At 60.6% G+C, this 137,640-nt stretch overlaps 4 protein-coding genes and 1 long non-coding RNA gene across 5 annotated transcripts in view; 1 reads left to right on the plus strand and 4 right to left on the minus strand.

Annotated features, from left to right (window-relative positions):
* Positions 1-46,461: 46,461 nt before the first annotated feature.
* Positions 46,462-93,093, plus strand: ADAD2 (adenosine deaminase domain containing 2). Its single transcript, XM_048502109.1, has 16 exons — positions 46,462-46,482; positions 48,914-48,981; positions 50,099-50,156; positions 50,871-50,935; positions 53,163-53,276; positions 54,736-54,784; positions 63,883-64,066; positions 67,909-68,028; positions 81,244-81,363; positions 83,156-83,306; positions 86,076-86,240; positions 87,690-87,904; positions 88,589-88,814; positions 90,805-90,937; positions 92,153-92,306; positions 92,450-93,093. The coding sequence occupies exons 4-15, from the start codon at positions 50,877-50,879 to the stop codon at positions 92,261-92,263; spliced, it is 1,647 nt and encodes a 548-aa protein (XP_048358066.1). The 5' UTR covers positions 46,462-46,482; positions 48,914-48,981; positions 50,099-50,156; positions 50,871-50,876; the 3' UTR covers positions 92,264-92,306; positions 92,450-93,093.
* On the minus strand, positions 49,302-83,609 carry LOC125435753. The gene is made up of 3 exons (XR_007244913.1): positions 83,482-83,609; positions 64,476-64,584; positions 49,302-49,365 (listed from the first exon to the last, which is right to left on the minus strand). It is a non-coding gene; the product is annotated as an uncharacterized LOC125435753 (long non-coding RNA).
* Positions 93,094-96,775: 3,682 nt separating the features above from the next.
* On the minus strand, positions 96,776-110,194 carry LOC125435746 (ras-related protein ORAB-1-like). The gene is made up of 7 exons (XM_048502113.1): positions 109,902-110,194; positions 107,207-107,337; positions 105,749-105,821; positions 105,162-105,257; positions 102,999-103,094; positions 99,426-99,557; positions 96,776-97,832 (listed from the first exon to the last, which is right to left on the minus strand). Exons 2-7 carry the CDS (start codon positions 107,227-107,229, stop codon positions 97,611-97,613), a joined length of 642 nt encoding a protein of 213 aa, XP_048358070.1. The 5' UTR covers positions 107,230-107,337; positions 109,902-110,194; the 3' UTR covers positions 96,776-97,610.
* Positions 110,195-113,993: 3,799 nt separating this feature from the next.
* Positions 113,994-116,836, minus strand: LOC125435750 (calcineurin B homologous protein 2-like). Its single transcript, XM_048502122.1, has 2 exons — positions 116,240-116,836; positions 113,994-114,404 (listed from the first exon to the last, which is right to left on the minus strand). The coding sequence occupies exons 1-2, from the start codon at positions 116,438-116,440 to the stop codon at positions 114,351-114,353; spliced, it is 255 nt and encodes an 84-aa protein (XP_048358079.1). The 5' UTR covers positions 116,441-116,836; the 3' UTR covers positions 113,994-114,350.
* Positions 116,837-123,514: 6,678 nt separating this feature from the next.
* The window catches only part of LOC125435566 (delta-like protein C), a 22,412-nt gene continuing 8,286 nt past the window's right edge, over positions 123,515-137,640 (minus strand). Inside the window, exons 4-5 of the mRNA XM_048501759.1 lie at positions 126,904-127,018; positions 123,515-123,835 (exon numbers count right to left, since the gene is read on the minus strand). Coding sequence (XP_048357716.1) covers positions 123,761-123,835; positions 126,904-127,018 — 190 coding nt within the window. The 3' untranslated portion in view covers positions 123,515-123,760. The remainder of the gene's footprint in view (positions 123,836-126,903; positions 127,019-137,640) is intronic.

Below are 137,640 nucleotides of genomic sequence, written 5' to 3' on the forward strand. Positions count from 1 at the left end.
TAAAAGGAAACACTTCTTCACGCAACGTGTGATTGGTGTCTGGAATATGCTGCCACAGGAGGTGGTGATGGCCACTAACCTGGGTAGCTTTAAAAATGGCTTGGACAGATTTATGGAGGAGAAGTCGATCTATGGCTACCAATCTTGATCCTCCTTGATCTGAGCTTGCAAATGCCTTAGCAGACCAGGTGCTCAGGAGCAGCAGCAGCAGAAGGCCATTGCTTTCACATCCTGCATGTGAGCTCCCAAAGGCACCTGGTGGGCCACTGCGAGTAGCAGAGAGCTGGACTAGATGGACTCTGGTCTGATCCAGCTGGCTTGTTCTTATGTTCTTATGTTCTTAAAGGCAGAGCATCAGTAAATAAAACATTAATGATAAAGTTAGCAAGCAGCTGGCTGGGCCTTGCTTCGTGGGTGGCTCAATTCCCTCCCTCTGCTTTCAACCACGGCAGCTTGTGACAATTGAGCAGGTGGCTGCCCCTTCTTTCCCTCTGAGAAGAACGGAAAGGAGAGGGGTGGGGGAAGAGTTGAACCCCAGACTGCCTCCTCTCCCACTCCCACGGCCCTTGGCTGCACACCTGCTTGGCTCGGGACTCCGGAAAAAGCCCTTGACTAATCGCAAGCTCCCCCAGGCTCTGTTTCGTTGGCAGGACAAAATAAGCAACCCTGTGGCCAAAGAGTGGGCAGCGTGAGCTTAAACTGCAACTCTACATCCTCAGCCTTGATTGTGCCAGTCAGCCTGCGCTGCCAAATGTCATTTGTGTGGGACATAAAGAAGTGGACAGCAGAGATCCTCGTTCTGCATTTTCATAGGCATGACCCTTTCCAAGGGGGGTGGGGAGAAAAGGAGGAGGAGTTTGAATTTATACCCCATTTTTCTCAACCGAAAGGAGTCTCAAAGCAGCTTACAAACTCACTTCCCACAACAGACACCTTGTGAGGCAGGCGGCATGGAGCTGAGAGAGCTCAGAGAGAGCTAAGACTAGCCCAGCAGGCTCCATGTGCAGGAGTGGGGAATCAAACTGGGTCTCCAAATTGGAGTTTACCTGCTTAACCACTATGCTCCGCTGGGAGTGGGCCTGTGCTTGCAGGCTGTGTTCAGCTGGGAGGCGTTTTCTTTCTTCATAGTCATTCCAGGAAACAATCCTGGTTGCAATCTTTTGCAGATTGACTTCAGAACAAATCTGAACACAACACATGCAGAGAGACCACAGAACTCCTCCTTTGTGGGTGGATATTGTGCGCCCAGACCTATTTGCCTCCGAATGGTATCAACTTAAATAAAAAATCCACTCTCTAGGTTTAATACTTGAAGATCTCTGTATGCTGTCACCCAGAGAGATTCTGCAAACCTTAAAAAGCAGACTTCTAGGACAGGAATACCATATCTTGTTGGGCCAAGCAAATAATCATGCTCACCCCTTCCTGTCGGAATAGTACCAGAACAGGCGCACATAGCCAAATATCTTGAACTATTAACTGAACCCCAACAGAGATGGATTATTACAAGGGCCAGATGCAATACTTTTCCATCGGCCATTACAAAGGGTCGCTACCTATCTATCCCTCTCCAGGATCGGGTCTGTCCACACTGTAAAAACCAAGTGGAGACTCTTGCTCACATTATACTTGACTGTCCAAGATATGTGGGTATCAGGAATTTCTCTCCTGGGCGGGTCTTAGACAAATCTGAAAGAGACTCTGACAACTCTGTTGTGGAGCTTTTGTTAAATAACACAGAGGCCGTGCTCTTGGAAAAAGTAGCAAAATTTCTTTTACAAGTGACAGAATTTTCTAAGTAACGTCCAATGCTAGATGTTATGGACTACAATTGTTATGGACTACAATTCCCATTGGCCATGCTGGCAGGGGCTGATGGGAATTGTAGTCCATAACATCTGGAGTGCCAAAGGTTCGCCACCACTGCAGTATGTGCAATTCACTATGAGTCCCTGTGAGAAAAGAGTAATAGAATAACTTAAATCAGCCAATCAATCAATCAATCAATCAATCAATCAATCAATCAATCAATCAATCAATCAATCAATCAATCAATCAATCAAATAAGGGTATGTTTGGCAAAAAAAATAATCCATATGGAAAGGAACCTCCAGAGCTCTTTCCCATGAGTTTGTGGTTGCTCCTGGAAGCACAGCATAACAACATTGCCACATAACAACATCACAGAGTTTGCATTGGGTGTTATGAGGAAGCAAACTTCTTGCTATACCAACAATCATGACTTCTTTTTTTCTTACGTCAAGCTTTGGCCTCTCCGTGAGAGTTCTTCTTCCAGGTGAAGGGCAGGGTTGATCTGTACCCTGGCACTGGCTTGCGAATCTGGTGGTTGTCTCATTATGCCAAGCACGGCTTGACTCGCTTGCTTGAGCTTGCTGTAGACACTGGCTCTGGGGTACCTTTTGGAAGGGCCTCTCCTCTTCTTGACCTTGAGGCAGAGGGAAGTCTGGAATCTTGATTCGATACATAATTGGTTGGAAGGGAAGGCCCATCCGTGATTTCTCCAAATCCCTTCAAGTCTGTTTTTGACACAAACTTGTATTCCCTCCCAAAGATCTTTGCCACGTTGGCATTACCCAGTGCCCAAGTTTAGCAAGCTGTGTTGCCCAGCTTCCAAAGATGCCCTGGCTATTCAGGCATCTCAGTTGCCCGGGTTACCAAAATCTTTGAGTTGCCTGGGTGACAAAGATGTCCAAGTTGCCAGGGATACTGTGCCAGGTTGCCAGCACGCTTTGGAATCCCAAAATGTCCAGGACGAACCATCTCTGTCAGGCTGACCAGCTACCAGGACGCTCCTCTTCACCGAGTTTTTACTATGCGCGAGCCAAACTAACACTCTGCCCTTCTTAAGTGGCCCTAATGCCTCAGGTTGCCCAAACTCCCCAGCACTTGCAGTTCGTTGTGCCAGAGATTGAGTTGTCCACGATGCTGTGCCAAGTAGCCTTCTCCATCTTCCTCAGCTCACGTCAGCGGGAAAAGGTTGCCCCGGTAACAGCATCCCCTGGAGGGAGGGTGGGTACCAGCCCAAGGCTGTTCTGACCTGCCCTGCCCCTTTCTCCAGCTTGGCAACCAATCAGCAAGTATGTGGAGCTGCCTTTCAGGCTTCCTGCCCAATGAAGTGCCTCCAGAGGGTGGAGCCAGTATCCTCTGAAGCCCCTTGCTGCGAAGGAGTGACTCCCATCCCGAGGGCAGGCGGTTGCTGATGAGAGACACACACTGAGAGAGAGATTGCCTGGGAGTAAAGAAGGAGTAAAGAAGGAGTAAAGAAGGAGCAGGTAAAAAGAGGGAGGCCACGTGGGGTGATGGACTGCTAGACTTCTTAGTAGTGGATCTCACCGGAGCTTGGGGGTTGATGCCCATTGTATTTGACAGCTGAAATCCAGCTCTGAGCTTTTGACGCTCAAAGTTAATGCTTATTAAAAAGAAAAAAGGGGGGGGGGGGAAAGAAAACTGCAATCTAATTTTCAGCATCTCTGCCTTTCGCTGCCTTCCCTTAAAGACTGGAGTCACTTCAGTGATTTGTGTTTGTGAGTTTGCTGGAAGCTCCGTTCCTTTTTGAATAACAGCTCCTGAGGAAATCCAGCAACCTGTTGTTTTATTTGTCTTGGGGAGGAGGGTTACTGGGGAGATGTAAACTCTTTTCTTCTTTCTTGGAGAGCGTGGGTGCGTGGGTGGGTGGGTGGAGCTGCTAATATGCAAAGAGTTTAAAGTGGGAAGGAGAGAGGACCTGGAAGTTTTATAGAGGGTGGGATTCTGCGGGCATTTCATGATACCCATTAGGAATGGAGGTCTGTTCAGATTTAGGAGAAGCTTAGAAACATAGAACTGAAAGGGAACTCAGAGGTCATCTAGTCCGGCCTCCTGCACAATGTGGGAAATTCTCAAGTACTACCTTTCTCCCCCACCCCAATGCCCAGAGCGAAAACCCTCCGGCCAATCTGACCTAGAGGAAAATTGTAGCATGCTGGCATTATCCCACCCAGGGCAAGAAGGGAAATCCAGGACTCGCGTCACCCACTAATTTGCCTTAATGGCCTCATCCTGAATATTTGTTGGGGTTCTGGACAGGATCCGTCAACTCAGGATTTGCAAGACAAGTATCAGGATGTACAAATTGATGCTGGTATTTTCCCAGATGACCCCTCCCCCCACTGGAATAAGGGAGGCCGAGGGCATCTAAAGTCTGTTCCCCTAAATCAAATACCCCTGGGGTCATTTCTTATTTTGAGGCTAGAAGTTCTGCTTCCCTCCCACCTTAAGAACCCCTTCCCCAGACCTGTATGTTTCAGATCATACTTTGGGGGGGGGGGAGGGGGTCAGCACTGTTTGGAACTCTCTTCTGGTAGCCTGTCCATTCTTTGCCCTGGTTATACTGCACACTTTCATCGCATATAGCTTGCAGCTGACCTCTTGCAAAGTGGATGTTAAACAGATGGTGGAGTTCTCAGAAGAGCTCTCCCGATCAAGTGCCTCAGCTCTTACCGGTCTCTTTTCCTTTGCCCTCGTGGCCACGAACAGCAAGAGATGAATCCTCCTGTTGAGCTCAACAAAGGTAGCATTTAATGTGACAGCAGGTGAAAACACCTTGCAGGTTTGTTACCATGGATAACAATTGGATAACAATTAGGAGGAGAATTAGACCCTCCCTTTCGTTTTTGCCGAGTTGGTTGCTGAAGAACGTAACGTTGGCAGTTCTGCGTTTATCATTTGAGACGTGGACATCACTGTGGCAGGAAAAGAGTGTGTAGGCTGAGAGCCCCCAGTTCTCCTTGGAAGGGTTGTGGCGGGGGGACGGGGGACTTTCTTCCTGGTCAAAATCCAACAGGTTGCTGTGACTAGAGATGAAAAGGAATCCCTCTCCCTCCAAAGGAAACCTTAACCTCCTTTATCCAAGTTGTGGGGCACTGTGCAATCTATGAATGGAGCACTGGGGTCTCTTTCAGAGTTGCAGAAAAGATGGGGGGGGCAGGCCTTCTTGGCTCCCATACTGGTTTATTGGGATCTCTCCAAACTAATATTTCTAATAAATATTTGGCTTGCTTGTGCAATAGCTGGCTTGTCTGCAGGAAGAAGAAGAGAAGAGTTTGGATTTATATCCCCCCTTTCTCTCCTGTAGGAGACTCACAGGGGCTGACAATCTCCTTGCCCTTCCCCCCTCACAACAAACACCCTGTGAGGTGGGTGGGGCTGAGAGAGCTCCGAGAAGCTGTGACTAGCCCAAGGTCACCCAGCTGGCGTGTGTGGGAGTGCCCAGGCTAATCTGAATTCCCCAGATAAGCCTCCACAGCTCAGGCGGCAGAGTGGGGAATCAAACCCGGTTCCTCCAGATTAGATACACGAGCTCTTAACCTCCTACGCCCTTAACCTCCTGGCCCTTTTTAACTAACTGGGAAGGGTCTTGGTGGGCGGCTGCCCTGCCAGAGGACCGGCGGCAGCTAAGGACAGGCACTCCCAAACAGGTCCGGCGGGCCGGCCACGTCCGCAGGGGGACACTTGCACCCGCTTGCACTGGAGTCTGGTTTGTGTCTTGGCCTGGCCCAGGTGCCCCTGTGGGGGAGGTTGTGGCTGGGCACTTGCCCAACCCCTTTCTTGCCCCCCTGCTTTTGATCGTTTTGCCCCTCCTGCCTGCCAGGGTCGGCAACCTTGCTGGCCCGAGGGTCAGAAAGAAAATGCAGCCTGAATCCAGGAAGCTGTTGGCAGTCTGGCAGAGGAAAACTTTCTGTGGGGGAGAGGCAGCCATACAGCTGGCCTGATACTCTGGGCCAGGGGTCTGCAACCTGCGGCTCTCCAGATGCTCATGGACTACAATTCCCATCAGCCCCTGCCACCATGGCCAATTGGCCATGTCTGGGCCCTGCCCAAGCCTCTCTGGCTCCGTCAACGACTCGGGGGGGGGGGGGGGTTGCCTGGGTTGCTAAGGAAGAAAACAAGCCTAGCTGGCTGATCAGTTGTTTGGCTACCTAGGTGGTGGGGAAAGGCGTCCAGAACACCCCTGCAGTGTCTGTAAGCATTTTCAGGCAGGGTGGGTGGCGGCGGCAACCGAGTACATTTCTGGTCTTGCGCTTTGCTCAAGACAGGAGAAGTCATTCCTTTGATAGTAATGTCCTGTAGCAGCTGCTTGGCACAATCAGGAGAGAAAGGGATCTGGGAGTCTTAGTACAACTGAACATGAGTCAGCAGTGTGATGTGGCAGCCAAGAAAGCCAATGCGATTTTGGACTGTATCAATAGTACTGTATAGTGTCTAGATCGGGGGATGTAATTGTACCTCTCTATTCTGGTTAGATCTCACCTGGAATATTGTGTACAGTTTTGGACACCTCAATTCAAGAAGGATATTGACAAGCTGGAACGGGTCCAGAGGAGGGCAACTAAAAAGGTCAAAGGTCTGGAATCTGTGCCCTACGAGGAGAGACTTAGGGAGCTGGGGAGGTTTAGTTTGGTGAAGAGAAGGTTAAGAGGTGACACGATAGCCCTGTTTAGATGTTTGAAGGGATGCCATGTTGGTGAGGGAGCAAGCTTGTTTTCTGCTGCTCCAGAGACCGGGACCAGGTCATGGGTCCAAGGTGAAGGGAAAGAGATTCCACCTAAACATCAGGAAAAACTTCCTGATAGTCAGGGCTGTTCGGCAGTGGAATGCACTCCCTCAGAGTGTGGTGGAGTCTCCTTCTTTGGAGGTTTTTAAAGAGAGGCTGGATGGCCATCTGTCGGGAGTGCTCTGATTGTGTCCTTCTGTATTGCAGGGGTTGGACGATGGCTCTTGGGGTCTCTTCCATTGCTATGATTCTATGACAGTGGTGGCGAACACATGGCATGGGTGCCAGAGGTGGCACTCAGAGCCCTTTCTGTGGGCACTCATGCACAGACTTCATCATGGGGGGGTGTGTGTGGAAAATCATCCCCCCACACACAATCCTAGGCTGGCCTGGGCATGATCCTTTACCTGGGAGTAAGCTCCGTTGCTGGCAACAGGGCTTGCTTCTGAGTAAACCCTCCTAGGGTTGTGATTCATCCATTCGAAGCATTGTACGGTTGCTTCACCAAGCTTACTCCCGAGTAACATGCGCCTCGGAGCTAACTTTGTTTTCTAAACTAAAACCTCAGTATTCAGGTTAAATTGCCGTGTTGGCACTTTGCGATAAATAAGTGGGTTTTGGGTTGTAATTAGGGCACTCGGTCTCGAAAAGGTTCGCCATCACTGTTCTATGAGATCCTCCAGGATCTTTGCAATATCATCGGTGGTGTGTGGAGTGGTGCACCTCCCACAGAATCTGTTGTGAGAATCCTAGGGTGTAGCTTTTGGCCCAAGCATTATTTTATGGGGGGGCCCAAATCCTGCAGTTGGCTGGGAGGCCAGGTAGCCTCTGTCCTTTTGCAGAGCTGAGCTCGGGTTGGACCAGAGAAAAAAGGCCTGATCTAGGCTCATTCCGCACATGCAGAATAATGCACTTTCAAACTGCTTTCAGTGCTCTTTAAAGCTGTGCGGAATAGCAAAGTCCACTTGCAAACAATTGTGGAAGTGGTTTGAAAACGCATTATTTTGCGTGTGCGGAAGGGGCTAGTCTTATGCCTCAGCTGCTTTGTGTACTGAAAGGGCCAAACGGGACCACAGGGAGTGAGGGAGACATCCAGAGGTGGATCCAACCAGTTCTCACCACTTCTCTAGAAGTGGTTACTAATTTTTTCTGAGTGCCGAGAAGGGGTTACTAAAGCAACCTCCCTGCCCAATAGGGACTGGAGGTGCGTGTGCGCGGCAGCCCCACTGTTTGAATCCCACCACCATCGGAACCTGTTATTAAAATGTTTGGATCCCACCACTGCTTAGACATCCATATCTGCTGTGCACCTGTTTGCACGGCACCCTGCTGATAAAAGCCAAGGAGCAGGGACTGGGTCGGAAGTCCCACTTTTTGCTTGTTGCAAGTTCAGATTCGTGGAATTGGCGGAAGGACAGAGAGAGGGATGATGCTTTTCTTTTAATTCCTGCTTTGGATTCCAAGCAGATCTGAAAGATTATTGTGGCAAGAGTCTGAGATGATGTCAGCAAAGAGCATCGTGTTCATTATTTTTGGGCTGTTTTACTCTCCCCCTTTAATGCATTGGCAGTTGCTCCCCCCACTTAATGCAGTTTACATCTTCCCCTAAAGAGAGGCAGAGAGAGAGAGAGAGTAAATGGCTCGTGGCGGGGGGGGGGGGGGCATCACCCGGCAGGTTTAGGTCAGAGTTTCTGCCTTGCTTTTAGTTGGCTTGCCATTCACTTTGTGGAAAAGGAAAAGGCTCTGTCTGAACTCCCAAATGGACTGTAAAGACGTCTTGTAAACATACCCCAGGGTGCTTGCTGTCCAGGAGGGGAGTCGTCATTCCTCCTCCCAGAATCCAAATCAGATCAACACACCTTTCTGAATGCCCAGCTCTTCTCATAAACACTGACAATAAGCCAAAGCTCCCAGGTGTGCATCTCAAAGGCACAAATCCCTTTGTGTAAATAAAAAGCTGTTGTTTTTTTTGTCAGGTAAACTCTTAAGACCCAGTGGCTTCCCCCAACTGAATCTTGCTTTTGCCCAGAGGTCAGGAAAAAAAGAAGTCCTCTACATAGTGAGTAATGAAAAGGTGGAATTTGCTGCCAGAGGATGCAGCAGTGGCCACAGGTAGAAGTCCCACAGGCTACTAGCCGCAGGGACTAAAGTGAACCTCCATGTTTGGAGGCAGTCAGCTTTTGAATCCCAGTCAAAGGCGGCTTCAGCCTCTGTGCCTTGATGTTGGACTTCTAGAAGAAGTGGTCAGCTACTGCGTGAGGCAGGATACTGGACTACATCAGGGTGTCCATTTGCCCAGCAGAGAGCGGAATAAGAGACCACGAGACAGTTGCTGGTTTTATGTAAAAGAGTTTACTTGCTAACAGGAAGGGTTTACATGGAAGAAAATTGAGAGTAGATTTCTATCCTAGTACAGATTTAGGTACATCGCTTAGGACCATGTGATCCCACACGGTGTCTATCTAGCAAGGCAGAGATTCATCTCTTATGGTGAATCTTGTTGTATACATCCTGTGAGTGATCTTTCGTTCTGAGTGAGACAAAGAAACATACTTAACTTTATAACCTCCGCTTACGTGACCTGTCTCACACAGGCAATGCTGGGGTTAACTGACCAATAAGAAGAGGAAGAAGAAGAGTTTGGATTTATATCCCCCCTTTCTCTCCTGCAAGAGACTCAAAGGGGCTTACAATCTCCTTGCCCTTCCCCCTCACAACAAACACCCTGTGAGGTGGGTGAGGCTGAGAGAGCTCCGAGAAGCTGTGACTAGCCCAAGGTCACCCAGCTGGCGTGTGTGGGAGTGCACAGGCTAATCTGAATTCCCCAGATAAGCCTCCACAGCTCAGGCGGCAGAGCTGGGAATCAAACCCAGTTCCTCCATATTAGATACACGAGCTCTTAACCTCCTACGCCACTGCTGCTCCTTGATAGCTTAATCAATTGAGCTGACCATAAAACTCTGACCTCAGGAACTCATGAGCATGCATGTGGTTAACCCCTTTCTACCTGAATTGTGACAGACACTTATGAATCCCAACACGGACAGTCACCCACCAATTAACCGGGCTGCCCGCCCCCCCCCCCTCACCTGGTCCGATGGTGGAAGTAGGACAGCTGAAGGAGGAAGTGATCTGCACACACCGCACAGTGACGTCACTTCTGGGTTTATCAGTATCACTCTGGTATCACAATGGGGGATGCTCTAGCACAGGGATCTGCAACCTGCGGCTCTCCAGATGTTCATGAACTACAATTCCCATCAGCCCCTGCCAGCATGGCCAATTGGACAAAACAATTGGCCATGTGGCAGGGGCTGATGGGAATTGTAGTCCATGAACATCTGGAGTGCCGTAGGTTCTCCACCACAGCTCTATGCCCTGTTGCTGGACCTCCAGAGGAATTGGTTGACCACTGCTCGGATCCAGCAGGGCTTATCTGATCTTCTTACGTTCAAAAATGGCCCCTGGAATCTTGTTAAGAATCCTGTGGGCGAACTTTCTGCTCTCCTCCTTCTCTCTCTTCCTCTTATTCACACTCCAGTCTTCAGTCAGTAACCTTTAAATCCTTCCTTTGTTACGAAAACAGTAATGTGGAACAATTGATTATGTTGTAGTTACGGGAAGGAGGCAGAAATTAAGCGACGAGGCCTGTTTTCTGCTTCTCCTGAGTGGGGGCCTCAGCAGCGTTTGAGGAGGCTGAGCCTGACGGAGCTCCACAAATTAGTAATTGCCATAAAGTTTAAAGTTTGTTCAAGTGCTGAGAATGTTTCAAATATAAAGGCAGCGACGACACGATTCACCTTGGCATCCTGTCTCTAGTTCAGCCAGGCTGGTGGTAGCCTGTAAGCCTGTTGAAAATGGGGCAAGCCTCCTCCCGGACTGCTTTGGCTGGGGAAAATTGATCCTTTCCTGCCTCATTCTGCGGTCCTGAGCCCTACGCAAACCTTCAAAATATCAAGACTACACAGCTATGTGACTGTGTGGAAAGTGAGTTGTGTCCCAGTTCTCTGGACTGACTCACTCCAAAACTCCCCGTGTGGTTTGACCCGTGTGGCTTGCACGGTTTTGGGTTGCTTGCCTTTGCCCTGCGGCTACCAGGCTTGCTACTACGTTTGCTGCTGGGCCTTTGACAGCTGCTGTGGGCACGAAGACGTCATGTGTCACTTGCCTGGAAGGGACAGGAAAGGAACGGGGTTAGCCCTTCCCAGGTGGGCCAAAATGAGAGCCCCATTCTGGACTGCACCGCCCCCTGGAAGAGCTGGCTGGGACGGAAGGGACCCATTTCGAATCCTAGATTGAGGCTGTCCGGGAATGTAGCCTCCGAGCGCTTCCTGTACACAAGTAAATACATGATTAATCTCGTGTTAACTTTCTATCCACCCCCTGCCTTTCTGGTAAGTGGAAAAAACCCACCCCCAGGTTTGAGTCTCCCCTTTCGGAAAGATGCTGCAGCCCGTGGTTAATTTTAGGTCCTCTTTTCTCCACTTCGTTGGCTGCCTCCGAGATCTCCTTTGTCTCTTCGGAGCAGTTGGCGTTCTGTTCTGTGCCAGGTTCCTGATGATCCCTCCGCCACTTTTATCCCAGCCCACCCTTTTCTTTCTCTGCTGTCAGCCCCGAGAAAGAGGCCGGGGGTTTCTCGCCCCTATATGCCCCTCACCCTCCTACTTGAGGAAGAAAAACACAGAAGACGAGGCGCCTCTTTTCCTGCCTCTTAACTTTTCAGCCACGTGGGTGGGGGGGGGGGGGGGTGGGGGGGGGGGGGGGTGGGGGGGAGGGGGGGTGGGGGGGGGGGGGGGTGGGGGGGGGGGGGGGTGGGGGGGGGGGGGGGTGGGGGGGGGGGGGGGTGGGGGGGGGGGGGGGTGGGGGGGGGGGGGGGTGGGGGGGGGGGGGGGTGGGGGGGGGGGGGGGTGGGGGGGGGGGGGGGTGGGGGGGGGGGGGGGTGGGGGGGGGGGGGGGTGGGGGGGGGGGGGGGTGGGGGGGGGGGGGGGTGGGGGGGGGGGGGGGTGGGGGGGGGGGGGGGTGGGGGGGGGGGGGGGTGGGGGGGGGGGGGGGTGGGGGGGGGGGGGGGTGGGGGGGGGGGGGGGTGGGGGGGGGGGGGGGTGGGGGGGGGGGGGGGTGGGGGGGGGGGGGGGTGGGGGGGGGGGGGGGTGGGGGGGGGGGGGGGTGGGGGGGGGGGGGGGTGGGGGGGGGGGGGGGTGGGGGGGGGGGGGGGTGGGGGGGGGGGGGGGTGGGGGGGGGGGGGGGTGGGGGGGGGGGGGGGTGGGGGGGGGGGGGGGTGGGGGGGGGGGGGGGTGGGGGGGGGGGGGGGTGGGGGGGGGGGGGGGTGGGGGGGGGGGGGGGTGGGGGGGGGGGGGGGTGGGGGGGGGGGGGGGTGGGGGGGGGGGGGGGTGGGGGGGGGGGGGGGTGGGGGGGGGGGGGGGTGGGGGGGGGGGGGGGTGGGGGGGGGGGGGGGTGGGGGGGGGGGGGGGTGGGGGGGGGGGGGGGTGGGGGGGGGGGGGGGTGGGGGGGGGGGGGGGTGGGGGGGGGGGGGGGTGGGGGGGGGGGGGGGTGGGGGGGGGGGGGGGTGGGGGGGGGGGGGGGTGGGGGGGGGGGGGGGTGGGGGGGGGGGGGGGTGGGGGGGGGGGGGGGTGGGGGGGGGGGGGGGTGGGGGGGGGGGGGGGTGGGGGGGGGGGGGGGTGGGGGGGGGGGGGGGTGGGGGGGGGGGGGGGTGGGGGGGGGGGGGGGTGGGGGGGGGGGGGGGTGGGGGGGGGGGGGGGTGGGGGGGGGGGGGGGTGGGGGGGGGGGGGGGTGGGGGGGGGGGGGGGTGGGGGGGGGGGGGGGTGGGGGGGGGGGGGGGTGGGGGGGGGGGGGGGTGGGGGGGGGGGGGGGTGGGGGGGGGGGGGGGTGGGGGGGGGGGGGGGTGGGGGGGGGGGGGGGTGGGGGGGGGGGGGGGTGGGGGGGGGGGGGGGTGGGGGGGGGGGGGGGTGGGGGGGGGGGGGGGTGGGGGGGGGGGGGGGTGGGGGGGGGGGGGGGTGGGGGGGGGGGGGGGTGGGGGGGGGGGGGGGTGGGGGGGGGGGGGGGTGGGGGGGGGGGGGGGTGGGGGGGGGGGGGGGTGGGGGGGGGGGGGGGTGGGGGGGGGGGGGGGTGGGGGGGGGGGGGGGTGGGGGGGGGGGGGGGTGGGGGGGGGGGGGGGTGGGGGGGGGGGGGGGTGGGGGGGGGGGGGGGTGGGGGGGGGGGGGGGTGGGGGGGGGGGGGGGTGGGGGGGGGGGGGGGTGGGGGGGGGGGGGGGTGGGGGGGGGGGGGGGTGGGGGGGGGGGGGGGTGGGGGGGGGGGGGGGTGGGGGGGGGGGGGGGTGGGGGGGGGGGGGGGTGGGGGGGGGGGGGGGTGGGGGGGGGGGGGGGTGGGGGGGGGGGGGGGTGGGGGGGGGGGGGGGTGGGGGGGGGGGGGGGTGGGGGGGGGGGGGGGTGGGGGGGGGGGGGGGTGGGGGGGGGGGGGGGTGGGGGGGGGGGGGGGTGGGGGGGGGGGGGGGTGGGGGGGGGGGGGGGTGGGGGGGGGGGGGGGTGGGGGGGGGGGGGGGTGGGGGGGGGGGGGGGTGGGGGGGGGGGGGGGTGGGGGGGGGGGGGGGTGGGGGGGGGGGGGGGTGGGGGGGGGGGGGGGTGGGGGGGGGGGGGGGTGGGGGGGGGGGGGGGTGGGGGGGGGGGGGGGTGGGGGGGGGGGGGGGTGGGGGGGGGGGGGGGTGGGGGGGGGGGGGGGTGGGGGGGGGGGGGGGTGGGGGGGGGGGGGGGTGGGGGGGGGGGGGGGTGGGGGGGGGGGGGGGTGGGGGGGGGGGGGGGTGGGGGGGGGGGGGGGTGGGGGGGGGGGGGGGTGGGGGGGGGGGGGGGTGGGGGGGGGGGGGGGTGGGGGGGGGGGGGGGTGGGGGGGGGGGGGGGTGGGGGGGGGGGGGGGTGGGGGGGGGGGGGGGTGGGGGGGGGGGGGGGTGGGGGGGGGGGGGGGTGGGGGGGGGGGGGGGTGGGGGGGGGGGGGGGTGGGGGGGGGGGGGGGTGGGGGGGGGGGGGGGTGGGGGGGGGGGGGGGTGGGGGGGGGGGGGGGTGGGGGGGGGGGGGGGTGGGGGGGGGGGGGGGTGGGGGGGGGGGGGGGTGGGGGGGGGGGGGGGTGGGGGGGGGGGGGGGTGGGGGGGGGGGGGGGTGGGGGGGGGGGGGGGTGGGGGGGGGGGGGGGTGGGGGGGGGGGGGGGTGGGGGGGGGGGGGGGTGGGGGGGGGGGGGGGTGGGGGGGGGGGGGGGTGGGGGGGGGGGGGGGTGGGGGGGGGGGGGGGTGGGGGGGGGGGGGGGTGGGGGGGGGGGGGGGTGGGGGGGGGGGGGGGTGGGGGGGGGGGGGGGTGGGGGGGGGGGGGGGTGGGGGGGGGGGGGGGTGGGGGGGGGGGGGGGTGGGGGGGGGGGGGGGTGGGGGGGGGGGGGGGTGGGGGGGGGGGGGGGTGGGGGGGGGGGGGGGTGGGGGGGGGGGGGGGTGGGGGGGGGGGGGGGTGGGGGGGGGGGGGGGTGGGGGGGGGGGGGGGTGGGGGGGGGGGGGGGTGGGGGGGGGGGGGGGTGGGGGGGGGGGGGGGTGGGGGGGGGGGGGGGTGGGGGGGGGGGGGGGTGGGGGGGGGGGGGGGTGGGGGGGGGGGGGGGTGGGGGGGGGGGGGGGTGGGGGGGGGGGGGGGTGGGGGGGGGGGGGGGTGGGGGGGGGGGGGGGTGGGGGGGGGGGGGGGTGGGGGGGGGGGGGGGTGGGGGGGGGGGGGGGTGGGGGGGGGGGGGGGTGGGGGGGGGGGGGGGTGGGGGGGGGGGGGGGTGGGGGGGGGGGGGGGTGGGGGGGGGGGGGGGTGGGGGGGGGGGGGGGTGGGGGGGGGGGGGGGTGGGGGGGGGGGGGGGTGGGGGGGGGGGGGGGTGGGGGGGGGGGGGGGTGGGGGGGGGGGGGGGTGGGGGGGGGGGGGGGTGGGGGGGGGGGGGGGTGGGGGGGGGGGGGGGTGGGGGGGGGGGGGGGTGGGGGGGGGGGGGGGTGGGGGGGGGGGGGGGTGGGGGGGGGGGGGGGTGGGGGGGGGGGGGGGTGGGGGGGGGGGGGGGTGGGGGGGGGGGGGGGTGGGGGGGGGGGGGGGTGGGGGGGGGGGGGGGTGGGGGGGGGGGGGGGTGGGGGGGGGGGGGGGTGGGGGGGGGGGGGGGTGGGGGGGGGGGGGGGTGGGGGGGGGGGGGGGTGGGGGGGGGGGGGGGTGGGGGGGGGGGGGGGTGGGGGGGGGGGGGGGTGGGGGGGGGGGGGGGTGGGGGGGGGGGGGGGTGGGGGGGGGGGGGGGTGGGGGGGGGGGGGGGTGGGGGGGGGGGGGGGTGGGGGGGGGGGGGGGTGGGGGGGGGGGGGGGTGGGGGGGGGGGGGGGTGGGGGGGGGGGGGGGTGGGGGGGGGGGGGGGTGGGGGGGGGGGGGGGTGGGGGGGGGGGGGGGTGGGGGGGGGGGGGGGTGGGGGGGGGGGGGGGTGGGGGGGGGGGGGGGTGGGGGGGGGGGGGGGTGGGGGGGGGGGGGGGTGGGGGGGGGGGGGGGTGGGGGGGGGGGGGGGTGGGGGGGGGGGGGGGTGGGGGGGGGGGGGGGTGGGGGGGGGGGGGGGTGGGGGGGGGGGGGGGTGGGGGGGGGGGGGGGTGGGGGGGGGGGGGGGTGGGGGGGGGGGGGGGTGGGGGGGGGGGGGGGTGGGGGGGGGGGGGGGTGGGGGGGGGGGGGGGTGGGGGGGGGGGGGGGTGGGGGGGGGGGGGGGTGGGGGGGGGGGGGGGTGGGGGGGGGGGGGGGTGGGGGGGGGGGGGGGTGGGGGGGGGGGGGGGTGGGGGGGGGGGGGGGTGGGGGGGGGGGGGGGTGGGGGGGGGGGGGGGTGGGGGGGGGGGGGGGTGGGGGGGGGGGGGGGTGGGGGGGGGGGGGGGTGGGGGGGGGGGGGGGTGGGGGGGGGGGGGGGTGGGGGGGGGGGGGGGTGGGGGGGGGGGGGGGTGGGGGGGGGGGGGGGTGGGGGGGGGGGGGGGTGGGGGGGGGGGGGGGTGGGGGGGGGGGGGGGTGGGGGGGGGGGGGGGTGGGGGGGGGGGGGGGTGGGGGGGGGGGGGGGTGGGGGGGGGGGGGGGTGGGGGGGGGGGGGGGTGGGGGGGGGGGGGGGTGGGGGGGGGGGGGGGTGGGGGGGGGGGGGGGTGGGGGGGGGGGGGGGTGGGGGGGGGGGGGGGTGGGGGGGGGGGGGGGTGGGGGGGGGGGGGGGTGGGGGGGGGGGGGGGTGGGGGGGGGGGGGGGTGGGGGGGGGGGGGGGTGGGGGGGGGGGGGGGTGGGGGGGGGGGGGGGTGGGGGGGGGGGGGGGTGGGGGGGGGGGGGGGTGGGGGGGGGGGGGGGTGGGGGGGGGGGGGGGTGGGGGGGGGGGGGGGTGGGGGGGGGGGGGGGTGGGGGGGGGGGGGGGTGGGGGGGGGGGGGGGTGGGGGGGGGGGGGGGTGGGGGGGGGGGGGGGTGGGGGGGGGGGGGGGTGGGGGGGGGGGGGGGTGGGGGGGGGGGGGGGTGGGGGGGGGGGGGGGTGGGGGGGGGGGGGGGTGGGGGGGGGGGGGGGTGGGGGGGGGGGGGGGTGGGGGGGGGGGGGGGTGGGGGGGGGGGGGGGTGGGGGGGGGGGGGGGTGGGGGGGGGGGGGGGTGGGGGGGGGGGGGGGTGGGGGGGGGGGGGGGTGGGGGGGGGGGGGGGTGGGGGGGGGGGGGGGTGGGGGGGGGGGGGGGTGGGGGGGGGGGGGGGTGGGGGGGGGGGGGGGTGGGGGGGGGGGGGGGTGGGGGGGGGGGGGGGTGGGGGGGGGGGGGGGTGGGGGGGGGGGGGGGTGGGGGGGGGGGGGGGTGGGGGGGGGGGGGGGTGGGGGGGGGGGGGGGTGGGGGGGGGGGGGGGTGGGGGGGGGGGGGGGTGGGGGGGGGGGGGGGTGGGGGGGGGGGGGGGTGGGGGGGGGGGGGGGTGGGGGGGGGGGGGGGTGGGGGGGGGGGGGGGTGGGGGGGGGGGGGGGTGGGGGGGGGGGGGGGTGGGGGGGGGGGGGGGTGGGGGGGGGGGGGGGTGGGGGGGGGGGGGGGTGGGGGGGGGGGGGGGTGGGGGGGGGGGGGGGTGGGGGGGGGGGGGGGTGGGGGGGGGGGGGGGTGGGGGGGGGGGGGGGTGGGGGGGGGGGGGGGTGGGGGGGGGGGGGGGTGGGGGGGGGGGGGGGTGGGGGGGGGGGGGGGTGGGGGGGGGGGGGGGTGGGGGGGGGGGGGGGTGGGGGGGGGGGGGGGTGGGGGGGGGGGGGGGTGGGGGGGGGGGGGGGTGGGGGGGGGGGGGGGTGGGGGGGGGGGGGGGTGGGGGGGGGGGGGGGTGGGGGGGGGGGGGGGTGGGGGGGGGGGGGGGTGGGGGGGGGGGGGGGTGGGGGGGGGGGGGGGTGGGGGGGGGGGGGGGTGGGGGGGGGGGGGGGTGGGGGGGGGGGGGGGTGGGGGGGGGGGGGGGTGGGGGGGGGGGGGGGTGGGGGGGGGGGGGGGTGGGGGGGGGGGGGGGTGGGGGGGGGGGGGGGTGGGGGGGGGGGGGGGTGGGGGGGGGGGGGGGTGGGGGGGGGGGGGGGTGGGGGGGGGGGGGGGTGGGGGGGGGGGGGGGTGGGGGGGGGGGGGGGTGGGGGGGGGGGGGGGTGGGGGGGGGGGGGGGTGGGGGGGGGGGGGGGTGGGGGGGGGGGGGGGTGGGGGGGGGGGGGGGTGGGGGGGGGGGGGGGTGGGGGGGGGGGGGGGTGGGGGGGGGGGGGGGTGGGGGGGGGGGGGGGTGGGGGGGGGGGGGGGTGGGGGGGGGGGGGGGTGGGGGGGGGGGGGGGTGGGGGGGGGGGGGGGTGGGGGGGGGGGGGGGTGGGGGGGGGGGGGGGTGGGGGGGGGGGGGGGTGGGGGGGGGGGGGGGTGGGGGGGGGGGGGGGTGGGGGGGGGGGGGGGTGGGGGGGGGGGGGGGTGGGGGGGGGGGGGGGTGGGGGGGGGGGGGGGTGGGGGGGGGGGGGGGTGGGGGGGGGGGGGGGTGGGGGGGGGGGGGGGTGGGGGGGGGGGGGGGTGGGGGGGGGGGGGGGTGGGGGGGGGGGGGGGTGGGGGGGGGGGGGGGTGGGGGGGGGGGGGGGTGGGGGGGGGGGGGGGTGGGGGGGGGGGGGGGTGGGGGGGGGGGGGGGTGGGGGGGGGGGGGGGTGGGGGGGGGGGGGGGTGGGGGGGGGGGGGGGTGGGGGGGGGGGGGGGTGGGGGGGGGGGGGGGTGGGGGGGGGGGGGGGTGGGGGGGGGGGGGGGTGGGGGGGGGGGGGGGTGGGGGGGGGGGGGGGTGGGGGGGGGGGGGGGTGGGGGGGGGGGGGGGTGGGGGGGGGGGGGGGTGGGGGGGGGGGGGGGTGGGGGGGGGGGGGGGTGGGGGGGGGGGGGGGTGGGGGGGGGGGGGGGTGGGGGGGGGGGGGGGTGGGGGGGGGGGGGGGTGGGGGGGGGGGGGGGTGGGGGGGGGGGGGGGTGGGGGGGGGGGGGGGTGGGGGGGGGGGGGGGTGGGGGGGGGGGGGGGTGGGGGGGGGGGGGGGTGGGGGGGGGGGGGGGTGGGGGGGGGGGGGGGTGGGGGGGGGGGGGGGTGGGGGGGGGGGGGGGTGGGGGGGGGGGGGGGTGGGGGGGGGGGGGGGTGGGGGGGGGGGGGGGTGGGGGGGGGGGGGGGTGGGGGGGGGGGGGGGTGGGGGGGGGGGGGGGTGGGGGGGGGGGGGGGTGGGGGGGGGGGGGGGTGGGGGGGGGGGGGGGTGGGGGGGGGGGGGGGTGGGGGGGGGGGGGGGTGGGGGGGGGGGGGGGTGGGGGGGGGGGGGGGTGGGGGGGGGGGGGGGTGGGGGGGGGGGGGGGTGGGGGGGGGGGGGGGTGGGGGGGGGGGGGGGTGGGGGGGGGGGGGGGTGGGGGGGGGGGGGGGTGGGGGGGGGGGGGGGTGGGGGGGGGGGGGGGTGGGGGGGGGGGGGGGTGGGGGGGGGGGGGGGTGGGGGGGGGGGGGGGTGGGGGGGGGGGGGGGTGGGGGGGGGGGGGGGTGGGGGGGGGGGGGGGTGGGGGGGGGGGGGGGTGGGGGGGGGGGGGGGTGGGGGGGGGGGGGGGTGGGGGGGGGGGGGGGTGGGGGGGGGGGGGGGTGGGGGGGGGGGGGGGTGGGGGGGGGGGGGGGTGGGGGGGGGGGGGGGTGGGGGGGGGGGGGGGTGGGGGGGGGGGGGGGTGGGGGGGGGGGGGGGTGGGGGGGGGGGGGGGTGGGGGGGGGGGGGGGTGGGGGGGGGGGGGGGTGGGGGGGGGGGGGGGTGGGGGGGGGGGGGGGTGGGGGGGGGGGGGGGTGGGGGGGGGGGGGGGTGGGGGGGGGGGGGGGTGGGGGGGGGGGGGGGTGGGGGGGGGGGGGGGTGGGGGGGGGGGGGGGTGGGGGGGGGGGGGGGTGGGGGGGGGGGGGGGTGGGGGGGGGGGGGGGTGGGGGGGGGGGGGGGTGGGGGGGGGGGGGGGTGGGGGGGGGGGGGGGTGGGGGGGGGGGGGGGTGGGGGGGGGGGGGGGTGGGGGGGGGGGGGGGTGGGGGGGGGGGGGGGTGGGGGGGGGGGGGGGTGGGGGGGGGGGGGGGTGGGGGGGGGGGGGGGTGGGGGGGGGGGGGGGTGGGGGGGGGGGGGGGTGGGGGGGGGGGGGGGTGGGGGGGGGGGGGGGTGGGGGGGGGGGGGGGTGGGGGGGGGGGGGGGTGGGGGGGGGGGGGGGTGGGGGGGGGGGGGGGTGGGGGGGGGGGGGGGTGGGGGGGGGGGGGGGTGGGGGGGGGGGGGGGTGGGGGGGGGGGGGGGTGGGGGGGGGGGGGGGTGGGGGGGGGGGGGGGTGGGGGGGGGGGGGGGTGGGGGGGGGGGGGGGTGGGGGGGGGGGGGGGTGGGGGGGGGGGGGGGTGGGGGGGGGGGGGGGTGGGGGGGGGGGGGGGTGGGGGGGGGGGGGGGTGGGGGGGGGGGGGGGTGGGGGGGGGGGGGGGTGGGGGGGGGGGGGGGTGGGGGGGGGGGGGGGTGGGGGGGGGGGGGGGTGGGGGGGGGGGGGGGTGGGGGGGGGGGGGGGTGGGGGGGGGGGGGGGTGGGGGGGGGGGGGGGTGGGGGGGGGGGGGGGTGGGGGGGGGGGGGGGTGGGGGGGGGGGGGGGTGGGGGGGGGGGGGGGTGGGGGGGGGGGGGGGTGGGGGGGGGGGGGGGTGGGGGGGGGGGGGGGTGGGGGGGGGGGGGGGTGGGGGGGGGGGGGGGTGGGGGGGGGGGGGGGTGGGGGGGGGGGGGGGTGGGGGGGGGGGGGGGTGGGGGGGGGGGGGGGTGGGGGGGGGGGGGGGTGGGGGGGGGGGGGGGTGGGGGGGGGGGGGGGTGGGGGGGGGGGGGGGTGGGGGGGGGGGGGGGTGGGGGGGGGGGGGGGTGGGGGGGGGGGGGGGTGGGGGGGGGGGGGGGTGGGGGGGGGGGGGGGTGGGGGGGGGGGGGGGTGGGGGGGGGGGGGGGTGGGGGGGGGGGGGGGTGGGGGGGGGGGGGGGTGGGGGGGGGGGGGGGTGGGGGGGGGGGGGGGTGGGGGGGGGGGGGGGTGGGGGGGGGGGGGGGTGGGGGGGGGGGGGGGTGGGGGGGGGGGGGGGTGGGGGGGGGGGGGGGTGGGGGGGGGGGGGGGTGGGGGGGGGGGGGGGTGGGGGGGGGGGGGGGTGGGGGGGGGGGGGGGTGGGGGGGGGGGGGGGTGGGGGGGGGGGGGGGTGGGGGGGGGGGGGGGTGGGGGGGGGGGGGGGTGGGGGGGGGGGGGGGTGGGGGGGGGGGGGGGTGGGGGGGGGGGGGGGTGGGGGGGGGGGGGGGTGGGGGGGGGGGGGGGTGGGGGGGGGGGGGGGTGGGGGGGGGGGGGGGTGGGGGGGGGGGGGGGTGGGGGGGGGGGGGGGTGGGGGGGGGGGGGGGTGGGGGGGGGGGGGGGTGGGGGGGGGGGGGGGTGGGGGGGGGGGGGGGTGGGGGGGGGGGGGGGTGGGGGGGGGGGGGGGTGGGGGGGGGGGGGGGTGGGGGGGGGGGGGGGTGGGGGGGGGGGGGGGTGGGGGGGGGGGGGGGTGGGGGGGGGGGGGGGTGGGGGGGGGGGGGGGTGGGGGGGGGGGGGGGTGGGGGGGGGGGGGGGTGGGGGGGGGGGGGGGTGGGGGGGGGGGGGGGTGGGGGGGGGGGGGGGTGGGGGGGGGGGGGGGTGGGGGGGGGGGGGGGTGGGGGGGGGGGGGGGTGGGGGGGGGGGGGGGTGGGGGGGGGGGGGGGTGGGGGGGGGGGGGGGTGGGGGGGGGGGGGGGTGGGGGGGGGGGGGGGTGGGGGGGGGGGGGGGTGGGGGGGGGGGGGGGTGGGGGGGGGGGGGGGTGGGGGGGGGGGGGGGTGGGGGGGGGGGGGGGTGGGGGGGGGGGGGGGTGGGGGGGGGGGGGGGTGGGGGGGGGGGGGGGTGGGGGGGGGGGGGGGTGGGGGGGGGGGGGGGTGGGGGGGGGGGGGGGTGGGGGGGGGGGGGGGTGGGGGGGGGGGGGGGTGGGGGGGGGGGGGGGTGGGGGGGGGGGGGGGTGGGGGGGGGGGGGGGTGGGGGGGGGGGGGGGTGGGGGGGGGGGGGGGTGGGGGGGGGGGGGGGTGGGGGGGGGGGGGGGTGGGGGGGGGGGGGGGTGGGGGGGGGGGGGGGTGGGGGGGGGGGGGGGTGGGGGGGGGGGGGGGTGGGGGGGGGGGGGGGTGGGGGGGGGGGGGGGTGGGGGGGGGGGGGGGTGGGGGGGGGGGGGGGTGGGGGGGGGGGGGGGTGGGGGGGGGGGGGGGTGGGGGGGGGGGGGGGTGGGGGGGGGGGGGGGTGGGGGGGGGGGGGGGTGGGGGGGGGGGGGGGTGGGGGGGGGGGGGGGTGGGGGGGGGGGGGGGTGGGGGGGGGGGGGGGTGGGGGGGGGGGGGGGTGGGGGGGGGGGGGGGTGGGGGGGGGGGGGGGTGGGGGGGGGGGGGGGTGGGGGGGGGGGGGGGTGGGGGGGGGGGGGGGTGGGGGGGGGGGGGGGTGGGGGGGGGGGGGGGTGGGGGGGGGGGGGGGTGGGGGGGGGGGGGGGTGGGGGGGGGGGGGGGTGGGGGGGGGGGGGGGTGGGGGGGGGGGGGGGTGGGGGGGGGGGGGGGTGGGGGGGGGGGGGGGTGGGGGGGGGGGGGGGTGGGGGGGGGGGGGGGTGGGGGGGGGGGGGGGTGGGGGGGGGGGGGGGTGGGGGGGGGGGGGGGTGGGGGGGGGGGGGGGTGGGGGGGGGGGGGGGTGGGGGGGGGGGGGGGTGGGGGGGGGGGGGGGTGGGGGGGGGGGGGGGTGGGGGGGGGGGGGGGTGGGGGGGGGGGGGGGTGGGGGGGGGGGGGGGTGGGGGGGGGGGGGGGTGGGGGGGGGGGGGGGTGGGGGGGGGGGGGGGTGGGGGGGGGGGGGGGTGGGGGGGGGGGGGGGTGGGGGGGGGGGGGGGTGGGGGGGGGGGGGGGTGGGGGGGGGGGGGGGTGGGGGGGGGGGGGGGTGGGGGGGGGGGGGGGTGGGGGGGGGGGGGGGTGGGGGGGGGGGGGGGTGGGGGGGGGGGGGGGTGGGGGGGGGGGGGGGTGGGGGGGGGGGGGGGTGGGGGGGGGGGGGGGTGGGGGGGGGGGGGGGTGGGGGGGGGGGGGGGTGGGGGGGGGGGGGGGTGGGGGGGGGGGGGGGTGGGGGGGGGGGGGGGTGGGGGGGGGGGGGGGTGGGGGGGGGGGGGGGTGGGGGGGGGGGGGGGTGGGGGGGGGGGGGGGTGGGGGGGGGGGGGGGTGGGGGGGGGGGGGGGTGGGGGGGGGGGGGGGTGGGGGGGGGGGGGGGTGGGGGGGGGGGGGGGTGGGGGGGGGGGGGGGTGGGGGGGGGGGGGGGTGGGGGGGGGGGGGGGTGGGGGGGGGGGGGGGTGGGGGGGGGGGGGGGTGGGGGGGGGGGGGGGTGGGGGGGGGGGGGGGTGGGGGGGGGGGGGGGTGGGGGGGGGGGGGGGTGGGGGGGGGGGGGGGTGGGGGGGGGGGGGGGTGGGGGGGGGGGGGGGTGGGGGGGGGGGGGGGTGGGGGGGGGGGGGGGTGGGGGGGGGGGGGGGTGGGGGGGGGGGGGGGTGGGGGGGGGGGGGGGTGGGGGGGGGGGGGGGTGGGGGGGGGGGGGGGTGGGGGGGGGGGGGGGTGGGGGGGGGGGGGGGTGGGGGGGGGGGGGGGTGGGGGGGGGGGGGGGTGGGGGGGGGGGGGGGTGGGGGGGGGGGGGGGTGGGGGGGGGGGGGGGTGGGGGGGGGGGGGGGTGGGGGGGGGGGGGGGTGGGGGGGGGGGGGGGTGGGGGGGGGGGGGGGTGGGGGGGGGGGGGGGTGGGGGGGGGGGGGGGTGGGGGGGGGGGGGGGTGGGGGGGGGGGGGGGTGGGGGGGGGGGGGGGTGGGGGGGGGGGGGGGTGGGGGGGGGGGGGGGTGGGGGGGGGGGGGGGTGGGGGGGGGGGGGGGTGGGGGGGGGGGGGGGTGGGGGGGGGGGGGGGTGGGGGGGGGGGGGGGTGGGGGGGGGGGGGGGTGGGGGGGGGGGGGGGTGGGGGGGGGGGGGGGTGGGGGGGGGGGGGGGTGGGGGGGGGGGGGGGTGGGGGGGGGGGGGGGTGGGGGGGGGGGGGGGTGGGGGGGGGGGGGGGTGGGGGGGGGGGGGGGTGGGGGGGGGGGGGGGTGGGGGGGGGGGGGGGTGGGGGGGGGGGGGGGTGGGGGGGGGGGGGGGTGGGGGGGGGGGGGGGTGGGGGGGGGGGGGGGTGGGGGGGGGGGGGGGTGGGGGGGGGGGGGGGTGGGGGGGGGGGGGGGTGGGGGGGGGGGGGGGTGGGGGGGGGGGGGGGTGGGGGGGGGGGGGGGTGGGGGGGGGGGGGGGTGGGGGGGGGGGGGGGTGGGGGGGGGGGGGGGTGGGGGGGGGGGGGGGTGGGGGGGGGGGGGGGTGGGGGGGGGGGGGGGTGGGGGGGGGGGGGGGTGGGGGGGGGGGGGGGTGGGGGGGGGGGGGGGTGGGGGGGGGGGGGGGTGGGGGGGGGGGGGGGTGGGGGGGGGGGGGGGTGGGGGGGGGGGGGGGTGGGGGGGGGGGGGGGTGGGGGGGGGGGGGGGTGGGGGGGGGGGGGGGTGGGGGGGGGGGGGGGTGGGGGGGGGGGGGGGTGGGGGGGGGGGGGGGTGGGGGGGGGGGGGGGTGGGGGGGGGGGGGGGTGGGGGGGGGGGGGGGTGGGGGGGGGGGGGGGTGGGGGGGGGGGGGGGTGGGGGGGGGGGGGGGTGGGGGGGGGGGGGGGTGGGGGGGGGGGGGGGTGGGGGGGGGGGGGGGTGGGGGGGGGGGGGGGTGGGGGGGGGGGGGGGTGGGGGGGGGGGGGGGTGGGGGGGGGGGGGGGTGGGGGGGGGGGGGGGTGGGGGGGGGGGGGGGTGGGGGGGGGGGGGGGTGGGGGGGGGGGGGGGTGGGGGGGGGGGGGGGTGGGGGGGGGGGGGGGTGGGGGGGGGGGGGGGTGGGGGGGGGGGGGGGTGGGGGGGGGGGGGGGTGGGGGGGGGGGGGGGTGGGGGGGGGGGGGGGTGGGGGGGGGGGGGGGTGGGGGGGGGGGGGGGTGGGGGGGGGGGGGGGTGGGGGGGGGGGGGGGTGGGGGGGGGGGGGGGTGGGGGGGGGGGGGGGTGGGGGGGGGGGGGGGTGGGGGGGGGGGGGGGTGGGGGGGGGGGGGGGTGGGGGGGGGGGGGGGTGGGGGGGGGGGGGGGTGGGGGGGGGGGGGGGTGGGGGGGGGGGGGGGTGGGGGGGGGGGGGGGTGGGGGGGGGGGGGGGTGGGGGGGGGGGGGGGTGGGGGGGGGGGGGGGTGGGGGGGGGGGGGGGTGGGGGGGGGGGGGGGTGGGGGGGGGGGGGGGTGGGGGGGGGGGGGGGTGGGGGGGGGGGGGGGTGGGGGGGGGGGGGGGTGGGGGGGGGGGGGGGTGGGGGGGGGGGGGGGTGGGGGGGGGGGGGGGTGGGGGGGGGGGGGGGTGGGGGGGGGGGGGGGTGGGGGGGGGGGGGGGTGGGGGGGGGGGGGGGTGGGGGGGGGGGGGGGTGGGGGGGGGGGGGGGTGGGGGGGGGGGGGGGTGGGGGGGGGGGGGGGTGGGGGGGGGGGGGGGTGGGGGGGGGGGGGGGTGGGGGGGGGGGGGGGTGGGGGGGGGGGGGGGTGGGGGGGGGGGGGGGTGGGGGGGGGGGGGGGTGGGGGGGGGGGGGGGTGGGGGGGGGGGGGGGTGGGGGGGGGGGGGGGTGGGGGGGGGGGGGGGTGGGGGGGGGGGGGGGTGGGGGGGGGGGGGGGTGGGGGGGGGGGGGGGTGGGGGGGGGGGGGGGTGGGGGGGGGGGGGGGTGGGGGGGGGGGGGGGTGGGGGGGGGGGGGGGTGGGGGGGGGGGGGGGTGGGGGGGGGGGGGGGTGGGGGGGGGGGGGGGTGGGGGGGGGGGGGGGTGGGGGGGGGGGGGGGTGGGGGGGGGGGGGGGTGGGGGGGGGGGGGGGTGGGGGGGGGGGGGGGTGGGGGGGGGGGGGGGTGGGGGGGGGGGGGGGTGGGGGGGGGGGGGGGTGGGGGGGGGGGGGGGTGGGGGGGGGGGGGGGTGGGGGGGGGGGGGGGTGGGGGGGGGGGGGGGTGGGGGGGGGGGGGGGTGGGGGGGGGGGGGGGTGGGGGGGGGGGGGGGTGGGGGGGGGGGGGGGTGGGGGGGGGGGGGGGTGGGGGGGGGGGGGGGTGGGGGGGGGGGGGGGTGGGGGGGGGGGGGGGTGGGGGGGGGGGGGGGTGGGGGGGGGGGGGGGTGGGGGGGGGGGGGGGTGGGGGGGGGGGGGGGTGGGGGGGGGGGGGGGTGGGGGGGGGGGGGGGTGGGGGGGGGGGGGGGTGGGGGGGGGGGGGGGTGGGGGGGGGGGGGGGTGGGGGGGGGGGGGGGTGGGGGGGGGGGGGGGTGGGGGGGGGGGGGGGTGGGGGGGGGGGGGGGTGGGGGGGGGGGGGGGTGGGGGGGGGGGGGGGTGGGGGGGGGGGGGGGTGGGGGGGGGGGGGGGTGGGGGGGGGGGGGGGTGGGGGGGGGGGGGGGTGGGGGGGGGGGGGGGTGGGGGGGGGGGGGGGTGGGGGGGGGGGGGGGTGGGGGGGGGGGGGGGTGGGGGGGGGGGGGGGTGGGGGGGGGGGGGGGTGGGGGGGGGGGGGGGTGGGGGGGGGGGGGGGTGGGGGGGGGGGGGGGTGGGGGGGGGGGGGGGTGGGGGGGGGGGGGGGTGGGGGGGGGGGGGGGTGGGGGGGGGGGGGGGTGGGGGGGGGGGGGGGTGGGGGGGGGGGGGGGTGGGGGGGGGGGGGGGTGGGGGGGGGGGGGGGTGGGGGGGGGGGGGGGTGGGGGGGGGGGGGGGTGGGGGGGGGGGGGGGTGGGGGGGGGGGGGGGTGGGGGGGGGGGGGGGTGGGGGGGGGGGGGGGTGGGGGGGGGGGGGGGTGGGGGGGGGGGGGGGTGGGGGGGGGGGGGGGTGGGGGGGGGGGGGGGTGGGGGGGGGGGGGGGTGGGGGGGGGGGGGGGTGGGGGGGGGGGGGGGTGGGGGGGGGGGGGGGTGGGGGGGGGGGGGGGTGGGGGGGGGGGGGGGTGGGGGGGGGGGGGGGTGGGGGGGGGGGGGGGTGGGGGGGGGGGGGGGTGGGGGGGGGGGGGGGTGGGGGGGGGGGGGGGTGGGGGGGGGGGGGGGTGGGGGGGGGGGGGGGTGGGGGGGGGGGGGGGTGGGGGGGGGGGGGGGTGGGGGGGGGGGGGGGTGGGGGGGGGGGGGGGTGGGGGGGGGGGGGGGTGGGGGGGGGGGGGGGTGGGGGGGGGGGGGGGTGGGGGGGGGGGGGGGTGGGGGGGGGGGGGGGTGGGGGGGGGGGGGGGTGGGGGGGGGGGGGGGTGGGGGGGGGGGGGGGTGGGGGGGGGGGGGGGTGGGGGGGGGGGGGGGTGGGGGGGGGGGGGGGTGGGGGGGGGGGGGGGTGGGGGGGGGGGGGGGTGGGGGGGGGGGGGGGTGGGGGGGGGGGGGGGTGGGGGGGGGGGGGGGTGGGGGGGGGGGGGGGTGGGGGGGGGGGGGGGTGGGGGGGGGGGGGGGTGGGGGGGGGGGGGGGTGGGGGGGGGGGGGGGTGGGGGGGGGGGGGGGTGGGGGGGGGGGGGGGTGGGGGGGGGGGGGGGTGGGGGGGGGGGGGGGTGGGGGGGGGGGGGGGTGGGGGGGGGGGGGGGTGGGGGGGGGGGGGGGTGGGGGGGGGGGGGGGTGGGGGGGGGGGGGGGTGGGGGGGGGGGGGGGTGGGGGGGGGGGGGGGTGGGGGGGGGGGGGGGTGGGGGGGGGGGGGGGTGGGGGGGGGGGGGGGTGGGGGGGGGGGGGGGTGGGGGGGGGGGGGGGTGGGGGGGGGGGGGGGTGGGGGGGGGGGGGGGTGGGGGGGGGGGGGGGTGGGGGGGGGGGGGGGTGGGGGGGGGGGGGGGTGGGGGGGGGGGGGGGTGGGGGGGGGGGGGGGTGGGGGGGGGGGGGGGTGGGGGGGGGGGGGGGTGGGGGGGGGGGGGGGTGGGGGGGGGGGGGGGTGGGGGGGGGGGGGGGTGGGGGGGGGGGGGGGTGGGGGGGGGGGGGGGTGGGGGGGGGGGGGGGTGGGGGGGGGGGGGGGTGGGGGGGGGGGGGGGTGGGGGGGGGGGGGGGTGGGGGGGGGGGGGGGTGGGGGGGGGGGGGGGTGGGGGGGGGGGGGGGTGGGGGGGGGGGGGGGTGGGGGGGGGGGGGGGTGGGGGGGGGGGGGGGTGGGGGGGGGGGGGGGTGGGGGGGGGGGGGGGTGGGGGGGGGGGGGGGTGGGGGGGGGGGGGGGTGGGGGGGGGGGGGGGTGGGGGGGGGGGGGGGTGGGGGGGGGGGGGGGTGGGGGGGGGGGGGGGTGGGGGGGGGGGGGGGTGGGGGGGGGGGGGGGTGGGGGGGGGGGGGGGTGGGGGGGGGGGGGGGTGGGGGGGGGGGGGGGTGGGGGGGGGGGGGGGTGGGGGGGGGGGGGGGTGGGGGGGGGGGGGGGTGGGGGGGGGGGGGGGTGGGGGGGGGGGGGGGTGGGGGGGGGGGGGGGTGGGGGGGGGGGGGGGTGGGGGGGGGGGGGGGTGGGGGGGGGGGGGGGTGGGGGGGGGGGGGGGTGGGGGGGGGGGGGGGTGGGGGGGGGGGGGGGTGGGGGGGGGGGGGGGTGGGGGGGGGGGGGGGTGGGGGGGGGGGGGGGTGGGGGGGGGGGGGGGTGGGGGGGGGGGGGGGTGGGGGGGGGGGGGGGTGGGGGGGGGGGGGGGTGGGGGGGGGGGGGGGTGGGGGGGGGGGGGGGTGGGGGGGGGGGGGGGTGGGGGGGGGGGGGGGTGGGGGGGGGGGGGGGTGGGGGGGGGGGGGGGTGGGGGGGGGGGGGGGTGGGGGGGGGGGGGGGTGGGGGGGGGGGGGGGTGGGGGGGGGGGGGGGTGGGGGGGGGGGGGGGTGGGGGGGGGGGGGGGTGGGGGGGGGGGGGGGTGGGGGGGGGGGGGGGTGGGGGGGGGGGGGGGTGGGGGGGGGGGGGGGTGGGGGGGGGGGGGGGTGGGGGGGGGGGGGGGTGGGGGGGGGGGGGGGTGGGGGGGGGGGGGGGTGGGGGGGGGGGGGGGTGGGGGGGGGGGGGGGTGGGGGGGGGGGGGGGTGGGGGGGGGGGGGGGTGGGGGGGGGGGGGGGTGGGGGGGGGGGGGGGTGGGGGGGGGGGGGGGTGGGGGGGGGGGGGGGTGGGGGGGGGGGGGGGTGGGGGGGGGGGGGGGTGGGGGGGGGGGGGGGTGGGGGGGGGGGGGGGTGGGGGGGGGGGGGGGTGGGGGGGGGGGGGGGTGGGGGGGGGGGGGGGTGGGGGGGGGGGGGGGTGGGGGGGGGGGGGGGTGGGGGGGGGGGGGGGTGGGGGGGGGGGGGGGTGGGGGGGGGGGGGGGTGGGGGGGGGGGGGGGTGGGGGGGGGGGGGGGTGGGGGGGGGGGGGGGTGGGGGGGGGGGGGGGTGGGGGGGGGGGGGGGTGGGGGGGGGGGGGGGTGGGGGGGGGGGGGGGTGGGGGGGGGGGGGGGTGGGGGGGGGGGGGGGTGGGGGGGGGGGGGGGTGGGGGGGGGGGGGGGTGGGGGGGGGGGGGGGTGGGGGGGGGGGGGGGTGGGGGGGGGGGGGGGTGGGGGGGGGGGGGGGTGGGGGGGGGGGGGGGTGGGGGGGGGGGGGGGTGGGGGGGGGGGGGGGTGGGGGGGGGGGGGGGTGGGGGGGGGGGGGGGTGGGGGGGGGGGGGGGTGGGGGGGGGGGGGGGTGGGGGGGGGGGGGGGTGGGGGGGGGGGGGGGTGGGGGGGGGGGGGGGTGGGGGGGGGGGGGGGTGGGGGGGGGGGGGGGTGGGGGGGGGGGGGGGTGGGGGGGGGGGGGGGTGGGGGGGGGGGGGGGTGGGGGGGGGGGGGGGTGGGGGGGGGGGGGGGTGGGGGGGGGGGGGGGTGGGGGGGGGGGGGGGTGGGGGGGGGGGGGGGTGGGGGGGGGGGGGGGTGGGGGGGGGGGGGGGTGGGGGGGGGGGGGGGTGGGGGGGGGGGGGGGTGGGGGGGGGGGGGGGTGGGGGGGGGGGGGGGTGGGGGGGGGGGGGGGTGGGGGGGGGGGGGGGTGGGGGGGGGGGGGGGTGGGGGGGGGGGGGGGTGGGGGGGGGGGGGGGTGGGGGGGGGGGGGGGTGGGGGGGGGGGGGGGTGGGGGGGGGGGGGGGTGGGGGGGGGGGGGGGTGGGGGGGGGGGGGGGTGGGGGGGGGGGGGGGTGGGGGGGGGGGGGGGTGGGGGGGGGGGGGGGTGGGGGGGGGGGGGGGTGGGGGGGGGGGGGGGTGGGGGGGGGGGGGGGTGGGGGGGGGGGGGGGTGGGGGGGGGGGGGGGTGGGGGGGGGGGGGGGTGGGGGGGGGGGGGGGTGGGGGGGGGGGGGGGTGGGGGGGGGGGGGGGTGGGGGGGGGGGGGGGTGGGGGGGGGGGGGGGTGGGGGGGGGGGGGGGTGGGGGGGGGGGGGGGTGGGGGGGGGGGGGGGTGGGGGGGGGGGGGGGTGGGGGGGGGGGGGGGTGGGGGGGGGGGGGGGTGGGGGGGGGGGGGGGTGGGGGGGGGGGGGGGTGGGGGGGGGGGGGGGTGGGGGGGGGGGGGGGTGGGGGGGGGGGGGGGTGGGGGGGGGGGGGGGTGGGGGGGGGGGGGGGTGGGGGGGGGGGGGGGTGGGGGGGGGGGGGGGTGGGGGGGGGGGGGGGTGGGGGGGGGGGGGGGTGGGGGGGGGGGGGGGTGGGGGGGGGGGGGGGTGGGGGGGGGGGGGGGTGGGGGGGGGGGGGGGTGGGGGGGGGGGGGGGTGGGGGGGGGGGGGGGTGGGGGGGGGGGGGGGTGGGGGGGGGGGGGGGTGGGGGGGGGGGGGGGTGGGGGGGGGGGGGGGTGGGGGGGGGGGGGGGTGGGGGGGGGGGGGGGTGGGGGGGGGGGGGGGTGGGGGGGGGGGGGGGTGGGGGGGGGGGGGGGTGGGGGGGGGGGGGGGTGGGGGGGGGGGGGGGTGGGGGGGGGGGGGGGTGGGGGGGGGGGGGGGTGGGGGGGGGGGGGGGTGGGGGGGGGGGGGGGTGGGGGGGGGGGGGGGTGGGGGGGGGGGGGGGTGGGGGGGGGGGGGGGTGGGGGGGGGGGGGGGTGGGGGGGGGGGGGGGTGGGGGGGGGGGGGGGTGGGGGGGGGGGGGGGTGGGGGGGGGGGGGGGTGGGGGGGGGGGGGGGTGGGGGGGGGGGGGGGTGGGGGGGGGGGGGGGTGGGGGGGGGGGGGGGTGGGGGGGGGGGGGGGTGGGGGGGGGGGGGGGTGGGGGGGGGGGGGGGTGGGGGGGGGGGGGGGTGGGGGGGGGGGGGGGTGGGGGGGGGGGGGGGTGGGGGGGGGGGGGGGTGGGGGGGGGGGGGGGTGGGGGGGGGGGGGGGTGGGGGGGGGGGGGGGTGGGGGGGGGGGGGGGTGGGGGGGGGGGGGGGTGGGGGGGGGGGGGGGTGGGGGGGGGGGGGGGTGGGGGGGGGGGGGGGTGGGGGGGGGGGGGGGTGGGGGGGGGGGGGGGTGGGGGGGGGGGGGGGTGGGGGGGGGGGGGGGTGGGGGGGGGGGGGGGTGGGGGGGGGGGGGGGTGGGGGGGGGGGGGGGTGGGGGGGGGGGGGGGTGGGGGGGGGGGGGGGTGGGGGGGGGGGGGGGTGGGGGGGGGGGGGGGTGGGGGGGGGGGGGGGTGGGGGGGGGGGGGGGTGGGGGGGGGGGGGGGTGGGGGGGGGGGGGGGTGGGGGGGGGGGGGGGTGGGGGGGGGGGGGGGTGGGGGGGGGGGGGGGTGGGGGGGGGGGGGGGTGGGGGGGGGGGGGGGTGGGGGGGGGGGGGGGTGGGGGGGGGGGGGGGTGGGGGGGGGGGGGGGTGGGGGGGGGGGGGGGTGGGGGGGGGGGGGGGTGGGGGGGGGGGGGGGTGGGGGGGGGGGGGGGTGGGGGGGGGGGGGGGTGGGGGGGGGGGGGGGTGGGGGGGGGGGGGGGTGGGGGGGGGGGGGGGTGGGGGGGGGGGGGGGTGGGGGGGGGGGGGGGTGGGGGGGGGGGGGGGTGGGGGGGGGGGGGGGTGGGGGGGGGGGGGGGTGGGGGGGGGGGGGGGTGGGGGGGGGGGGGGGTGGGGGGGGGGGGGGGTGGGGGGGGGGGGGGGTGGGGGGGGGGGGGGGTGGGGGGGGGGGGGGGTGGGGGGGGGGGGGGGTGGGGGGGGGGGGGGGTGGGGGGGGGGGGGGGTGGGGGGGGGGGGGGGTGGGGGGGGGGGGGGGTGGGGGGGGGGGGGGGTGGGGGGGGGGGGGGGTGGGGGGGGGGGGGGGTGGGGGGGGGGGGGGGTGGGGGGGGGGGGGGGTGGGGGGGGGGGGGGGTGGGGGGGGGGGGGGGTGGGGGGGGGGGGGGGTGGGGGGGGGGGGGGGTGGGGGGGGGGGGGGGTGGGGGGGGGGGGGGGTGGGGGGGGGGGGGGGTGGGGGGGGGGGGGGGTGGGGGGGGGGGGGGGTGGGGGGGGGGGGGGGTGGGGGGGGGGGGGGGTGGGGGGGGGGGGGGGTGGGGGGGGGGGGGGGTGGGGGGGGGGGGGGGTGGGGGGGGGGGGGGGTGGGGGGGGGGGGGGGTGGGGGGGGGGGGGGGTGGGGGGGGGGGGGGGTGGGGGGGGGGGGGGGTGGGGGGGGGGGGGGGTGGGGGGGGGGGGGGGTGGGGGGGGGGGGGGGTGGGGGGGGGGGGGGGTGGGGGGGGGGGGGGGTGGGGGGGGGGGGGGGTGGGGGGGGGGGGGGGTGGGGGGGGGGGGGGGTGGGGGGGGGGGGGGGTGGGGGGGGGGGGGGGTGGGGGGGGGGGGGGGTGGGGGGGGGGGGGGGTGGGGGGGGGGGGGGGTGGGGGGGGGGGGGGGTGGGGGGGGGGGGGGGTGGGGGGGGGGGGGGGTGGGGGGGGGGGGGGGTGGGGGGGGGGGGGGGTGGGGGGGGGGGGGGGTGGGGGGGGGGGGGGGTGGGGGGGGGGGGGGGTGGGGGGGGGGGGGGGTGGGGGGGGGGGGGGGTGGGGGGGGGGGGGGGTGGGGGGGGGGGGGGGTGGGGGGGGGGGGGGGTGGGGGGGGGGGGGGGTGGGGGGGGGGGGGGGTGGGGGGGGGGGGGGGTGGGGGGGGGGGGGGGTGGGGGGGGGGGGGGGTGGGGGGGGGGGGGGGTGGGGGGGGGGGGGGGTGGGGGGGGGGGGGGGTGGGGGGGGGGGGGGGTGGGGGGGGGGGGGGGTGGGGGGGGGGGGGGGTGGGGGGGGGGGGGGGTGGGGGGGGGGGGGGGTGGGGGGGGGGGGGGGTGGGGGGGGGGGGGGGTGGGGGGGGGGGGGGGTGGGGGGGGGGGGGGGTGGGGGGGGGGGGGGGTGGGGGGGGGGGGGGGTGGGGGGGGGGGGGGGTGGGGGGGGGGGGGGGTGGGGGGGGGGGGGGGTGGGGGGGGGGGGGGGTGGGGGGGGGGGGGGGTGGGGGGGGGGGGGGGTGGGGGGGGGGGGGGGTGGGGGGGGGGGGGGGTGGGGGGGGGGGGGGGTGGGGGGGGGGGGGGGTGGGGGGGGGGGGGGGTGGGGGGGGGGGGGGGTGGGGGGGGGGGGGGGTGGGGGGGGGGGGGGGTGGGGGGGGGGGGGGGTGGGGGGGGGGGGGGGTGGGGGGGGGGGGGGGTGGGGGGGGGGGGGGGTGGGGGGGGGGGGGGGTGGGGGGGGGGGGGGGTGGGGGGGGGGGGGGGTGGGGGGGGGGGGGGGTGGGGGGGGGGGGGGGTGGGGGGGGGGGGGGGTGGGGGGGGGGGGGGGTGGGGGGGGGGGGGGGTGGGGGGGGGGGGGGGTGGGGGGGGGGGGGGGTGGGGGGGGGGGGGGGTGGGGGGGGGGGGGGGTGGGGGGGGGGGGGGGTGGGGGGGGGGGGGGGTGGGGGGGGGGGGGGGTGGGGGGGGGGGGGGGTGGGGGGGGGGGGGGGTGGGGGGGGGGGGGGGTGGGGGGGGGGGGGGGTGGGGGGGGGGGGGGGTGGGGGGGGGGGGGGGTGGGGGGGGGGGGGGGTGGGGGGGGGGGGGGGTGGGGGGGGGGGGGGGTGGGGGGGGGGGGGGGTGGGGGGGGGGGGGGGTGGGGGGGGGGGGGGGTGGGGGGGGGGGGGGGTGGGGGGGGGGGGGGGTGGGGGGGGGGGGGGGTGGGGGGGGGGGGGGGTGGGGGGGGGGGGGGGTGGGGGGGGGGGGGGGTGGGGGGGGGGGGGGGTGGGGGGGGGGGGGGGTGGGGGGGGGGGGGGGTGGGGGGGGGGGGGGGTGGGGGGGGGGGGGGGTGGGGGGGGGGGGGGGTGGGGGGGGGGGGGGGTGGGGGGGGGGGGGGGTGGGGGGGGGGGGGGGTGGGGGGGGGGGGGGGTGGGGGGGGGGGGGGGTGGGGGGGGGGGGGGGTGGGGGGGGGGGGGGGTGGGGGGGGGGGGGGGTGGGGGGGGGGGGGGGTGGGGGGGGGGGGGGGTGGGGGGGGGGGGGGGTGGGGGGGGGGGGGGGTGGGGGGGGGGGGGGGTGGGGGGGGGGGGGGGTGGGGGGGGGGGGGGGTGGGGGGGGGGGGGGGTGGGGGGGGGGGGGGGTGGGGGGGGGGGGGGGTGGGGGGGGGGGGGGGTGGGGGGGGGGGGGGGTGGGGGGGGGGGGGGGTGGGGGGGGGGGGGGGTGGGGGGGGGGGGGGGTGGGGGGGGGGGGGGGTGGGGGGGGGGGGGGGTGGGGGGGGGGGGGGGTGGGGGGGGGGGGGGGTGGGGGGGGGGGGGGGTGGGGGGGGGGGGGGGTGGGGGGGGGGGGGGGTGGGGGGGGGGGGGGGTGGGGGGGGGGGGGGGTGGGGGGGGGGGGGGGTGGGGGGGGGGGGGGGTGGGGGGGGGGGGGGGTGGGGGGGGGGGGGGGTGGGGGGGGGGGGGGGTGGGGGGGGGGGGGGGTGGGGGGGGGGGGGGGTGGGGGGGGGGGGGGGTGGGGGGGGGGGGGGGTGGGGGGGGGGGGGGGTGGGGGGGGGGGGGGGTGGGGGGGGGGGGGGGTGGGGGGGGGGGGGGGTGGGGGGGGGGGGGGGTGGGGGGGGGGGGGGGTGGGGGGGGGGGGGGGTGGGGGGGGGGGGGGGTGGGGGGGGGGGGGGGTGGGGGGGGGGGGGGGTGGGGGGGGGGGGGGGTGGGGGGGGGGGGGGGTGGGGGGGGGGGGGGGTGGGGGGGGGGGGGGGTGGGGGGGGGGGGGGGTGGGGGGGGGGGGGGGTGGGGGGGGGGGGGGGTGGGGGGGGGGGGGGGTGGGGGGGGGGGGGGGTGGGGGGGGGGGGGGGTGGGGGGGGGGGGGGGTGGGGGGGGGGGGGGGTGGGGGGGGGGGGGGGTGGGGGGGGGGGGGGGTGGGGGGGGGGGGGGGTGGGGGGGGGGGGGGGTGGGGGGGGGGGGGGGTGGGGGGGGGGGGGGGTGGGGGGGGGGGGGGGTGGGGGGGGGGGGGGGTGGGGGGGGGGGGGGGTGGGGGGGGGGGGGGGTGGGGGGGGGGGGGGGTGGGGGGGGGGGGGGGTGGGGGGGGGGGGGGGTGGGGGGGGGGGGGGGTGGGGGGGGGGGGGGGTGGGGGGGGGGGGGGGTGGGGGGGGGGGGGGGTGGGGGGGGGGGGGGGTGGGGGGGGGGGGGGGTGGGGGGGGGGGGGGGTGGGGGGGGGGGGGGGTGGGGGGGGGGGGGGGTGGGGGGGGGGGGGGGTGGGGGGGGGGGGGGGTGGGGGGGGGGGGGGGTGGGGGGGGGGGGGGGTGGGGGGGGGGGGGGGTGGGGGGGGGGGGGGGTGGGGGGGGGGGGGGGTGGGGGGGGGGGGGGGTGGGGGGGGGGGGGGGTGGGGGGGGGGGGGGGTGGGGGGGGGGGGGGGTGGGGGGGGGGGGGGGTGGGGGGGGGGGGGGGTGGGGGGGGGGGGGGGTGGGGGGGGGGGGGGGTGGGGGGGGGGGGGGGTGGGGGGGGGGGGGGGTGGGGGGGGGGGGGGGTGGGGGGGGGGGGGGGTGGGGGGGGGGGGGGGTGGGGGGGGGGGGGGGTGGGGGGGGGGGGGGGTGGGGGGGGGGGGGGGTGGGGGGGGGGGGGGGTGGGGGGGGGGGGGGGTGGGGGGGGGGGGGGGTGGGGGGGGGGGGGGGTGGGGGGGGGGGGGGGTGGGGGGGGGGGGGGGTGGGGGGGGGGGGGGGTGGGGGGGGGGGGGGGTGGGGGGGGGGGGGGGTGGGGGGGGGGGGGGGTGGGGGGGGGGGGGGGTGGGGGGGGGGGGGGGTGGGGGGGGGGGGGGGTGGGGGGGGGGGGGGGTGGGGGGGGGGGGGGGTGGGGGGGGGGGGGGGTGGGGGGGGGGGGGGGTGGGGGGGGGGGGGGGTGGGGGGGGGGGGGGGTGGGGGGGGGGGGGGGTGGGGGGGGGGGGGGGTGGGGGGGGGGGGGGGTGGGGGGGGGGGGGGGTGGGGGGGGGGGGGGGTGGGGGGGGGGGGGGGTGGGGGGGGGGGGGGGTGGGGGGGGGGGGGGGTGGGGGGGGGGGGGGGTGGGGGGGGGGGGGGGTGGGGGGGGGGGGGGGTGGGGGGGGGGGGGGGTGGGGGGGGGGGGGGGTGGGGGGGGGGGGGGGTGGGGGGGGGGGGGGGTGGGGGGGGGGGGGGGTGGGGGGGGGGGGGGGTGGGGGGGGGGGGGGGTGGGGGGGGGGGGGGGTGGGGGGGGGGGGGGGTGGGGGGGGGGGGGGGTGGGGGGGGGGGGGGGTGGGGGGGGGGGGGGGTGGGGGGGGGGGGGGGTGGGGGGGGGGGGGGGTGGGGGGGGGGGGGGGTGGGGGGGGGGGGGGGTGGGGGGGGGGGGGGGTGGGGGGGGGGGGGGGTGGGGGGGGGGGGGGGTGGGGGGGGGGGGGGGTGGGGGGGGGGGGGGGTGGGGGGGGGGGGGGGTGGGGGGGGGGGGGGGTGGGGGGGGGGGGGGGTGGGGGGGGGGGGGGGTGGGGGGGGGGGGGGGTGGGGGGGGGGGGGGGTGGGGGGGGGGGGGGGTGGGGGGGGGGGGGGGTGGGGGGGGGGGGGGGTGGGGGGGGGGGGGGGTGGGGGGGGGGGGGGGTGGGGGGGGGGGGGGGTGGGGGGGGGGGGGGGTGGGGGGGGGGGGGGGTGGGGGGGGGGGGGGGTGGGGGGGGGGGGGGGTGGGGGGGGGGGGGGGTGGGGGGGGGGGGGGGTGGGGGGGGGGGGGGGTGGGGGGGGGGGGGGGTGGGGGGGGGGGGGGGTGGGGGGGGGGGGGGGTGGGGGGGGGGGGGGGTGGGGGGGGGGGGGGGTGGGGGGGGGGGGGGGTGGGGGGGGGGGGGGGTGGGGGGGGGGGGGGGTGGGGGGGGGGGGGGGTGGGGGGGGGGGGGGGTGGGGGGGGGGGGGGGTGGGGGGGGGGGGGGGTGGGGGGGGGGGGGGGTGGGGGGGGGGGGGGGTGGGGGGGGGGGGGGGTGGGGGGGGGGGGGGGTGGGGGGGGGGGGGGGTGGGGGGGGGGGGGGGTGGGGGGGGGGGGGGGTGGGGGGGGGGGGGGGTGGGGGGGGGGGGGGGTGGGGGGGGGGGGGGGTGGGGGGGGGGGGGGGTGGGGGGGGGGGGGGGTGGGGGGGGGGGGGGGTGGGGGGGGGGGGGGGTGGGGGGGGGGGGGGGTGGGGGGGGGGGGGGGTGGGGGGGGGGGGGGGTGGGGGGGGGGGGGGGTGGGGGGGGGGGGGGGTGGGGGGGGGGGGGGGTGGGGGGGGGGGGGGGTGGGGGGGGGGGGGGGTGGGGGGGGGGGGGGGTGGGGGGGGGGGGGGGTGGGGGGGGGGGGGGGTGGGGGGGGGGGGGGGTGGGGGGGGGGGGGGGTGGGGGGGGGGGGGGGTGGGGGGGGGGGGGGGTGGGGGGGGGGGGGGGTGGGGGGGGGGGGGGGTGGGGGGGGGGGGGGGTGGGGGGGGGGGGGGGTGGGGGGGGGGGGGGGTGGGGGGGGGGGGGGGTGGGGGGGGGGGGGGGTGGGGGGGGGGGGGGGTGGGGGGGGGGGGGGGTGGGGGGGGGGGGGGGTGGGGGGGGGGGGGGGTGGGGGGGGGGGGGGGTGGGGGGGGGGGGGGGTGGGGGGGGGGGGGGGTGGGGGGGGGGGGGGGTGGGGGGGGGGGGGGGTGGGGGGGGGGGGGGGTGGGGGGGGGGGGGGGTGGGGGGGGGGGGGGGTGGGGGGGGGGGGGGGTGGGGGGGGGGGGGGGTGGGGGGGGGGGGGGGTGGGGGGGGGGGGGGGTGGGGGGGGGGGGGGGTGGGGGGGGGGGGGGGTGGGGGGGGGGGGGGGTGGGGGGGGGGGGGGGTGGGGGGGGGGGGGGGTGGGGGGGGGGGGGGGTGGGGGGGGGGGGGGGTGGGGGGGGGGGGGGGTGGGGGGGGGGGGGGGTGGGGGGGGGGGGGGGTGGGGGGGGGGGGGGGTGGGGGGGGGGGGGGGTGGGGGGGGGGGGGGGTGGGGGGGGGGGGGGGTGGGGGGGGGGGGGGGTGGGGGGGGGGGGGGGTGGGGGGGGGGGGGGGTGGGGGGGGGGGGGGGTGGGGGGGGGGGGGGGTGGGGGGGGGGGGGGGTGGGGGGGGGGGGGGGTGGGGGGGGGGGGGGGTGGGGGGGGGGGGGGGTGGGGGGGGGGGGGGGTGGGGGGGGGGGGGGGTGGGGGGGGGGGGGGGTGGGGGGGGGGGGGGGTGGGGGGGGGGGGGGGTGGGGGGGGGGGGGGGTGGGGGGGGGGGGGGGTGGGGGGGGGGGGGGGTGGGGGGGGGGGGGGGTGGGGGGGGGGGGGGGTGGGGGGGGGGGGGGGTGGGGGGGGGGGGGGGTGGGGGGGGGGGGGGGTGGGGGGGGGGGGGGGTGGGGGGGGGGGGGGGTGGGGGGGGGGGGGGGTGGGGGGGGGGGGGGGTGGGGGGGGGGGGGGGTGGGGGGGGGGGGGGGTGGGGGGGGGGGGGGGTGGGGGGGGGGGGGGGTGGGGGGGGGGGGGGGTGGGGGGGGGGGGGGGTGGGGGGGGGGGGGGGTGGGGGGGGGGGGGGGTGGGGGGGGGGGGGGGTGGGGGGGGGGGGGGGTGGGGGGGGGGGGGGGTGGGGGGGGGGGGGGGTGGGGGGGGGGGGGGGTGGGGGGGGGGGGGGGTGGGGGGGGGGGGGGGTGGGGGGGGGGGGGGGTGGGGGGGGGGGGGGGTGGGGGGGGGGGGGGGTGGGGGGGGGGGGGGGTGGGGGGGGGGGGGGGTGGGGGGGGGGGGGGGTGGGGGGGGGGGGGGGTGGGGGGGGGGGGGGGTGGGGGGGGGGGGGGGTGGGGGGGGGGGGGGGTGGGGGGGGGGGGGGGTGGGGGGGGGGGGGGGTGGGGGGGGGGGGGGGTGGGGGGGGGGGGGGGTGGGGGGGGGGGGGGGTGGGGGGGGGGGGGGGTGGGGGGGGGGGGGGGTGGGGGGGGGGGGGGGTGGGGGGGGGGGGGGGTGGGGGGGGGGGGGGGTGGGGGGGGGGGGGGGTGGGGGGGGGGGGGGGTGGGGGGGGGGGGGGGTGGGGGGGGGGGGGGGTGGGGGGGGGGGGGGGTGGGGGGGGGGGGGGGTGGGGGGGGGGGGGGGTGGGGGGGGGGGGGGGTGGGGGGGGGGGGGGGTGGGGGGGGGGGGGGGTGGGGGGGGGGGGGGGTGGGGGGGGGGGGGGGTGGGGGGGGGGGGGGGTGGGGGGGGGGGGGGGTGGGGGGGGGGGGGGGTGGGGGGGGGGGGGGGTGGGGGGGGGGGGGGGTGGGGGGGGGGGGGGGTGGGGGGGGGGGGGGGTGGGGGGGGGGGGGGGTGGGGGGGGGGGGGGGTGGGGGGGGGGGGGGGTGGGGGGGGGGGGGGGTGGGGGGGGGGGGGGGTGGGGGGGGGGGGGGGTGGGGGGGGGGGGGGGTGGGGGGGGGGGGGGGTGGGGGGGGGGGGGGGTGGGGGGGGGGGGGGGTGGGGGGGGGGGGGGGTGGGGGGGGGGGGGGGTGGGGGGGGGGGGGGGTGGGGGGGGGGGGGGGTGGGGGGGGGGGGGGGTGGGGGGGGGGGGGGGTGGGGGGGGGGGGGGGTGGGGGGGGGGGGGGGTGGGGGGGGGGGGGGGTGGGGGGGGGGGGGGGTGGGGGGGGGGGGGGGTGGGGGGGGGGGGGGGTGGGGGGGGGGGGGGGTGGGGGGGGGGGGGGGTGGGGGGGGGGGGGGGTGGGGGGGGGGGGGGGTGGGGGGGGGGGGGGGTGGGGGGGGGGGGGGGTGGGGGGGGGGGGGGGTGGGGGGGGGGGGGGGTGGGGGGGGGGGGGGGTGGGGGGGGGGGGGGGTGGGGGGGGGGGGGGGTGGGGGGGGGGGGGGGTGGGGGGGGGGGGGGGTGGGGGGGGGGGGGGGTGGGGGGGGGGGGGGGTGGGGGGGGGGGGGGGTGGGGGGGGGGGGGGGTGGGGGGGGGGGGGGGTGGGGGGGGGGGGGGGTGGGGGGGGGGGGGGGTGGGGGGGGGGGGGGGTGGGGGGGGGGGGGGGTGGGGGGGGGGGGGGGTGGGGGGGGGGGGGGGTGGGGGGGGGGGGGGGTGGGGGGGGGGGGGGGTGGGGGGGGGGGGGGGTGGGGGGGGGGGGGGGTGGGGGGGGGGGGGGGTGGGGGGGGGGGGGGGTGGGGGGGGGGGGGGGTGGGGGGGGGGGGGGGTGGGGGGGGGGGGGGGTGGGGGGGGGGGGGGGTGGGGGGGGGGGGGGGTGGGGGGGGGGGGGGGTGGGGGGGGGGGGGGGTGGGGGGGGGGGGGGGTGGGGGGGGGGGGGGGTGGGGGGGGGGGGGGGTGGGGGGGGGGGGGGGTGGGGGGGGGGGGGGGTGGGGGGGGGGGGGGGTGGGGGGGGGGGGGGGTGGGGGGGGGGGGGGGTGGGGGGGGGGGGGGGTGGGGGGGGGGGGGGGTGGGGGGGGGGGGGGGTGGGGGGGGGGGGGGGTGGGGGGGGGGGGGGGTGGGGGGGGGGGGGGGTGGGGGGGGGGGGGGGTGGGGGGGGGGGGGGGTGGGGGGGGGGGGGGGTGGGGGGGGGGGGGGGTGGGGGGGGGGGGGGGTGGGGGGGGGGGGGGGTGGGGGGGGGGGGGGGTGGGGGGGGGGGGGGGTGGGGGGGGGGGGGGGTGGGGGGGGGGGGGGGTGGGGGGGGGGGGGGGTGGGGGGGGGGGGGGGTGGGGGGGGGGGGGGGTGGGGGGGGGGGGGGGTGGGGGGGGGGGGGGGTGGGGGGGGGGGGGGGTGGGGGGGGGGGGGGGTGGGGGGGGGGGGGGGTGGGGGGGGGGGGGGGTGGGGGGGGGGGGGGGTGGGGGGGGGGGGGGGTGGGGGGGGGGGGGGGTGGGGGGGGGGGGGGGTGGGGGGGGGGGGGGGTGGGGGGGGGGGGGGGTGGGGGGGGGGGGGGGTGGGGGGGGGGGGGGGTGGGGGGGGGGGGGGGTGGGGGGGGGGGGGGGTGGGGGGGGGGGGGGGTGGGGGGGGGGGGGGGTGGGGGGGGGGGGGGGTGGGGGGGGGGGGGGGTGGGGGGGGGGGGGGGTGGGGGGGGGGGGGGGTGGGGGGGGGGGGGGGTGGGGGGGGGGGGGGGTGGGGGGGGGGGGGGGTGGGGGGGGGGGGGGGTGGGGGGGGGGGGGGGTGGGGGGGGGGGGGGGTGGGGGGGGGGGGGGGTGGGGGGGGGGGGGGGTGGGGGGGGGGGGGGGTGGGGGGGGGGGGGGGTGGGGGGGGGGGGGGGTGGGGGGGGGGGGGGGTGGGGGGGGGGGGGGGTGGGGGGGGGGGGGGGTGGGGGGGGGGGGGGGTGGGGGGGGGGGGGGGTGGGGGGGGGGGGGGGTGGGGGGGGGGGGGGGTGGGGGGGGGGGGGGGTGGGGGGGGGGGGGGGTGGGGGGGGGGGGGGGTGGGGGGGGGGGGGGGTGGGGGGGGGGGGGGGTGGGGGGGGGGGGGGGTGGGGGGGGGGGGGGGTGGGGGGGGGGGGGGGTGGGGGGGGGGGGGGGTGGGGGGGGGGGGGGGTGGGGGGGGGGGGGGGTGGGGGGGGGGGGGGGTGGGGGGGGGGGGGGGTGGGGGGGGGGGGGGGTGGGGGGGGGGGGGGGTGGGGGGGGGGGGGGGTGGGGGGGGGGGGGGGTGGGGGGGGGGGGGGGTGGGGGGGGGGGGGGGTGGGGGGGGGGGGGGGTGGGGGGGGGGGGGGGTGGGGGGGGGGGGGGGTGGGGGGGGGGGGGGGTGGGGGGGGGGGGGGGTGGGGGGGGGGGGGGGTGGGGGGGGGGGGGGGTGGGGGGGGGGGGGGGTGGGGGGGGGGGGGGGTGGGGGGGGGGGGGGGTGGGGGGGGGGGGGGGTGGGGGGGGGGGGGGGTGGGGGGGGGGGGGGGTGGGGGGGGGGGGGGGTGGGGGGGGGGGGGGGTGGGGGGGGGGGGGGGTGGGGGGGGGGGGGGGTGGGGGGGGGGGGGGGTGGGGGGGGGGGGGGGTGGGGGGGGGGGGGGGTGGGGGGGGGGAGAGGGGGGGGGCGGGGGGGGTGGGCGGGGGGGGGGGGGGGGGGGGGGGGCTTGCGTCTGGTCTGCTTGCCCTCTTCCTCCCTTCTTGTTTTTCTCCTTCACCCTCTTCCCTGTGTCACCAGCGACCTCCGGCATGGACTTACAAGGGCACTGCTGGCCGGGGAGTGGAGGAGGGTGTTATTTTTCTTGTCCAGCTGCCAGGAATAAGGGCAGCCGATGAGTCCAAAACTCAGCCAGAGGAGGGCTGATAAACACCGCAGGCTGGGAGACCACAGTGCTGGCAGGGGATTTTTTGCACAACAGGCCTTGTTGCAAACTCTTTGTCTGGCCGACTTTACAGGGGTGTTGTGCAAAAATGGAAGCAGGGAGAACAGTAGTCCAAGCTGCTTTGAATCCTGAATGGAGGAGAGAGGGAATGGGATATAAATTAATAAATTATGATCCTCAAATGCATGAATTGTTTTTTCTATGTTCTTTGCTGGGGGTGTCAATAAAAACATTTATGGGAAACGGATTTGGCATTACAAGGTTCTCTTGGGATTTTCTTTTTCTTCTGCGTGCAGGCACATATTTGTTTTATGTGTCATGCTGTATTCTGTCATAGGCCCCTTCCGCACATGCAGAATAATGCACTTTCAATCCACTTTCACAATTGTTTGTAAGTGGATTTTGCTATTCTGCACAGCTGCACAGTGCATTGAAAGTGCATTATTCTGCGTGTGCGGAAGGGGCCATACACACTCTTCATTTACTAGATTGGAAAGACACTGATGTTTAATGTTGCTGCTGGCCATATTGTGGAGGACGGCCTCTCCTGGTCCTGGGGCAGCTACAGATTTCAGAAAAAATAACCAGTTCAGGGACAAGGCTCTGTTTCGCCTTGGGGGTGTCAGCACCCGACCCTCTTCTGTCCTTCAGATTTCTACCTTGTTCCTACTCTGCTTGGTAAACAGTTCTATGGGCCCTGAAAGTTTTCATGTGCCTAAAGATAATTATAAAGGTAGCTCCTGGGGTCATTACTGACCAATGGGGTCATGTCACATCACAACTTTTACTGGGCAGACTATGTTTACGGTGGGGTGGGGCAGTCATCGACACTTTCTCCTCTGCAAACTGGGTTCTCATTTTACCAACTGCGGAAGGATGGAAGGCTGAATCAACCTTGAACCAGCTACCTAAAACTGACTTTTGTCAGGATCAAACTCAGGCCGTAAGCAGAGCTTTGACTGCACTATGGCAGCTTACCACTAGTGTAGGCTGACCAGACGTCCCGCTTTTGGCGGGACAGTCCCACCTTCAAACAATTTGTCCCGCGTCCCGCCAGTTATTTCAATTGTCCCGCTTTTTGAAGGTTTGCCCACTGCCTCCTCTGGGGTCAGGCTAAGACAAAAAAGCGGCAGCATCTCGGGCAGATGTGTCCAAGCGCACTGCCTTCTGGGGCTGCCCCACAGGCGGGAAACGCAGCCCCCCTCAGGCAGTGCACTCCTGTGGCCGTGGGTGCATGTGTGCTTGGCTGCAGGAGCATGGCCCTCTGGGGGGCTGCCGTTTCCCGCCCTGTCACAGGACAGCCCCCCAGAAGGCAGTGTGCTCCTGTGGCTGCGTGTGTGCACACGGCCACCCACCTACCCGCTCGTCCCGGGTCACAAAGGTGACTATCTGGTCACCTTACACTAGTGTAGTGGTTAAGAACAGTGGACTCTAATCTGGAGAATTGGGTTTGCTTCCCCGCTCCTCCACATGAAGCCTGCTGGGTGACCTTGACCCAGTCACAGTTCTCTCCAAATTCTCTCAGCCCCACCTACTTCCCAACTGGTCTGTTATGGGGAGAGGAAAGCTATTAGTTTGTAAGCCGCTTTGTGACTTCTTATGATTGGGGAAAGCCACGGGGCTCCTTGCACGGGTCTACCTTGGCAGATGAAAATGAGGATCTGAGAGTCCGGGGGTGGCAGCTGCTGAGGCTGTCACAGATGTGCAACGCTGGCTGCATCTCTTCAGTGCAGAGAAACAGAAGCGGTTCCTCTCACTTTGTTTTAATCTCAGTTGGTGTCTGACTTTTCTGCACCAGGATATCAACAGGATGGCAGGTACTTATTCCATTTCTGTGTAGAAAAATCCTGTGCCGCCACTGGAGTCTCCAGTCCAGGCAGCTATCATGACGATGCCTCAGAAAATGGTTTTTGATGAACGCATAAAGTACGTGCTGTGGGCAGTGGTGGGATCCAAAAATTTCAGTAACAGGTTCCCATGGTGGTGGGATTCAAACTGTGGCGTAGCGCCAATGGGGCTGGGCGGGACTCACTGGGGTGTGGGCCGGGCATTCCGGGGTGGGCATTCCCTGGCTGGGCTGTGGCATGGACGTCCAGCCGGGCCAAGGCCCCAAGGGAAACTAATGCACTGGTGCAGGCTACCATCACGCCGGTGCACCTCCTGCTAGACTGCTTCAAGTTCTGCGCGCTACTGCTGAGAGGAGGGGGCGTAACTAAGGCAAAAACCACGTGGCAAAACCACCAATTAGTAACCCCCTCTCGGCACACACAAATAATTAGTAACCTGCTCTCGGGAACCTGTGAGAACCTGCTGGATCCCACCTCTGGCTGTGGGGGAGGGTACACCTGGGGTGAGAATTGGGCTGGCCAGGGCCTTGAGAATGCAAGACCGGAAACAAAGCAAAACAGGCAGTTTATAAAACAAGACATGGACAGACAGAACTTTGTTCTTCTTTCTTGCAGTATGCGAACTTGTGTGTGTGTGTGGGGGGGTCCACTTAATGAAATTGATGGGCTATAAATTTGGGACAAGGAAAAGAGAATGAGGACTTTTGTCATGGGATACATAATTGACCTTTGGAATTTATTGCCACATGATGTATCAACTGGACTTTGGCTCAGACAACAAATTTGCGGAAGAGGAGTCCTGATGTCAGAAGAGAGCCTCCCTCTTCACAGTCAGTATACCTCTGAGTGCCATGGTGTGGGGAGGGGAGCAGTGAAGAAAGGCTATCTCCTTTGTGCCCAGTTATCAGCTTCCCCAAGGTATTTGGTGGGTTAGAGATTAGTATTTGCAATTTATTGTAAATGGTCAAGGGCTGTTACAGTCTCGGTTAGGCTAGACAACAGGGAAGAGGATGCTCTGAGCCAGTGGGAATTTTTTTAAAAATGGGTCCCTTCAGCGGGGACAGAGTGGAGGATGCTGCTACAGATACCTAGTGATCTATGCAAATTGTACCAGCCTGTTGGTGTTTGCAAGTGTCTGCCATACTCAGTCATAAAAGTGTTAACTATATGTAAAAAAGATGCTGAGGTGATATTGTAAAGAGCTGACCTATTGATCACCTATTGGCCAGTCAGATAACCATTGCTTACATATTAGTGAGCACGTACATCAGAAGGTACAAAGTTAACTTGTTTTCCTTGTTTCAAATGAGAAGACCACATGGACAGAGAGAAATAGGAAGAAAGAGCAAGATGTAGTCTTAAGTGTATAGTTACTACTGTAAATATGTAACAGAGCAGTACAGCATTTCTTATTTTATCTCCATGTAACCCCTTATAGTTAGTAAATTCATTTACAAAAAGCAACTGAGAGACTGTCTGTCTGTCTGTCTGTCTGTCTGTCTGTCTGTCTGTCTGTCTGTCTGTCTGTCTGTCTGTCTGTCTGTGTCTCTTTATATACCTCCCCAAAGGTTATGGGCCCAGAACAGCTTTTTGCTGCGGAGAAGAGACTCTTAGAAGTCAGTTGCTGAGTTGAAAGGGAGAAAGGAAAAGTTTTCACTACCTGGCTGTGTGAATTTTTACAAGTGCTGTTTACTAACTATAAAGGGAGGGTTGCATGGAGATAAAATAAGAAATGCTGTAGTGCTCTGTTACATATTTATATATACCCAACACAGCCTTCTTCAGAGGCAAGACTGCTGCATCTCTGCTATGTAGTCTCTACTTCTCTTATTTATTTTTATTTATTTACAAAATGTGTATCCTGCCTTTCTGTCCTTATAAGGCAACCACTCCACTGCAGGCTTGCCAAACCAGGCACTCACCTTACTCCACTGTGGGTTCACCAGTCCAAACACCAACTTCAACCAGTTGCGGGCTTGCCAGTCCAGGCACTTACCCACCCATGCCAATCTTGGCTAGTGAGCCTGCTGAAGGCTTGCCAACTGGGGCAAGCACACCCAGTGAGCTAGAGAGCCTGCTGCAGGTTAGCCAGCTGAGGCAGCCCCCCCAGTGCTGACCACCTCCCCCAGTGTTGATCTGGGATGGTGAACCCCCTTCAGGCTCTCCAGCCAAGGTAGCCACCCCTTCCCATACCAACTACTTCCCTCAGAGCAGTTAGGCGCTGGTGATCCCCCAGTGAGCTCAACAACAGAGGCATTCCCCCCCCCCGAACTGATCTAGGCTATTAAGACTGCTGGAGACTTGCTAGGCAAGGCAGCCACCCACCCCCCTTAGTGCCCAACCTGACCAAGTCACATTTACATCATATCCAGCCCTAGTAACAAATGACTCTGACACCCCTAGGTTAGGCAATCCTTCATGTATGTTGGACCCAAACCATATCAGGCTTTGAACATCCAGACCTGCACTTTTGAACCTCCCTTGCAGGTGTGATGAACGTGGTCCCCCTGAGCCTCTTGAGCATGGGAGCTTTCTTGGCACTGGTCAGACCTGAAGAGTTGTGGCACCTGACAGAGCAGGAGCCCTCCAGGTGAGCAGGATCTAGTGAAAGGTTGGGGGGTAACAAAGTTTAGGTCATTCTCGAACTTGTGGCCTCTTTCACATTGAACGTACATTCCCTTTGGATTTGATTCTTGGTTATGCACACATTTCCCCTCTTTGGCAGTCACCCCTCCTTCAAATCAGAGAATCCCCACAGTTTCTGAAAGCTCTGAAAGTGAGACTTTTCCTCTCCCTTTGAAGGGAAGACAAAGGAGATCAGCCTGAATTTAGCTTTCTTTGGTTTGATGAATGACAACCTCTCCGAATGCAGGTTGCGCTGAAATGATGAGGAAGCAGAGGGCAGGCAAAATAGTGGCTTGGCTCAGCTCAGCTAGGGACACATCGCAGGGGGAGAATCTCGGTGCAAACAAAAACCTGTGGGAAAAACCCAGTGAAAGTAAACAGCTGTGGGGTTAGTAGTGCATGCATAAATGGCCACTGAACAGGACTAACAGCCCTTCTGCTTCTATATTATAGGTTCTGCCCTTGGGACTGCCTGGTGTTTGTACAGATGTGGCCGAGCTCTTTCTGTGTGGTGAGTAAGAGATTCTTCTCTTTTGGGGTGCTGCCCTTCTGCACTTGAATGCAGTGGTGTACCTTCAAAAAATGTCTCCCGAGGCAAGTTCTGAAACTTATCAGTTACTAGCAGTATCTGGCTATGTGTTGCTGTGGGTTATTGTGGTGAAATAGGAAAGGAACAGTAGCAGCAAATCAATTGCAGAGGCCAGCAGTACATGCTCATGAAAACACGCAGGCTGATACTGTGCGATGGCATTGATGTGTGTGACCACATTCCTTGGGGGGAATGGAAAGGCACCCCTCCCACACATCTAGGCTGGCTGGTCACGATCCTTTACCTGGGAGTAAGTTTGGTTGGTGGCAATGGGTGTCGCTTCTGAGTAAACCCTCTGAGGGAGGGGTGCAACGCAGCCATTCAAAGTATGTCATGGTTGTTTTACCAGGCTTACTCCTGAGTAATGCGTGCCTGGTTTTCTGAACTGTAACCGCAGGCTGGCTGGCCCCTCCCTCCCATCCCTTGCATGCCACCCCTCACTCTCTCCACTCCCTCACTTCTCTTCTCTTGCATTCCACCCCCCTCCCTCCCTCCCTTCCCTCTCCCTCTGCTAGGGTGGGTGGGTCATATCTAAATGCTGGGCCCCTCCCTCCCCTCCCTTGCATGCCTCCCCCTCCCTCCCTTCCCTCTCCCTCCCTCTTCCCTTGCATGCCACCCCTCCCCCTCCCTCCCTTCCCTCTCCCTCCACTAGGGTGGGTGGGTCATATCCAGATGCTGGGGCCCCTCCCTCCCCTCCCTTGCATGCCACCCCCTCTGTCCCTTCCCTTTCCCTCATTTCTCTTCCCTTGCATGCCTCCCCCTCCATCCCTTCCCTCTCTCTCCCTCCAGCTGTCTTTTACATTCCAGCTTGTTCAATATGGGTGTGGAATATCGGTGAGGAAGTAGTTAAGTGGTGGTTGGATGTGAGGGAGGGCAGAATGAGGAGTGTGAGGATGAGCTGAATGTGTATGAGAGTATGGGTGTTGTGTGGTAGTAGTGGGTGAGGCACAGAGAGTGAGGGGGGTGGAGAACCTGACCTGACATCTCACACGGCAACGTATGTATGTGTTTCATTTCCACTCAAATCATTACCTATGTACTGTTTTCACTGCGCATATCTGGCCATCTGAGCAGACATTCTAAGGGCACGAACATTCTAAGGGTGACAGTTAAACACAGCCAGCTGCATGTCCTTCACCATGGAGCGCCAGGAAAAGGGCATTTTACCTGGGCCAGGTGTGAAATTTCAGGTATGTGAACATCTAAAAACACTCTTGCCTGGCTGACTACAGTGGCTGGGAATTTTCAGAGGAATTGGCCCAGCAGTTCCTCTGCTTGACCATCAGGAACAAACTCACGGTTTGCTTTTTATATATAGACTAGCGGGCCTGGCCACGCTTTGCTGTGGCAATTGTCCTTCTCATCATAGTCCGCAACCCACACAGATGTCCATGCAGGTCTAATGATCCCCAGCGTAGCTTTTTGGGGTGTCAAATGGAATCCTTCTTTCCCTTTTCAATTCACATTGTTATATGGTAGCGTCTTGTTTTTTTAGTATAATGTAACCCTTTCCATTCCACAATGGAACTGTCCAGAGTGCAAATCCCGCTGTCCATGAGGCTGGTTGACACGCACAGTCCTGGCTTGGGTAAGGCAGAACTGGGGCAAGCAGGCTATCCCAGTCAGGCAGCAGAGGCAGGGTGGTGAGGCGCTCAGATCGAGGCCAGCTCCCTGGGTTTTCAAAGGGCCATGTGCAAAAGAAGCAGAGCAGGTAGTGTTGGTTCGCCCCCAACCCTGCGGATTTTCTTAGAAGAAAAAGGCAAACTCCAGCTCGCTTGTAGTAAAAGAGAGCTGTAGCGAATATGGGTGAGGAAGTGGGTAAGAGGTAATTGGATGTGAGGGAGGGCAGAGTGAGGTTTGTGAGGATGAGTTGGATGTGTGTTGTGTGGTAGCAGTGGGTGAGGCACAGAGAGTGAAAGTTACCTGCTTGTGAGGGGGGGAACCCCACCTCACGTCTCACACGGCAAAGTGTGTATGTGTTTCACTTCCACTCGTATTACCTAACAGTATTACCTAGTCACTGTTTTCACTGCTCATCTCTGCCCATCTGCGGGAACATCCTAAGCCCTCAGGCCACAGACAGACAGGCTGCACGGACATTCTAAGGGTGACAGTTAAACAGAGGCAGCTTCATGGCCTGGTGTTTTACCTGGCTCAGGTATGGACTTTCGGCGATTTGAAGGTCCGATTACCTGCCCGCAACAGGGAGGGATGTCCTGTGAAAATTTGAGGGCGATCCGTCCAGCAGCTTCTGAGGGACACCATCAGGGACAAACACACTGTTAGATTTTTATATATATAGATAACCAATTATAACTGGAAGCTAACTCAAAATCCCACATTTTCCTTGGAGGCTTTAGGAAGGAGGATAGAATGTGTCATCCCAAAAAATGCGGACAGTTGGACAATCCACGGACTATGGTAAGGAAATCTCAGTTGCCGTTCGGGAAATTCCTGGATGAGGGTGGAGCTTGCAGAGTGTGAAGTTTTGACAGAGAAGGGAGCTCAGCCAGGGGTCTGGTTCTATTGAGACCATTCTCCAGTGGCCCCTTCCTTCTTTGTAGTCAGGAGAGCAGCTGGGTTTCCAGGGGATCCCCAGACCCCACCCAATAATATGTCAACAATATCAATAATACACATAAGCTTGTTGTGTATTCTTTAATGTGATGCCCAGTAAGAGGCATTTATAAAGAATTTTGGTTCACAAATTTAAAAAGAATATAGACAGATAAAATATTTGTTTCATATTTCTGTCCAATGACGATATTATACAGTCTTCTGGATTGCCTTGTCTTGCGTTACTGCCTGTAAGGATGAACAAAAAAGAATATTTAATATTATTAGTTATTGCAAGATATATCAGGATTATCTGGTTTGATTAGACCAGTGATGGCGAACCTTTTCGAGACCGAGTGCCCAAACTGCAACCCAAAACCCACTTATTTATCGCAAAGTGCCAACAAGATAATTTAACTTGAATACTGAGGTTTTAGTTTAGAAATAACGGTTGGCTCCAAGGCTCACATTACTCAGGAGTAAGCTTGGTGAAGCAACCGTGCAACGCTTCGAATGGGTGAATCACAACCCTTGGAGGGTTTACTCAGAAGCAAGCCCCATTGCCAGCAACCGAGCTTACTCCCAGGTAAAGGATCGTGCCCAGGCTAGCCTAGATGTGTGTGTGTGTGTGTGTGTGTGGGTGATTTCCCCCCCCCCCATGATGAAATCTGTGCACATGTGCCCACAGAAAGGGCTCTGAGTGCCACCTCTGGCACCCGTGCCATAGGTTCGCCACCGCTGGATTAGACCTTTACGCATTTGGGGCAGAGTAGGATCGATTCAGCCTTTCAGGTGGGGAGTTGGAAAAGATGGGATGTGCCTTTTTTGCAGGTATTCTATACCTGCTTCCTTATCACCCTTGACCAGTGTCAGTGCTATTTCACTGTTGCCATGGGTCCTAACCAAGGGAGCCCTGGGGAATGTAGACCTGTGAGTCCATTTTACACCATCTCTGCCTCTTCTCTGCCCATGACCTCCACAGGCCCAGCAACATCATCCAGTGTTGCCCTTACTGGCTTCTCTTCCCTTCTGACCTGGTGGTGAGTAGACCTATTCTGCACACATCCAGAGACCTGGGAGGGTTGTCCATCTATCTTTGGTGTAGCCACCATTTGGTGGCATGCCAGTCAAACTTGGTAGTGCTGACTCACTGGCTGTATTGGTGTACACCAGAGATTCCCCAACATAAGACCTGTGGGATCCTCCATGGCATCTTCCAGCACTTTTCCTGGTGCCTGCCCAGAGGTGGGATCCAGCAGGTTCTCACAGGTTCCTGAGAGTAGGTTACTCATTATTTGTGTGTGCCGAGAGGGGGTTACTAATTGGTGATTTTGCCATGTAATTTTTGCCTTAGTTATGCCCCTCCTCTCAGCAGTAGCGCACAGAACTTGAAGCAGTCTGGCAGGAGGTGCACCGGCGTGCATGGCAGCCTGCGCCTACGTGCATTCGTTTCCCGCCCAAGGACCAGCGCAGCGGCTGCGTCCTTGCTACAGCCCCGCCCCCGGAATGCCCTGCCCCCGGAATGCCCGCCCACGCCCCCGTCGTGCCCCGCCCAGCCCCATTGGTGCTACGGCACAGTTTGAATCGCACCACCATGGTGAATCGCACAGTTTGAATCGCACCACCATGACCATGCCAGCTGGGGATGATGGGAATTGTAGTCCATGAACATCTGAAGCGCCAGAGTTGGACACCCCTAGTTTATGGGCTAAAGATTCCGAGACCTGACAGGGTCTTGTTTATTTTTCCTACAGGACTTGATGCCGGAGCTTGCCCAGCACTGGCCGTCCTTCACCAATCGGAGCAGCTTTCAGTTCTGGTACTGCTCAGCAGTGGAAACAAAGAATGCGGGGAAGAAAAAGAGGGGGAATATGTCGTTTGGGGTTGTGGCTGTATTAAGTTCCTGCCAGTTCTTGCAAGCTGTCTTTCCCAAAATCCTCGATACCTGGAGCATGTAATTTTCCCTCTTGAATGAATCAAGAGCTATGTCTCAACCAGCACGACTCACACATATTTTCCCAGGATTTGTAAAGCTTCTCCCTCCCTTCCTCTGCGTTGCATTTTATTTTTAATTTTGCCTTCAGGATAAGAACATAAGAACAAGCCAGCTGGATCAGACCAGAGTCCATCTAGTCCAGCATTCTGCTACTCGCAGTGGCCCACCAGGTGCCTTTGGGAGCTCACATGCAGGATGTGAAAGCAAGGGCCTTCTGCTGCTGCTGCTGCTGCTCCTGAGCACCTGGTCTGCTAAGGCATTTGCAATCTGAGATCAAGGAGGATCAAGATTGGTAGCCATAAATCGACTTCTCCTCCATAAATCTGTCGTAACCCTTTTTAAAGCTATCCAGGTTAGTGGCCATCACCACCTCCTGTGGCAGCATATTCCAAACTAGGCTATTTGGCTATCCATATAGCCAAATAAGGATAGCATAAGTTAGCCTCTGGAACCAGCAGAGAAGAGGAGCAGTGGAGAAGAGCAGTGGGCCAGAAAGGGCTGAGTGAGCTCTGGTTTTCTTTTCAGAGGGCTTTTCTCAAAGCCACATCTTTTAAACTGTGTATTTTTAACAGGGGTTTTCTCTTTTTTCTCCTTATCCTTATATCCTCTCCTTATAAGGATAGCTTTATCAGGGTGAACACTGGCCTCGGGAGTGCAAAAACCTAAACTCTTTCTTCTGCGATAGTTTCCTTGGAATGACATCTAGGATTGAACTACTTTTACTGCCCCTCAGGAAAATATATGATATCTGTATATTCCCTCCAAAGGGGCAAAAGCAGCTCAGGGGCAGCTTTGTCCAGTAGGGTTGGCAGGTCCCTCTCTGGCCAAGAGGGGAAGAATGGATTAAAGAGGGTCCTCCCCACTCCCCCCCCCCACTCCCGCCACTGTTCATCTCCTTAACAAAAACAGTCCAGGAAACTGCATCTGCAATAGAGAAAAAGGTTGTTTAAAATAAACATGGGCGGAGGTGGAGTGGAGGTAAGTTCCCAAAACTACAGCCAGACATTTCTTTGGCCCTTTCCCCACTTACCTTAAGCCCCGCGCTACTCTCCTCAAGTAGCGTAGGGTCCAGCTGCCCTCCCCACTGCGCTGTCGCCGCCCCGACGCTGCCTCTCTCACGCCCCCTCAGCGCGCGTAATTCCTGGCGCCTTTTGAAATGGCGCCTTTTGATGACCCCGCGCAGAGTCGTGGGGAAGCCGGGGCGCGCGCCAGGAATTGCGCGCACTGGGAATTGTGCGCAGCAACCCTCGGACAAAGGTAAGTGGGGAAAGGGCCTGTCAAATAGCCCAGTTAATTCTGCCTTCTGAGCTTCCCCGGTGCTAAGTCAGGGCTTAGGCACGCAAAGGCATCTTCTGGGCACCAGTGACGCTTCTGAGATTCTCCCTTGTAACTTGTGGCCTATGTGGCCTCGGGGAATCCTGGGTCTTCCTTATTTGGCATGATGTCACTCAGGGGCGTAATGCCCATCGGGCAAGGTGGGCAGCTGCCCAGGGCGCCACCTTGTGGGGGGCATCAAAATGCAGGGTTCGTTTTTGGGTATTTTTAGTGGATTTCCATTTTTGGCCTGCAGGGGGCGCAGTTTTTAGGCTAGCTGATATGTCTAAAAATGCACCCCCTGCATGCACCAATGTCCTGGTGCAAAAAAAAAATGTCCTTGGTGGAGTGGCCGCAAATGGGGGGGGGGGGCATCCAACTCAGGTTTGGCCAGGGCTACAGTTTGCCTCGTTACGCCCCTGATGTGACTTGTGGTATATGTGGCCTCAGGGAATCCTGGGTCTTCCTTATTTGGCATGATGTCACTCAGGGGCGTAATGCCTATTGGGCAAGGTGGGCAGCTGCCCAGGGCACCACCTTGTGGGGGGCATCAAAATCTGACTGGTCTTTTTTGGGCCAAGGGAGTGAGATCTGTAGTCCTCAGGGTGTTGACAACATTTTGATCTTTCCTGCAGCATAGCAATGCACTCTGGCCCACAACAGGGGGGATCACTGCGAAGGGGAAGAGGACCGTTGAGTGACTGTCTAGGGTGATATTTGCTCCTTCCTCCCCAAGGGACAAAGAATGGCAGAAACATGGGACGTGCGCCGGCTGCCTTGAAACTTTGAACTCCCCCAACAAGTACTTCCGAGCCAGCCTCTCCCTGCACGCCAAATATAATATCGACAGGTGGGTCGTGAAACACGGTGGACGCAGCAACAGTGGTGATGTGTGAACTAGGAGGGTCAGCCCCAAAATTGGAGGAACAGGGTCTGAATCACAAAGCACGGATTGTGAGAAGGGGAAACTCTTCAAATTTGGGAGGGTGGGCAGGAAGTCTATAGGGTTTGAGTGAAGAATTTCATGACCCAACACAGAAGGTTGAATTATGAGCTACCTGTACCTGCACTTGTGATTGGCAGGTAATATGAAACTTCTGGATTGGTCAGGCTTAGTTTAAATCCTGAAGATAAATCTTTTGTCCTGGCTGGCTGACAAAACAGCAAGAGCTCTCTACTAAGTACAGTTAAAATGCTGTCTTATGGTTTAACAACCGTGGAGTTACTGAATCAGACATATTTGGAAGTGAGGTCCTGTGGATCAAAGGGTGCTGTTGAAACTGGGAGGCTCACCTTTCCTACAGTGTGCACTTAGCTGAGCTCCTCTCTCTAAAACAGGAATAACACCGATGCAGTTAGACAGAGGACAACAGCCGTGTTCGATTCCAGGAGTCCCCAACGTTTTTGAGCCTGTGGGCACTTCTGGAATTCTGATACATCATGGTGGGTGCAGCCACAAAATGGTTACCATAGGAGAGGGAACCAGTCCACAAAATGGCTGCCACGCCTCACCTCCAGTTATACCGTGAAAATCCTTGTGTCGTGGTGGCTGCCTCTGCCAAAGGAACCTTTTTAGAAATTTGCAAAACCAGTCGAATCTTCAGTGGCCAATAGCCACTCACTTTGCAAAAGCACTGGTCAGGCGCCATGATGCTTATGGGGACAATGTTAGGGACGCCTGTTCTATAGAGTGGTTAGCTTCCAAACAACAAACCCACAGTCACCACAGGCCTAATCCTTTGATCTGGGATTCAGACATTTGTTCTTTTGTTTTCACACATCCCCAATACATCCTTAGACACGGGAACTTAGTTCTGGGGCTGAGACTGGCACAATTTTGGACTCATTATTGAATACGTACAGAATACTTACCTGAGTGGATTTATATAAAATGTTGATGAATCAAGATGGACTGAATATATATTCATGTGTATATATGTTTTCGCATTGATTGAATACTTACCTTATGGATGTTGAACTGACGGGAGAGCATGAACTAAATACTTACCTGAACTAATATGGATGACCCTGAATCTATTTGTTATAATGGTTAAAAATAAGTTGAACTTACCGGTTGGATGGTGTTGACAAGAAATGATGGTATTTATAGCTAATGAAATATAAATAATATGAACAATGATATAAACTCATGTATATAGATACACACATTTGAAAAATTAGTTATAGCCGGAGTGCAACAGTAGTTGTGGTCCTATTACTAATATTTACTGCTGCACCCCTTTTCTTATGTGAGCTTAAATTAAGGCCAACATCTCCGGTAACCTTCTTTAATTCCCCTTTGTACGCAGGGCATTTCAAAAAGGTGCCATCCTCCCATCCTGCAGCCGCAGCTACCAGGTACTCGTTCCCCCATTTATTTATGTACTATGTTTCTCTAGGAGAGTCAGTGTGGTCTAGTGCAGTGGTGGCGAACCTATGGCACGGGTGCCAGAGGTGGCACTCAGAGCCCTCTCTGTGGTCACGCGCAGAGTCAGCCCCCCCCCCCCCCCCCATCTAGGCTGGCCTGGGCCGTTGGGCTCGATTATTAGCATTAAACCTAAGACCTAGTTTTGGGGAAACAGTGTAGGTAACCCTGCTAAGCGCTGTTAAACCCCACTGATTTTCATGCGAAGAACTAAAGTGGGATCCTTTACCTGGCAGTAAGCTTGGTTGCTGGCAATGGGGCTTGCTTCTGAGTAAACCCTCCTAGGGTCTTGATTCACCCATTGGAAGAGTTGCACAGTTGCTTCAAAGCAAAGCCACCGACTGCCACCAAGCTTACGCCTCTGAGCCAACCGTTTTTTCTAAACTAAAACCTCAGTATTCAGGTTGAATTGCCGGGTTGGCACTTTGAGATAAATAAGTGGGTTTTGGGTTGCAGTTTGGGCACTCGGTCTCGAAAAGGTTCGCCATCACTGGTCTAGTGATTGAGAGCAGCAAACTCTAGTCTGGGGAACTGGGTTTGATTTTGCATTCCTCCACATGAAGCCTGCTGCTGGGTGACCTTGAGCCAGTCACAGTTCTCTGGGTGACTTTGAGCCAGTTCACAGTTCTCTCTCAGCCCTTGGGGAGGCAGGAAATGGCAAACTGCTCCAGAACATCTTTTGCCTTTAAAAACCCTACTGGGTTGCCTAAGTCAGCCATGACTTGATGGCCCTTTCCACCACATATTTCTATACTGCCTTTTCTTGTTGTTTAAAGCCACTTACAATAAATCTCTCCTCTTCCCAATTCCCAATTGGTTTCCCAATAAATTATTGGGTAGATTATGATGTATGGTTACCAACTCTGATTTGGGAGATATGTGGAGATTTGGGAGGCGGAGTCTGGAGAGGGACTTCACTGGGATATAATGTCACAGAGTCCACCGTCCAAAGCAGTCATTTTCTCTAACAGATCTCTGTTGTCTGGAGCTCTGTCGTAATTCTGGGAAATCTCCAGGCGATACCTGGAGGTTGGCATGCCTAGCTATCAAGGCCTATTGGAAATAACTCAACGTTCCTTCAAATTTAAGCTATCCACGTCTCCTTCTCCCTGGCCCAAATTTCCCACAGCACAGCAAACAGCAAGACTTGCCACTTGACCTTCACTACTCGTGAGTCACCGAGCCAAATGCATCCCTCCAGAATTAAAACCTGCCAAGGACTTAATAACTCCTGTTACATCAATCCAGGCAGGTGGGGTACCCCTTACGGGTGGCCACCCTGGGCATCAGCTGTGGCCTACGCTGGTCTTTGTCGCGATCTCCCCAGTTCTAGCCCGATCAGTGGTGGGATCCAAAAATTTTAGTAACAGGTTCCCATGGTGGTGGGATTCAAACTGTGGCGTAGCGCAAATGGAGCTGGGCGGGGCACGACAGGGCGTGGCCGGGCAGGACGGGGGCGGGGCATTCCTGGGTGGGGCTGTGGCAAGGACGCAGCTGCTGCGCCGGTCCTTGGGCGGGAAATGAATGCACACAAGCGCAGTCAAAGGCGGTTTTACTTAGGATTACATTTGACTGGTTCGGTTTTTATTTACTGGAAGTCCTAATTGAGATTTTAAATTGTGGTCTTTTAGGTGTTTTTTTTAAAAAAACACTAATTGTTTTATTTACATTGTCAGCCTTCTTGACTTTCTTAAGGTAGAAAGGCAGCAAATAAATGTTTTAAATTAATCTATAAACATTAGGAGAAAGGGGAAGGTTTGGCCCCCCTTCTAGACAGTTCTCCGGACATCTGGGGCAACAGCAGTGCTAGGTCTGGGGAGGGGGTTGGTGATCCAGACCGGGGTCTTCCCTTTTCTCCTCTGCACAAGAAATAAACCTACACACGCTGACCTCTTTCCCCTTCTCTGTCTGCTCAGCTCGAGACCTTAAGGTTGGTTTTGCAGCCCATCTTGGGAGGCCGATATAAACTGCAATGCGTTACAGACACCCAGGTGGGTCCTACCTAGGGTTGCCAGCAGCTCTGAGTTGGAAAATTCTTGGGAGATGTGGGGATGGATCACGGGGAAAGTGAGGTTTGTGGAGGACAGGGACATCAGCAGAACATAACGTCCCCCTCCAAAGCAGCCATTTTCTCCAGGGAAACAGATCTAAGTGGCATATATCCTTGGAGCGAATACAATCTAAATTTTTATATAAGCTTTTTGGGGTCCCCCATTGCGTACCCTACGCTGCCCTCTGCCTCGAGGCAGGATTACACCTCTTGGAAACAAAAGCATGGTGGGCCACCTTTAAATTTTGGATTCGGTTATGTTTCCTTAACAACCCTAACAGTCTCATTTATTGCACCCTCCACGAACTTCAATCTTCTACCTGGTGGGCTCATATCAAATCAAAGATTTCCTCCCTGGGTCTTTCTTGGGACCAGCTCCTTATGCTTTCTCCTAGTGAGATACAACGTTGTATCAAGGTACGGCTATTCGATCAGGAACACCAACATCTAGTTAGTAAAGCAAGGAGCTTGTTCTCTCCCCTCCATTTTAACATCATGCCCGGGAATGCAAGACAGCTGCATATTTAAACATCTTGTCTGACCCTAAGCTGAGGTGGCTATTGACCAGAGCGAGAACCAACACATTTCCACCAACCTTTTCCCCAGAGAGATTCACGGTACCTTCACAGCAAAAGCGTACCTGTGAATACTGTCAAACCTCTGAGGAGTCATTGGAGCACATTTTATTAGTTTGTCCAAAATTTAACGATTTTAGACCAAACCTGTTTTTAGGGGATCCCTTACTGGTCCATCCAATCTTTTTAATCTTAAATTGAACTATCTTCTGAATACAGAGAATCCCAAGCAACTGGACATAGTGGCCAAATTCTTGCTCACTATTACGAAATGATTTCCTGGTCTCCTCTTTCGCTCTGATGTATGCATTTTTGAAACAGGAGTACCTGTTTTATCTTGTAAAACTGTATTTGGATTACTTAGTTCTGCTATGTTTTAATGCCTAATAAAGGTCTTTGAACTTGAACTTGATCTAAGTGGTCTGGAGATCAGTTGTAATCCAGTTGGAGGTTGGCAACTCTATACCCCTTGCCCCCTCCAGGCTCCTGTCTTGTCGTCCTGCCTGACTTCTCCTTCTTTTCACTGCAGGGACGGCAAATTCTGGTGCAAATCCAAGTGTCACTTTACAGCAACTTCTCCACAGGTTGTGTGCAGGAACCTACCGACTACTCCCCGTACAAGCCCTGTGAGGCCCAGAGGCTGATTTTCGTCTTCCCTCCAAACCAGGCCAATCCACGGAATCCGTGTCCCTGATCCGTGTCCCCTGGAACCACCTTTTGGAAGGTCTAAAAGCCTACCAGGAACTAAAATAAAACTCCTTACAAATGATCTGGGTGGTGTTTTGGTTTCAACTTAGTCAGAATCAGGCTGTTCTTTCCCCGTGGCAGACTGCGTGTCCGGGCCACATGTGGGGAGACCCAGGTTTGAATTCCTTCTCAGCCATAGGACCATCCTGAGGATTCTGTCCACTTATCCTTCCTTGCAGGGTTGTTGTATGGATAAAATGGAGGACAGCTACATTCAAAGCCCCGAGATATGTATTCCACAGAGAACTAAGTAGGAATTACTTCTGAGCAAAGGCATACTTGGGCTGCACAAATTGGTGCTTCAGACCATAATCAACGAATTCCCAACAACCTTACTTTATTTCATTAAAAAAAACATTTTTATGTCACCTTCACAATCAGGGTCCATAACGCAGCAAACATTTGAATAAACCTTGGCTGGGTTCTGGGTTTTGTGGCTGTGTGGCCACGGTCAGGAAGTAGGAGCAGCAGTGGCGTAGTGGCTAAGAGCAGTGGCTAAAAGCAGGTGCACTCTGATCTGGAGGAACCGGGTTTGATTCCCAGCTCTGCCGCCTGAACTGTGGAGGCTTATCTGGGGAATTCAGGTTAGCCTGGGCACTCCCACACACACCAGCTGGGTGACCTTGGGCTAGTCACAGCTTCTCGGAGCTCTCTCAGCCCCACCCACCTCACAGGGCGTTTGTTGTGAGGGGGGAAGGGCAAGGAGATTGTGAGCCCCTTTGAGTCTCCTGCAGGAGAGAAAGGGGGGATATAAATCCAAACTCCTCCTGTTCTTCTTCTCCTTCTCCTCCTCCTCCCCCCACCCCTAAAACTACCTGGCTACAGCCACAAAGGCCCAGAAAACTCACAGCACCTAATTGATTGACTGTGAAAGCCTTCAACAATACAGAAAAGGGAGCCCATAAGAAAAAGGGCAGCATACTATAATTATTATTGTTCCCACCAGGCTGCTTTAGGCAAAGGTAAGCAGGGGGGAGGGACCGTGGGGGGCAGGGACGGGCATCATTTTGCCCCCCCCCCCAACGCTTCTGGATGGGATTTTTTTTAGGTGGCCACGAATTCATAGGGTCACTATAAATTGGAAGCAACTTGATGGCACACAAAGATGTTTTTATTATTGTTGTTGTATAATTGGTGCAATTATTATTGTTGTAACACCGCCACCACCAATAATAGCTTGAATTGTAACGAAAGGCCAACAACCAGCTAAAGAACCGGCAGCTGAGAAATCAACCAATAATAATAATAATAATAATAAAATTAAAACATTTGAGCAATTGGATACTGTTAAAAATTATAACACAATTCAATTAAAATCATATAAATTAAGGAATACATCACAGGAATGTAGGCGAGCAAGAGAAAGAAGCCAGCCCCTTCACCCCCCCCCCCTTTCTGGGGCGGGGGTCCTCAGGGGGCTTAAGGCGGGGGGGCGTGGCCTGCAATTGGAATGGAGGGGGCGCGCCAGAGGGCGTGGCTTTAGCCCCCTCCCGAAAAGGGCAGAGTGGGGGGAGGGAGGAGAGCCAGTGGTTGCTCGCCCTCGCCCTATCGGCTGGCGTGGGGATCGAGGAGATCCGGCGGAGGCGGGGCCGGAGCGATCCTCTCTCTCTCTCTCTCTCTCGGCACGTGAAGGGGGGTCCGGAGGGGGAGTGGCGGCAGCTGGAAAATTGGGGGTGGGGGGTCCCCCAGGTGAGCCTCCCGTTGCGTACCCCCCCTTCACATATTCCCCCCCCCGCGCCCAACAGCCCTGGCCAACCCAGAGACCCCCCCCCCTTTTCCCCAGTTATTGGGAGCTGGGGGGAGGGGAGGCTTTTATTTCCGGGGGGGGGGTCGTAAAAGTCTCTGGGGAACTTCGAGGGGGGGTTTTCCTAAAAGTGGGGCGGGGGGATAAAATGGGGTGTTTTCTGAGAAGAAGTCTGGGGTTTTGAGAGCTTTGAGGTTAGGGGCAAAAAGGTTTCTGTGGGGGCACTTTTTTGGGGGGGTGGGGTGTAAAACGTCGAGGGGGTTTGTGGTGAGGTGGGGGGTTCACCGGGACTTGGGTGCTCTTGGGGGGGGGGGGTTTATGTGGAGCTTGGAGTGGTCGAAGTTTGGTCTGGGGGTCTACCTGAGGGAGGAGTAAAAGTATGGGGTGGCGAATGGGGTGTGCTGAGGGGGCTTTGGGGGGGGGGGAAGGGGGTTCTGTGGGGCTTTTTGAGGAGAGGACGTAAGTCTGTGGCCCCGGAACAGCTTTGCAATTGCTTGGAAAAAGAAACAAGAATACAAATACAAAAAAAATCCGCAGGAAAAGCAGGAGAGAGAGTTGGACCCAGTTATTTCAAAGGGTATATTTACCTATATTTACCTGAGCCCTTCGGGGATAGGGCGGTATACTAAATATTATTATTATTATTATTATTATTATTACTACTACTACTACTACTACTACTACTACTACTACTACTACTACTACCATGTTTCCCCGAATATAAGACAGTGTCTTATATTAATTTTTGCTCCCAAAGATGCGCTACGTCTTATTTTCAGGGGATGTCTTATTTTTCTGTGTTCTGTTTGTTGGGCATGCTTCCAAACAAAAACTTTGCTATGTCTTACTTTCGGGGGATGCCTTATATTTCGCACTTCAGCAAAACCTCTACTATGTCTTATTTTTCGGGGATGTCTTATATTAGGGGAAACAGGGTACTACTACTACTAGGGGGTAGTAGGGGTCCTACTTAGATTTTATTTTTCCCCCCTACTTGTGTTGGGTGAATGGAAAACAACAGAAATGTTTAGGAAATTAAGTGTTGCCTTGTTTTTACATTTTACTTTAACCAAAGGCATTTGTGTTGTTGTGCTTATGGCACTTTGTACTGTGCTGAATCAATCCTGTGGCATTATTGTATTGCCTCTGGGCCCTCATTTAGGTCATTTATAGCCTTATTTTATTTTATTCAATTTATATCCTGCCCTCCCCAACCAAAGTCCTGCTTTGGAAACATTTTAAAACAGTTTCGCTAATACCGTGTTTCCCCGAAAATATGACAGTGTCTTATATTAATTTTTGCTCCCAAAGGTGCACTATGTCTTATTTTCAGGGGATGCCTTACTTTTCTGTGTTCTGTTCGTCGGGCATGCTTCCAAACAAAAACTTTGCTACGTCTTACTTTTGGGGGATGCCTTATATTTTGCACTTCAGCAAAACCTCTACTACGTCTTATTTTCAAGGGATGTCTTATATTCGGGGAAACAGGGTATGTAAAATATAACTGTCGTTAAAAACTCAGGATGGCAACAAATTTAAGGCTATTGAAAAATCTTCCCAGTTCGAACCAGAACCCTCAAGCATGTTCAAGCACGAGCGAAGTTGTAGGCTACAATGCACTGGAAGGAGGCTAGTAGGTGTATTTGGGCCTCCAGTGGCCTCAGCCAAAGGCCCTGTGGAACAGCTCCGTCTCATGGCCCTGCGGAACTGCTGAAGGTCCTGCAGGGCCCTGATGTCAGCTGACAGAGGGCGATTCCGCACACGAGTAAAATAGGTTCGACCCAGTTCCTTGAGAAGGGTACTAACCTAGGTCGAAGCCATTGTTGTTCCCCACTGCAACCAGCTTGATCCCAGCTCGGAGGGCGGAATCATCCTGTGCCTCTTCGCCGCTCTGTTCCGATTGGCTACTGTTCTACGGCCATGTTCCGTAGAACATGTTATAAAAAAACTGCCACAGGAGTGGAGGGACGAAGGTGGTGTTTTTTGATTGGCTGCTTACATTGGTACGTGGAAATTGTGCGCCGTTTGTGTGACCAGCCATCGCTTTGAATGCAAGAAAGAAGAGGGGGAAAAATTAGGTACGATTTTCGTCATGGTGGTTCTCCAGCTGTACGCATGCCCGAAACACTCAGCTGTGATTGGCTGAATGGGGGAATCCTGGCACCAGAGATTCCGCACTTTACTGGAATCGAGCTGAATTCGAGCGTGGTTCCCTGAAAAAGTAGCAGTTCCCAACTGGAGTTGGAAATTTGACCGTTACACGGGGCGGGTACAAAACCACATCAATCCCAGTGGTTGTGCGGAGCACTTGGGTCGAACGCAGCTCGAACTTAGGTCGATAACGCAAGTGTGGAATCGACCAGAGAGTTCCACCAGGCTGGAGCCAGGGCCAGAAAAGCCCTACCTCTGGCCAAGACCAGTCGTACTTTCCTGTGGCCAGGGACTACCAGAAGGTTTTTATTGGAGGACTGAAGCGTCCTCTGCAGGCATTACGGGGCTATGCGGTTCTGTAGGTACGATGGTCCCAGGCCACTCAGGCCTTGAAGGTTAACATGAAACCTTGCATCTGATTTGGGATTAAATTGGCAGCCAGTACAGCTGCTGGAGCACAGGTGTTTATGCTCTCTCTCTCTCTGATGTAACTGTGAGGAGTCTGGCTGCTGCATTCTGTACCCGTGTTAGTTCCCAAATCAGTCTCAAGGACAGGCCCGTGTAGAGTGAGTTACAGTAATCTAGCCTGGAGGTGACTGTTGCATGGACCACTGTGACTAGGTCAGGGCAGGATAAGTAGTGGGCCAGGTGCCTAGCCTGTTGAAGATGGTAAAAGGTGATCCTTGTTATATTGGTGACCTGGGCCTCCATAGAAAGGGAGAACTCCAAGGTCACACCCAGTCTTTCTATGGACATGGTTGGCTGTAATGCCCCCCCCCCCAAACCCAGCAGCTGGAATCCCTCCACTGGACGGCCCCCACTTAGCCACAGGACCTCAGTCTGCTCTTTTCCAGCCAGCCAGCCAGCCAGCCAGCCAGAGCTTCCAAACACCGGAGCTCGTTTGTGATGGTAACCAGCATGGTCTTCGTACCATGTCCAGATTGGAAGCTGGACCAAAAGTGGTCCAAAACCAATGCTTCCTCCAGAAATACCTGCAGCTGTTCTGCGACTGCGCTCTCAACTACCTTGTCCAGAAACGATAAATTCGACTCAAAAGTGTATTATACAGTGTTAGTCAATAAGATCAACAGGGTGTGAGACCTCTGCGATAAGTAGTCTAACTGGAATTCCAAACTGTCCCTATGATAGCCATTTGGTGACTGCGCCGACCACACTGTGTTAAGAATTCCAAAGGTGCCCACACTAACTAAAAGCCCAGCCATTTAAGATATGATCAACACATCTGCAAAATGGAGGTAAGGACAGATTTGAGGTGTGGGGTTGGGTTTCTCAAGAAACTCCTTGGTTTAAAGCACTTCAAAGTTATAAAAACAATGCATGGAACTTTAGAAGAAGAAGAAGCTTGGATTTATACCCTGTGTTTCTGCCTTGTAAGGAGTCTCAAAGCAGCTTACAAACTCCTTTTCCCTTCCTCTCCCCACAACGGACATCTTGTGAGGTAGGTAGGACTGAGAGAGTTCTGAGAGAACTGTGACTAGCCCGAGGTCACCTAGCAGGCTTTATGTGTAGGAGCAGGGAAACAAATCTGGTTCTTCAGATAAGAGTTCACTGCTCATGTGGAGGAGCGGGGAATCAAACCTGGTGCTCCGGATTAGAGTCCACTGCTCTTAACCACTACATCGCTCTGAGCTCGATGATTGAAGTACTTGCCTAGTGTTTGGTCTATTGACACAAACTGCTTTTGATCCATCTTATTTCTTCCACAAATAGCAAGTTGTAATCTCTCCCCTTCTATCTTTCCAGAAAAAAATGGCTGACAATGAAGAGGCCTTCAAAGAGGTCCAACAGCAGTCTAAATTAGCAGCATCCTTTCAGCGCTGTCAGATCCAATCTCTTTGGAAAGAAAAGCCACCCCTCTCCGTCACCTCGGATGAGTCTCTTACTTACCCAGAATGTTCCAGTCCTGTTCATCTCACACAGAGAAAAGGTATGTAAGAGCAAGGTTCTGTTTGCTGGAGAGGCAGCTTATAAATTCTCCCTAGGGGATGGGGCGGTATAAAAATGTAAACAATAAATAAATAAATAAATAATAAACTAGATTGCACATAGAGCTTGATCAGGCAAGGAGTAAGGTTCTGGTGGCAGTGGAGTACGCTTGTATTCTGTGGCTGTGTGTACTGGCAGAGGGCAGAACAGTGTGGGCTAAAAACAGGATGATTAATTTTTCATAGCACATTTTAATGTATAGAGTACTTTATCTCTCAAGAGACATTCGCGCCTGGGACTCTTTGAAATCGATATAACATTTTGTAGGGCTGCGTTTGAGGTTTTTTTCCAGCAGCTTGTCTTCTGGGCCCTTTTATCTTTATCCTTTTCATTCTTTACCTGCTTCATACCTGTGCTTCTCCGTTGATTGCTCCATTCTGGTATCTTGCCTGTGAGCTCTCCACCCTCTCTTCTGCTAATGGAAAAGTATAGAACAATGTCAGAAGCCGCGCCAGGTCCCTGTTGGGGAGAAAATGTGGTATCATTGTAGAAATAAATTTAGGACTGCACAGCTACTATAGGAATAGGTTGAACTGTTCTCCTGTTAGCTCCCATTGGAAACAATAGGGAATGGGGCACCCCCTTTGGGAGTCCATAACTTTGGACTCCTTGAACCAAACCTCACCAAACTTGGGGAGTAGCATAAGGACAGTCCCCTGATGATACGCTGAAATTTTGGTGCTGATATGTCTAAAAATGCACCCCCTGCAGGCACCAATGTCCTGGGGAAAAAAAAGTTTGGTTGTGGTGGAGTGGCCGCCCATTGGGGGGGGGGGGGGATCCAACTCAGGTTTTGCCCAGGGCTACAGTTTGCCTCGTTACGCCCCTGTTGGGCGGTTCATGCTTGTCACTTTCCATGTTTCTATTATGTGCGTTGAACAGCTGTGGACTTTCCTTTTGCATCTGTTTACATCAACAGCTGTACGTCCTTTCAGCTTGAGTCCAGTCGCATCATTAATGATAGTACTGCTTGTTCTTGCCCTCTACTCTTCTCCAGTGGCTGATTAAGTGCCATCCAACTGGGGGTAAGGATTGGTCAGAAGTGGTTTACCATTGACTTCTTCTGCATAGTACTAACCAGGGTTAGCTGTAGTCTATTCCCTTTTGAATGCCTTTGCTAGGAGTTTAGCCTCATGGCAGAGTCTAGACCCCTTACTGTTGCTTCCAGCACTGCTGACACACACAAGTCCCACATCCCAAAGGGGGAGGAACTGGTTAGAGAGAGCTTTTTATCCCTCTGCCGCAGCACTAGAACTTGAGGGCACCCAGCGAAGCTGGTGGGCAGTAGACTCAGGGTGGACAAAAGGACGTGCGTCTTTAAATTGTGCTGGCCATGATTTTGAATGGCTTTAAAAGGGTTTGAGGCAGATTTGTGGAGGAGGAGGAGGAGGTACCTCTCAGTGGGTGATGTCATGATCTGCTCAGTTCTGGCTTGATCCTGCCATGTCTCCTGCCCAGGATGTGGAACCCTTTTCCCTTCCCCCCTCCCTTTTGTCTAACTGCTGTTGCTGAAGTTTCATTTCGTCCAGCAATGCTTTATCAGTTCATTAGACACCTGCTAGCTGTCGCCCTGTTCAGTGCTGGGGTGTGTGGTCTGTTTTAAGTGAAGGCCATGCTGGCTCTGGACCACGGGACTGGAGGGGTGCCAAACTCCCTTGGGAACCAGGGCTCAGGGTGGCGCTGTGTGGCAAGGAGGGGGGTGACGGAGGTACAATGGAGGGTGCTTTGGCGTATGAACTTTAGTCCTGGCAATAGAAGTCTAAATGCTTTTTCCTGTAGCTGTTTCATAATAAAGAAATCATCTGAATATGGAGTCCTGTTGTTGAACAGTCCAGGGGGACAACAGATACTAGGTGATAGTGGCCAATGGCAATATCTGTGCTCAGGGGCATGAATCCCAGGGCTAGGAGACAACATCAGGGCAAGGCCTAGCCCTAGATGCTCTGTTTGTTGGCTTTCCAGGCCAACTGTTTGGCTACTATGAGATAGGATGCTGGACTAGGTGTAACACTCGGACCCAGCAGGGCTCTTCTTATGTTCTTAGTTTTAGAAGAAGAGAAGAAGAGGAGTTTGGATTTATATACAACCTTTCTCTTCTCTAAAGAGACTCAAGGTGGCTTACAAGCTCCTTTCCCCTCCCCTCCCCACAACAGACACCTTGTGAGGTAGGTGGGTCTGAGAGAGTTCCGAAGAACTGTGACTAGCCCAGGGTCACCCAGCAGGAATGTAGGAGTGCAGAAACACACCTGGTTCACCAGATAAGCCTCTGCCACTCTGGTGGAGGAGTGGGGAATCAAATCCAGTTCTCCAGATTAGAATCCACCTGCTCTTAACCACTACACCACGCTAGGCTTCATTTGTCTCTGGAACTTCCACCATTTGCAGCTTGTATGGTGCAGAATGATCTGACAACTCAGTATCTTAGCCAGTAGTGTTTTCCTTGTTAACTTATATCCATACGTGATTTATATGTACAGGTTAAGTTGGCTGGGCCACTTGGTGAGTTTTGATGGCTGTGTGAGGGAGGCTCGCTGTCCCTGTGCTGCCTTGTAGGGCCATAGTTAGTAGATCTTGTTTAAATGCTTAGTATACCTAAGAATACGTGCCTATTAGTTGACAGTTGAAACAGAATGCTGTGGCTCGTGTAGTGGGTAAGAGCAGGTAGACTCTGATCTGGAGAACCAGGTTTTATTCCCCGTTCTTCCACAAGTGGCAAACTCTTACCTGGTAAACTGGATTTGTTTTTCCACTCCTACACATGAAAACTGCTAGGCGACCTTGCACTAGTCACAATTCTTTAGAAGTCTCTCAGCCCCACCTACTTCACAAGGTGCCTGTTGTGGGGAGGGGAAGGGAAAGGAGTTTGGAAGCCGCCTTGAGTCTCCTTACAGGAGAGAAAGGTGGGGTATAAATACCAACTCTTCTTCTCTTCTGCTTCTTCTTGACACTGTTTCTTCCTTGTTGTTGGGTGGTTCCTTTTCCTTCTGTGGTATCTCTTGCCTCAAGGACCGTTTTTCTGTATCTCCTCAGTGGGCATCTGTGTTGACTGGAGTCTTTTGCCAGAACTTTCATAGAAGCTTCATTTGTATCTTGTTCAACCCTAATTATGTTAGTGTTTCTAATCCATCGTGTGCATCACAGGACCTCCTTGTTTGTTTTGATACTGGTTTTTTAAAAAATGTGCTGGAAGAGAAGGACTTTATTCTGTTTCCTGCCTCAACCCACAGAGGAATGTTTACTAGATAGCCAGTGGCTAGATAGGGCCACCTTTGCTCTATCATGCTGGTTCTATCCTTTGATGTTAGATTGCTACTCTCAGGGACTTCCTTCCTTCCGCCTTCTTCTCGAACACTTCTCCATCTTACTTTCACCTAGAGGGAGGTTGGGTCCGTCTCCATCCAGCTAGAATAGGATAGCTTTGTGAACCTTTCTTTCTTAGTGAACCTACCTTTCTATCCAGAATGGAGTTCACTAATAAATACTCTTTTTATTAGATTAGAAACTACAAACGACTCTGACTTTCTTTTGTGCCAAAGCTCACTCACAAGCTCACACACACACGTGCGCAGGTAAGCTTTCGCTGTGCTTAGCCTCTGTGCGCTCTGCTCGATGTGCAGTGGGAAAACACACTACGAGGTGCTGTTTCTCCCAACAAAATGCACATTGGGTAAAGTTTTATTCAGGAGGAAGAGCCGTGTTGCCTGTCTTGCAAAGAATGTCAGACTCCAGGGTCAAGACTAGTCCTTTCTGTGCGCCTCACGCTCCTGTGTTGTCCTTCTGCAGATGCATCGTTCTCTCAGCTTCTTTCCACCAACATTCTATCTTTCGAGAAGCTGCCCCTGGACAGGTGGGATCGGCCAATGGACACCAATTCTAACACGCAAGCTAAGGACCAAGATCAAGGTGAGTTGTGAGAACAGCAAATCCTGCCCCCTTTGTTTTTACTTAGTAGATCATTCTGTTTCACATGGAGCTGGAAATACACCCTGAAACTATTCTGTGTGCAGTTTAATTTAATCAACTTGAATTAGCTCACCTCCTACTTCCTTATGAAAGCCAAAAGGAAACATAAGAACATAAGAACTAGCCTGCTGGAACAGACCAGAGTCCATCTAGTCCAGCACTCTGCTACTCGCAGTGGCCCACCAGGAACCGTTGGGAGCTCACATGCAGGAGGTGAAAGCAATGGCCTGCTGCTGCTGCTGCTGCTCCTGAGCACCTGGTCTGCTAAGGCATTTGCAATCTCAGATCAAGGAGGATCAAGATTGGTAGCCATAGATCGACTTCTCCTCCATAAATCTGTCCAAGCCCCTTTTAAAGCTATCCAGGTTAGTGGCCATCACCACCTCCTGTGGCAGCATATTCCAAACACCAATCACACATTGCGTGAAGAAGTGTTTCCTTTTATTCGTCCTAATTCTCCCCCCCCAGCATTTTCAATGGATGCCCCCTGGTTCTGGTATTGACTGTTAGTGTCTCTCTCACCAGAAAGGGGTCAGAATGAGGCCCTCTTCATTCCAGGTTGATGTGGATACTTGCTGTTGGGATTAAAGCATTTTGCACATGTTCAGAGGTGACCTTATACATTCTAAGGCCCATTGCTGGGCACTCCATCACCACTGAGACAGACAACTCTCCGCACTGCCACCCATTTCTCTTTCCTATCAGAACAGCGTTTATGGAAACATAGGAAGTTTAAGTTGATTTTTAAAAAATTCAACTGGGCTGCAAGTGATCAATGGTCTATCTAGGTCTGCATCCTGTTTCACAATGTGGCCAACCAGATGACTCCAGTAGGCAATACTGCCTGCTGTTGTTGTCCTTCTCTTGGCACTGGTATTCAGAGGGTTACTGCCATTTAACATGGAGGTTCTGTTTAATCATCATGACTGACAGCTGTTGCTTGACCTGTCCTGGATGAATGTGTGTGTGGCAGTGGTATGAAAAGGCCATTTCTGTATCCGGGGATTTTCAAAAAGGGGGTTGACAATGACATGGTCAGTATCATGAAATGGGGACTGTGCCACCAGTTCCAAAGTCCTTGTGTCCCCTCCGTGTCTTGTTGACAGATGTTTCTGGGGGTTCTATGCCTGGAACCACTGATTTGAATCAGGACAGTGATGTTTAGAAACAAGGGGGCTTAAGCAATTCCTGGGAGCCCTTCTGGGTCATGCTGGGAAAATTTTCATCAAGAAACACAGTGGGAAATCACTACTCTTGGGAGCTGTTTCTGTTGGCAGAATGTTAGGGCCTTTCCGCATGGGCCTTTAACAGCGCCCTGGGGACGGCAAAAACGCTGTCCCCAGGGAGCTGTTTGCATAAGGGGCGCAGCTGCACCGCAGCCGCGCCGCCCTCGCGCCTCCCCAGTGGCGTGAAGCTACTGTTTCCTGACCTCGCTTCCACAGCGAAGTTTTTGGGAAACAGTGGCTTCCAGTCGCTGCCGTGCGAACGGCAGCAGCTGGAAGGCACCATTCCCCCTCCCCTTTCCCAAATGCCTTACCGTGTCCTCCGGCCTCCGGCGCGTCGCACAGGCCAGGGCCCCCTGCCCTGCGACTTCCGTCATGTACGCCGACTGTAAGGGTGGGGGTTAGTGCGATCCCCCGCCCGACTCGTCCTTGGCACATTCCTTGTGCTGGGCTTGCTGCCCGGAGTACTGACCTTGCTATGCTTATGCTTATCATATCTGTGTGAAACTTACTTTCGCTTTTTCTGTGTGAAACTATGCTTGGGAACTTTACCAGGGAGAGGGGCAGTGCTCTCGTCTGTAAAAACGACGATTCTAGCCGAGGGGGGCCAGTTCTCGCATGGCGTGTATCGTGTTCATTGAAGTTTATGGAATAAACGAGCTGTCCTAAGTCGCTTTGTTTCAAGTCCTTCGAGTTCCTTACATTATGCGAGAACTCTCAAATCAACCCCCAAGTTTGGTATGAGTTTGAGCCTCTACACTCAACCACTCTGTGAATCTTTGGTGTTCTTCAACATGCAGAGATTGTCTTTCAAGGGTCCGTTGAACGATGAATACGAGGAGACTGCGGTAGCCCCCATAGAGGGCTCCCTCTCTACCACCCATTCGACGGTCCCTGTCGAGGAGCCAACGGAACCAGCTTCCCTGGTGACCCTCTCCAGGCCTCGGCTAAGCCGAAGCGTGGCCTTCCTCCAACTACAAGAGCAGATGGAGGAAGCCCCACTGATAGCTCGACGCACGGTTTCGCCTCGGATCGCCTCGAGGTGCGTGTCAGGAATTCTTCGACCCTGGTGGAGGAGTATCGATGGATCGTGCTCCCATAGAGAAACACATCACCACCCGCCACCATGTGGATTACAAACCCGATGATGCGTACTGTTCGAGAGGAAATCGGGTATCAGCCATCCACGGAGATACCCAAGAATCGTTAGCATAAATATATGGACCAATACTTCGAGGACCCCCCACCCACGCACTCCACTGGCAAAGCACGGGTGCGCGCCTGAAAACCACGTCGGGGTCCCGGACAGTCCCTAGAAAATGTCCTGGACCACCCGGAGGGTCCCAACGCAGACTAACTGTTGCGGATGATGGCCGTGCCCACGACCCCCCGACCTCCGTGGACTTCTAGGGGCAACTGCAGGGGCCACCGAGGATTCGCAGCGGGGTTCGGAGTTAGATCTGGACGATTGGGAAGAACAGCGTGCAGCTTTAGCCAGAGCCAAACAGGACTGGGAGCTGGAACGCGAGGCTCTCGAGAGGGAACGTGAGGCTCTGGAATTGGAACGGGAACAGTTTCACCGCGAACGCGACTCTGAAATTGTCCAGGAGAAAGAGATGCTCCGAGAACAATTCCTGAAGGACCTTGAACGCCACGCATGGTTTTGGACCACACCAAACAAGACCTTGAGCGCCAACGCGAATGTGTGAAGGCTCTTAAGACCCAGGAGAAGTCGATGCGCGCCTTGCAACGCAGGAACGCTGAGAGGCTCCAACAAGCAACGGGAAGCACTTGCGCGCCGAGAGAGAGATCTGGCGGACAGGGAAGACGCTACTCGACGTGAAGCTAGAGCACCGCCGGCACCCGTCACCGGGACCGACGGAGCTGCTCGCCCACGCCACCCCTTCCTCGCCCTCGGTTGGGCCCCAAAGGGGAGCTCCAGTGCCACAGCGAAGGACCTTCCCCCACAACCCCGCCACCCGCTTTTCGCAGTTCAACCGCCTCCCGCACCGGCCCCAGCTCCTGCTCTAAGCGGCCCCAGTTGCTGGTAGAGGCCATCCTAGGCCCCCCATTCCCGCCGACGCTTTGATGGCACCGCTTCCGATTGCCCTACTTTATACTTGCAATTGACGCCAGCACATGCTCGAATTTGATGATCTTTACCGCCCGAGGCGGAAAAGGTGCGGGACATCGGGTCGGTATTGGATGGTGACGCTGCTGAATGGTTTGTGGAAATTCATGAAATGGAGGGAGCTCCTGAACTGCAAACTGTAGCCGCCTTACTCCAAAGCCTTAGACTGCGCTTTCAAGATCCCGAAGAAGTAAACAAGGCCAGCAGAACCATTAAAACCATCAAACAAGGGAACAGACCTTTTGCCGACTTCGCCCGAGAATTCCGATTAGCGGCAAATAAACTTCCAGACTGGCCTGAACGTATGAAATGCGAGTATTTTCACGATGCCATCGACCCGGAGATCCGCACCTGGGCAGACATGATACGCCAGCCCCAAACCATCGCTGAATGGATTACAACTGGTAACTACATTGCATCCCGACTCAACCGGGCTAAGATGGGAAAAGCCCCCCCAACCAAGCCAACGCAAAAACCCGCATCAGCCACCGTTCAGCCAAAGAAGACCATAAAGGGACCCCCCGCCACCGAAGCCACATCTGATCGTCGCCGTCGTCTTGGCTTATGCTTGTATTGTGGGGGCCAAGGCCACTTCGCAGCCAACTGCCCGAAAAAGCCTAAGACTCCCGTCCCCGTGCCACGAAGATCCACGGCCAGGACCCCCAGTAAACCGGGTCTGAAAGAGCCTCAGGGAGCTGCCCGCAGCCTGGAGGAGGACGACCAGGATGACAGCGAAGAGACCGACTTTGGTGGAGTAAGCCTATCATCAGGCCCAGCGGACGAACAGACGGCGCCCGATGCGGTGAGTGAAGGAGGGGCCCCCATAACCATTATGGCCACTTTAACTAATTCAGCGAAACGCACCCATATCTTAGCCCGGGCTTTAGTGGACTCAGGCTGCTCTCATTGTTTAATGAGACCTCAGGTAGCAGAACAGCTAGGTCTCGAACGGATAGCGCTAGCCAAGCCCATTCCCTTTACTCAGATGGATGGCAGCCCCTTGGGATCAGAGGGCCCGGCTCGGTTCAAAACCCAACCAGTGCTTCTACGTTGCACCGAGCATTGGGAGAGGCGCAGCTTCATTTTGGCTCCAGTCGCCAAACACCCCATCGTTTTGGGCATGCCTTGGCTCCTGTCCCATGAACCCACCATTCTCTGGGGGCAACGCATCGTTAGATTCATGGATCCACCTTGTGGAGGCCATATGCATGAGGGAGAACCACCTGACGAACCCCTAGAAACCCCACTCTCACAAAATTCGCTGACCCTTCAAGTTGCCCCGAGCCCTGAACTGACAGGGATCCCAGAGCAGTACTGGGATCTGGCTAAAGTGTTTGAAGAGCAGGAATGCGATCAGCTTCCCCCCCATAGAGATACAGATTGCAAGATCCTCTTAGTCCCGGGAGCACAACTGCCAAAAGGAAGAATATATCGAATGAGTCCCGCCGAACAAAAGGAGCTCAGGTCTTTTCTTGATAAAAATCTTGCTAGGGGTTTCATCCGGCAGGCAACCAAAAGCACCCACGCTGCCCCGGTATTGTTTGTGAAGAAGAAAGATGGCTCCCTACGTCTTTGCACCGACTATCGAGGTTTGAACGCAGTTTCACTCTCCAACAAATACCCCTTGCCTTTAATTAAAGATTTGCTCGACGCTTTGGGTACGGGATGCATTTTCACCAAATTGGACTTACGAGAGGCTTACTACCGTGTAAGAATTGCTGAAGGTTATGAACATTTAACAGCGTTTAACACCAAATTCGGACAATATGAATATTGTGTAATGCCATTCGGTTTAGCCGGGGCCCCGGGGGCTTTCATGTCTTTAATTAATGATGTTTTACAAGACTTTTTATTCAAGGGAGTAGTGGTATATTTAGATGATGTTCTGATATACTCGCAAACAGTGGAGGAGCATGAAAAGTTGGTCAGGGCGGTGTTGCAACGTCTTCTTGACAATTCTCTATTTGTCAAACTATCGAAATGTGCATTTCACCAAACATCCCTGGACTATTTGGGCTATCGGATCTCGCCCGAGGGATTAGAAATGGACCCTGCTAAGGTAGCAGCGGTCGTTGACTGGCCCATTCCCACCACTCGTAAGGAACTCCAATCTTTTCTGGGTTTTGCCAACTTCTATCGAGACTTTATTCCCCAGTTTGCTCAGCTAGCCCTGCCATTGACGGATCTGCTCCGCACCAAAGGAAAAGGTCCTCAGGCGTCTAAACCAGGAGCTCCTCTTCCCTGGTCTGAGGATTGTCAAACTGCATTTCAGTCCCTTAAAGTTGCGTTCACCACTGAGCCTATTCTAAAACACCCGGATCCCAGCTTGCCTTTCATAGTACATGTCGATGCTTCGGATAAAGCTTTGGGGGCTGCCCTCCTGCAGAGAAATAAAGATAATAAACTTGTCCCGTGTGCTTACTTGTCAAAAAAGCTTTCTGGCCCTGAATTGAACTGGACGGGTGGGGGACAAGGGAGACAGCCGCCATCAAGGGAAGCTCTTTTCCATCTTTACGGCACTGGCTGGAGGGGGGGCTGCCCACCTGTTCCAGGTGTGGTCCCCACCCATAAGAACCTAGTTGCCTTGTCCACCCTCAAAAAAAATGTCGGGCTAAACAGCTGCGAGTAATGGGCCGATTTCTTCTCCAGGGTTTGCATTTACAGTCCATTTCCTTTCCCAGGCAACAGCAACAAGTTGGCCGATGCTTTGTCCCGGCACAGCCAAGGTGGGGTGGACACCTCTCATGCGTAACACCCTCGGACTATCCTTTTCCTCCCAATTGGGACTGGCAGTCACTGACCTCAAACGGTAGACTGCCCCCCCCCGCCTTCACTCCCATCAGGTATCTCCTTAGATGTGGTTTCGCCTCTTCCTCCGCACAGTTAGGAGGAGTATGGACAATAGGGACATCCCCGAAGAGGAGAGTCGGATCCTCTCTTTGCAATTACGAGGCGGAGTTTGAGGCGGGTGACTGGCTGGTACCGCGGTACACCGTCCCCTACGCAAGGCTGGTTCTTGCAGGCGGGCATGATACTTCGGCCAAGCAGGGCACTTTTGGGATTTTTGAAAACTCTCTACACCTACTCTAGGCTATACAATTTTGGTGGCTTCTATGCGCATATGATATTGAGTCTTACATTAAGGGGTGTCCTACGCGGTGCGGAAGCCAAGGGGAATCCCTTGAAAGCCCCATGGACTGTTGCATCCCATCCCTCCAGCTGCCATGACCTTGGCAGGTCATATCCATGGACTTTATAACAGATCTGCCTGAGAGTCATGGAAACACGGCGCTCTGGGTAGTGGTAGACCTTTTTTCCAAGCAAGCTCACTTCGCTCCTTGCCCCACCATCCCGGCCAGTGCCTAAGCTAGCCAAGTTGTTTATTCAACATGTGTATCGTTTGCACTCAGCTCCGGAGAGAGTAATTTCGGATAGGGGCCCCCAATTTATCTCAAAATTTTGGAAGGCATTTCTGGACATTCTAGGAACCACCTCATGGGTCAGCCGCCCTCTACCACGCTCAAAGTGACGCTAGACCGAATCGACCAATAGAACACTGGAATAATATCTACGTTGTTATACCAAGTACCATCAAAACAACTGTGTCGAATTACTCCCTTTCGCTGAATATGCTTACAATAATGCGGTGCATAGTAGCACCAATAAAACGCCTTTCGAAATAGTGTCTGGTCACTCGTTCACCCCTCTACCTAAACTCCCCGACTCTGCGTTGCAGCCCCCAGAATTTGGAGATTGGATTAAGTCCTTAGCGGAAGGTTGGAAGTCTGTTTCTACCTCCCTTTCTCAAGCGCAAGAGGCTCAAAAGTTCCAAGCAGACAAACATAGAGTTGATTTTCCTTTGCACGTGGGTGCCTGGGTTTATCTTTCTACCAGAAACCTGAGAGAGGTGCACAAATATTCCAAGCTAGGCAAGAAATTCATAGGGCCATTCAGAATCTCCCAAGTAATTAACGGGGTGACCGCACGTTTGGAACTGCCTAACACACTAAGTAACATTCATCCTGTTTTTCACTCTAGTCTACTCAAGCAGGCTCCCACTTCAGATGCCTGGCACGACCCAACGGAGGCTCCCCCGCCGGTTATCGTTGATGGCCACAAGCATTACGAGATCGACGCTATTCTGGACTCTCGTTATGTTCGCAATCGGCTGCAATATTTGGTCTCTTGGGTGGGATATCCCTCTGGTCATAATCAATGGATTTATGTGGAAAATATTGATGCCCCCCCTTGATCTCGGCTTTCCATAAAGCCTTCCCCAGCAAGCCTGGGGGGGAAGGGGGTTTCTTAGGGGAGGCGGAATGTAAGGGTGGGGGTTAGTGCGATCCCCCGCCCGACTCGTCCTTGGCACATTCCTTGTGCTGGGCTTGCTGCCCGGAGTACTGACCTTGCTATGCTTATGCTTATCATATCTGTGTGAAACTTACTTTCGCTTTTTCTGTGTAAAACTATGCTTGGGAACTTTACCAGGGGGAGGGGCAGTGCTCTCGTCTGTAAAAACGACGATTCTAGCCGAGGGGGGCCAGTTCTCGCATGGCGTGTATCGTGTTCATTGAAGTTTATGGAATAAACGAGCTGTCCTAAGTCGCTTTGTTTCAAGTCCTTCGAGTTCCTTACACCGACCCAACCCCCATCGTGGCCGTGCGGAAGCGGCCTTAGTTATGCAGAGAAGTGCCAGACTCATTGATTAAAGATACAACTAAATTCTTATTAGAGAACTGCATTTTCACTAGACCCTGGCTGCCTTGCTGATAAAAGGAGGAGGGAAGAACTTCTGAGGAGGAGGAGGGAATTAGACCTGTCTAAGGACAGACAACAGGTGACATAAAAAGATGGAAAGGTCTCTAACCTCACAATCCTATCTAACTGACAACTTGCTCACCCCCTGCTAGGGATTCTCATTTATTATTTATTTATTTATTTTATTGGATTTTTATTTCTTTACACACTAGACATTGCTAATTCCAACATGTTCAGTGTGGGGAAATGGCAGAGGGGAAGGCTGAACTTGCCACATCCTGGTGTCCCAGTGTGAATTCTGAGCAGACTGCTAGAGCACATATAAGCAAGCAGACATGTGGGGGAGATGAGGACTTTGTCGTGTCTAAATGTGTACACTAGTCCTCACTACTCTTAGTACCAGTGGGATGGTATTTTTTATCTTCCAGGGTCGCCAGCTGTCACTGTTCTTTCTGTCAAGTCTTTGCTTGCAGGGAAGAATAAAGCTTTGAGATTTTCCTTTCAAGCTCACTACTTGGGGCCTAGAGACAGATGATAGAATCATAGAATCTCAGAGTTGGAAGAGACTCCAGAGGGCCATCAAGTCCAACCCCCTGCCATGCAGGAACACACCATCAAAGCACTCCTGATAGGCGGCCATCCAGCCTCTGTTTAAAACCCCCAAAGAAGGAGACTTCACCACACTCTGAAGTAGTGCATTCCACTGTCGGGACAGCCCTTACCATCAAGAAGTCCTACACTGATGTTCGGGCGGAATCTCTTTTGCTACACTTTGAATCCATTACTTCTTGTCCTAGCAGGAGCAGCAGTGGCGTAGGAGGTTAAGAAGCTCATGTATCTAATCTGGAGGAACCGGGTTTGATTCCCAGCTCTGCTGCTTGAGCTGTGGAGGCTTATCTGGGGAATTCAGATTAGCCTGTGCACTCCCACACACGCCAGCTGGGTGACCTTGGGCTAGTCACAGCTTTTCGGAGCTCTCTCAGCCCCACCTACCTCACAGGGTGTTTGTTGTGAGGGGGGAAGGGCAAGGAGATTGTCAGCCTCTTTGAGTCTCCTGCAGGAGAGAAAGGGGGGATATAAATCCAAACTCTTCTTCTTTTTCTAGCCTATGGAGCAGTAGAAAATAAGCTTCAACATGACATCCCTTCAAATTTTTAAACATGGCTATCATGTCAACCCTTAACCTTCTCTTCTCCAGACTAAACATACTCAGTTCCCTAATCTGCTTCTCATAGGGCATGAAATCCAGTGGACAGAGCGTTTCAGGTGATGTCTAACCAATGCAGAATAAAGTGGTACTGTAACATCCCTTGATCTAGACCAGGGGTCCCCAAACTACGGCCCGGGGACCAAATGTGGCCCCCTGAAGGCATTTATCCGGCCCACCAGGCTCCATTCATGTGCAGTGGGGGCTCGAGGGAGAGGAGGAACAGGCCCCAACGGCTGTTGATTGCAGTTACATGATGGCACCCCCAAATCTCCATGAATTTTCTGACCCAGAGTTGGAAACCTTACATGTGGCAACGCCTGCTCCGCCCTTCCCTCTCAGCTACTCCATGTGTTGCTCTTAGGCTTTCTGTTCCGCCTCACTCCCATTGGCATCAGCCAGGCTGGCAAATCGCTCACTGGCTGCTAGGGAGGAAAGAACCCAGGAAGATACCTGATCCTGGGTTAGATGGAATGTTTCATTGGGAAAGTTCTGTGTTGTTTTTTTTTACAGGGGAAGGTATTCCACATCCTCCCCAACAATATTTGGAGCCCACCCTGTACTTGACATACTTTGGTCACTGTTCTAAAAATAGACCATGACAGAAAGGCTGAAAGGTGAAATCAAACATTTTACAATCATTTGTGCATAGGAATTTGTTCATAGTTTTTTTTAGTCCGGCCCTCCAACAGTCTGAGGGACAGTGAACTGGCCCCCTGTTTAAAAAGTTTGGGGACCCTTGATCTAGATACTCCTATTGGTGCAGCCCAGAATTGCATTGGCTTTCTGGGCTGCCAGTCTGAAGAGATCGATGAGGCATTCTTGGAACAGATGACCAAACTTGCACAAAGAAGATAAATAGTAGTAATGGGAGATTTCAGTTATCCAGATATTTGCTGAGAGTCAAACTCTTCCATGACAGTCAGGTCCAACAAATTTCTCACTTGCCTTGATCCAGAAGGTGGAAGAAGCAACAAGGGGAACTGCTATTTTAGATCTTCTCCTAACCATAATGATTAGTGGAGTGAAAGTGGTAGGATCCTTAGGTGGGAGTGATCATGTTCTTCTGGAGTTTGTTATACAGTGGAAAGGGGATACACGCATTCTAGATTTTAAGAAAGCAGATTTCAGTAAGCTTAGGAATCTATTGGGTGTGATCCTGTGGCGTAGTGGCTAAGAGCAGTGGCTAAGAGCAGGTGCACTCTGATCTGGAGGAACCGGGTTTGATTCCCAGCTCTGCCGCTTGAGTTGTGGAGGCTTATCTGGGGAATTCAGATTAGCCTGTGCACTCCCACACCCACCAGCTGGGTGACCTTGGACTAGTCACAGCTTTCCGGAGCTCTCTCAGTCCCACCCACCTCACAGGGTGTCTGTTGTGAGGGGGGAAGGGCAAGGAGATTGTCAGCCCCTTTGAGTCTCCTGCAGGAGAGAAAGGGGGGATATAAATCCAAACTCTTATTCTAAAACAGAAAGGAGTGCATGATGGCTGGGAGTTTCTTAAAAGTGAGATCTTGAGGGCACAATTTCAAACAGTTCCAATGAGGAGGAAAAATGGGAGGTGTCTCAGGAAACCAGGATGGCTGTCTAAAGAACTTTCAACTGAGCTAAGATTTAAAAAGGACATGTACAAGAAATGGAAAAGGGGGGAAATCACCAAAGAGGAATTCAAACAAGCAGGATGCGTAGAGAGAAAGTCAGAAAAGCTAAAGCTCACAATGAGCTGAGGCTTGCCAGAGAGGTTAAAAACAACAAAAAAGGCTTTTTTGGTAATGTATGTAGCAAAAGGACGAAAAAAATGATAGGATAGAGTCACTGCATGGAGGAGATGGCAAAATACTAACGGGATGAAGAAAAGACAGAACTACTCAACACCTTCTTTGCCTCAGTCTTTTCCCAAAAAGGAAACACTGCACATCCAGGAGAAAAAGAAACAGAAGATACAGTAGGAGAAATGCAGCACAAAATAAAGAGGTAGTGCAGCAATACCTAGCTACTTTAAACAAATTCAAATCTCCAGGGCCTGATGAAGTGCATCCCAGGGTATTAAAAGAACTGGCAGAATTAATCTCAGAACCACTTGCTATAATCTTTGAGAACTCCTAGAGAACAGGAGAAGTCCCAGTGGACTGGAGGAGGGATAATGTTATCCCCATCTTCAAAAAGGGGAAAAAAGAGGACCCTAATAATTACTGTCCAGTCAGCTTGACATTGATACCAGGGAAGATTCTGGAGCAGATCATTAGACAGACGGTCTGCCAGCACTTAGAAGGAAATACTGTGATCACAAAAAGTCAGCATGGGTTAAAAACAAGTCATGCCAGACCAATCTTATCTCTTTTTTTGATAAAGTGACGAGGTTGGTAGACCAAGGGAATGCTGTGGACATAGCATACCTGGATTTTAGTAAAACTTTTGACAAGGTGCCCCATAATATTCACAAGTAAGCTAGTGAAATGTGGACTAGACAATGCTACTATTAGATGGATTTCTAATTGGTTGTCTGATCGAACTCAAAGGGTGCTAATTAATGGCTCATCTTCATCCTGGAAAGAAGTGACTAGTGGGGTGCCACAGGGTTCTGTCCTGGGCCCAACGCTATTCAATATTTTTATCAACAACTTGGATAATGGAATAGAGGGCATGCTAATAAAATTTGCAGATGACACCAAATGAGGAAGGGTAGCTAATACCCAAGAGGACAGAGTAGGGTGGGTTTTTAACTTTTGTATGTTGGATTTTTAATGGATGTATTTATTTAATGTACCCCCAAGGAGATTAACCAAATGCTTGGCTGAAGGGAAAAGTCTTTGCCAGGTGCCTAAACCCATACAGGGTAGGCTCCTGGCAAACCTTTGAGACGAGATTATCCCAAAGCCTGTGAAAATCCCCCTGCGCACCCCCACATCTGAGTAGGTGGTGGTACCATAAAGAGAGCCTTCCCCTGTGATCTCACAGCCCTGGCAGGTACATATGGGCTCAGATAGGCAGGGCCCAAGCCTTTTAGGGCTTTGTATGTTAGCATCAACACTTTGAATTGGGCCCAGAAGCAAATTGGGAGCTAGTGCAGTTCCTTGAGGACTGGCATGATATGTGTCCGGCCAGGTGTACTAGCAAGCAGCCTAGCTACTGCATGTCACACTAGCTCTGGCCTCCAGATCGTCTTCAAGGGTAGACCCATGTAGAGCACATTACAGTAATCCAACAGGGAGGTTACCAGAGCATGTAACACAGTGACCCAGGTCCCCTTTGTCCGAAAATGGACAAAGCTGAAAAACCAGCCAGAGCTGCTGGAAGGCTCTCCTGGCCACCTGAAATTCAAGAGACAGCAGTGAGCCCAGGAGCACCCCCAAGTCTCGCTCCGGTCTTTCTGGGGCAGTACAATTGTCCAAAACTGAGTACCCCTGGATTTCGTGGACTCAGGAACCTCTGACTTATCCGTCTGTTCTTTTAAACTGCCTTCCAGCCTTAGTGATGATGAGTGAATGTCATTTGGGAGAATGCCCCTTTTATGAGGTTCATAGACTGCATCACATTACTCTTCTTTTAACTGAGTGTCCTGGATTATCTGTGTCTGAGAAAATATCTTTTTTATGGAGTGATAGGGCTCCTAAAAGTTCACTGGTAGTTGCAAAATTTATTCCAGTCCTTGTGTCTGTTAAGCAGCAGGTTTAAACAGTTCCACTGCTCAACATTGATCTATCACAGAGCTTGCAAGGGCTTAACAAAAGAAATGTTAGTTGGCCTGGGCTGTTGTTTCTGCCTTCTCTGACAGTGGCTGACGTGTGCCAGAGGCTGAGTAGCCGATGCTTGTCTATTCCTCTTGTCTTCACTAAAAGACCAGATTCCCCACGACCACCGCTGTGCTGCGTTGACCAGTGACATCGGTGAGATGCTTCTCGGAGTCCTGCCCTACCAGGACTGTATGAGCACCGTAGCAGCTTTCATCCTGGAGAGAGGTGAGATCTCAAGTTCCCAATGGGTCAGATGATTAACAAAAAGATGCTAAGTGGACACGGTGGGATCACGTGTCCCTGGGCACATGCCAGCTGGTCACGTGGGGGGCGCCCCCACACCCCTCCCCTCAGTCCCACCCCACAAGGCTCTCCGCTGGCCAAAGGAGCAGCCTGGCTGGGCCGCCACCAGGCACCCCTGGGCCCAGCCCTGCCAGGCTGCTTGAAGGGCAGCCCGCAGCAGGCTTCCATGGGCTAAGGTAAGTGGGGCACGAAGGGCGAGGCGGTCGGAGCAGGTGTTTCCCCGGCGCCATTTTCTCCCCCTCTGTGCTTAGCCTCTGTGCTAAGTACAGTCAGAACTGCGAGTGTTGGGGGGGACCCATCTAGCTTATTTTATTTTCTTATATTATTGGTAGTCCACCTCTCACACTGGGACTCAAGGTGGACTACACAAGGGGAGTCAATACAATCAACCAGATGGGACTTTCAGGAAACAGTGAAATAGGATTTGGTTTGTAGAACCAACCATAAATCTAAAAAGCAGGACAGAAGAGTACGTGTTAATGTGACACCTTACATTATGCAAAATTACTCAGTAGGATCCAACCCACAGCGGCCTACACAGTAGTACAGAACACAGTCCCAAATAATTTGTCGAAGTAATTTTGTGAATAATTTTGATCTCCTGTATACAAACTTTAAGGAGCCCAGATTATCTTGTTCCCGGCTCAACAGAGGCCTTAATGCTATATTAACCGTTACTGGACCTATTCCCTGGTTCTGGTGGCGTTTGTGTTTTTATTGAATTATTTTACCATTTCAAATGTTCTTTTGAGCTGTACAAACTGACTTTAACAAATTCTTGGATCAGTTATTGGGGACTGTGGTCTTTACTGGTCTGTTCAGCTTATTGTAAGTAGGATCCTGTGAGATTTCTTATTGTTTCATGTGAAAACTTATGCTGTACTTCGTTCTGGTGGTTCCAGAGTTCTAAAATCTTAATGCTTTGGTTATTAAGTATCCCAGTTCATTGACTGCACTGACTCACTATGTGTAGTTGAAGTGAATCTTACTTGTGATTGTTATATCTCACTTATATATGCAGAGTTTGCGCAATAAAGAGGCAGAGGCAGTTGCTTACTGTAAATGAAGTTTACTAACTAGAGGGAAGGGTAAACTTATGTTTCTAACTGGCTAGCTCCATTAGCTAGCTTCTGCTTGGCTGTCACATGACTAATAAACTACCAGAGAGCATGTGCAGAGAGTGAACAAAGGATGTATACCTATTGCCTGTGTGCAGACCTGTATGTAGACCTGCTTGACCAATGGGGATCAATAACCTGGTCACTGACTTCTAACCTCACTGATTAATTAGCGTGCACAACATTAACGCCTTCATTAGTGGATTGTGTGACTGGCACTTGCCAAATGCCAACAGTAATCCATTCAGAGTCCCTGTGGGAAAGGTAGACAATGCAAATTTATTTATTTTATTTTATTTATTTATTATTTAAATTTTTATACCACTCCATCCCCAAGGGCTCTGGGCGGTAAATTGCTTAAGTGTTTTAATAAATTCAATAAATTGCTTAAGTGTTTTAATCTTTGTTCGTTTGTTTGTTTTCCGCCCCTGGGGACCCTGATCAGGTGAAAAACTCACATAAAAATGCTCTAAACTAAGTCAGTGTTTATCCTGACCTGAAGGGTTGCCCTTGAATGGACATTTGCCCCTCTGGAAGCTGCTTCTTATTTTGGAGCCTGACCCGTTGTTTTCCTCCTTCCTTGCTTGTCCCCTCAGAGGTTGCTGGCAGCCAGAGCTCCTGCAGGGAGACGTATGAAGTGGTTGCCCTGGGAACAGGAGACTTTTGCTACGAGGGCTGGATGGAGTTCAGCGGCAGAACTCTCCATGATATGCATGGGCTGGTGGTGGCTCGCAGAGCGCTGATCAGGTAAGGCAGCCTATCCCTACCCTAAGTGTGCACGGCTGCTTCCTTTCCCAGCCTGCGTAGGGAAGAGCCGTTTGGGGGGAGAGGGGAAGGGGTCTTGATGATGCCCGATTTCTGAGGGCTTTTTCGCACACAAGGTTTGCTCTGGAATTAATGCAGTCTGCATCGACATCCTGACCTTTTTGTTGCCGTTTTGTCGCTCGACATCATTCACACATCACTCGGTTGATATGGATCTTCTTCTTGCTCCAGAACCCCCGGTGGTTTGCATTGCCGCGGAATGCAATACAAACGAGTGTCCTGATTGGTTGCTGTGCCGTCCAGGGGCGTGTTTTGTGTGACGCTTGGCCCCATCATCATGTTGTCACGCTGTGACATGACCACGTGATGATGTGTCTCCAATGTTCCCATTGACTACCGTAACCTCATGAGATCTCGCGGTGAGTGTGATGAGATCTCGTCACATTGGCTATCGCTCGCCCGTGTTCTCGTGATAACAAGTTCCTTTGTTCTCGAGATATCGCCTCCTTGAGCAGTTGCCTCGAATTCTGCCTTCCTGGTTTCCAGCACCCTGTCTGCTCTGCTTCCTTGTGTGTGGTGAGCAAAGTGCATATTGCACAGTCAGCCATGCCTCTGCAGCCTGAAGAGTCAGAGGTGATGCTAATGACTCTGCTGCTCATGTGCCACTGGACAAGGCTGAGGGCTGCGGCCCAAGCCATTATGTAGCCAAAGATTGGCCAGCCCAATGTGCCAGAGGTGTTCGCGAAGGGTCAGATTCTGGACGCAGGTCACACGTGTTTCGGAGATGGCTTGCATTAGCTGCTGTGCCAACACCCCACCTCTTCTGGGTGCACCTGCATCGGAGCCGAGATTGGTGGCACATCTGCGTTTGGTCCTCCTGGAACGATGAGGAGTGGGTCAAAAATTTCCGCATGACCAGAAGAATGTTCCAGAGAATAGCCTTGCGCCCACTCTCCAGCGGCAGGACACTCACATGTGCCCAGCGTTGCCTGTGGAGATGAGAGTGGGGATGGCTATGTGGTACCTGGCCAGCCCAAGCTCTTTCCAAGAGGTTCGGCAACAATTTGCAGTGGGCACCACCACGGCCTTTGAGGCCGTACATGAGTTCTGCGAAGCTGTCAGAGACATTCTCTTCAAGAGGGTCGTCCGTTTTGCTGATCCTGTGGAAAAGGTTTGCTTCCACTTACATTCACGTTATGGCAAAACATCTAAATACTGGATTTATTTAAAACATTTCTGGATTGGTGGAGGCAGGGTGGCATGGGTAGCCAGGAGGCTTCTTCCCTCCCACACGCCTGTCCTGACAGCCATACCTGCCAGGCCCATTGGTTGGAGCTGAAAAGGGCAGCAACAGCAGCTACCACAAGTCATCAAAACCCTGATCTGTAACACACACACCCTTTTGTCACCGCAATCTGCTCTCAGTGAGAATTTGTCCAATTTTTTAAAATGAAAAGTGATGTTTTTCCCCCCATTACACATAGGTTATGCAAGGATTCACCAACCTTGGTTTCCCGCAGTGTGTTGGAGCAATTGATGGATGCCACATCCAGATACTTAATCCTTCAGATGCCCCCGCAGACTACATCAGTAGGAAACGGGTGGCCTCCATTGTCCTAATGGCTGTGTGTGACGACAAGGGTCGCTTCTTTGAGGTGGACATTGGTCACCCAGGAAGGAGTCATGACGTGCACGTATTTCACGCAGGCTATGGACAGGGGTGTGTTTTTCCCTGTGACTCCCTTAATGTCAGTGCATGGGGTGGCTGTGCCACCCCTAATTCTGGCAGATGGGGCCTTCCCCTTGAGCAGTTGGCTTGTTAAACCATATGTTCCACCACACAACACAATAGAGCGATTCTTCAACAGGAGAATCTGCAGGGCCAGGTGCGTTGTAGAACGGGCATTTGGCCGGTTAAAGGCAAGGTGGAAATGCCTCGGGAATAAATTGCCAATACGGGTAGAAAGGGTGAATGCTCTTGTTGCCACCTGAATAGTTCTCCTTAACTTGTGTGAGGTGGAGGGACATGATGTCCCAGAGAGTGAGAGTCGGGCGGGAGCTTGTGTATCAAGTTGCGTCCTTTGATTTCTCCCCTAACTCTGTCATTTACTCGACTGCTATAACTGACACTTTTGGCAACCCCGCTTTGCCAGCTGACATCCATTGCACACCCCTCCCAGGGTGTCATGCACAGGTACATTTGCGGCAGAGAGTACATTTGGGCTGACCCATGGAGAATGCACTGCATGCAGAATCTCCAGGCAAAATGACCTCAGACCTATCTCTGCTTGAGATCCTGGAAAGCTGGTTCAAGTGAGAGCAGATCTTACTGAGCTACACTGACCAATGATCTGACTTGGTGTGAGGCATCTTCTTGTGTGTCTCTGGGTACTGGATTTGATTAAACTGTTGGCCTTCAAGAGGGCTAGAAACTTGCTGCTTTGTTCTAAATCGAGAACTGGGGCTCCCAGCACTCTAAAGAAAACCACCCATAAGTAACATTCCACCCAGTTCTGTGCAGGGCTTATGTTTTTGATGCCTTGCGATCAAGGCACCCTCAAATGCCAATTTGTTTTATTAAGGTTGGCACAGAAGCACATACAGGTGAGTTGTGGTGTTGAGTACAGATCTCCCCCCCCCCCCCCCCACCATCTCCTGGTGCTATCCCAAACCAGAGAGCCATGTTGGAGCCTTGCCCTGCTTTCTAGTGTGCCAACTGCTGCTTATGATTATTTCTTCAATCCTCCCCAGGTACTTCTACAAGCAGTTACTCCTGTATAGCAGCAATGACCCTGCAGCTGTTGAGAGATGCATCTTCTGCCTCACAGAGGACGGGACGCACTTGGCTCTGAAACCAGGATTCTTTCTGCATCTCTATCTGAGCCGCAGGCCCAGTGGAGCTTTGGAGAACTTGCAGTGAGTTCTGCTGATGGATCGGAAGAGAGCTGTGGTCTTGCTGTTGTGAATGATTTTGAAGTGGGAACCAGGAGCTGTGGAAACGGTTGCTAATTGTTAGGAATGATTAGCAACCCTTCCCAGCAGCTTTGTTTGTTTGTGTACTTAATTTATATCCCACTTTTCTCTCAGCTGTGGACCCAGAGTGGCTTATAACATTCACCCCTTCTCCCTTTTATCCTCACATCAACCCTGTGAGGCTGAGAGTTGTGTCTCACCCAGGTTCACGCAGCAAGCTTCCATGGCAGGAGAGGGGATTTCAGTATGGGTCTCTGAGATCCTAGTTCAAACCAATATACTACACTGCTTCGATCAAGTACATTTTGGAGCTTGGAGGAGGTGATCCCTTCCAGGTGCGGAGGTGCGTGGAAGAAATGGCACATTTGAGTTGGGAATAGGAAATAAGACTGGCATGCCAAGTTAAAACAGTACGATAAAATCATTGAAAAATTATAAATGGTCAATATAAACCAAAATGGTCCATTAAGATAGCTTGCATACAGTAACTTGTAAACAAAGCAGATATTTTTAAAGCAATGCTTTCTGTCTGCGGTGCTGGTTTTTAGCTATAAAACAGGAAATAACGAACGATTAGGGAGACTGTTCTTTGGGTAACTACATTTGGGTCCATTAGCACCTTTGAGACGAGCAAGATTTTTGAAGTGTGACCATTTACTCATTTTGTAAGAATTTTTACTGTCAAAAGCTCCCCCTCCCCGCCAACCCCCCCCCCCCCGTGGCTTTCTAAGGTGCCGTTGGACATAAATCCAGCTGTTCTACTGAGGACCAGCATCAAGGACGTAAGTAAGGGGGGGTTCACGGGTTCAACCCCCCCATTGCATGTCCGAAGCTCCGCGCCCCCCGCCCTCACCCTTACTGGCTGGGCTCCCAGCCGGCTGCTGGCAGTTCCTTCTTCCCTCCCCTCCAGGGAGAAGAGACCGCCGTCCCCAGCCTCAGAGAGCTGCTTTTATAAGCACTGAGTCCGGGGGGTGGAACTTGGGAGGCGTGGCCACGGAGGGAAGGGAAGAAGGGACTGCCAACTGCTGGCTGGGAGCCCAGCCCGGGGGGGGGGGGCGGGGGCAGGGGTAAGGGGCAGGTGGGGCAGGGGAGACTGCCATCCCCGGCCTTGGAGAGCTGCTTTTATAAGCACTGAGGCTGGAGGTGTAGCTTGGGGAGGCGTGACCATGCCCCCAGGGGTGGGTGGGGGCATGGCCACGCCCCCAAACCCACCCCATTAAAAATTATAGCTACGTCCTTGGCCAGCATGGCTACCTTATGAAGCTGTTCTTGGGGTCCAGAAGAGAAGAGGACCTTATAAATCCAGTTCCTCTTCTCCGTGTAACTATGGCCTCCCCACTGGCTTTATTGTTTGGCTCTGACTCGTTTCTCTTCCATGTTCTTCACCTGCAGTGTCACAGCATCGCAGCCAAATCTGCCCCTCGAGACCAGCGTCTATGTGAAAGGTACACAGAGACCCATCGCTTATTGCCGTCCCAGTATGCTGGCTGCTTACATCTGCTGCAGGTCCGGCAGTGACAAGCTGGCCCACTGGACCGTCTTGGGTGTCCAGGGAGCGGTCCTGAGCCACATCATCCACCCCGTCTACATCACCAGCATCGTCATGGGCAAGTAACTGATGGTAGCAGAACCCTCTTTGAGGACCTGAACACCATGTTGCCGGCCAGCCAGGGCCTCCAAATTAAGAAGAGAACTCTCCAGGCTTACAGAACAGGATGGGAAAAGAAGGGGGTTGATTTGGAAAGTGACCAGATTTTTGGACACAACCTGTAATACTTGATCTAGGGTTATGTTGCAAAACAGCACAAAAACCTAAGGAAATGTGGTGAGCTTCCACATTCAGGAGCAGTCAAGCTCTGAATCCCAGTGCCAGGAGGCAATGTTAAGGGGAGGTCTCGGCCTCTGTGCCGTGCTGTTGGACCTTTAGAGGAAAGAGGAACTGTGTGAGTCAGGGTGTTGGACCGGATGGCCCCAAACTGGTCAGATCTATCAGGGCTCTTCTTATATTCTTATGGTGTGTCTTGTTGGGAATTTCCTTTAGCCAAGGACAGCTCTTGTCCCTGAAGCCACTCTTTTACCAGACACATTTGGGTAGGGAAAGTTCATAGCGGAGTTTGCAGACAGTGTCGGGTAGGGTTCTGCAGAGATTTGCTACTTTGCTGCTTGTCTGTGCCTCTCTCCTCCTTGTGAGCAAGCTTGAGAGCCTGACTGACATTGTACATGCCTGTGTTATGTTTATTTCTTCCCCTGTCTTTCTGTGTCTGTGACTGTGTCTCTTTTCTGTGTTTCAGCTGACACTTGCCAAGACAGTGCCCTTCAGAGCATCAATGGGCGGCTGCAGTTAGCCAAGGAGAGCTTGCCGAAGCCCTACCGCCAAAACCCTGTGCACATCTTCCAAGGTCCCTGTGTCGCCTCTCAGGGGGCGCTGCCCAAGTGCCACTCATGGAGCTTCAACTGGTCTGGCGGAGACGACGCCCTGGAACTTGTCAACGGAGCAGTTGGGAAGGCGGCACAGGAGTGAGTCCTGGGTGGGGGCGTGGGGTGTGTGTGTGATCTCTGTGCTTTGTTTTTTGGCTTACTGCAAATGCAGTCACCTGAATCAGAGTGGGCATCAGGGTATCCTGAAGTGGGGCAGCTACTTGGGGCCAGAGCTTTTGGCACAGCGCACTGGTGTTTATCCCCCCCCCCCCCCCCCCATGCACTAACTCACTTGCTTGGGTGCCCCACCAGCTCCCAGCTGCATGTCCTGGTCACTGGGAAAAGGCTGTAATGAGCACGAGCCGTGGGAGAACTCACAAGTGGGTACAGGAAAGACACGTATGGGTGGGGTGAAGCGAACGAGGGTGTGTGGGGGCAGCTGGTGGTAGACAGAAGAGGGGAGGCTTGAGAGCTCCTTGCCTGGAACCCCTCAAAACCTGGAACAGGCCCCACCCTGAATCTCACAAACCACATTCTGTGACTTCTTTGAAGCAGAAACTTCTTCTGTAGAGTATACTTGGTGTGTAAGCATTATTGCACGTTAGTAAAACAAAGGGACTGTTGAACAACCTTAACATTTGCTGAAAAGGAAAGGATACTTTTTATGTCCGTTGGCTGAAAATAGTGTGCTTTTGGTGTTTTATAGACAAGATAAATGGGAGATGGAAAAGTACTCTATAAACTGGATGTCTATTTAACTATACTTTAATAAGAAAACTTCTTGGTGTCAAATTTTATTTCAGGTTTGGGTTGGAGCACTTTTTGGAAGTAGAGATTTAAGAAGGTTGCCAGGTTCCACAGCTACTTGGAGTTCCTGCTTAGTCACCCTTTCTGCTCTGTCCCTGATTAAATAATGCTCATAGTATTGTCGAAGGCTTTCACGGCCGGAATCACTTGGGTGCTGTGTGGTTTCCGGGCTGTATGGCCGTGTTCTAGCAGCATTCTCTCCTGACGTTTCGCCTGCATCTGTGGCTGGCATCTTCAGATCCTCTGAAGATGCCAGCCACAGATGCAGGCGAAACGTCAGGAGAGAATGCTGCTAGAACACGGCCATACAGCCCGGAAACCACACAGCACCCAAATGCTCATAGCTTTCAAAATATTGCATTTTAAAATAATTTCTGTATCAATGTATTGTCGAAGGCTTTCACGGCCGGAATCACTTGGGTGCTGTGTGGTTTCCGGGCTGTATGGCCATCCCCTGCATCTGTGGCTGGCATCTTCAGAGGATCCTCTGAAGATGCCAGCCACAGATGCAGGCGAAACGTCAGGAGAGAATGCTGCTAGAACACGGCCATACAGCCCGGAAACCACACAGCACCCAAATTTCTGTATCCCTTTGTGTTACTGTGTGTGTGAAGTGATGTCAAGTCACAGCTGAAAGATGTTCAGAGGTGGTTTGCCACTGCCTGCTATCCCTTGGTGGTGGTCTGCTGCCCAAGTACTAACCTGGTTCGTATCTGGGATCTGATGGGATCAGGCTAGTGTGGGCCCTGCCTCTGTAGCCCTGCAGAATTTGAAACCGCCCTCCTTAATGCAGTTAGCTGCCTTCAGGGGAATCAAGCTCGACACGTCTGGCCACAGTGGCTCCAGCCCGATCTAAACTTGAGGTGAAAGAACTCACCTGTGGGGCTTTGTTCTCGCGCACCATCTTGCTCAGAGGGGGCTTCTGCTTCGTAGGAGGATTGTGCAAAACCCCCGCAAAGAGAGTTTTTCCTCCTCAGCACATTTCATTTAAGTCTGTGGTTCTCAACCTTCCTAATGCTGCGACCCTTTAATACAGTTCCTCATGTTGTGGTGACCCCCAACCATAGAATTATTTGTGTCTCGGTTCCTAAGACCATTGGAAATATGTGTTTTCCGATGGTCTTAGGCGACCCCCGCAAAAGGGTCGTTCGACCCACAGGTTGAGGACCGCTGATTTAAGTGATGCCGGGAGGTGTTGGTGGGCCGGCCGTTCTGTTCTGTGACTTGGCCTGTGGAGTCTCGTGATTCCTGCAGTGAAACCTCCCTCTCTTGCCTCCAACAGCATTCTGAGCCCAGACGGCCCCTGCCGCCCCAGTCGGATTTGCAAGGCTGCCATGCTGAAGTCCTTCCGGAAAGTGGCAAAGGAGATGAACAGAGGAGGCCTGGCCACGCTGGCCACTTACTACGAAGCCAAAGTGAGTCTTTTGGCCCCCTGCAAGATCCTGTGTTTTAGGAAGGGGGTAGAACAGTGGTGGTGAACCTTTGGCACTCCAGATGTTATGGACTACAATTCCCATCAGCCCCTGCCAGCATGGCCAATTGGCAGGGGCTGATGGGAATTGTAGTCCATAACATCTGGAGTGCCAAAGGTTCACCATCACGGGGGTAGAATCACACAGGATGGGGGTCCAAGACTGAATCCCCAGGTGTGCATTTGCGCAACTGATGGGGCAGAAAAGGATCAGAATTGCAGTGTGGGGGCGAGGGGGAGTAATTTTTTGCTTTATGCTGCTTTAAGCCCAGGAAGGAGGGGGGAGACGGGTGTCTGTTGGCGTTTGTTGTTTTCCCTGGCTCTTAAAGGAGTTAGTGCAGGGGTGGCCAACCCATGGGGCTCCAGATGTTTATGGACTACAATTCCCAATTGGCCATGCTGGCAGGGGCTGATGGGAATTGTAGTCCATGAACATCTGGAGCACCATAGGTTGGCCACCCCTAAGTTACTGGATGCCACAGCATGGGGGAGAAGAGTTAACCCTTCCTGAGAGATGTAGATGTGGCTTTACTCCAGATTTCCTAGGGAGCAGCAGTGGCGTAGGAGGTTAAGAAGCTCATGTATCTAATCTGGAGGAACCGGGTTTGATTCCCAGCTCTGCCGCCTGAGCTGTGGAGGCTTATCTGGGGAATTCAGATTAGCCTGTGCACTCCCACACACGCCAGCTGGGTGACCTTGGGCTAGTCACAGCTTCTCGGAGCTCTCTCAGCCCCACCTACCTCACAGGGTGTTTGTTGTGAGGGGGGAAGGGCAAGGAGATTGTAAGCCCCTTTGAGTCTCCTGCAGGAGAGAAAGGGGAGATATAAATCCAAACTCCTCCTCCTCCTCCTCCTCCTCCTCCCTGTTTTTTCACTGCTCTGGGATGCATCTAGGGCCGTGGTGGCGAACCTTTGGCACTCCAGATGTTATGGACTACAATTCCCATCAGCCCCTGCCAGCATGGCCAATTGGAGTGCCAAAGGTTCACCACCACGGATCTAGGGCCACAGACCTCAAGTGTCACAGATAATTTCCTTGGTTTTGGTTTTTCTTATTTCATTTGTGGCCAAGTAGCAGGGACCTTGTGCAGAATGTTGGGAGCCTGTCTTCCTCTTCAGCTCATTTTCTGTACCTCTTTGTTTCTGTCTCTCTCCACCAGGTTCAAGCGGTGGCCTATCAAAGCGTGAAGCAGCTGGTCTGTGCCCAGCTGGGCTTGCAAGGGTTTGGCAAGTGGTCCCAAAAGAGGCTTGTGGACATCTTTGCCAGCTGACCTGGCTCCATAGCATAGCATCCGGAAGCCGGAGGGTGTCTAGGCTTTAGAGCACAGGTGTCAAATTCGCACCCCTCCAGATGTCATGGACTACAGTTCCCATCATCCCCTGCCAGCATGATGCTGGCAGGGGATAATGGGAACTGTAGTCCATAACATCTGGAGGGGCACGAATTTGACACCTGTGCTTTAGAGGGATGAAGGACCAGTTGATCTTCAGTCGAGCAAGTGAAGGTCTTGGATGTTGTGATGTTCACTGGGAAGTTTTTAAATAATTTGTTTTTACACTGTCTCCTCTCAAGGCTGTTTCCTGTGTGAGGCTTTTAAGTTAGCACCGTTTAAGTTGTGTACAGGGGAGGCTAGTGTGTTTCCCCTTTTTTTGGTTGTATCTCCCTCCCCTCATTTTGTATCTGTGAGTGCCTTATCTGACACACACAGCGCAAGGTGAAAGGTACTCTGTGCAAGCTAAACATCTTTTAAAATTGCACACTTTCAGAGGATATATTCAAAGAGCAAAATTCTCTAAATGTTGTTAACCAGGGATTAGATTTTTACCATTTTTAATGTGCGCCAATGGTGCTAAGTTTGTGCACTTTAAAGTCTTCCTTGCTTTACCAGTTATTGGAAGAGAAAATCTTCTCTTTTCTTCGCAGTTTAGTTTTCAGTGCTACCATTCTGTTTTTTGGGGGGAGGGGAGTTGAGTGAGAAATTGGCACTTCTGTTGAGTATGGGTGGAAACAGAGCTCAGTGTTTGGAGTTTGGAAAGGCCTTATCCTTTTGTAACACAGTCTTTATAAACATGGGTCCCATTAAAAGAAGTATTGATCTTGGAACGTGTGCACGGCTGCTTGTTCAACCTGAGGTGGGACTGGCGTCTTGTGACTTTTGGCTTCTTGGGTTAATATGGCAACAGGACAACGATCTCATTTGTTGGGGTGAGCCAGCTTAACCCAGCAGAGCCTCAGAGAGAGTGCGGGAATGCCTGTGCCATCTGTTGCCCTCTGGGCAGGTGAGCTCACCTGTCACAAGATCCCCATGACTCACAGGTCACAAGATGCCTGAGTCATGGGTCACAAGATGCCCCAGACAAAGGGTCACAAGACCCAGGTGTGGAATGGGCCAGACGGAGATGTTTCTTCCTGCACGTACACTGCCCCCGCAGGCCATGAGCTGCACAATATTCTCCCGCTCTTCCGCCTCTGAACCCGCCTCCCGAAAACCCTAATAAAAGGTGCCAGGGACCAGAACACGGCAGAGTTGCCAGATCCACGGATCACGCTTCCTGCCACTGGCTCTCTCTACCGGATGATATCGCTGCGTCTCGCCTCTTCCTTGCGACCCTCGCGGGCCGACTTCACTCATTGCCAGGCTTTCTCCACAAATTTCTGTCTCCAGTCTGGGACCTCTGGAAACCTTGATTTTAAATGGAACATCCGGGCAGCCCTGACTTCATCAAGTGGAGAACGAGGCGCTGTGGATTTGGCGCAGACCTGGAAGATGACACGTAGTTTGATACTGGTTGCGTAATACAGCCTTTGTTCTTTGGTATCCAAGGGGAGAGAAATGGGAGTAGCACTGACAATGATAATAGAATTTGGAGCCTTCCTGCTTTGGAGCCTTCAAAACCCTTCGAACACACGTGCAAGTCTGTATTACTGTTATTAGGGAGGTGCGTATAATGTCCCAATTCTCTTTAAAAAATGGTTGCCATTTACAAATCAGGATTAAAAAAAAATTCTATCCACTCAGAAAAAAAAATCATCAATCCTTGTTAACTTCCAGCTTTGTTCTGTAGCTCCATGGTTGCAATAGAAGCTGGAGGGATAGGGAGTGAATCAGGAGATTGTGAGTGACAGGCACTTTCCAACCAGCTGAGTTAGCTGTTCTTGCAGCTGGAGAGGACTGCGCCAGTAGATTTCTGTACATGGCATTTCTGCCAACAATTGTGGTGTTTTAGTGGCCTGGGAAGACCTTTCTGGGCTGTACGTTAGCCGCCGATCTGTAGGCAATTCTGCTTTGCCTGTGCTGAACGCTTTCTTGTTGAGAGGCTGTGTGTAGCTGTTGCTGTTTAGCCTCTGTGTTTGGGTTTGTGCCTATTCCTTTTAGTGTTGCTGTGTATGTGTATTGCTGGTGTTGCTGGTCCACTGAATGCACACAAGTGAAATAATTACTTGTGTGCTACTTTATACATCAGTGGGAGACACAGTGTACTTAAGAACATAAGAACATAAGAACAAGCCAGCTGGATCAGACCAGAGTCCATCTAGTCCAGCTCTCTGCTACTCGCAGTGGCCCACCAGGTGCCTTTGGGAGTTCACATGTAGGATGTGAAAGCAATGGCCTTCTGTGGCTGTTGCTCCCGAGCACCTGGACTGTTAAGGCATTTGCAATCTCAGATCAAAGAGGATCAAGATTGGTAGCCATAAATCGACTTCTCCTCCATAAATCTGTCCAAGCCCCTTTTAAAGCTATCCAGGTTAGTGGCCATCACCACCTCCTGTGGCAGCATATTCCAAACACCAATCACACGTTGCGTGAAGAAGTGTTTCCTTTTATTAGTTCTAATTCTTCCCCCCAGCATTTTCAATGAATGCCCCCTGGTTCTGGTATTGTGAGAAAGAGAGAAAAATTTCTCTCTGTCAACATTTTCTACCCCATGCATAATTTTATAGACTTCAATCATATCCCCCCTCAGACTTCATCTCAGGAGCTCTGCATCACATGAAGGCCTCTATAAAACATTGAGGGATGATCCTGCTTCATCAAGAGATGTCATTTTTCTTAGTTTGGTACCCAGTCAAACCTTTATACCCATGGTGGCGAACCTTTGGCACTCCAGATGTTATGGACTACAATTCCCATCAGCCCCTGCCAGCATGGCCAATTGGCCATGCTGGCAGGGGCTGATGGGAATTGTAGTCCATAACATCTGGAGTGCCAAAGGTTTGCCACCACTGCTTTATACCCACACATTGCATCCGCCAGTGCCTTTCTGCTTTTACAGCAAGGTGTTTTAGCCGTCAAGAAGCACACTCTTTGCCACCCAACTGCCAGGTTTGTCACACTGTGCGTTAAATCCTCGCCTCAGTTCACAAATCAATATTGATTTTTTTGCACTTGGAAATAAAGGGCTGGTTGGAAATGCTGCCTTCCGAATAACTGCTTAACAAATTCAGGACTTTTTTATTTGCAAAAATCAGCTGTTGGGAAAGACCCAGATGGACAGAAGGGAAAGAATTCACGGCGGGAATGAGAGTTCTGTGGGTGCCCAGCTCTGTGCCGAAAGGGAGTGTGGTTAAGACTCCAGCTCTTTCCTTTGTTCACTGGAATCCTTTGCAGCCTTCAGGAGATATCACTTAAATACGCCATAATGAGAATGCTGGAGGCGTAAGTATTTCTTTTTTAAGAACATAAGAACGAGCCAGCTGGATCAGACCAGAGTCCATCTAGTCCAGCTCTCTGCTACTTGCAGTGACCCACCAGGTGCCTTTGGGAGCTCACATGCAGGAGGTGAAAGCAATGGCCTTCTGCGGCTGTTGCTCCCGAGCACCTGGACTGTTAAGGCATTTGCAATTTCAGATCAAAGAGGATCAAGATTGGTAGCCGTAGATCGACTTCTCCTCCATAAATCTGTCCAAGCCCCTTTTAAAGTTATCCAGGTTAGTGGCCATCACCACCTCCTGTGGCAGCATATTCCAAACACCAATCACACGTTGCGTGAAGAAGTGTTTCCTTTTATTAGTCCTAATTCTTCCCCCCAGCATTTTCAATGTATGCCCCCTGGTTTTTTAAGTAAATGGAAGCATGGCTATCACCAGGCACATATTTCTTGGAAAGCCCATGGGATGAACAAAATACATAGCAGCTTGCTTGTTTAAAAGAAAAGGAAACAAGGACACCGCTTGGCCTGCTCCTTCAAAGATACTGAAATGATTCTGGCAGTTGGTGGGGTTTATTGCTGCTCTTTCTGAGCATATTTGCAGTGGTCTTCTGGCCACAAGAGCCAGAAGTCGGTCAGGCCGACTTAGGGCAAGTACTAACTCATTGCATGGTGATCTGAACCCTCAGAACTTACGGGGGCATTAATGACCTAGACTCCTGAGCCATAGTAGTGGTGGTGAAGATTACTCTACCATGTGGTCAGGCGGGCACAAAAGATCTTAAATTGACGAAGGCTTTCATGGCCGGAATCACTGGGGTGCTGTGTGGTTTCCAGACTGTATGGCCGTGTTCTAGCAGCATTCTCTCCTGACGTTTCGCTTGAATCTGTGGCTGGCATCTTCAGAGGATCCTCTGAAGATGCCAGCCACAGATGCAGGTGAAACATCAGGAGAAAGTACTGCTAGAACACAGACATACAGCCCGGAAACCACACAGCACCCCAGATCTTAAATTGACTTTAACATTCATTCCCTTGCCTTCACAGAACCTTAGGAACTATAATTATGAGTGTTGTGATGGGGAAGCCAGGGAAATCCTTGGTGCAGTCAACAAACTACATACACACAGTTCTTAGGAATCATGGCTAGTGGTGTGAAACCAATTTTAAGTTTTTAGTGCATGTTACATCCACAGGGCTAGCAGGCAATAATAACATTGAAAGCATGTTTGGGGTTGGGGGGTGGCTGAGGAAACCGGTCCTTCTGACTTAATCCAGCACCCTTCAACAATGAAACGAAAGACTCCTTGTTTTAAAAAGCAGCTTTGTGAGGGAGGCCTGCATCTCAGACGTGGAGGCCACGCTGCTCAGATCCAGGCGTGGGTAGAAATTCCGGACGAGTCAAACAGGAACAAAAGTCTCTTGCAGGCCCTTTCTGCTATGCCACTTGGCAGCAGCCTGTTCAGTGTAGGGAGGTCCGTGGCTCCGTGGCCGAGCATCTGTGTGGCATGTAGAAGGTCCCAGATTCAATTCCTGGCATCTCCAAAGGATCTGGCGGCAGGTGATGCGAAAGACCTTTCTCCTCCTGAGACCCATGATGGACTGACGGTCTGATTCATTGGAAGGCAACTTCCTGTACGTTCACGTGCGCATTGCCCCATGGGACTCCCAGAAGCACTGACTGGATGAGCAAGGTTGATGCACCAGGTCAGGGGGTGGTTGCTGAACAGAAATGGATCTTTTGAGTCTGATGGGTGGGGAGGGATGAATGAAGCAAATGCAGGTTGACTGAGGCAGCATTTTCCAGCAGGACAGGTGGTCCACCATGCGTTCCCGAATCCGTGGAGGTACGTTGGGATGCTGTGAATGGAAGGCCCCCATTGCCCATGGCTGCTCCTGGGACCCAAGAGTCGTTAGCCCCGGCACACCTCCTGAACCGTCCGCTTGGTCCCGTGTGTGGCTCTTCCCCTAGCAACAGCCTCCCCCACCCTCTTCTCCCTTGCCAGCCCCTCCTTGCCTCAGGGGGCCACTCTGGATGTGGAGGCGGGGCTTGTGGCAGTCGTTCTGGGTGGGTCCGCTGCTCACGCGGTTCTTGATCTCCGCCGCCATGGTGAGGAAGGCCTGCTCAACGTTGGTGGCGTTCTTGGCGCTCGTCTCCAGGAAGGGCACCCCAAGGGAGTCTGCGTATTCCTGTGTGGGTGAGAAGAAACCCACCAAGAAACAAAGCGGTGGATGTTGGTTGTGTGGAGAGTTATACCTTCCTTCCCCACCAAAACAGGTCTCTCTTATTCAGCAGCTTTTTAAGGCAGGGGTGCTCAACCTTCCCTAGCCTTTGGGTGGGGGCTATTACCACAAGCTGGCTGCTGCAGGGAAAGGCAGAAGTTCAGGGACGGAGGTCATACATAAATCTAACAGCAACTTCAACATTTCGGGCCAAACTCTGTTAAACAGGCTGCCTTTGCAACAAACTCGGTGTTTAAAAATATTTTCTTGCCTACGCACAGATTAATTTTCAGCCAGTAGCCAGCTAGAAGCCTTGGTGGGCGAAAACCTCACCTGGCCCTGACCCCTTTCTTCAAGGACTTAGTAGACACCAGGAAAATGTTGGCATGTGCCCATGGGCACCACGTTGGGGACTCCTGTTTTAAGAAGAAGAAGAAGAGTTTGGATTTATATCCCCCCTTTCTCTCCTGCAGGAGACTCAAAGGGGCTGACAATCTCCTTGCCCTTCCCCCCTCACAACAAACACCCTGTGAGGTAGGTGGGGCTGAGAGAGCTCCGAGAAGCTGTGACTAGCCCAAGGTCACCCAGCTGGCGTGTGTGGGAGTGCACAGGCTAATCTGAATTCCCCAGATAAGCCTCCACAGCTCAGGCAGCAGAGCTGGGAATCAAACCCGGTTCCTCCAGATTAGATACATGAGCTCTTAACCGCGTGGCGTAGTGGTTAAGTGCTTGCACTGCCACTCACACGGTCAGGAGTTCGAGCCCCCTGTGGGTCAGATATCCTGGCAGCTGGCTCATGATCAACTCAACCATCCAGCCATTCCCTGGTCGGTAAATGAGTACCTAGCTCATCGCTAGGGGGTAAAGAATAGCCAGGGAAAGCAATGGCAAACTACCCCACAAAAACGGCTTGCCTATGAAATCACTGCTTGCAGTGGTACCCCAGGGTCGGACACGACTGAAGGGAAAACTTTACCTTTACTTTATATATCAAAGAATCTGATCCCAGATTCTCCAAGAAGAAGATGACTAGAAGAAGAGTTTGGATTTATACCCCCCCTTCTCTCCTGTAAGGAGACTCAAGGTGGCTTACAAACTCCTTTCCCTTCCTCTCTCCACGACAGACACCTTGTGAGGCAGGTGGGGCTGAGAGAGTTCAGAGAGAACTGTGACTAGCCCAAGGTCACCCAGCAGGAATGTGGGAGTGGGGAAACAAATCCGGTTCACCAGATAAGCCTCTGCCACTCAGGTGGAGACTCAAGGTGGCTTACAAACTCCTTTCCCTTCCTCTCTCCACGACAGACACCTTGTGAGGCAGGTGGGGCTGAGAGAGTTCAGAGAGAACTGTGACTAGCCCAAGGTCACCCAGCAGGAATGTGGGAGTGGGGAAACAAATCCGGTTCACCAGATAAGCCTCTGCCACTCAGGTGGAGGAGTGGGGAATCCAACCCAGTTCTCCAGATTAGAATCCACCTGCTCCTCACCCCTACAACACACTGGCTCCAATATGATGTGTAATCTGTCCTTGGCAGCAAAACTAGTGCGACACTCTCCTCGTACCTTGGCTGTTGTGTAGTCTACTGCCTTCTTGCTGGAGAGGTCACTCTTGTTCCCCACAATCAGCTTGTTGACATTCTCGCTGGCATAACGATTGATTTCCTCCAGCCAAAGGTGCATGTTGTTGAAGGAGTCCTATGGCAGAGAGGGGTCCTGCCGGTCAGGTGCCAGCCGCCACAGCCTCTCCCGGTCCCCCCCCCCTCCGCTGCTTCCCCCTGAGCATGTGATTCACTTGCCTTCCCCAGGCAACATTTCTCCCTCCCCTTCAATTCCCCCCCCCCTTTCATTTGCCACCCCCCCCCCCCCCTTCATTTGCGTACAGTTCTGGGCCCAGCAATTCAAGAAGGATATTGACAAGCTGGAACGGGTCCAGAGGAGGGCAACCAAAATGGTAAAAGGTCTGGAATCCCTGCCCTATGAGGAGAGGCTTAGGGAGTTGGGGATGTTTAGTCTGGAGAAGCGAACATTAAGGTGGGGCATGATAGCTATGTTTAAATATTTGAAGAGGTGCCCCAGAGGCTAGATTCCACCATAATGAGCAAAAGGGGAAGCTACGCAACCTGCTTATCTGAGGGACCGTCTCTCCCTATACCGCCCTTCTAGGCCCCTCTCTCGTCGGAGGCAGACCTACTGGTGATCCCTGGCCCCAAGGTGATCCGGCTGGCCTCTACAAGGGCCAGTGCTTTTACGGCTCTGGCCCCTACCTGGTGGAACAGACTTCCAGGTGAGATCAGGGCCCTGCGGGACTTACAAAGTTTCCGCAGGGCCTGTAAAACGGACCTGTTCTGCCAGGCGTTTGGCCAGCCGGGATGATGTCAACTCCGCCATAAGAACATCTGGCCTCCCGTGGGTACATAAAGGGGGAAGGAGGGGTTGTTTAGTATTTTATAGTATAGTACAACCATCTGTAGTTAGTATTTTATATATTATTTTATTGTAAATTATGTATTTGATGTTTTAAATTGTTTAGTGTTGATGGACACCGCCCTGAGCCTTTGGGGAGGGCGGTACATAAATATAAATAAATAAATAAATAAATAAGAAAGAGATAATATGTACCAACCAGGCTGAAACAACTGTTTCAAAAACAGATACCAAACATTTGCAAGAAGCAGGGGGAAAATCTAGCAGAGCACAGTTCGATCGATTACAATTGTTATTACATTGAGAGTCTTGATCTCTATTCGACTTAGCAGCCTTGAAGTTTCTTAACGAGGTTGGCACTTCTCTAGATTCTGGCTACCTTGTTTTGCCTATGCAATTGTATGGTTGTGCATATGTTGATATTATTACTTACAAGTAAAATCTTTTCTCTCAAGCGGGAGGTATCTGTTTTTGAAACAGCTGTTTCAGCCTGATTGGTCCATATTATCTCTTGTTTAGCCTCAGAGACTAGGACACGGAGTAATGGATTCAAAGTGCAGGAAAAGAGGTTCCATCTAAACATTAGGAAGAACTTCCTGACTGTCAGGGCTGTTAGACAGTGGAATTTATTGCCTGGGAGAGTGGTGGCATCTCCTTCTTTGGAGGTTTTTAAAGAGAGGCTGGATGAACATATGTTGGGAATGCTTTGATTGTGTGTTCCTGCAGGGCAGGGGGTTGGACTGGATGGCCCTGGTGGTCTCTTCCAACTCTATGATTCTATGAACCATAATCTCCAGATCAAGCAAAAAGCTGATAAATCTCTTAACTATAGGATGGGTCATGCAGGAGGGCAAGTTGGAAATATCTGTGGGCTACTGTGTTTTGTAAGGAAATACTGCATATATAAGAAAATACTTTACACAACAAGGGATTAAAATGTGGAATTTGCTGCCAGGAGGTGTAATGATGGCCACAACAAAGATTGCTTTAACAGGGGATTAGAAAGATTCCTGGGCTTTGCTGCTTTGTAAAGGCCCCTTCCACACATGCAGAATAATGCACTTTCAATCCACTTTCAGTGCACTTTGTGGCTGGATTTTAATGTGCGGAATAGCAAAATCCGCTTGCAAACAATAGTGAAAGTGGATTGAAAGTGCATTATTCTGCAAGTGCGGAAGGGGCCGTAAAGAGTGGAGCTCCAGCAGACAAGAAGCTGACCCCAGCAAGCTTGTGACTGGCTGCCAGTTAGAGAGCCAGTTTTCAGTTAGTGCTGTGAGGTTTGAGAGTGAGCTAAGGGATGGTTGTAGAGTAAACTTCTCCATTTTCTTTGTGTACAGCAGGGGTGTCCTACTCTGGGTTTTCAGATGTCCATGGACCACGATTCCCACCAGCCCTTGCCAATTGGCCATGCTGGCAGGGGCTGATGGGAATCATAGTCCATGACCATCTGGAGGGCCAGAGTTGGGTACCTGTGGTAGAAAGGTCACTCTTTGTGAAGGGACAGGTCAGGCAGATGAAAGATCTGTCCTGAGTTCCCAAAAATATAGCAGCGATACACTAAACTCACACTAGCTACTGAGTCATCTCTTGGGGAAATCCACTGAAGGAGAATAAGCAAAGGAGGCATATTGGGACAGTGGTATTTCACAGAGACAGAAGCGGATTCATTCTGTAGGGACACAGAAAAGAGAAATCCAGCTCAGAAACCTTATTGTGACCGGACATATCTGAGGTTCAGTTTGCTATAGACAGTTTGGAGAAATCCTGCTAAACTCTGTTACTTGGGGGTAAATAGGAAAGGGGGAAAGAGTGCTCTGTAGTAAACATCTGCAGAGGTAACCACCTGAAGTCTGTAAATTTGACTGATATATTTTAGAGAACTAAGAAAACCAACATCTACTGAAGAACTGTGCTAATCTGAAACAGTGCGATCTTCCAACTTCATCTTGCTCATATACAGTGCCTTATCAGCTTATCTGCTTTATTTATTTTATATTATTTTACTTCACCAGTTGTCATTGTTGTTTTCAAAATAAATTTATCCTAGTTCACCTTTTTAATATTTCTGGCTAGGAAAGGTGGTTATTTTCTGTTACACGAGCGACATTGTCTGGCTTCAGGTAAGCCTGGAAATTGGAGCCGTAGAAGCCCATTTATAATGTATTGGTAGAAAAGGATGTTGGACTTCACTGGTTTGATCCCACAGGTCTGTTCTTACGAAGGCCTTAGCCTCTATGCCCGTGGTGGCGAACCTTTGCATCTTCCAGCCGTTAAAGCAGTGGACTACATACTCCCTTTACTCAGCCAGTAATGGCTAACCTTCGGGCCAAGTGCTGGCAGGGGCTGATGGGAATTGTAGTCCATAACATCTGGAATGCCAAAGGTTCGCCACCACTGCTCTATGCCCTTTTGTTGGCCCTCTAGAGGAACTGGTTGGCCCCTGTGTGAGATAGGAGGCTGGACTAGATAGACCACTGGGCTGACCCAGCAAGGCTGTTATGTAGGATGTTTACAAGTCCCCGTCCCCCCCGCGAGTTTTGGAATATCTGGTCTAGGATATTCTTTTGCTTTTCTGTTTCTTCGAAGATCTTGTTAAGTGGTGTGGTGGCCAATACTGGGGCCAGGGGAAGGGGCAGTGGGAGAGGGAGCGGCCTGGTCCTTTAGTGCCCGTGCTCTTTCCTGAGTGCAAAGCTCATTCCTTTCCCACCTCACCTGGTCTGTCACGTCGTACACAATGATGATGCCGTGCGCTCCTCGGTAGTAGCTGGAGGTGATGGTGCGGAAGCGCTCCTGTCCTGCGGTATCCCACTGTGGGACAGAGAAATGTGTGGTTTTGCACAATGCTGCCTTCTAGTGGACACAGTTAGAGTTTATCAACTCACAAGATAAATTTTGACAAATCAGACAAAACATGTTTTGTCTGATTTGTCCTGGTTTGTCCTTCAGTTTGTCTTTTGTATGTTTTTACCAATGTAAACCATACAGATTGTTTATTGTAAATATACTATTCGAAACTTTAATAAAATTTATTATGAAAAAAACACCAAGATAAATTTTGAGGAGAAGCCTTGTGGGGGGGGTTGCTTATGTGCTGTGCTGTGAAGATTTCCCACGAAGTTCTCATCACTGTTGCAAATGCAGAGGCCACGTCACAGATTTCTCTGCCCTTTGTGCTTAATTCAGCCTTTGTGCTTAATTCAGCCTGGAGGGCTTTTAGACTTTAAAAAAGTCTATAATTGCCATGTCGCCATAGTGTTGAGCTCCGGCAATGTGTAGAGTTGCCAGGCCATGCCTAACAAATGGCGGGAGCTTGGTTTTACCACAGAGTTTGTGGCAGTTTCCAGAACTACTGACATCACTTCCGGGTCATGCACATGCAACATCAACATTTTTTTAAAAAATCCTCCCACTGTCATTCAAAGTGGTCACAGGCAATGGGGATTGCCGTAGCATTGGGCCAGGCAACCGAAGGATGTGTCAGTGATCAATTTTAAGCTATAGCAACACCTCAGGTATATTTGGGGATTGTCACACTGCTGTAGTTTGTCAGTACTTAACACTGTAGCCATTCCTCAATCACCAGTTGAAAAATGGAGCAGACTGTCTGCTGGGGGTGGTGGTGATGGTTTTGAAATGGGAGGCATTGCAGGGGAATTGCACAAGGAAAGCTGTGTGGATTTGGGCGGGACCTGCAGAAATGTGCCCACAAACACCCTTTGGTTGTTGTCTTTCCCGAGTTTGCGTCAAACCAGATTCAAGGAAGATCAGAGCAAAGGGACGGGACAGTTAGGGGATAAGAACATAAGAACAAGCCAGCTGGATCAGACCAGAGTCCATCTAGTCCAGCTCTCTGCTACTCACAGTGGCCCACCAGGTGCCTTTGGGAGCTCACATGCAGGATGTGAAAGCAATGGCCTTCTGTGGCTCTTGCTCCTGAGCCATCATGGGATGCCATCATGTCGATGCTCAAATAAAAACCCACACTCTTCCAGTCTGAATGTCCAACCAAACCAAAACTGCCATGTGGAAGCAACTGCAGTCTGTTGGAGCAAAACTGGAAAGAGGACTCTCTTGCCACCTAGTAATGAGGTTTTGTTTTGCGTTTGTGGCTGTGAAGCGTTCTGCCGAAGGGGTGATCCTTTGTCAGCCCAGCTGGGTCCTTTCTGCAGATTTGCTATTGAGTCGTTCCCCCACCCCACCCCGAACTTCCTCCAGTTCCTTCCTGGTTGCCACAGAGCCACGATTCGCAGTTTGAGATCTATGGTGTTTGGGTGAGTAGAATGAAGGGTTGTGGCCTTGGGCGAGGAACACTGGCTCTCCACATCTTTGCTATTCCTTTGTGGGGTCGGAAACAAAGCTGGGCAGGACTTCTATATTTCCCATAGCTGTGAAGAGAGACTTTTGGCATGCCCAACTGTCAGCCAGCAGGGAAACAAACGGGCCTTAAAAATATTGTCATCTTTGCAGCTGTTAGAGCCACAACATTTAATTCTGTCCTCCTTTTCATTTCTGCTCACTAAAACCATTCTACCATCTCTTTCCTGAGTGGGAACAGAGAATCTCAGCCTCTCGGTTTCTAGTTTTTCACACACACACACACACACACACACACCCCCCCCCCGACCTTGGGACTGTACCCTGTTTCCCCAAATATAAGACATACCCAGAAAATAAGACGTTGTAGGGGTTTTGCTGAAGTGTGAAATATAAGGCATCCCCCAAAAGTAAGACGTAGCAAAATTTTTGTTTGGAAGCATGCCCGACGAACAGAACACAGAAAAATAAGACATCCCCCGAAAATAAGACATAGCGCATCTTTGGGAGCAAAGATTAATATAAGACACTGTCTTATTTTCGGGGAAACACGGTACGTACAATTTGGAGCTTGATCGTCTTCCCTTCCAGTTCGATGGTCCGGATTTTGAAGTCCACTCCAATGGTGCTGATGTAACTGTCAGTGTAGGTGTCATCCTAAGGTGGGGGAGGAGAAAGGAGCTGTCATTGAGTTTGGGGCTTTTCCTGCTGAAGAAGTGAGGTGCCGAAACCGGTGTGTTGACCGTGTCAGGCTAGCCCCTGGGAGGCACAGATTCCAGTCTCTCCATTCTGCTGCGAAGCTTGCTAGGTTGGGAGGCTCTCAGCCTAGCCCACCTCTCAAGATTGTTGTGAGAAATAGGCAGGCAAGAAGGGATCACATGCTTTCTTCCCTTCTCTCATCTCTTAAAGTCATTTCAAAGGATAGCCATGTCAGCCAGTGTGATGGTTAAAAGCAGCGGACCGTAATCTTGAGAACCAGGTTCGATTCTCCACTCCTCCGCATGAGCGGCGGACTCTAAGGGTGGCTGGCCGGCTGGCTGGAGGAGGACGTAAATGGAAGCAAAATGTAGGATTTGCTCTTTGGTCCCTGCCTTCTTCCCTTCTGAGATTTTAGCAAAAGCGATTTGAACTCTGCAAGGAGGGCTTACCGCAAAGCGGAGGAGGAGACATGACTTCCCGACCCCAGAATCACCGATCAAGAGGAGTTTAAACAAGTAATCACTGTTGTTGGGGAAGGAAAGAGAAACAAGATTTGGTGAGCATTTTTCTGCGTGGGGCACAGATGGAGGGGAGATGCAATAGAGCCATGGTGGCGAACCTTTGGCACTCCAGATGTTATGGACTACAATTCCCATCAGCCCCTGCCAGCATGGCCAATTGGCTGATGGGAATTGTAGTCCATAACATCTGGAGTGCCAAAGGTTCGCCACCACTGCAATAGAGGTTTATAAAATTATGCTTGGAGCGGAGAGAGCTTTTTCTTCTCTCTCCCGTAACACTGCAACTCAGGGGCAGCAGGACAGAGATAAGGAAATGCTTCTTCATTCAAGGAGTAATTAAACTATAGACTTTATGCCAGCAGAGAGGATGGTGTTAGATGGGGGCCTTAAAGGGGTATAGACAGCTTCAATGAGGAAAGGGCCGTCAAGAGCTACTCGCCAGAGTGATTACAGGGAACCCCCATAGACAGACACAGCAAACCTCTGGATCCCAGAGCTCGGAGGCAGCAACAGGGGAAGGCCCCAACCTCTGTGTCCTGTTTGTTGGTCCTTCAGATCAACTGTTTGGCCACTGAGCAGAGCAACTAGTGGACCACTGGTCTGATCCAGCAAGGTTCTTCTTAATTGGACAACAGGAGACTCACAGTCTCCAGAAATGCTGCATGAGTGAGGTTATCAGAGGTTGGTTTTCTCTCCAGGTTGAGACAACCAAGAACCAACGGGCATTGACATAAGAACATAAGAACTAGCCTGCTGGATCAGACCAGAGTCCATCTAGTCCAGAACTCTGCTACTCGCAGTGGCCCACCAGGTGCCTTTGGGAGCTCACATGCAGGATGTGAAAGCAAGGGCCTTCTGCTGCTGCTGCTCCTGAGCACCTGGTCTACTAAGGCATTTGCAATCTGAGATCAAGGAGGATCAAGATTGGTAGCCATAGATCGACTTCTCCTCCATAAATCTGTCCAAGCCCCTTTTAAAGCCATCCAGGTTAGTAGCCATCACCACCTCCTGTGGCAGCATATTCCAAACGCCAATCACACGTTGCCTGAAGAAGTGTTTCCTGTTATTAGTCCTAATTCTTCCCCCCAGCATTTTCAATGTATGCCCCCTGGTTCTAGTATTGTGAGAAAGAGAGAAAAATTTCTCTTTGTCAACATTTTCTACCCCATGCATAATTTTATAGACTTCAATCATATCCCCCCTCAGACGTGTCCTCCCTAAACTAAAGAGTCCCAAACACTACAGCCTCTCCTCATAAGGAAGGTGCTCCAATCCTTCAATCAGATCATCCCATTCACTAACCCTTTTACCCAACTTCCCCGCCCATACAGCTGTGCAGCTTACAACCCCTTCCTGGCCACATCCCCTGTCTCACGAGCTACTCACTATTCAGGACTGATGGTTGACATATTAGCAGGCAGACATGCAGACAGACGGACTTCCTGCTACTGTGAACACGGGGAAGGAAAGAAGAGAAGACAAGCGGGTGTGCTGTGGAGCAGGTGTTCAGTTGCTCCCTGTTTTGGACAAACAGAAGATGAATCACATGTCGAATTTTTTAAAATTTCCCTCCTTTAAGATAAAAAAAGAAATTGAACGCAAGGAATGGAGGGGAACAAGTCACTGACAAATTCCTGTTTCAGAAGAAGGAACTGCTGTTCGGAAAAGCTGTATTTTTGAATTCAGGCCAGATTCCCAGTTCTGATTACATCTGCCACAAGCAGGAGGCGGACCACTTTGTACAAAAAGTTAATCGTCTCCCATCTGGCTTAATATGACAGTATCTCTGTGCTGAAGCACTGTAGCATTTTGGTTGTTGTGTGTACGTCGCGTGAGGATTGCCAATCTCCAGGTAAGACCTGGAGATCTGGAATTACAGCTGATCTCCGGCCTACAAAGATCGCTGCCCCTGGAGGAAATTGATGCTTTGGAGGACGGACTCTGTTGGCACTAGATCCTGTTGAGGACCATCCCCGAAATCCCACCTTCCCCAAGCTTCATTCCCAAAGTCCCCTGGAATTTCCCAACCTGGGCAGCCCTTAGATTTGTTCTTGGTAATGTGGTTTTTAGGAGCCATATGGCATAGTGGTTAAATGCTTGCACTGCCATTCACATGGTCAGGAGTTCGAGCCCCCTGTGGGTCAGATATCCTGGCAGCTGGCTCATGGTCAACTCAGCCATGCATCCATTCCTTGGTTGGTAAATGAGTACCGAGCACATAGCTAGGGGGTAAAGAATAGCCGGGGAAAGCAATGGCAAACTACCCCACAAAAGCGACTTGCCTATGAAATCACTGCTTGCAGTGGTACCCCAGGGTCGGATATGACTGAAGGGGAAACTTTACCTTTATTGTGGTTCGGCTTTATATCTCTTTTGAGCTTTGTCTTCCCCAGTTCTTCATTTTATAAAATCCAGCCTTATCCAGATTATACCATTCTATTCAGAAGCCTGTTCACAAGGCCCAATGTGAGACTATGGCGTAGGAGGTTAAGAGCTCGTGTATCTAATCTGGAGGAACCGGGTTTGATTCCCCGCTCTGCCGCCTGAGCTGTGGAGGGAATTCAGATTAGCCTGTACATTCCCACATACGCCAGCTGGGTGACCTTGGGTTAGTCACAGCTTCTCGGAGCTCTCTCAGCACCACCCACCTCCCAGGGTGTTTGTTGTGGGGTGGGGAGGGCAAGGAGATTGTCAGCCCCTTTGAGTCTCCTGCAGGAGAGAAAGCGGGGATATAAATCTTCTTCTTCTTCTATAAAGGAAAACAAGACCTGAACAAGGCTATTAATTTCTGGAGGGAATTAATTAATAGGATTGGAGGGAATTAATTAATTAATGGGATTGCCATAAATTCGAAGTTCCTTGTCTGTACTTACACCCCGAAGCCCTCCCCTTCGTTCAAGATGTGCAGGGCTTTAGCTGTGGTAAGGGAAAATAACACGTTTTGTTCTGGTCCAACAATGCTTCTGATAGACGAGTTCAATTGATATTTGTGGAACCTCCTGCCACAGTGAGCCAACTGGCCTATAAGAATCCTTGAGCATGGCAAACACATTGGTTTTATTACTCTGCCATACCTTCCTCCGAAGGAATCCTTGGAATTGTAGTTCTGTGATCCAGATTCTATTTGCCATCCCTGTAGTCATTCCTCGTCACAGAACTGCAGTTCCCAGACCTCCCCAGAAAGGGGGGAAATTGTTAAACCTGTTCAGATTTGCAGCGTAGATGCACAGGAAGTTGTCCTGAAAAGTCTTCTGTTTTTGATACTATCAACTAGCCATTTTTCAAAATGGAATTTTTCTTTCCTTAATGCCGCTGACCTCTTCCTCTTCCACTCTGCCATTTATTAAAATATGGTGAATCAGTCACAATGCCTGAATTCCTCATTTAAAAAGTCTAAATTTCTAAAAAATTCTTCAAAAGTCTAAATTTTAAAAGTCTAAATTTTAAAAGTCTAAAAGTCACATTTGACCGGGAAGAGACTCGTTCTTTTTTTGCCCCCTCCGCTGCAGATCTTTCGCCCACTGTCATGTGGTTCCCCCCCCCTCCCCAACTGTGGTAAACAAGTCTCTGGCAGAGGTCTTTGGGTTTTCCAAAACCAGAAAGATCTTTTCCCTCCTCTCTGAACAGTCCTGTGGGAGGAATTCTCCAAAACGTGCCGCTTAATGCAACCCTCCCACCAGCTCTTTGCTTGCTCTCCCGCACTCCAGTTAGTTAGTCCCAACCCTAATTGCCCAGGAGACGATGAGGCCTGGAATAAAACTGCACTGGAAGGGAGGCATTAGCAGAACACCCAGGCACAACAGCCCAGTTTGCTGCCTGAATCCACCCTGTCCTAAGAGCTCGAAGCATCACACCTGTCCTGCCCCCAGCAGCTGGCAGCTCTGCAGCAGAAGGTGTTCCCTTCCTCTCTGTCCTTCCACAAAATCAGCCCTTTGTGAAAAGGAGGGATTTGCGTCCGCTTCTTGATCGTCCCCCACCAGCCACCCCACCCCTGCCATTCCATTCTGGGAGGATGCTCCTTGTATCTTTGCCAGCTTTGAAACCAGGATGGGGGAGGGATGCGGATGGGATGACTTGGTACCTTTAAGGCTCGCCTCTGCTGTTTCCGAGCAGGGAGCAGCTCCGGTCCAGTTCATAGAGGATGAGCAAAGTGTCCTGGGCAGGATGGGTCCCCTTGTCCAAGTATCCAGTGGGGAGATCCCATGCAGGTGGGACAGTGTTGAAGCATAGGTGGCAAGATTTGCAACAGCTGGTGCGTAAGGAGAAGCCAGAACACCTGGGTCGCTGCCTCAAAGGGGGAAGGAGCAGAGGCGCTCCCCTCCCCGGCCCCCCAGTTTCCCCAGCAGCTGGCTGGCTATCCTCCCTTGCCTTGCTGCAAAGATGCTCCCAGCTGAAGGCAACACTATTGGCCAGCTGTTGGGGATGATGTCATCCGACGGGGCTGAGGATTGGCTGGGCTGGGATAGGATCTGCCTGCTGGTGCCTTTCATCTTGCAAAGAACAGGGGGAGATTCCTGCAGGAGAGCTGCTGGGGGGCAGAGAGCAAACGCGCGCCTGCAAATGGGCCAGCTTCAGGGGAAGCGGGAGGAAAAGGATTATTTTACTGTTTTAATACGTGACTGCGGTTACTCCAAAAGGGGGGATTTTCTGTGCATGCTTGGATGGGGGGGAGGGATGAGCACGGCCTTCGTGGTTGTGAATGTAGAAGCAGAAGCAGAGAGTCTCAGGGGCTTCACTGAAGGCGACTCCCTGTGTGCAACTTTGCCATGCAATAAAGAGATGTGCGCGCGTCTGCCTCTGTGTTGTGAGAAAGCGAGCGTCGAGCATTATTTGTGTCATTCTGCAAGGATGCTTTGCCACAAAGTTTAGACTAAATCCGTGGTGACGAACCTTTGGCACTCCAGATGTTATGGACTACAATTGGCCATGCTGGCAGGGGCAGATGGGGATTGTAGTCCATAACATCTGGAGTGCCAAAGGTTTGCCACCACTGGACTATATGAACCAGCATCGGGTGGCTCCATAAAGATTAACAAGAATGTATTCCAGCCACCTTTTGTCAGACTTGTGCATCATGTGAGCACAAGGCAGAAATGTTATGTACAAAGTTGCATCTGCCTGACAGCTGCCCAGGGGTGTAGCGGAGGCAGACGGCACCCAAGGCTCGCCCTGTGCGCTGCCCCCCTCAGCTGAGCCCCTTCCCCAAACTCCCACAGTTTGGGACGGGGGTGCAGTAGGGCTCCAAGCTCCATACGGAGCTGGGAGTGGGGCCAGCCGGGCTCACCCCACTCCCAAACCCCATGAAGAGTTTGGGAGCAGGGAAGGCCCATTCAAGCAGCCCGAGTCCAGCTCAAAACTCAACACTCGCCTCACTGAGGCCAGGATTGGCTTGAACCTCTGACCTCACTGACTCCAGTTTTATGCTATTAGCTCGCCAACAGTATGAAACTGAAGAAGAAGAGGAAGAAGAGGAAGAGGAGGAGGAGGAAGAGGAAGAAGAGGAGGAAGAAGAGGAAGAGGAAGTAGAGGAGGAAGGAGAAGAAGAGGAGGAAGAAGAAGAGGAGGAGGAAGAGGAAGAAGCGGAAGAGGAGGAAGAGGAAGAAGAAGAAGAGGAAGAAGAGGAGGAAGAAGAGGAGGAAAAGGAGGAAGAAGAAGAGGAAGAAGAAGAGGAGGAGGAGGAGTTTGGATTTCTATCCCCCCTTTCTCTCCTGCAGGAGACTCAAAGGGGCTGACAATCTCCTTGCCCTTCCCCCCTCACAACAAACACCCTGTGAGGTGGGTGGGGCTGAGAGAGCTCTGAGAAGCTGTGACTATCCCAAGGTCACCCAGCTGGCGTGTGTGGGAGTGTACAGGCTAATCTGAATTCCCCAGAGAAGCCTCCACAGCTCAGGCGGCAGAGCGGGGAATAAAACCCGGTTCCTCCAGATTAGATACACGAGCTCTTGACCTCCTACGCCACTGAAGCTGGTTTGCTGAGAGGCTCGGTTCAGTCCTGGCCTCAGCAAGCCTAGGGTTGACCTTCAAACTGCGGGCTTCAAGCCCGCAGCTTAAAGCTGGACCCAGGCCTCCTGCAGCCAGCATCGAATGGGCTCCCTGGGGTTTGGGAGCAGGATGAGTCTGGCCGGCCCTGCTCTGAACTCCATGTGGAGCTTGCGGGTGGGACCAGCCCTACTGGTCGTGTTCCTTTGAGGAAGTTCGGGGGAAGGGGCAAAGTTGCAGGGTGCGTGCAAAACCCCCCTCCCATGTGACCATCAGGAGTGACACCCAGGGCTCAGCCCCCCCTCAGGCCACTGCAGCTACCTGCTATGTCCATCTGAAAAAACCGGGTCCCACCCACAAAAGTTTGTGCTGAGTGAAATCTCCTTGACCCTTCAGGTACCCCCGGACTCCTGCTCAACAGATGAACACAGCGACCTCTCTGGAATTATTACAGCACATGAAGCAAACCTTGATACTCTAGATAAAAACATGCTAATGGAGTCATCAAAAATTCATCACCATATATCTCTGGAAAGGCCACGGTGGCTCAGGGAATAGTGTCTCGGCGTCTCAGAAACACAGAGATCTGGAGCTGGCGCTAAGGCAACCACCGCATTTGGTTTTGTGCCATTTTGCTGTGCGTTGCATCCCTGGCCTCTGTGAGAGTCTCGTTCCCAACCGAGCAGGCATTTGGCACAGGTTGCAGCTCAGTGCAAACCAGGCACAATATAAGTGCAAGTTCCAGAGATGAGTTATTTTGCCTGAGCTGAGGTCATGTTTAAATCGAACCTAAGGGCAGTGGTGGGATCCAAAATTTTTAGTAACAGGTTCCCATGGTGGTGGGATTCAAACACTGGCGTAGCACCAATGGGGCTGGGCGGGGCATGACAGGAGCGTAGCCGGGCATTCCGGGGGCGGGGCATTAATTTCTCTGTTACTGTAAAAAACTCTTACTATAAAAAAAAAAGTTCCTAATTTCCAGCTGGTATCTTTCTGTCCATAATTTAAACTCATAAACTCATGGTATCTTTCTGTCCATAATTTAAACTCATTTAAACTCATTAACTTGTAGGGATAACAGTCCTATCGTCTACTGCCAACAAACAACTACTTCTCCTCTGACTGCCTGTCAAATACTTAATACTTTCAAATACTTAATTTTGTTTCTAGAAATCAGAAGAAGGATACTTTCCTTGAACAAGGAACTTTACCATATTTCTAAAACATGTCCAACAGGGAGAATTATCCCGTTTTCTACTTTCGCTAACCAGCCACATAGGAAACAACAGGACTTGATGATTTTTGGACCTAATGGAATTTCTAACGGAAAAGCAGACCCAATTAGCAACCCCCTCTCGGCACACACAAATAATTAGTAACCTACTCTCGGGAACTGGTGAGAACCTGCTGGATCCCACCTCTGCCTAAGGGCATGTCTGCACCAGTTTGTTCCTGCCTGGCCGGTCTCTGAAAATCCCATGGAAATAACGCAGGTCTTGAATGCTTGTTCTTTAATACCAGTATTTGCTCCTGTGCACAACCGCCTTCTGGAATGCATACCTTAGTGTCATGCTAAACACGAACCAAAATAAAATTTGCGTTGCACCTAACCGCTGGCACTAATACACATATGTTTTAATTTTTATATATCATCCGATTTCTTTATATTATTAATACATTGCATAGCTCACCTCCATTCAGTTTCTTACAATATGTATATCCCTTTAACAGAGAAAAGGAACATAAATCCATTCATTATTCTTAACAGAGAATTGGAACATAAACTCATTCAACATCCTTACGGATCTCTTAATATACCAAAGTCTTCTGTCTTCACAGCACTGTCCTCAGGCTGAAAAAAAAGGCCTGTTCACAGTACAGGCTATAAACGACCTGAGGAACTACAGGGCTCACAAGGTCTCCTGGGAAGTATACTTCCCATCAGGCCGTTTTTAAGGCTGAACTGTGAATAGGCCTTTTTTCAGCCTGAAAAAGTTCTAGGGAAAGGAAAGGAACTAAGATAAGTGTGGGAAGGGGGGAAGGGCGGGCGCCGTGGGGTGGCAGCGGAAAATATAGACTGCGCACCGGACACAGTTTGGCCCAGCTACGCCTCTGACATTTTGCAGGATATCAATTCATAAGTGACTTGACAGCACTCAACAGACACAAACACACAGACACAACTCTGAAATTAGATTTTTCATTTGCTTCTTTAATTGGTTGCCACAAACACGGAGTGGGAGAGGTTAAGGAGCAGAGAAAGACAACAGCTAAACTGAGATAAGTTACAGAAACGCCATTCTCCTCACACACAAAAACAGTCTTGAGGTTACCAATTGCCGCTTGTGTTGTGCCTCAAATTGCATTTTAAATTTTTTGCATGAGTAGTCCTGCAAGACACTGTCAGTGCGTAGGGAAATACATTCTGCTGCCTTGGATCCATCCTTCCATCCATCCTTCCATCCATCCTCCCTTTCCCGCCTTGGACAAAGAGCCAGGTTTGTTCATTTCCAAGCTGGGGGTGCAAATTCTCTGCTGCCTCCGTAGTAGATCATTTCAGGATCCGGAGACTCATCTTTTGTTCAATGTTCAGTTTTTGCACAGACTACAAAATGAAGGGGAGAGCAACAGTGAGTACAACAGATATCGCTTGGGTCAGAGAGCTTAGCCTCAGTTTTTGGCAGCAGGACTTAATCTTGGAAGATAGCCGTGTTTCCCTGAAAATAAGACAGGATCTTTTATTAATTTTTGCACCAAAAGATGCATTAGGGCTTATTTTCAGGGAAATACGGTACCTTCACAATTCATTAAGGTGGGCTTTTGGCAGCCGCTTTGCTTCCCTGTCACGTGTGACGCAAGCTGCATCCTCATTGGCAGGGAGCCCCCTGCTGGATCACACCATCCTGATCCGTAACGACCGGTAGGGCTTATTTTTGGAGGAGGGCTTATATTTTAAGCCTCCCCCCAAAATCCTGAAAAATCATGATAGGGCTTATTTTCGGGGTAGGTATTATTTTCAGGGAAACACGGTAATTGCAGAATGGTAAGAGAGTACTTAACAGCATGTGAAAAGTACTCCCTTCTTGTTACCACTGAAAGTATAATCGCTTTTAATCATATTTAATCGCATTTATTAGTCACTTATATTCAATAATCACGATACACTTATTCCTATGTTATACTAGTTATTTGGAGTTACTTACTGTAAGAAAACCTCTAACTCTCAATCTGAGCTGAATGAAAGAGAGCCAAACAACATGGATAGCTACACTTTCTGCTGATTTGGCAGACTACAGTCATAGGTAAAACATAGCCTAAAACAGGGGTAGGGAACCTGCGGCTCTCCAGATGTTCAGGAACTACAATTCCCATCAGCCTCTGTCAGCATGGCCAATTGGACATGCTGGTAGGGGCTGATGGGAATTGTAGTTCCTGAACATCTGGAGAGCCGCAGGTTCCCTACCCTTGGCCTAAAACAAGCCCCTAACACATAACCAAAGGAGGCCTTTAAGGGAACACCAGACAAGCGTTCAGACTACACTGATCCATGATTTTGCCATCTTAGTGCATTCCTCCTGTCAGATTCTGTGTTTTGCCATCCATCTAAGTGGGTGAAGAAAGGGGCACTGAGATGGTGCCAAGGGTCGAGAAGCGTCGGGAGAAAGTTGTTTTAATAAAGTGGAAAATTGTTTAAGGATTGTCCTGTAATTAACCCTGAGTTTAACGAGGTAATAGAATGAACATGTAATAAAGAAACGATCAATCTATGGGACATACCTCGCAGAGTTGCCAAAAGAAAACATCTTTATGTCAAAAGAATCATTAGCCTGACAAAATTATGTGTTAAATTATTAGCCTGACAAAATTACTGGAGGATTTTAAGTTTTGTATGTTATTCCAAGGTGTCAAGAATTCTGTGATGTATAGGAATTTAATGACTTAGCATGTGATGCTTTTCTATAAAAGGGACGGTCCCCAAAGCCGAAGTTCAGTCTTTCCTCCCAGGGTGCTATTGCAACCTGTTCCTCTCTAATAAACTTACTAACTTCTTGAAATCATTTTCTTTGTCTGTCTCTTTGATTCTCTAAATCTGAATTAGGTAACTTATCCTGTTCCCTCTAACCGGGGTAACATTCTCATTGGTGAGAAATGTGTGCCTGCGCTGACGCTGGGGCGTCAGAGCTTCCAGATAACACAGAACCCTGTTCATTGGTTTCATTTTTTAAAAAATGGAAACTGAATTAAAACATTTTATTTGTGCCAGGAGTCAATTTGTACGCCCTGTTGCTGGCCCTCCAGAAGAACTAGCCGGCCACTATGGGAAACGAGATGCTGGACTACGAGGACCACTGGTCTGATCCAGCAGGGCTCTTCTTGCATTCTTAGCTATGTGCCCAACAGAATCCATATTTGTACAGCCCAATTTCTAACCAGCCGGACCTTGGAGAACTCTTCAAAGGAGATGGCCCTGTCTCCGTCGTGATCAGCCTCTTGGATGGTTCGGTCCGTGATGTTCTCCAGTTGTTCATCGGTCACCTGGATCCCGATCATCATTCTCAGCACCTGGGGGAGGGGGACACAAACGTAGCAGAGGCAGCGGGAGCAGATGCTAGATTGTGGTTTACAGGCAGAGAAAACCATTCACAAGTTGTGTGTGTGTGTGTGTGTGTGTGTGTGTGTGTGAGAGAGAGAAAGAGAGAGAGAGAGAGATGCATACTGTGTCTTTCTGGCCTTGACCAAGCGAGTGAGAGAGGCTGGACATTACCACATGCCTTTATTACTGGATAATTATGTCACCCTTGAGAGCTGGCGTTTTTATTTGCTTACTTTGTTTGTACCCTGCTTTCCTCCCCAGTGGGGAACCCCAAGTCAGCTTGCAGCATTTGCTTCCACAACCCTGATAGGTCGGTTGGGCTGCTGAACAAGTGTCCCGGTTAGAATGTCAGGCAGGGTTTTAAGAGGCATGGGTTCTAATCCCCAGTCAGCCAAGAAATGCAACTGAGGCTGATTATGCGCAAGGCGCCTGCCATGCTGCTGGGGCGGATGTCTGTCGCAGCAAGATTTCTTGTACAGACGTATTTTCTTGAGCTCTGTTTTCACTTTCCATTCTCTCTGTGGTGAGTGACATCGCTTTTAGCACAATTTTAATTTGCTTCCCTGCCAGAGCGGGGCAGGTTTGCCAGTGAGCACAATTTTGGCACCAGCATCTCTCTGCCCACAGCCAGCCTACCTAGCTTCACCCATCCCACTCCCTCACGTGACGCTCCACGCCCTTCCCCCAACCCACCCCATCCATGTTACCGGCTCCTTCTTGACTCCTTCTTGTCCTGTCAGCGCCTTTCAATATCCAGCAAGAAGTCAAAGAAAAGGTGCTCAACCACACGGCAGTGGTGGGATTCAAATCATTTAACAACCGGTTGTTTACAAGCACCATTTTAACAACCGGTTCTGCCGAAGTGGTGCGAACCGGCCGAATCCCACCACTGCCAAATGGGCTTAGCCAAAACACACTGACCTCTAAATTCTCAAATCGATATCTTGATATAATAACAGAGATTGTTGGCCCTGCCATGCAGCTGGGCACTCAGTCTCTCCTCTCCCCCACCCAACAGTCAGGAAGTTCTTCCTATTGTTTAGGTGGAATCTCTTTTCCTGCAGCTTGAATCCATTACTCCGTGTCCCAGTCTCTGAGGCGGCAGAAAACAAGCTTGCTCCTTCTTCGACCTGACAGCCCTTCAAATGGGTGCTGTGTGGTTTCCGGGCTGTGTGGTTCAAATATTGTGGTTCAAAAAACAGCCCTTCAAATATTTAAACATAGCTATCATGTCCCCCCTTAACTTTCGCTTCTCCAAACTAAACACACTCAGTTCCCTAAGTCTGTCCTCATAGGGCATGGATTCCAGACCTTTTACTATTTTGGTTCCCCTCCTCTGGACATGTTCCAGTTTGTCAATATTCTTCTTAAATTACGGTGCCCAGAACTGAACACAGTACTCTTAAGTGAGGTCTGACCAATGCAGAGTAGAGTGGTACAATTACTTCCCTCGATCTTCTAGACACTATACTCTTATTGATGCATCCCAGAATTGCATTGGCTTTCTTGGCTGCCGTATCACACTGCTGACTCAAGTTCAGTTTGTGGTCTACTAAGACTCCCAGATCCCTTTCACATGTAGTGTTGTCATGTAAACGTGAGGAGACCCCAGCACAACCCCATGGTGCAGTGAGGAGCCCCGGGGTAAGTGTTCCATGCATAGTAGGCCCGTGTGTCGCTAGGCTTTCTGTCAGTTTAACTTATCTCATGGGAGCATTGTCAAAATAAAACAGAGGAGAAGAAGACCATGTAGGCCCCCTGGATAAGCAGTGGTGGCGAACCGTTGGCACTCCAGATGTCATAGACTACAATTCCCATCAGCCCCTGCCAGCATGGCCAATTGGCCATGCTGGCGGGGGGGGGGGGTGGGGGGGGGGGGGGGTGGGGGGGGGGGGGGGTGGGGGGGGGGGGGGGTGGGGGGGGGGGGGGGTGGGGGAGGGGGGGGGTGGGGGGGGGGGGGGGTGGGGGGGGGGGGGGGTGGGGGGGGGGGGGGGTGGGGGGGGGGGGGGGTGGGGGGGGGGGGGGGTGGGGGGGGGGGGGGGTGGGGGGGGGGGGGGGTGGGGGGGGGGGGGGGTGGGGGGGGGGGGGGGTGGGGGGGGGGGGGGGTGGGGGGGGGGGGGGGTGGGGGGGGGGGGGGGTGGGGGGGGGGGGGGGTGGGGGGGGGGGGGGGTGGGGGGGGGGGGGGGTGGGGGGGGGGGGGGGTGGGGGGGGGGGGGGGTGGGGGGGGGGGGGGGTGGGGGGGGGGGGGGGTGGGGGGGGGGGGGGGTGGGGGGGGGGGGGGGTGGGGGGGGGGGGGGGTGGGGGGGGGGGGGGGTGGGGGGGGGGGGGGGTGGGGGGGGGGGGGGGTGGGGGGGGGGGGGGGTGGGGGGGGGGGGGGGTGGGGGGGGGGGGGGGTGGGGGGGGGGGGGGGTGGGGGGGGGGGGGGGTGGGGGGGGGGGGGGGTGGGGGGGGGGGGGGGTGGGGGGGGGGGGGGGTGGGGGGGGGGGGGGGTGGGGGGGGGGGGGGGTGGGGGGGGGGGGGGGTGGGGGGGGGGGGGGGTGGGGGGGGGGGGGGGTGGGGGGGGGGGGGGGTGGGGGGGGGGGGGGGTGGGGGGGGGGGGGGGTGGGGGGGGGGGGGGGTGGGGGGGGGGGGGGGTGGGGGGGGGGGGGGGTGGGGGGGGGGGGGGGTGGGGGGGGGGGGGGGTGGGGGGGGGGGGGGGTGGGGGGGGGGGGGGGTGGGGGGGGGGGGGGGTGGGGGGGGGGGGGGGTGGGGGGGGGGGGGGGTGGGGGGGGGGGGGGGTGGGGGGGGGGGGGGGTGGGGGGGGGGGGGGGTGGGGGGGGGGGGGGGTGGGGGGGGGGGGGGGTGGGGGGGGGGGGGGGTGGGGGGGGGGGGGGGTGGGGGGGGGGGGGGGTGGGGGGGGGGGGGGGTGGGGGGGGGGGGGGGTGGGGGGGGGGGGGGGTGGGGGGGGGGGGGGGTGGGGGGGGGGGGGGGTGGGGGGGGGGGGGGGTGGGGGGGGGGGGGGGTGGGGGGGGGGGGGGGTGGGGGGGGGGGGGGGTGGGGGGGGGGGGGGGTGGGGGGGGGGGGGGGTGGGGGGGGGGGGGGGTGGGGGGGGGGGGGGGTGGGGGGGGGGGGGGGTGGGGGGGGGGGGGGGTGGGGGGGGGGGGGGGTGGGGGGGGGGGGGGGTGGGGGGGGGGGGGGGTGGGGGGGGGGGGGGGTGGGGGGGGGGGGGGGTGGGGGGGGGGGGGGGTGGGGGGGGGGGGGGGTGGGGGGGGGGGGGGGTGGGGGGGGGGGGGGGTGGGGGGGGGGGGGGGTGGGGGGGGGGGGGGGTGGGGGGGGGGGGGGGTGGGGGGGGGGGGGGGTGGGGGGGGGGGGGGGTGGGGGGGGGGGGGGGTGGGGGGGGGGGGGGGTGGGGGGGGGGGGGGGTGGGGGGGGGGGGGGGTGGGGGGGGGGGGGGGTGGGGGGGGGGGGGGGTGGGGGGGGGGGGGGGTGGGGGGGGGGGGGGGTGGGGGGGGGGGGGGGTGGGGGGGGGGGGGGGTGGGGGGGGGGGGGGGTGGGGGGGGGGGGGGGTGGGGGGGGGGGGGGGTGGGGGGGGGGGGGGGTGGGGGGGGGGGGGGGTGGGGGGGGGGGGGGGTGGGGGGGGGGGGGGGTGGGGGGGGGGGGGGGTGGGGGGGGGGGGGGGTGGGGGGGGGGGGGGGTGGGGGGGGGGGGGGGTGGGGGGGGGGGGGGGTGGGGGGGGGGGGGGGTGGGGGGGGGGGGGGGTGGGGGGGGGGGGGGGTGGGGGGGGGGGGGGGTGGGGGGGGGGGGGGGTGGGGGGGGGGGGGGGTGGGGGGGGGGGGGGGTGGGGGGGGGGGGGGGTGGGGGGGGGGGGGGGTGGGGGGGGGGGGGGGTGGGGGGGGGGGGGGGTGGGGGGGGGGGGGGGTGGGGGGGGGGGGGGGTGGGGGGGGGGGGGGGTGGGGGGGGGGGGGGGTGGGGGGGGGGGGGGGTGGGGGGGGGGGGGGGTGGGGGGGGGGGGGGGTGGGGGGGGGGGGGGGTGGGGGGGGGGGGGGGTGGGGGGGGGGGGGGGTGGGGGGGGGGGGGGGTGGGGGGGGGGGGGGGTGGGGGGGGGGGGGGGTGGGGGGGGGGGGGGGTGGGGGGGGGGGGGGGTGGGGGGGGGGGGGGGTGGGGGGGGGGGGGGGTGGGGGGGGGGGGGGGTGGGGGGGGGGGGGGGTGGGGGGGGGGGGGGGTGGGGGGGGGGGGGGGTGGGGGGGGGGGGGGGTGGGGGGGGGGGGGGGTGGGGGGGGGGGGGGGTGGGGGGGGGGGGGGGTGGGGGGGGGGGGGGGTGGGGGGGGGGGGGGGTGGGGGGGGGGGGGGGTGGGGGGGGGGGGGGGTGGGGGGGGGGGGGGGTGGGGGGGGGGGGGGGTGGGGGGGGGGGGGGGTGGGGGGGGGGGGGGGTGGGGGGGGGGGGGGGTGGGGGGGGGGGGGGGTGGGGGGGGGGGGGGGTGGGGGGGGGGGGGGGTGGGGGGGGGGGGGGGTGGGGGGGGGGGGGGGTGGGGGGGGGGGGGGGTGGGGGGGGGGGGGGGTGGGGGGGGGGGGGGGTGGGGGGGGGGGGGGGTGGGGGGGGGGGGGGGTGGGGGGGGGGGGGGGTGGGGGGGGGGGGGGGTGGGGGGGGGGGGGGGTGGGGGGGGGGGGGGGTGGGGGGGGGGGGGGGTGGGGGGGGGGTGGGGTGGGGGGTGGGGGGGGTGGGGGGGGGGGGGGGTGTGGGTTGGGGGGGGCGGGGGGGGCTGGGGGTGGGGGGGGGTGGTGGGGTGGGGGTTTGGGGGGGGGTGTGGGGGGGGGTGGGGGGGGGGGGGGAGTGGGGGGATGGGGGGGGGGGGGGAAGGGTGGGGTTGGGGGTGGGGGGAAATAAAAAGGGGGTGTTTGAGGGCACTGTTGCACCTCTGAAGTGGTGGGCGGGAGTTTTGGCCATGCTGGCAGGGGCTGATGGGAATTGTAGTCCATAACATCTGGAGTGCCAAAGGTTCGCCACCACTTTTTACTTGATCTAGACACCTCACTCCTGTTGATGTAGCCAAGAATTGCATGGGCTTTCTTGGCTGCCGCATCACACTGCTGACTCATGTTCAGTTTGTGGTCTACTAAGACTCCCAGATCCCTTTCACATGTAGCTAGGTGCCACCCATCCTATATCTGTGCGTTTCAATTTTTTCTGCTTAAATGTAGCTTACATTTCTCCCTGTTGAAATTCATTTTGTTGGTTTTGGCCCAGCTCTCTCATCTGTCCGGGTCATTTTGAATTCTGATCCTGTCCTCGGGGGTATTAGCTTCCTCTCCTAATTTGGTGTCATTTGCAGATTTGATTGGCGTGCCCTCTATTCCATCATCCAAGTCACTGATAAAAATATTGAATAGCACTGGGCCCAGGACAGATCCCTGTGGGACCCCACTAGTCACTTCTCTCCAGGATGAAGCGGCAGCAACAGAAGAGGCAGGGAGACCTGAGGATGTTGTGAAGAAGCTCTAGCTTTGGGGGAGGGAGACCTCACTCTTCCAACAGACAGAGGTGGCTGGCTGGATGACCTTGGAGTGTCTTGAACTGCTCCGATATGGGGCCTTCCCAGAGAAGCACCTGCTCCCGTCTGTTGGGGCTGTGTGCAGTTCCTAGAGGCAGTCTCCAATCAATTGTTCGTACACAATTTACTTCCTATCAACCCGTCTTCTGGAAGAGCACCCAAGAGAAGCTAGGGAATTCTGGTTGCTTGCGGAGGCAACTTTTAACCTTCTCCTATTCACACTGAAACATGTGGCACTTGCATGTGGATTTGATGGACGGCTATGCCTTGCAGCCACAGGGTGTCTGCTGATAGGAAGGTCCTCTCTACAGCGGGTGCCTTATCTCCTGGCAGGTGTACATCAGACTTGGGAGGACCTGCTTGTCGTCTCCTCTTGGCAAGAGTGTACCTACCACCAGGTAGCGTTAACTGACATGTGAGAACAGCAGAACGGCGGCAGAAGCCGCTGCCCGATGCAGTCAAGGCATGCGTTACGGAAAATAAAATGAAAAGTTTGGCTTACCTAGGAGATTTGTATAAGAGCTCAACCCCCTCGAGACTTCCTGTAGAACTCCTCTATCACAGGAGCTGTGCGTGTTAACACAAGTCAGAAAGCTTTGGCCGCTGCTATGCCCGAAACTCCAGGGAAGCCCCCCCGCCCCTGCGCCTGCATGCACCCTGCCCCCATCATCGCCTGACTCCTAAATCTGGAACTCCACCTACACAGACCTGTAGCTGCGCATGCAAAGGGGCATGATTAGCAACCGTCTGCTCGTGCTTCGTCTTTGGGGCCGCTCCCGCCTTGTAGAACGGCCGGCCTGAGGTGGTCAAGAAGAACTCCACAAGTCCGGTCATTCCACAAAGCGTGCAAACCAGAAACGTTCAGGAGTGTGTTCTTGTAGTGGCAACGGAACTGTAGTGGGACAGACAGCGCAGGGGTCCTCAACTTTTTTTGTGTCTGGTGGCACCTTTGGAATTCTGACACAGGGTGGCGGGAAGAGTCATCCCGTGGTTCCGTCAGGAGGCAGAGCCAATCACTGAACATCAGGGTAGCCAGGACAGGCGTCGTTCTCATATGAACTGTCCAATGTTTCAAGTGGAAGTTCAGTTTTACAGGATGCCTTTTAAAAGGAATATATCCAGTGGTGGGATCCAAAAATTTTCTAAAGCAAGCCTTTATTGGCATAGAGCTCCAAACATTTTAGTAACGGGTTCCCATGGTGGTGGGATTCACGGAATAATGAACACTCGCGGGTCAACAGCTGTTTCCCGATATGGGAGAATGTATGAAATCAATACTTCCAGTGGTGGGATCCAAAAATGTTAGTAACAGGTTCCCATGGTGGTGGGATTCAAACAGTGGCGTAGCGCCAATGGGGCTGAGTGGGGCACAACGGGGGCGTGGCCGGGCATTCCGGGGGCGGGGCATTCCTGGGCAGGGCTGTGGCAAGGACGCAGCCGCTGCGCCGGTCCTGGGGCGGGAAACGAATGCACCCAGGCGCAGGCTGCCACACACGCCAGTGCACCTCCTGCTAAACTGCTTCAAGTTCTGCGTGCTGCTGCTGAGAGGAGGGGCGTAACTAAGGCAAAAATCACGTGGCAAAATCCCCAATTAGTAACCCCCTCTCGGCACACACAAATAATTAGTTACCTACTCTCGGGAACCTGTGAGAACCGGCTGGATCCCACCTCTGAATATATCATTCAAAGCATTTTATCACATACACAGCTTTCCTGCATGACTGAAAGTGAGACCCTTCAGCTGTGGTCTTGGCTGCTTCTAAGCAATCCTCGAAAATTCGGCACAGCCATTCAGGTCTCCGACGGTTCAGAATTCCAAAGTTGCCGGTGGCGGCAGGCTCAGAAAGGCCTGCTCCAGGCTAAGTTGTGGAGCCTCAAGAGCCACGGTAGAGCAGCTTCATGCAATGGATGAGTCTGCAAAACCCCAAACAAATCTCATTGCTTCAACTATCACCCTTCATGGCCAAGTCCCCTTCACAGTACAAGAAAACACACAATATCTTGTAAATTGGGTATCCCTGGAAGTTGTGAATGTTTAGAGCATAGGTGTCAAACTCGTGGCGCTCCAGATGTTATGGACTACAGTTCCCATCATCCCCTGCCAGCATCATGCTGGCAGGGGATGATGGGAACTGTAGTCCATAACATCTGGAGGGCTGCGCGTTTGACACCTGCGGTTTAGAGGCATATGGTAAGGCGTTACCATCACGCTTAACGTCTGTAAAAATCATATTTCCCTTCTCATTTGTCATTTTGGGAAATAGATTACTCTCTGACACCCCCCACCGCACACACCCCTTCTATGAAATTCAGTTTTGGAAAGGGTGGTCTAACGGCATCCTTCAGAATGCTGAGCACAGGTGGACGGAGAGAGACAGGGTCCCACTTGATGGACAACACCCATCCTGCAAAGCAAGGGTTGAGGCAGAAACATCCGTCCTTGCGAATAGCTGCACGCAGCTTCTAAACATTGCAGAACTGTGCTGGCAACCAGGATACATTTCAAAAATTGTGCAAATGAGAGGTTAGAGAAAGCAACATACTTCATATTGAGCTGGAATGAAATTAAATACAATTCAGCACATTCCTAAAATTTCATTTTATCTTCTCAACTTTTTTGCCTGTGTTTCCATTTTTAAAAGCTGGTTTGGTAGATTTTTTTTAAAAAAACCCTTTTGGCCCCAGATACAATTCCAGGCTTCCCCAAAATAAGTCTTGAGATCTTGCTAGGCAGATGGAGCTCATAACCCTGCTTATGCAGAGCTTACAGGTCGGCCTACATAACATAATCCTCACACATGTGGGAATGTGGCAGAAAGGCACGTCACGCAGAGAGAACTCCGGCTTGGAGTTCCCTTTGCCGTCTACGGGACCCACTTTTTCGTTCTGCTTCCCCCCTCTTTGGGAGGGTTTTAATTGGGGTTTATTGCATGATGCCATCTTTGTTAATTTCACTGCTGTGTTTTAATTTTAATGGGGTTTTGTTTGTATGTGCTTCGGGGGTAGGGCGGTATACAAAACCCATAAATAAACAAACAAACAAACAAACATGGTGCTGGAACATGGTGCTGAATGCCGTGCCAGCGTCCCAGTGCCCCCGCCGCCGCCAGCCTAGTGGGGGCGTGGCCAGGGGATGAGCCTCCTGGCCTTTGCCAGCATTATGCCAGTGAGTCGCAGTTAGAACTTAAGCCAGCCTTTTGACTGGTCCATTGCAGCTCATAGAGGGTCCTCGGTGTTGAGGAGGCTGTTTGATTTTTCCAGCCTCCCCATGCCACCGGGGGTGCCCATTTTTCTCTGGTCTTCTACAGCTGTCATGATGCAATAGGGGGGCTTTTAAAGACTTCTATTTTTTTATTTTTTGCATTGTTCATCCTGAATGCATATTAAGTAAAATGTTCATTCTAAATTTCTTGGGGCATTTCTGCACTTGTAGCCTGCACAATTGCACCGGGGTTGAACAGGGATCATATATACCTGAGCTTTTTTATCCTGGTTTCTCCCTTTGCATGGCTCCCCGCTTCTGCCCAGGAGCAGAGTAAAGAAATGCTCCAGTTTGTTCTGCACGAGCCAGACTTCTGTATTTACTTTGGAAGTATGTCTGAGCATGCCCAATGTCCCACCTTGGTTGGCTGTTGTTTTTGAGTGGCAGCTGCAAGCACCTGTGAGCTTGCCTGGTGTCCCGCATTCTGATTGGCTGTTGTTTTTGAGTGGCAGTTTGAATGAATGTCAGGCGGGGAGATCAGGCAACTGGGCGAGAACAATAAACTGGTCCTGCTTCTGACTGGTTTTTGCATGGTACAAGCACAAGCAGGGTCACACCGGGACTTTTAAAAAGAACCTCCAAACTGGCGATTTTTAAAATCCCAGGCTAAAGCAAATATTGCTGGGCAACAGCGGGGCAGACCCTGTGCAGCTTCATGGACCGTGCGGAATTCCCGGGTGCACAGGGATATTTTCCGTGCTCTCCCTGAGATATTTTGACTGTGCGAAAACAGTGCTTTAGATGTTCATGGATTACAATTCCCATCAGCCCCTTGCTAGCATGGCCAATTGTAGTCCCTGAACATCTGAAGTGCCAGAATTGGACACCCCTGCTCAAGTCATTGTGGATTGCTGGACCTTCTCCTCCTTCTGTTTGTACCTGTATGGACTATGGCTCATAAGAGATCCACTGTAAAGGTGCCACAGGACTCTTGATTAATATAATGACTGGTCCGTGACTGACAGGGAATGGTAATTGTCAACCTCATCTCCCTTTGGGGTGAAGACAGGAATCATATTAAGAGAAGTGGACGTGGTTTGAAAATGCCTTTCCAGTACTCAGAAAACACATTTCCACATTTACAGCAAAACAACTAGCAAAAACAAATTCTGCAGGTTTAGGGCACAATTCCCCATTGAGAAAATCCAACTCTGTTCCTGACACTGATTGTGCTTACAATGGGACAGGCACCTAGTAGCCCATGCTCATGGTGTCATCAACACCTTTTCTCCACATTGATTTTTTTTTCAAGTTACAAGGTTGAGACTTTAAGAAGGGGGTCAGCCCTCTACTACCTAAGGGGAAGGACAAGACTAACTCATTCAGAGTTAGACTTGTTGGGGTGGGTTCCTGCTATGGGTGTAGAATCCACTGTGATTGCTAAAGAGCAAGGACTACTGGACTAGAATCTGCATGCTAAGCAGCTACATCTGTTCTTCACATTCATTTGCATGATAAGACCCTGCTAAGTGAGGGTCCATCTGTCCATCATCCTGTCCCACACAGCAGCCAACCAGTTTCCTTGGGGGCCAACGAGTAGAGCACGTAGAGGCCAAGGGCTTCCCTTAACGTTGCCTTCTAGCCCTGGCATTTAGAGGCTTGTTGCCTGTGTTGATGGAGGTTCCCTTTAGCCATCATGGCATAAGAACTGACCATGCGCTGTCCTTTCAGTCCCCTGAGCTACACAGGCAGGGTCACGAGGTGAGTGTATATTCGTTACCTCAGTTGCATAAATGCACTGCTCCATCTGGTCCGGGATGATGTAGATGGGGAGGTAGGCACCTTCTTTGGGATAGCCAGCAGGGGTTATTGATCGGATTGACTCAGATTTTTTGCTGCAGTGGAGAAAGAAGAACCAGGGAAGCTATTAAACACTGAAAGGCAGATAAACTGTCAACAATTCTTCGTTTCCTAAAAAGAGAAAGGCGATAGACCAGTGATGGCGAACCTTTTCGAGACCGAGTGCCCAAATTGCAACCCAAACCCCACTTATTTATCTCAAAGTGCCAACCTGGCAATTTAACCTGAATGCTGAGGTTTTAGTTTAGAAAAACCGGTTGGCCCCCTTATCCTCCGTCCCACCCGCTTGAGCAGGGGCCAGCCTGCTCTAGCCTCCAGCAAGTCCCGTGCGCACCGCTCTGTGCCTCTCTAGCATCTCTGCCTCCTCTGTGCGCCTCCCCCCCTCGGGCAGCCGCCACCTGGAGCACAGGCACCAGGCCCATTGTGCTCCTCCAGCCCAGGCCAGCCTAGATGTGTGTGTGGGGTGTGTGTGATTTTCCGACCCCCACATGACGAACTCTGCATCCGCGTGCCCACAGAGAGGGCCCAAGTCCACACAGAATCACAGCCTCTCTCCTGGAAATTAGCCCCAAGATGTGTGGGGGAGGGCACTGGTTACGGCTACTCACCAAGGCTTTCTGCTCCTGCATTCTACCATGTCGCTGCTCCAACAGAACAGGAGGCAGCCATCTTTTGCCAATAGCCCTCCCACCGCTTTCCCCCATGTCATTCCGGAGGATTAGATATAGGTCATTAAATTTGGATTATCTAGATTTTCCAGTGCATGATTGAGAAAGCAAAACCTGCCAGTGCCAGATCAGAGCTGGCATTTTCTGTCTGTCTCCATCTGGCTGGCTGCTAATCTCTCAGAATCCTGTAGCGCTACCTTGAGCGTGTGTCAGTGCTCCATTGCAGAGCATCTACTTTGCACAGAGAAGGTCCCAGGTGCAATCCTTGGCAGCTAAAAGGCCCAGGTGACAGGTGGCATGGAAGACCTCCTCTGTCTGAGACCCTGGCAGCCACTGCCAGTCCACATAGACGATACCGACCTTGAGGGTCTGATGATCTGGTTCAATATAAGTCAGCTTCATGTATGTGTGCTGCCTGGTATATAGTCAGAGACGTAGGTATAGAATTTTAATAGGGTGGGGTTGGGGTTCAGGGGGCGGGGCCCCATCCCCACCCACTCCTGGGGGCATGGCCCCGCCTCCCCTAGCCCCACCTCCAGCCTGCAAGCCAGCCGGAGCCCGGGAAAGAAAGTCTCGCCTCTCGCAAAGCTGGTGTAAGGCTGAACACCACTCAGACAAAGCCAACATAAAAGAAGAACTTTATTGATTTGGGTCGCCCTTGCTATAGGGTGCTGGAACTGAGGATTCTTGTCCTCAGTCCCAGTATTTATTCTATTTCAAAAACAGACAGCAACCAATCAGCTTCCCTCCCCCTCCCACTTCCTTGTCTCTCATTGGCTCTGACGGAGCTACATAGTTTCGTTTTGCTGTAGCTCCGCAGCCCTGTTTCCCGCTCCAACGCAAAAAGGCGGGATCTGGTGATTGCTGGGAATTGTAGTCCTGACAGCAGGTCTCACAAGAGGCGAGACTTTCTTTCCCAGGCTCCGGCTGGCCTGCAGCTTGCAAGCATGGGATGCGGGCTGTGCCTATGTGGGTGCACAGGAGCGCCCGCCCACGCCAGACGTGCAATGGGGGGGTTTAAACCCAAGAAACCCCCCCTTGCCTACGTCCCTGTATATAGTGCTTGCATTTAACTGTTAAGGCTGTTGAAAAATGTATCCTTTTGGACAGCCTACTTTCCCCAGCATCTGGCAGAGCAGGCATCTTTCCTGAGCAGGCACAGGTGGCATTAAGAGGCAGGCACCGGGGCCCAGCTGAGTCTAGTGCCAGCCCAGGAGGCGGCCAGGGCTACAAAAGAAACACGGTTGGGACTTGGGAACCCCCAGCAGGAGGAAAGCAGCAGTACGGAGCACACTCCCGACTTAATTTTATTCTAGTTCTTCTTAGATAACTGATATTTTCATTTCTGTGTGTCACTTTGTAAATTCCAAGAAATAGAAGTAGGAAGAGGAAGAGGGGCTGGCACCTGGGAACGCATCACAGGCTGCGGCAGAGGTCAGCGAGTCTGGCATTGAGGTGCCGCCACAAGGAAGGAAGGAAGGAAGGAAGGAAGGAAGGAAGGAAGGAAGGAAGGAAGGAAGGAAGGAAGGAAGGAAGGAAGGAAGGAAGGAAGGAAGGAAGGAAGGAGGGAGGGAGGGGGGGAGGGGGGGGGGGGGGGGGGGGGGGGGGGAGGGGGGGGGGGGGGGGGGGGGGGGGGGGGGGGGGAGGGGGGGGAGGGTTTCCGGGGGGGGGGGGGAAGGGTGGGGGGGGCTTGGGGGGGGTGGGGGGGGGAGGGGGGGGGGGGGGGGGGGAGGGAGGGGGGGGGGGTGGGGGGGGGGGGGGGTGGGGGGGGGGGGGGGTGGGGGGGGGGGGGGGTGGGGGGGGGGGGGGGTGGGGGGGGGGGGGGGTGGGGGGGGGGGGGGGTGGGGGGGGGGGGGGGTGGGGGGGGGGGGGGGTGGGGGGGGGGGGGGGTGGGGGGGGGGGGGGGTGGGGGGGGGGGGGGGTGGGGGGGGGGGGGGGTGGGGGGGGGGGGGGGTGGGGGGGGGGGGGGGTGGGGGGGGGGGGGGGTGGGGGGGGGGGGGGGTGGGGGGGGGGGGGGGTGGGGGGGGGGGGGGGTGGGGGGGGGGGGGGGTGGGGGGGGGGGGGGGTGGGGGGGGGGGGGGGTGGGGGGGGGGGGGGGTGGGGGGGGGGGGGGGTGGGGGGGGGGGGGGGTGGGGGGGGGGGGGGGTGGGGGGGGGGGGGGGTGGGGGGGGGGGGGGGTGGGGGGGGGGGGGGGTGGGGGGGGGGGGGGGTGGGGGGGGGGGGGGGTGGGGGGGGGGGGGGGTGGGGGGGGGGGGGGGTGGGGGGGGGGGGGGGTGGGGGGGGGGGGGGGTGGGGGGGGGGGGGGGTGGGGGGGGGGGGGGGTGGGGGGGGGGGGGGGTGGGGGGGGGGGGGGGTGGGGGGGGGGGGGGGTGGGGGGGGGGGGGGGTGGGGGGGGGGGGGGGTGGGGGGGGGGGGGGGTGGGGGGGGGGGGGGGTGGGGGGGGGGGGGGGTGGGGGGGGGGGGGGGTGGGGGGGGGGGGGGGTGGGGGGGGGGGGGGGTGGGGGGGGGGGGGGGTGGGGGGGGGGGGGGGTGGGGGGGGGGGGGGGTGGGGGGGGGGGGGGGTGGGGGGGGGGGGGGGTGGGGGGGGGGGGGGGTGGGGGGGGGGGGGGGTGGGGGGGGGGGGGGGTGGGGGGGGGGGGGGGTGGGGGGGGGGGGGGGTGGGGGGGGGGGGGGGTGGGGGGGGGGGGGGGTGGGGGGGGGGGGGGGTGGGGGGGGGGGGGGGTGGGGGGGGGGGGGGGTGGGGGGGGGGGGGGGTGGGGGGGGGGGGGGGTGGGGGGGGGGGGGGGTGGGGGGGGGGGGGGGTGGGGGGGGGGGGGGGTGGGGGGGGGGGGGGGTGGGGGGGGGGGGGGGTGGGGGGGGGGGGGGGTGGGGGGGGGGGGGGGTGGGGGGGGGGGGGGGTGGGGGGGGGGGGGGGTGGGGGGGGGGGGGGGTGGGGGGGGGGGGGGGTGGGGGGGGGGGGGGGTGGGGGGGGGGGGGGGTGGGGGGGGGGGGGGGTGGGGGGGGGGGGGGGTGGGGGGGGGGGGGGGTGGGGGGGGGGGGGGGTGGGGGGGGGGGGGGGTGGGGGGGGGGGGGGGTGGGGGGGGGGGGGGGTGGGGGGGGGGGGGGGTGGGGGGGGGGGGGGGTGGGGGGGGGGGGGGGTGGGGGGGGGGGGGGGTGGGGGGGGGGGGGGGTGGGGGGGGGGGGGGGTGGGGGGGGGGGGGGGTGGGGGGGGGGGGGGGTGGGGGGGGGGGGGGGTGGGGGGGGGGGGGGGTGGGGGGGGGGGGGGGTGGGGGGGGGGGGGGGTGGGGGGGGGGGGGGGTGGGGGGGGGGGGGGGTGGGGGGGGGGGGGGGTGGGGGGGGGGGGGGGTGGGGGGGGGGGGGGGTGGGGGGGGGGGGGGGTGGGGGGGGGGGGGGGTGGGGGGGGGGGGGGGTGGGGGGGGGGGGGGGTGGGGGGGGGGGGGGGTGGGGGGGGGGGGGGGTGGGGGGGGGGGGGGGTGGGGGGGGGGGGGGGTGGGGGGGGGGGGGGGTGGGGGGGGGGGGGGGTGGGGGGGGGGGGGGGTGGGGGGGGGGGGGGGTGGGGGGGGGGGGGGGTGGGGGGGGGGGGGGGTGGGGGGGGGGGGGGGTGGGGGGGGGGGGGGGTGGGGGGGGGGGGGGGTGGGGGGGGGGGGGGGTGGGGGGGGGGGGGGGTGGGGGGGGGGGGGGGTGGGGGGGGGGGGGGGTGGGGGGGGGGGGGGGTGGGGGGGGGGGGGGGTGGGGGGGGGGGGGGGTGGGGGGGGGGGGGGGTGGGGGGGGGGGGGGGTGGGGGGGGGGGGGGGTGGGGGGGGGGGGGGGTGGGGGGGGGGGGGGGTGGGGGGGGGGGGGGGTGGGGGGGGGGGGGGGTGGGGGGGGGGGGGGGTGGGGGGGGGGGGGGGTGGGGGGGGGGGGGGGTGGGGGGGGGGGGGGGTGGGGGGGGGGGGGGGTGGGGGGGGGGGGGGGTGGGGGGGGGGGGGGGTGGGGGGGGGGGGGGGTGGGGGGGGGGGGGGGTGGGGGGGGGGGGGGGTGGGGGGGGGGGGGGGTGGGGGGGGGGGGGGGTGGGGGGGGGGGGGGGTGGGGGGGGGGGGGGGTGGGGGGGGGGGGGGGTGGGGGGGGGGGGGGGTGGGGGGGGGGGGGGGTGGGGGGGGGGGGGGGTGGGGGGGGGGGGGGGTGGGGGGGGGGGGGGGTGGGGGGGGGGGGGGGTGGGGGGGGGGGGGGGTGGGGGGGGGGGGGGGTGGGGGGGGGGGGGGGTGGGGGGGGGGGGGGGTGGGGGGGGGGGGGGGTGGGGGGGGGGGGGGGTGGGGGGGGGGGGGGGTGGGGGGGGGGGGGGGTGGGGGGGGGGGGGGGTGGGGGGGGGGGGGGGTGGGGGGGGGGGGGGGTGGGGGGGGGGGGGGGTGGGGGGGGGGGGGGGTGGGGGGGGGGGGGGGTGGGGGGGGGGGGGGGTGGGGGGGGGGGGGGGTGGGGGGGGGGGGGGGTGGGGGGGGGGGGGGGTGGGGGGGGGGGGGGGTGGGGGGGGGGGGGGGTGGGGGGGGGGGGGGGTGGGGGGGGGGGGGGGTGGGGGGGGGGGGGGGTGATTAACCCACTACACCACTGCTGCTCCCACAAGCAAGGCAGAGTGCACTCTTGCATGCCAGAAGACAGGCAGTCATTTTTCTGGCACATACTGGACAACAGGCAGCGGAAATAAACATCGTCCCATATATCATAGTCATCTGGAAAATAGTTAAATTTCTGTATGCTTTAGATTCCTACAACTACAGAGTAAAAATGAAAAGAGAGCTCTGTCTGCCAGGTATTCCAGGCCATTGCCATGACAGAGAAAAGAGGCAGAGCTACAGAGAACAGAAAACATGTTCATGCCTGCTGGGAGAGTGGCAGCGGGACAGAAGCTCCCTTAATTTACACTCATTGCCACGCGTAAAGTATTGTCTTCTCTTTTCTAGTGCATGTTCCCATAAACACAGAACAGAAAGAGTGAAGTGGGCATGTGAAGGGCCTCAGCCACGCATATTCACCCATGAACAATTCAAAAAGTCCAAAGGAGATATTTTGCTTGCACCTGCTGGAATAGAGACAGCAGAGTTGACTCCACTTATTTTACTCCTCTTATTTTACTGTTTTCACTTTGAAATTTTTTTAATCAACTTTCACATTATTTTGAAAAGAACAGTGAAACTTAGGCCCATTATGCATGGAACGCTTACCTTGGGGCTTGTTGCTGCGCAGTGGGGTTGTAGTGGGGTCTCCTCGCATTTCTCTGTTTACACGCGAGGAGGCACTCCATTGCTACTGTGCAGTTTGCCTGCTAAACTCTCTCAGGCCTCTGCAGCTTTTCCTGGTTCTCTTAACTCCACCCATCAACTCTAAAAATCTTAAAGGCACACAGTCACAAGGTTGGTGGATTTGTTAAAGCCCTTTAGATTGCTGCTATATCGATATTGTAGTCCCTTTTCGAAAATAATCCCACCACCAATGAAAGAGGCAAAGCAATTCCCTGGACCACACTCCCCACATACATATTTCCTGCTGCTGCTGCTGCTACGGGAGGAGCCAGAGTCTTGTTATTTTGATATTCCATGTCATTTTAAAATTCCTTCATTAGATCTACTTCCACATCTGCTCTCTGACACCCTGTTTTTGGTAGCATCATCTATTTCTTCTTGCACTTAGAAAATGTATATCTCAGGTGAGGCAAAAAATAATGAAAGCTATAATGCCATTTACATTTTAGATTCAGCCACATCAGTGTGAATATATGAAGTCAGCAGTCTCCTACTTTGATATGCGTCACTTTATTCTCCCTTTGAAGCTGCATATTTGGGTTGGTGAGATTTATTTATTCTACTTAGTTGCAATTATGCAGACATTTCTATATTACAGGGCTTTATCGCAAGACTGTCACAGTTGCTTACAACAACTAAAACCAGCCATAATAAAATATTGTAAGAACAGCAGGAAAAAAATGTGCAGCAAAAGAGCAATGCAGAGAATAAGAAGTGCAGAGCAGAGACAGCCATGGAAATTTCAGTCAACTCAGCCTCCCTGGGTCAAACTTCACGGAAGCATTTCTGTTTTTCACCTGTCTCCCCCACAAAAAAGTGAGGCTTGGGGAAAGCAGACTGAAAAGTATGGGAGAGAATGCCACAGCCAGCACCTTGAAATGTGCTCAAACACTACCAGTGAAGAAGCAGAAGAAGAAGAGTTTGGATTTATATCCTCCCTTTCTCTCCTGTAAGGAGACTCAAGGTGGCTTACAAGCTCCTTTCCCTTCCTCTCTCCACGACAGACACCTTGTGAGGTTGGTGGGGCTGAGAGAGTTCCAAAGAACTATGACTAGCCCAAGGTCACCCAGCTGGCATGTAGGAGTGTGGAAACACATCTGGTTCACCTGATAAGCCTCTGCCACTCAGGTGGAGGAGTGGGGAATCAAACCCGGTTCTCCAGATTAGACTCCCCCTGCTCTTAACCACTACACCACGCTGGCATGAGTGTGACATGCTCCCTCCTTCTAGGCAGCCACATCTGATAAAGTGGAAGCACACAAATAGTCTTCAAGGGCAGCCTCATTATAGTAATCTGGTCTAAAGGCTGACCAAACATATATGTTGACAGCAGCTTCCTTTTGCCCTATTAGAGGACAAAGGACAGATAACTGGAAAAAGTGTCTTCATTACAGTCTGGCTTTCCAGTGGTAAAGGTAGGTCTAGGACTCCCAAACCTGCACTTTCAGAGGAAGAGTAGCCCTATCCAAAACATGTAAATTTCCCCATTCAGCCAGCGTGGTGTGGTGGTTGAGAGCAGGTGGATTCTAATCTGGAGAACCAGGTTTGATTCCCCACTCCTCCGCCTGAGTGGCATTGGCTCTTGAAGAAGTCATCTTTGGATCCTTCAGATCCAGCCAACTACCGCGATCCCTTTCCCTTCTCAAGAGTATGGGAATGATTGAAAAGCCTCATGGAAATCTCAGGCATAGGCTGATGATGCCTTGCTCTTTTACAGTCTCAGAGGCTCAGCCCAAAGTTGTAGAGGTCCCTCTACTCACCCTTTCCTGACCTGGGCGGCCCAGGCCATCCCAATCTGGGAAGATAAGCAAGGTCAACTATGGTTGGTACTTGGATGGGAGACCACCCAGGAGGTCAGGGGGCTGCTGCACACCTGTCTGTCTGTGCCCTGAAGGGGATGATCTCAGAAGCTAAGTAAGGTTAACCCCGGTTAGTATTTGGCTGGGAAACTACCAAGGAAGTTGAGGGTTGCTATGCAATGGAAAACCATCTCTGAACGTCTCTTGCCTTGTAAAACCCCTTGGGGACCATCCCCGTCTGTCAGGTGCAACTTGACTCCAGGTTTCCCCACAACCACCCCCCTCCCCTCTCTGCTTGCAGCGTTCAGCCTAAAGCCCACCAGGAGATTGTGGGGCTGTGCGTGCGCAAATGCACTTAAGGCCGGATTTCCTTCCCTGGGGAAAGGGTGTGAATGCCTCGGCCTCTGAAAGCTGTTGGGTCTCCACAGGTACATCCAAACCTGCCCTTGGTTTGTAGAGGGCCCTGTTTGGTTGATCTGTTGATCAGTACAAAGAAGTCCCGTTTTACAGCAGTCTTTTGTGCCAACAGCAAGGATGGCAAATCTCACTGTCGACTCTTGCCTACAAAAACACACACTACGGCCAATTACGCACAAGTCCATTGCCACAAGGTTTCTTGCACGGATGCATTTCCTCAAGCCCCGCTTTCAGTTTCCATTCTCCCTGCGGCAAGTGAGACCATTTCTAGCGCAAATTTAATTTTGCTTCACAGCCATAGAGGACAGATTTGCCAGTCGGCACAGGTTTGCCCCAGACGTCTTCCCTCCACCCACAGCCAGCACACCTGGTCTACCCCCAACCCACTCCCTTGCGCTGCTTGGCACGTTTCCCCCTTGCCCTCCTCCCTGTTGCTGATTCCTTCCCACTTGTCTAAATGCTTGTATCGACATATCAAGCAGGGTCTCCTTCTGGTTCCACCCCACCTCCCCCGCTGTGCTTCTGCTCTCCCCAATGATCGGGAGGGCCTTTTGAAAACTTTCTTTCAGACAAGCTTCTATTTTAAAAACAAGCCTCTCTCTCTTGCAGTAGCAGTAACAAGAGAGAGAGAGAGAGAGAGTGAGCATCTGTGTAGGGGAAGGAAGGGGAAGGGAATACCAGTGGAGTTAAGAGAAGCAGCAAAAAGAAAAGGTTGAGACTAGGTCTGCAGCTATGTGGCAGGCACTGGGCTGCCTCCTTGCATGTAAACAGAAAAATGTGAGGAGAGCCCTCTGCAAGCCCACTGCACAGAGAAGAGTCCTGAGGTAAGCGTTCACTGCATAATCGGTTGAATCAATAAACTGCTGGGGAAACTTTAGATGTTTATTTAATTTAATTTAATAGTTAACTTCCTTATCTTCTACACCATGCTTGCTCTCCACCATCAGCCCATGGAAGTTTTTTCCAGTGAAGGAAACAGTGGTGCCTGCCTTCTCTGCCTCATAGCCTGAAGCCAGCATGTGCTGGGGAATCAGTCCCAAGTATGGAATGCCCCGACCACGTCTGATCAAAAGTCTTCATGGGACCAACCACGACTTTGCAATAAGTGAATCATTGTGTTCATAACTGCAGTGAAATCAGGGTGAATCATAAACGGTCCAGATAATATCAGCGTAAATTAAGGACAGCAAATAGCCAAGCAGAAATAGAAGCCACCCAAGTGATCCTTTCAAGCTGGACACAGAGGTAGCCAAGTGGGGCACAAATTTCTGTCCCTCAAGACAAAAGAAAATAAAATCTTAATTTAATAAGGATGGGCCCCAACAGGCCTGCATCTGCCCAAGGAAGATCCCAGGAAGGGACTGAAAATCTCAGCTCAGGGCTGAGCTAGACACTGCAGGGGAATCGACACACATTTCCTTCCCTGTCACATCTCAAGTGTGGGGGTCTCCTGCTTTTTCTTCCAACACAACGGAGCAGGTGGGTGACAGTTCAGTCCTGGCCCCTTTTTTTCTGCCGTCGGCACTTTCCTTCCAGATAGTGGGGCACAAGCAGAAGAAAAGACAAGGTTATGGAGTATGCGACCGCACTTGGAGTCCTGTGTTCAGTTCTGGTCGCCACATCTCAAAAAGGATATTGAAGAGATAGAAAAAGTGCAGAGAAGGGCAACGAGGATGATTGAGGGACTGGAGCACCTTCCTTATGAGGAGAGGCTGCAGCGTTTGGGACTCTTTCATTTGGAGAGGAGACGTCTGAGGGGGGATATGATTGAAGTCTATAAAATTATGCATGGGGTAGAAAATGTTGATAGAGAGAATTTTTTCTCTCTTTCTCACAATACTAGAACCAGGGGGCATACATTGAAAATGCTGGGGGGAAGAATTAGGACTAATAAAAGGAAACACTTCTTCACGCAACACGTGATTGGTGTTTGGAATATGCTGCCACAGGAGGTGGTGATGGCCACTAACCTGGATAGCTTTAAAAGGGGCTTGCACAGATTTATGGAGGAGAAGTCAATGTATGGCTACCAATCTTTATCCTCCTTGATCTCAGATTGCATATGTCTGAGCAGACAGCAGCAGAAGGCTATTGCTTTCACCTCCTGCATATGAGCTCCCAAAGGCACCTGGTGGGCCTCTGAGAGTAGCAGAGTGCTGGACTAGATGGACTCTGGTCTGATCCAGCAGTCTTATGTTCTTATGTTCTTATGGGACCAGCCCACAAGCTCAGCCCAGACAAGGTGGAGGAGCTGCAGATCCACAATGAAGCTACTTGAAGTCAGCTTGTTCCAGAGGGGATTTCACCCCTCCCTTCCCCGAAGGAGAAGTCCCTCGCTGGAGGCTGCCAGTGGAACCTGGCCACTTTACTGTAATGTGGTTTTTTTGTAGGGTTGCCATTGAAAACTGGGCAGAAATTTCCACTGGTCCAAAAGGAGGCAGACGAGCTACTGTCAGGGACAGGGTACAGACAGGGTCTCTCCCGTGTACTCCAAGGTCTC

The sequence above is a fragment of the Sphaerodactylus townsendi genome, linkage group LG06, assembly GCF_021028975.2.
Source record: "Sphaerodactylus townsendi isolate TG3544 linkage group LG06, MPM_Stown_v2.3, whole genome shotgun sequence".
NCBI classification, from domain to species: Eukaryota; Metazoa; Chordata; class Lepidosauria; order Squamata; family Sphaerodactylidae; genus Sphaerodactylus; species Sphaerodactylus townsendi.

Bases quoted from the DNA above. Each gene is read 5' to 3' on its own strand.
- LOC125435750 (XM_048502122.1), bottom strand. From the start codon at position 116,440: ATGGTTTTCTCTGCCTGTAAACCACAATCTAGCATCTGCTCCCGCTGC. The intron at 114,405-116,239 runs GTCCGGCTGGTT...TTCATTTTGTAG, and splicing joins CCTTTGAAGAGTTCTCCAAG to TCTGTGCAAAAACTGAACAT.
- ADAD2 (XM_048502109.1), top strand. From the start codon at position 50,877: ATGCCGGAGCTTGCCCAGCACTGGCCGTCCTTCACCAATCGGAGCAGC. The intron at 64,067-67,908 runs GTATGTAAGAGC...GTCCTTCTGCAG, and splicing joins TCATCTCACACAGAGAAAAG to ATGCATCGTTCTCTCAGCTT. The intron at 87,905-88,588 runs GCAAGTAACTGA...TCTGTGTTTCAG, and splicing joins CATCACCAGCATCGTCATGG to CTGACACTTGCCAAGACAGT.
- LOC125435746 (XM_048502113.1), bottom strand. From the start codon at position 107,229: ATGTCAACCATCAGTCCTGAATA. The intron at 99,558-102,998 runs GTGAGGTGGGAA...TCTCTGCCATAG, and splicing joins TGTACGACGTGACAGACCAG to GACTCCTTCAACAACATGCA. The intron at 97,833-99,425 runs GTACGAGGAGAG...TCACCCACACAG, and splicing joins TAGACTACACAACAGCCAAG to GAATACGCAGACTCCCTTGG.